Here is a 144,179-nt window from a genome sequence, read left to right on the forward strand (position 1 = left end):
TATGCCACAGCTCCAGTGGGAATCAGAACTTAGGTGTTGTGATGTTGCTGGTGGTGACATAAATGATGTAGTGATATTTGCGATGGAACTACTCATACTGCCTCAATGTAAAGCAACCAGCAGCAAACTCAAAACAACAACAAGAAAAAAAAACATTGGCAAACATAAGTAAAATGTTATAGACTTTGCTTAAACAAACAAAATGTTCAAATACAAGAGGCAAACTCTTTCAAAAGAAACATAATGCAGCTTGACAAGCTAGTGAGCAACATGGCACCAATGTCTCAGCTTGGGCTTTTCACAACAATGGACTTTCTGCCTTATGAATTATATATCATATCTGGTCTTGCATGCATAAGTTAAGTTTATTTGTATAGCACTTTTAACAACAGACAATGTTGCAAAGCAGCTTTACAGAAAATTAAAGACTTTAAACATGAGCTAATTTCATTCCCTAATTTATACCTGATGTGCAAGCCTGTGGCAAGGGAAAACTCCCTCAGACAACATAAGGAAGAAACCTTGAGAGGAACCAGACTTAAAAGGGAACCCATCCTCATTTGGGTGATGAGACACAGCATGATTATAAATAAATTACTTCCACAACAGTGTCTGAGACAGTTACAAAGCACAAATGTACAACCAGGATGATCATTATAGTTCCAGCATGAAGTCTGTTCTGTTGAAGTTATAATCTGTTCATTGATGGAACCTTGAGTGCAAAACTGTTCATGACAACTGCAGTCCTAAAGTTATGATATCAAATGTAGTCCTCATCCATAGATGCATTACTGTAAGTGTTCAGAGCCATCTTCCAAGTGTGACTTTTGACTGTCCACATGAGGCCATCCTCCACAGGAGCAATGTGATGAGACTCCAGCCAAACGTAGGGCATCAAGTCAAGTCAAGTTTATTTGTATAGCACTTTTAACAATGTCACAAAGCAGCTTGGCGGCACGGTGGTGTAGTGGTTAGCGCTGTCGCCTCACAGCAAGAAGGTCCGGGTTCGAGCCCCGTGGCCGGTGAGGGCCTTTCTGTGCGGAGTTTGCATGTTCTCCCCGTGTCCACGTGGGTTTCCTCCGGGTGCTTCGGTTTCCCCCAAAGACATGCAGGTTAGGTTAACTGGTGACTCTAAATTGACCGTAGGTGTGAGTGTGAGTGTGAATGGTTGTCTGTGTCTATGTGTCAGCCCTGTGATGACCTGGCGACTTGTCCAGGGTGCACCCCACCTTTCACCTGTAGTCAGCTGGGATAGGCTCCAACATGCCTGCGACCCTGTAGAACAGGATAAAGTGGCTACAGATGATAAGATGAGATGAGATGAGATGAGACAAAGCAGCTTTACAGAAGGCATAAGGATGGATGAGGTGGTTCCAAGGAGCAGAAGAGATAACATCACTAGTGTCTCAGGATCGACATGTAACTCGACAGAGAGAAACAGACAGAGGGAAGAGACAGGGGAGAGAGAGAGAGAGAGAGAAAACACAGGTTGTTAGGTATGCCAAATGCCACCTTATGAGTATATATTTTGCACAGTATAACAGTATAAATTTTGTACTGAGTGTAAGACTAACTATGATAGCACAACTAAATGGGAGAGCCAGAAGGTAACACAGTCATGAAGGAGCCCTGGTACATAAAGCAGTCAACCTCTACACCATCAACAAACCTGAGGGAATGTGTGTGTGTGTGTGTGTGTGGGGGGGGGGGGGGGGGAGGCAGCATCCATACAGCCCAGTTTACCAAAACACTCTATGCCTAAGGACCCTCCAGATCTACTCCTTTACCTCATAAAAACTATTAACAAGTGTTGCCAGGCAAAACAAACCTTGCCCAGCAGCACTTATTTTATACCTATAGCTTGATAATGGTACACTGTAAAACATTTCAAATTGGTTGAACTTTGAAATGCAAGTTCACCTGCTGCCTTGAAAATGCAAGTTAACTCAATTTGACAATTGTCTTTGTTTCAACTCAGAAAAAGTTTCAATTAGTCAAGACAACTAAGTAATTCAAGTCTAATCTTTGAAAACTTTCACATATTAGTTCAAATTAAAAGACTTTTCAGAGCTCATTGAGTTAAAGAGAAAAAGTAAGTGGACATAAACAAGGCTGAAATGTTTTACAGTGTAATATTTCTCAATCAGCTGTCAGGTTATAGTTCTATGAAAATACATGACCTTGGGTTTGATATTTCAAAATCATTCAAGGTCAAAGGTTATGGTGCCAAATGAAAGCCCATATGGTACTTCTTATAAATTGATAATGGTAAACACCTGTCTACCATCAACTGTTTTCAAGTTATAGCCCTCTGAAAATTTGGTGAAAATTTGGAACATTTATTGATGTGGGCACTGTGTGAGATGGCTACCTCTCCAGTAGCTCTGTAGTTTTAGCTCTTTAAACCTCTTTTTTCCACCTTTTTACTTTTCTGCTCTTCTTACGAAGATATAGTGTGTTTTCCTACATAACATGGATATATTTAACTTTAACACGCAATCAGGAGCCAGTTTTCTCACTTATTCGAGAGAGGAGCTGCTGGCCCTGCAAACAATGGGACGAGCCGGGATATGACACCCCATCCCGACCGAGCTGAGGAGGAAACCCAGGGGCTGCAAGGCTGGAGCTAAGCTAAAGGCTAGGCTAGTGGACAACCGGTGGCGCTACAAACAATCCATTCTCTCTGTTATCATGGGGAATGTGAGCTCACTGCCGAATAAAGTTGACGAGCTTTCTGCTCTGAACAACCAGCAGATTTATCAGGAGAGCAGCTTATTTATCTTTATGGAGACATGGCTAACATACCTCGTACCGGATGCTAACATGGACCTGCGGGGATTCACTGCTGTGAGAGCCAACAGAGACACTAACACATGTGGGAAAAGCAAAGGTGGGGGACTCATCATTTATGTTAACAACCGCTGGTGTAAAGACAGTTTTATGTTGCCCGGACTTGGAGCTGCTAGCCGTTAGCCTGCAGCCATATTATCTGCAGAGGGAGTTCAGTCACGTGATCACCATCTGTGTTTACATCCCTCCGAGGGCAGATGCAGCTGCTGCAAGTGAGAGGATTCACTCTGTTACACCAAGGCTGCAGACACAGGATCCTGAGGCATTTATCATCATTTCTGGGGACTTTAATCACACTACTTTGGACTCTACTTTGGCTGCTTTTTACCAGGCTGTGGACTGTCCAGCAAGGAACAACAGGACTTGCTGTATGCTAATGTGAAGGATGCATACAGAGTCACACCCCTCCCCCCACTAGGGAAGTCTGACCACAACCTGGTTCTTCTACAGCCGAAGTACACCCCCCGGTTCAAAGGCAGCCTGCAACAACTAGCTCCATCAGGAGGTGGTCCCCTGAAATGGAAGATGCCCTCAGGGACTGTTATGACATCACAGACTGGGATGTGCTGCTTAGCCCACACTATGAGGACATAGAGGGGCTGACACACTGTCTGACAGATTGCCTTAACTTCTGTGCAGACGTGGTCTCCCCCGCTAAGATTGGACAGTGTTACCCTAACAACAAGCCATGGGTAACACAGGAAGTCAAAGCTGTCCTCAACAGGAAGAAGGCCACCTTCAGGAGCAGGGATAGGGAGGTGATGAAAGCAGCACAGCAGGAGGTAAAATGCTGCATGAGGGAAGCTAAGGACAGCTACAGGAGAAAGGTGGAGCAGAAGCTGAAGGAGAACAGCATGAGGGAGGTCTGGGAAGGTGTGAAAACCATCACAGGCCACAATACATACTTTCTTCACTGGACTTTTTACTGTTACAATTGAAGCATCCCCTCTATCATGGCTGACACTTGCTATTTGTTTACTTGTTATTTGTTCACTTAATGTTTTACTTTAATATCTCTCTTTGCACCATACTAGAAGTTTTTGCTCTTTGTTGAATTAGAGTAATTTAGTGTTGATTTAGTGTAATTTAGTGTAATGTTGATCTAGTGTAATTTCTTCCCTCTCTGTATCTTAATTTTTTTTTTTTTTTGTGTATTTTTGTATAAGCTACTTGACACTTTAATTTCCCTCTAGGGATCAATAAAGTTACTCTACTCTACTCTACTCTATACAAAGGCCAGAGTAGTTGAGGGGACAGTGGAGAGGGCAAATGAGTTGAATGACTTTTTCAATTGGTTCAACCAGCCCACATCCCCCCCACCCTGTCCCTCACTGCAGCCATCTCTCCTTCTTCCTTCAACACACCTCCCCCCAGTCATCACAGCAGAACCCTCCTCCCCCACCTCAACAGAGACTCCTCCATGCATTACTGCAGACCAGGTCAGAGGTCAACTGAGGAAGCTTCACCCCAGGAAAGCAGCAGGCCCGGACAAGGTGTGTCCCCGACTACTGAAGACCTGTGCTGCTGAACTGGGTGAACCACTCCAATGCATCTTCAACCTCAGCCTGCAGCTGGGGAGAGTGCCCACCCTCTGGAAGTCATCATGTATCATTCGAGTTCCCAAAAAGAACTGAACGACTGAACAAGTGAGCTGAACGACTTCCGACCGGTGGCACTCACTTCACTTCTGATGAAGATGTTGGAGCAGCTCTTCCTCAGCCTCTTCAGACCCCAGGTATAACATGCCCAGGACTGTCTGCATTTTGTGTACCGGGCAGGTGTTGGTGTGGAAGACACCTGCTACACTGAGCCCACTCACATCTGAATAAGGGATATGGCACAGTGAGGATCCTCTTCTTGGACTTCGCGAGTGCCTTCAACACCATCCAGCCCCTATTGCTTCAGAACAAACTGAACAGGATGCGAGTGGACCCCTGCCTGGTCACATGGATCTCCAGCTACCTCACTGACAGGCCACAGTATGTCAGACTGAAGGACATCACATCTGACACTGTGATTAGCAGCACCGGAGCACCCCAGGGCACGGTGCTGGCCCCTCTTCTCTTCACCCTGTACACCGTGGACTTCTGCTACAACTCAGAGCTGTGTCACATTCCGAAGCTTGCCGATGACACAGCCATCGTTGGGTGTGTCAGTAACGACAGAGAGGAGGAGTATAGGAGCCTGGTGAGGGCCTTTCTGTGTGGAGTTTGCATGTTCTCCCCGTGTCCGCGTGGGTTTCCTCCGGGTGCTCCGGTTTCCCCCACAGTCCAAAGACATGCAGGTTAGGTTAACTGGTGACTCTAAATTGACCGTAGGTGTGAATGTGAGTGTGAATGGTTGTCTGTGTCTATGTGTTAGCCCTGTGATGACCTGGCGACTTGTCCTGGGTGTACCCCGCCTTTCGCCCGTAGTCAGCTGGGATAGGCTCCAGCTTGCCTGCGACCCTGTAGAAGGATAAAGCGGCTAGAGATAATGAGATGAGATGAGTGGTGCTGTAAATAAACTGAAACCTGCGCCGCGCGAGCCTGACGGCGTTTTCCAGGTCAAAGTTGAGCAATATTTGCATAATACCGACGAAAGGCAACGACAACCAAATAAGGGCAGTTGCCATTTTCTGATGTAAGATTTCATGACTTTCCATACCTGCCGGGAGGACCCGACAACTACCTTGGCAGTTTCTGCCATGCATCTCCCAGAATTCAATGCGGCACAACAAACATGGCTCCCAAGAAGAGGATTGTTTCTTCGGGGCAAGAGTCCGACAAAAACGTCAAGAAAACAAGGACGATTTTGTCATGTCTCGCCAAAACCGGCAGCCAGCGTGACTCCAACAACAACAGCTACAGATCGCGCATCCGCGAGGGTGACAAAAATGAAGACGGTCGCTGCTGACTAGTTCTTATCTTGCATACATATATATTGGTAAATTGTATAGGTTTGTATATATTGTATTGTTGAATCATGCAAAATTATACTGATATTATATCCCTTTTGAAGACAGCAACAGTATTTTACCTTTATTCATAGATACTTTTGAATATTTTATTTTCTCATACCAAGCTACACTAATACATGTTTTGTGCACGTTCTATTTTTTTTTTTTTTACTAGTGTTGTCTTGCCTGTGGTGCAGACTAGCACAAAGTAAAACAGTTGCCCTGTAAGACAAACCTTATAGGTTCAGTTCTGTAGCTCTCAGAAGTTCTGTAGCTCTCAGTTCTGCCATGATTAGTTTGTACCCAGTTCTCTGTTGGTAGTTTAGAGCAGTGAAGCCCCTGCAGTAGTGTTCAGTTCATGACCTTGCACTTTAGAAGCCAGGCAAACACAATGAACCCAAACGTCTTTCCATTTGCCAGTTGGGTTTTATTCCTTAATGGCATCAATTCTTTGCATCATCGTAAGATGTAACAGAGTGTAGAATTGAAACCTTGCTTTCAATTTAAAACTACAGGTTGCAGATGCAAACACTGTGAATGAAGTACATTTTGGGTAACAATCTATTGTTCAAGCTAGAAACTTAATCTTGACAAAATGTAACATGACGTGTAATATGAAAATGAATGTTTTGTTTCTTGAAGAACAGTTGTGTTCTATTTTTTATTGTGGTGATACCTTTATTAGTATCAAATCAAATCAAGTTTATTTGTATAGCGCTTTTAACAATAAACATTGTCGCAAAGCAGCTTTACAGAATTTGAACAACTTAAAACATGAGCTAATTTTATCCCTAATCCATCCCCAATGAGCAAGCCTGTGGCAACGGTGGCAAGGAAAAACTCCCTCAGACGACATGAGGAAGAAACCTCGAGAGGAACCAGACTCAAAAGGGAACCCATCCTCATTTGGGCAACAACAGACAGCCTGACTATAATATTAACAGTTTTAACAGGTATAACCCTCAACTGTCCTCATGGGGCTGTCCTTCACAGGAGCGGTGCGATAAAACTCTGACCAGACACAGGGCACCAGGATGGATCAAGCAGGTCCGAGGGGCAGAAGAGGCCAGCATCTCAATCCCAGGATCAACATGTAATTAATCCCAGAATCAACATGTATTAGTATGTTGTGTGGAAGGATAATGTGTGGGTGTGATAACTAGTACATTTACCGGTATGAATTAGTTGGTATACCTCAAGTTGTAGTAGCCTGTAGTGTCAGGGCGAGGGGGATGAAAGACCTGTGGAGGTATCATGGAATGATAACTTTGCTGCAGAGAAGGATCTGTGAAGACTGAAATTAAAAATAGAGTGAGAGAATAAAGAATTACAGTAATGCTATGAGTTGTAAAGCTAAATATGATGTAAATAGGCATTATTAGGTTGAGAAGGGTGTAGTATGGAGGCTTGTGTATTTGCAGAAAATATTTCCAAATTGCAGAACAAAATTTTGACATTCTGCAATATTGCAGAACACTGGAAAAAAGTATTTCGACCACTGATATGTAAATACTTAATTTATTTTAATTTATCTAGACATTTTCTCTATTTCTTTTCTCTGTTTATCTGTAATAATGCTGCTGGAATCTTAATTTCCCTGAGGGAACCTGCCCAAAAGGATCAATAAAGTTTTATCTAATCTAAATCCATGACCTTGAGGTTGACCTTTCAAGGTCACTCAAGGTCAAAGATCATGGTGCCAAATGAAAGGCCATATGGGAATTCCTATATGCTCACAATAGTAAACATTTGTCTATCGGCAACCATTCTTGAGTTATAATGGAAAATGTTATTTTGACTGAAAAGTTTATCTTTCTGGTGACCTTGACCTTCACCTTGACCCAATTACCCCAAAAATGTAATTAAGTAATCTGTGGACCATTGCCCACCTACCCTGAAAATTTGAAGTCAATTGGTGCAACCGCCTCTCCGCTAGATTGTTAACAGAAAGACAGACACACAAACAAACAAACAAACAAACAAAGAAAGGTCCAAGATCATGGTGCCAAATGAAAGCCTGTATATGACTTCCTATATGTTGATAATGATAAAGATCTCTCTATCGCTCACCGTTTTCAACTTATTATGGAAAACATACAAATTTTAGCAATGATTTTGACCCCCTGACATTTGATCCCCAACCGCGAAGAAAACTGAGATATACCCCATCATGTAGCATATCGATGGACACAGAATTGAAAGATGAACATTTTGGAATTGGTTTGAAGTAAATATGATGAATATGAAGGAAGATATTGGGGAAAAAAATATTTTGACCTTTTTGACCTTGATCCTGACCAGATGACTAGGGCTGCAACGATACGTATTGAACCGAAGTTTGAGTGTATCACGATACTGATACCTCAGGCCGATTAATTTCAATATGATACAAGCAGATCCGTTTTTTTTCGCATTTTTTATTCATAACAAACTTAAAACATAACAATTAATAATAATGAATTAAATTAATCAGAAACAAATACATCACATAACATGATAAGTCAAATAAGACATTTACAAGACTAGACAAAAGTCAATAGTGGTAACAACATTAATGCATCATGAGAAGTCTACCTTGCTTTGGTCTAGGTTTTAGAACAGTATAGATGCCACATTACAGTGCAGGGGTGGCCAAAAGAAATGCAGAATGTCGCCATACACAGACTACATCAGGTCATCAGGTATTTTCATGTTTTTTGTTAAGAACACAAGCATTTCAACATTCTCACTTGAGAGACAAGCTCTCTGTGCAGTTTCAATGTCTCCAGCTGTAGAGAACACGCTTTCACTGGCAACACTGGTTGCTAGTACACTGTGGCAGTTCGTAGGAGGGGGAGGAGCACAGAAAGATGGCAGGCCAGAATAAAGTTCCATAATGCTCTTTTATTTGTTCTTTTCAGACACAAATCTCTCCAGTCACACCACACACACCAGTTGACTAGTTCCAGAGAGAGCTGCCTTCCTCTGCTCTCTCTCTCTTTATATAGGGCGCGGTCACTGGGAAGACACACAAACACAGGTTAATTGACATCAGGTGTAGTGATTTTGCCACTTACCTTCCCTGACTCCGCCCTCCTGTCACAGACCGATGCTTGGCCACGCCCCCGCTGCCACATACCCCCACCGCCCGACTCAGGCCGGGTGGCCGTCCGGCCTGCAGCCGACTCCCCCCCCCCTTGACGGGAAAGAAAGTCCGCCACAACCATCTGCGCCCCTGGCCTGTGGATCACCTTGAAATTAAAGGGTTGGAGTGCCAGATACCAACGGGTGATCCGCACGTTGGCATCCTTCATGCGGTGGAGCCACTGGAGGGGCGCGTGGTCCGAACAGAGGGTGAAAGGGCGTCCCAGCAGGTAGTAGCGGAGGGCGAGGACCGCCCACTTGATCGCGAGGCACTCCTTCTCTATCGTGCTGTAGCGCCCCTCGCGTACCGACAGCTTTCTGCTGATGTACAGCACGGGACGATCCTCCCCCTCCACCTCCTGGGACAACACGGCCCCCAGCCCTCTGTCCGATGCATCCGTCTGTAACATAAAAGGGAGAGAAAAGTCAGGGGAGTGTAATAGTGGCCCCCCGCACAGTGCAGCCTTTACCTCAGAGAAAGCCCGCTGGCATTGCTCCGTCCACTGGACCGGATCTGGTGCCCCCTTTTCAGTCAGATCAGTCAGCGGGCTGGTGACATCCGAATAGTTAGGTATAAACCTACGATAGTAGCCAGCCAGCCCCAGGAACTGTCTCACCCCCTTTTTGGTCTTGGGCCTCGGGCAGGCCGCAATTGCTGCTGTCTTGCTAATTTGGGGACGCACCTGCCCGTTGCCCAAGTGGAAGCCCAGATACCGTACTTCCACCCGCCCAATCGCACACTTCTTTGGGTTGGCTGTGAGACCCGCTCGCCTCAGCGACTTAAGGACGGCCCTCAGGTGTTGTAAGTGCCGCTGCCAGTCATTACTATAAATAATGATATCGTCGAGGTATGCGGCTGCATAGGTGGCGTGGGGCCGGAGGACCCTATCCATCAGCCGCTGAAACGTAGCGGGCGCCCCAAACAGCCCCAACGGAAGTGTGACGAACTGGTGTAAGCCGAACGGTGTGGAAAAGGCCGTTTTTTCTCGGGATAATGGAGTCAAGGGGATCTGCCAATAACCCTTTGTCAAATCCAGTGTCGAGTAAAAGCGAGCCGTGCCTAGCCGATCGAGCAACTCGTCAATACGAGGCATTGGGTACGCGTCGAATTTAGACACCGCGTTGACTTTTCGGTAGTCCACACAGAACCGGACCGACCCATCGGCCTTGGGAACCAAGACCACTGGGCTGCTCCAGTCACTGTGGGACTCCTCGACGATGCCCATCTCGAGCATGGCCTCGAGTTCTTCCCAAACCACTTTTTTCTTGTGTTCTGGCAGCCTGTAAGGGCGGCTACGCACTACCACCCCCGGGGGTGTCTCAATGTGGTGCTCTATGAGGTCGGTGCGGCCGGGCAGAGGCGAGAACACGTCCGAAAACTCGGTCTGCAACTGGGCGACCTCCGCGAGTTGGGTCGGGGAGAGGTGGTCTCCACAGGGGACCGGAGAGGTATGCGATGCCAATGTGCCCTTTTGAACCTCCGGCCCCAGCTCCGCCTTCTCCAGAACCACCGACACCAACGCTATGGGGACCTCCTCGTTCCAGAGTTTGAGTAGATTGAGGTGGTAAATCTGCAGTGCCCCACCTCTGTCCATTCGCCTCACCTCATAGTCGACGTCCCCGACTCGCCGTGTGACCTCAAAGGGTCCTTGCCACCTGGCGATCAATTTGGAGCTCGATGTGGGCAACAGTACGAGTACTTTATCTCCCGGTGCGAACTCCCTAAGGCGCGTACCCCTGTCATACAGGCGGGTTTGCCGTTCTTGGGCCTGCCGCAAATTCTCCTGGGTTAGGTGTGTGAGCGTGTGGAGTTTTGCGCGCAGGTCAATAACGTATTGAATTTCATTTTTACTGGGTGAAGGTCCCTCCACCCAATTTTCTCGCAGCACGTCTAAAATGCCGCGCGGCTTACGCCCGTATAACAATTCAAACGGGGAGAACCCCGTGGAGGCTTGGGGGACCTCTCGCACTGCAAATAACAAGGGTTCGAGCCATTTATCCCAGTTACGTGCGTCCTCACTTATGAATTTTTTAATTATATTCTTGAGGGTGCGATTGAACCGTTCAACTAAACTGTCCGTTTGTGGGTGATACACACTGGTGCGGATCGGCTTAATACCTAATAGCCTATACAGTTCGCTCAGTGTTCGTGACATAAACGAGGTGCCTTGGTCAGTCAGAATCTCTTTCGGGATTCCAACTCGGGAGATGATGCGGAAGAGTGCCTCCGCAATACTGCGTGCTGAGATATTGCGAAGAGGCACCGCTTCCGGGTATCGCGTTGCATAGTCCACCAGAACTAATATAAAGCGGTACCCTCGTGTTGACCGATCTAATGGCCCGACGAGATCCATCCCAACCCTTTCGAACGGGGTCTCGATTAATGGTAGGGGGCGCAAAGGCGCTTTTGGAATGGCCGCTGGATTTACTAACTGGCATTCGCGGCACGCCGTACACCACCTACGGACATCGCTGCGAATCCCCGGCCAATAGAATCGGGCCATTATTCAGGCTAGTGTCTTATCCTGCCCTAAGTGTCCAGCCATGGGATTAAAGTGAGCCGCCTGGAATACCAATTCCCGGCGGCTTTTTGGAATCAAAAGCTGGGTGATTTGCTCTTTCGTCTGAGTGTCCTGCGTCACTCGGTATAATCTATCTCTCATAATAGAAAAATAGGGGAAGGACGGGGTGGCGTTCGGCGGGAGCGTTTGACCATCAATTACTCTCACTTGGTCAAATGCATGCCGCAGAGTCTCGTCTCGCGACTGCTCTAACGGGAAATCCGCAAGGGATTCCCCGAGAGAGGGAGGAGGAGCCTGCGGCTCCTCACTCTGACACGAAGATGACGTGGATGGCTCTGCGACAGCTGCCCCCGCCAAAGCGACACCGGGACCTCCCCCTGCTGACCTATGGCAGGACCGTCTCTTCACTAGATGACTCATCAACTCCCCGAATCCCGGCCAATCAGTCCCCAAAATTATCGAGTGGGTGAGGTGAGGATTAACCGCCGCCTTTACTATAAATTTTTCCCCTCGGAACAAAATGTGGACCGACACCAACGGGTAGCTGTGAACATCCCCGTGCACACACAACACCTTCACCCCCTGTGCTCCCCCCAATGCCTCGTCTTGCACCAGGCTTTGGTGGATTGAGGTCTGATTACAACCGGAATCCACCAATGCCTGATATGTATCCCCTTGGATACTCACCGGTATGCGATACGCTCCGGCCCGATCGAGGGCAGCTCCTGGCGCGTCGGGGATCCGAACCACCGCGCCCACTTCCATTGCCGAACACTGCTGTTGGAGGTGGCCCGGCTCCCCGCAGCGCCAGAAAACCGGCCCGGGCTTCCTCTCTGCACTGGCGCCCCGGGGCTCACTCACCTGAGGGGGGGAAGAGACAGACACAGAAGGGAAAAACGGGAGGACACTGCGGGTGCGACGGGCCGGCTGGGGTGGGGCCAGCCCCCGCCTCCGCGGTGGGGGAACGGGGTGAGGACGAGACACAGGAGGAGAGAGGGGGAGAGAGGAGAGGAGAGAAGAGGATGTTCGCTGTCCTGCCATCGGAACAGCCGCCAAATGGTCCTCCGCCAGCTCGATGGCCTGATCCAGTGACGCCGGGCGGTGGCACTGGACCCACTCCGCGGTTCCCTCTGGCAGGCGGCCGATGAACTGCTCCAGCACCACCTGATCGAGAATTCCCTCGGCGTCGCAGTTGTTGGCCCTCAACCACCGCCAGCAGGCGTCCCGGAGCTGCTGGCCAAACGCGAACGGCCGGCCGACTTCCTCCAGCCGCAGAGCGCGGAAGCGCCGTCGTTGTTGTTCGGGGGTGCGCCCCACCCGCTGGAGGACGGCCCGGCGAAGGTCCGCGTAGGCCAGCCGTCAGTCAGCGGGGAGCTGTAGCGCGGCCAGCTGCGCCTCTCCTGTTAGCAGGGGGAGAAGGCGCGCCGCGCGCTGCTCCATCGGCCACCCCGAGGTCTCCGCGACTTGCTCGAAGAGCGTGATGAATGCCTCGGGGTCGTCCTGCGGGCCCATCTTGGTTAGGATGGGGGGGGACGGGCCCGCGGTGGGAGCGCTGGTGGACCCCGCCGACGCGAGGAGGTGCCGGAACGCCTGACGATCTTCCTGCTGCGCCAGCACCAGGGCCTCGAACCGGCGCTCTTGCTCCTTCCGGAGGGTGATTAGCGCCTGGTGCTGGCTCTGCTGGGCCGTGGCGAGGGCGTGGACCAGGTCCGCGAAGGTGGAGGGCTCCATGGGGCTGTTCTTTTCCTGTGCTCCATCCCGGGTTTCGGCACCACTGTGGCAGTTCGTAGGAGGGGGAGGAGCACAGAAAGACGGCAGGCCAGAATAAAGTTCCATAATGCTCTTTTATTTGTTCTTTTCAGACACAAATCTCTCCAGTCACACCACACACACCAGTTGACTGGTTCCAGAGAGAGCTGCCTTCCTCTGCTCTCTCTCTCTTTATATAGGGCGCGGTCACTGGGAAGACACACAAACACAGGTTAATTGACATCAGGTGTAGTGATTTTGCCACTTACCTTCCCTGACTCCGCCCTCCTGTCACAGACCGATGCTTGGCCATGCCCCCACTGCCACATACACCTAAGGTTTTCTTTGCAAATTGCGAGAGGATTGGGCATTTCCCCTGCACAGGCATAACTTTCCACCAAGCAAGGGGGTCTGAATCTAATTTAAGAAGCTCTTTTCCTTTGTAATTCTGAATTTCAGATTCAACTTGATCAAACAGGCTCTTAGCAGGTTCCACTTTTGTCACAAAAACATCAGCCCGTATTGAAAGAGGGTGCAGTACCAACAATTAAATAAAACTACAAGAAAAGGAAATTATTTATTTTATTTTTTATTTTTTTAAAGGTCCCATGGCATGAAATTTTCACTTTCTGAGGTTTTTTAACGTTAAAATGAGTTCCTCTGACCTTCTTAAGTCACCCCAGTGGCTAGAAATTTCATAATGTGTAAACCAAACTATGCCCAACATTTGAGAATGGCGCGTCAAAACGGCGCATTGAGAAGCTCTTCCCTTGACGACGTCAGCAAGGGAGATGATCCCCACGCCCCCCCTCTGGATTCCCACCCACCGTATGGATTGCCCGCCCAACTCAAAAGTTGCTGTTTGTCCTACCAAGCCTACTGCGCATGCGCAGAACACATGACTACATTTTGTAGTGAGGAGCCCATAGAAGACACAACATGGAAATTGCACTGTACATGGATGTGACAACACAGAAAGGAGTCTGTTTTTACTGCCGACGGGAGAGCCCCTGAAGACGCAGTGGCTTAATTTTATTTACTTCAATAATACGCCGTCGAGTCTACCTAAGACAGTGTATGTTTGTCAGAAGCATTTTCCTGAGGAATTTTTCCACAACTTGGAACAGTACAGGGCAGGTTTTGCACATCAACTGTCACTGAAGCCTGGGTCCGTACTAAGCATCCCTGCCGCATCAGCCACAAACACCGAACAAGTAAGTGTATAACTGTTAAGTCATTTTGCCGTGTTTTAAAATCGGTGTGTTTGCAATGGCTATATTAGCTGTGCAGCTAACCGCTTCCTGCAGTTAGCCAGGTACTCTGCGCTACCTCTGTTATAATAGCCAATCAAAACAGTTTTTACAAAGACACCCACATTCTTTTTTTAAGTCACTCGTTCATTTTATTTGTTTGTTTGTTCAGTAAAAACCCAAACATTTATTGAATTTATTTTATTTCCTCGCGTCACACCTTAATGACGTCAGCGAGCGGTATTTAAAACTGCTCAGTTTTACCATGGGCCTCAGGCTGAAAAAAAAACGACTAAGTCCCAGTTTTACCATGGGCTCGAGTTGTACCATTTTTTTAGACAGGGCGGACGGACCAGGGCATTCGCCTGCCTGGCCGTGCCCGACGAGGAGCGCTCTTCGCCGGCTTGGGAGGCAGACGGCAGCCCTTCCTGGAAGTGCAGTTTTACCATGGGCCTTAGGCGGAAAAAAATGACAAAGTCCCACTGCTCAGTTTTACCATGGGCCTCAGGCGGGAAAAAATGACAAAGTCCCAGTTTTACCATGGGCTCGAGTTGTACCATTTTTTTAGACAGGGCGGACGGACCAGGGCATTTGCCTGCCTGGCCGTGCCCGACGAGGAGCGCTCTCTGTCGGCTTGGGAGGCAGACGGCAGCCCCTCCCCCCATGGCACACCCCCACCGTCTACCCTTCCCCGCCTCATGCTTCTCATTAGCAAAATGACGCACTGGGAAAAGCGCTGAAATGGGGCTTTCTCCCAGGAGGCTATATCTACGTTCTGAGGGTTCATTTCGAGAAAGGCTGTGGATATAACACCTGGAAGCCTCCACGAGCCCGTTTAAAGCATCAACAAACCACCATGCCATGGGCCCTTTAAAGGAAAGTAAGTTCAGTTGCACCAGTTCTCCCAGAGTGTGAGCCGAGGGTTGTTGGTAAAACCCAGGATGGAATGGGACGTGATATATCATTCAGGCAGTGACCTCCCTGCAGTTGTTGCTAAAACTGGTGACGTCCCATCCCGGGTTTTAGTAATTGCCTGAGCCGAGCAGTAATGGTGGACTACTCAGTATGGAGAAAATGGAGAACGAGTGGACCAGCCGTCTGATTTCTCTGCTGGATATTGCTGCCATCTCACCATTATGTGGAAGAAGCGAATGAACAGAGAACTGAACGAACAACTGAAAGTCAGATTGTTTCAAAACAATCGGCCACAAGATCAGCCTTCAAGAAGCGAGAACACAGATGGGTAAGCTCCGACTTTCATTTGGATATAAAACAACAAAAACAAATCAAATCAAATTTATTTGTACAGCGCTTTTAACAATAAACATTGTCGCAAAGCAGCTTTACAGAATTTGAATGACTTAAAACATGAGCTAATTTTATCCCTAATCTATCCCCAATGAGCAAGCCTGTGGCGACGGTGGCAAGGAAAAACTCCCTCAGACGACATGAGGAAGAAACCTCGAGAGGAACCAGACTCAAAAGGGAACCCATCCTCATTTGGGCAACAACAGACAGCCTGACTATAATATTAACAGTTTTAACAGGTATAACCCTCAACTGTCCTCATGCGGCCGTCCTTCACAGGAGTGGGGCGATAAAACTCCGACCAGACACAGGGCACCAGGATGGATCAAGCAGGTCCGAGGGGCAGAAGAGGCCAGCATCTCAATCCCAGGATCAACATGTAACTCAGAGGGACAGATGGGGGGGGGGGGAGAGAGAGAGAGAAAACACGTTGTTAGGTATGCCCTAAAAATGACAAGATTAAATCTGTGTGGTAGGCTCGCAGAAACGAGAGTCTTTACATCAGGCATAACACACAATGGCATGTTAATATGGTAAAATATATCATGACCTGCTCTGGCTGGATGCTTGATTGGGTGATGGGAGCACACTCCTCAGCAATGATGAGATGCAGATGGGACCCTTAAGGCTGGCCAAGACAATTCAGTTACATTTCACCGGGTCTGGGACATGCGACAGAAAGTCTGACGGCCAATTCCCTGCAGGCTACGATAGCCAGTCGAGGTGTCCACCGTCTCCACCAAAAGATTTCCTGTTGACTCCATGTAACTCAGAGGGACAGATTTGGGGTGGGGGGGAGGGAAAGAAAACACAGGTGGTTAGGTATGCCCAATGTCACCTGAATAAGTAGGAACAGTATACATATTGCACCAAGTACAAGCAGGGACTCCGGCAACTAACTATGACAGCATAACTAAAAGGAGAGAGCCAGAAGGTAACACAGGCATGAGGGAGCCCCGGGACATAAAGCAGCCAGCCACTACACCGTCAACAAACTCGAGTGAGCAAGCGAGTGGGGACTGACAGCATCCATACATCCCAGTTTACCAAAACACTCTATGTCTGAGGACCCTCCAGATCTACTCCTTTACCTCATAAACACCATTAACAAAAGGCTTGACTAAACAGATATGTTTTCAGCCTAGACTTAAATGCTGAGACTGTGTCTGATTCCCGAACATTACTTGGAAGGCTGTTCCATAACAGTGGGGCTTTGTAAGAAAAGGCTCTGCCCCCTGATGTAGCTTTCACTATACGAGGTACCAGCAGATAGCCTGCACCTTTTGATCTAAGTAGGCGTGGTGGGTCATAGAGGAGCAGAAGTTCACTCAGGTACTGTGGTGCGAGACCATTTAGTGCTTTAAAGGTCAATAGTAATATTTTATAATCAATAGGAAATTTGATTGGGAGCCAATGCAGTGTGGATAAGACAGGCGTGATGTGGTCATATTTTCTAGTTCTAGTAAGGACTCTTGCTGCTGCATTTTGAACTAACTGGAGCTTGTTTATGCACTTATTGGAACATCCAGACAGAAAGGCATTACAATAATCCAACCTGGAGGTAACGAAAGCATGGACTAGTTTTTCTGCATCATGCAATGACATTAAATTTCTTATCTTTGCAATATTTCTGAGATGAAAGAAAGCTATCCGGGTGATGTTATCAATGTGAGTTTCGAATGAAAGACTGGGGTCAATAATCATTCCGAGGTCTTTTACTGCTGCACGTGAAGAAACAGAAAGGCCATCCAGAGTTACTGTGTAATCAGAAAACTTACTTCTAGCTGTATGTGGTCCTAGCACAAGTACTTCAGTCTTGTCAGAGTTAAGCAGAAGGAAATTAATAAGCATCCAGTGTCTAATGTCCTTAACACATTCCTCAATTCTATTAAGCTGGTGTCTCTCATCAGGTTTTGCAGAGACATACAACTGTGTGTCATCAGCATAACAGTGGAAACTAATACAATGTTTATGAATAATATCGCCCAGAGGTAACATATATAGAGAAAAAAGCAGTGGACCCAAGACAGAACCTTGTGGAACACCAAACTTTACCTCGGTACGTCTAGAAATATCACCATTTATATCAACATACTGATAACGATCAGTTAGATAAGACCTGAGCTAGGAGAGGGCCATTCCCTTAATTCCCACAACATTTTCTAGTCTATCCAGAAGAATGGAATGATCAGTGGTATCAAATGCTGCACTAAGGTCAAGCAACACAAGTAGCGAGACACAGCCCTGATCAGATGCCAACAGTAGGTCGTTTACTACTTTAACCAGTGCTGTCTCTGTGCTATGATGAGGTCTAAATCCTGACTGATACATTTCATGGATGTTATTCCTATGTAAATATGAGCATAACTGCTGTGCCACAGCTTTTTCAAGGATCTTGGAGATAAAGGGGAGGTTTGATATTGGCCGATAATTGGACAGCTGACAGGGATCAAGGTCAGGTTTTTTAATCAGGGGTTTGATAACTGCTAGTTTAAAGGATTTGGGTACATAGCCAATCATAAGAGAAGAATTTATTATTTTTAGAAGCGGTTCAATTACTCCAGGCATTATCTGTTTGAATAGATGTGTCGGTAAGGGATCTAGTACGCAAGTTGAGGCTTTTGATGTAGAGATTAATGAAAGTAATTCATTTTCTTTTAGGGGAGTAAAACATTCTAACTGATGATCTGATACAGTTATATTGTGAACTACAAGGTCACTTTCATTGTCTAACCTTAAATTAGTAGTTTGAATTTTTTGTCGGATATTCTCAATTTTGTCATTAAAAAAATTCATGAAGTCGTTGCTACTACATACTACAGGTGTGCATGTGTTGATAGTGGACTTATTCCTGGTTAATTTTGCTACAGTATTAAATAGGAATCTAGGATTATTTTTGTTATCTTCTATTAGGGAGGAGAAATATGTTGATCTCTCAGCACTAAGAGCTTTTCTATACTTCAGGAAGCTCTCCTTCCAAGCTAATTTGAACACTACCAATTTTGTTTGACGCCATTTACGTTCCAATTTTCGAGTGGTCTGTTTTAATGTGTGAGTGTCATCATTATACCAGGGTGCTAATTTTTTGTCTCTGACCATTTTCCTTTTTAGAGGAGCTACATTATCTAAAGTATGGCGGAATGTTGACTCCATGTTGAACATGTTCACCTGCATTTAGATTAATACATGTAACTTGTATTGTGTATTTAACTTACTGGAATAAGATTATTTAATTTGCTTCAGAATGTGATTGTCTCAGTTCATCTGATTTTTTAATTAGCTTTTTACATTTTATCAGTGAAAATGTATGCATGTACATGTATGTTGCATAAGTTATAACACCTATCCTGTTTTAATGAGAGTCAACCCACAATCAATGAAGTCAAATCATTCTTAGTCGAGAAAGTCGGTAATGGTATTTCTTTCTTTCACCATAAATTTTTATTTATATGACTTTGGTCTATAGCTGTCAAAGGCCTCAGCCTTAAAACCGGTTACTGCTGTGATGTCACACACTCAGGGCTGACTGGCTCAGCGGGGCAGCTCGAATGCCAACTTTGTAGTCGATTTTAACTCTCAAATGGGAATTTTTTTTATTCCCATTTATGCAGCATACAAGAGTCAAGGATGGAGATACTATCCACTCAGAAATGTATTTTAAAATAAAGGTTCTGCATATCTGCTTTAATCCGCGAATTGACTTAGGTTTAAGCACGTACACGACGGTGGTTGTACCGAACCGAAACTAGGTGATTTGACATTGAATATCGAACTGAAGGTGGTGGAATCAGCTCTCGATGCACCACAGTAAATTGTTGCACCTCTACAGATGATGCTCAAAATGTTGGAGGTTCTATTTGAGACCAATGCCCATCTATCTTGAAAGTTTCATGAAGATTGGTCTAGCTGTTTTCCCATAATGTTACGAACAAAAAACAAACAAACAAAGAAACCCCACCAAAAACAATACCTCGCCCCCTGGTGGACTCCGTCCTGGGCGAGGTAACAAAAGGCTTGACGTAAAAGGTATGTTTTCAGCCAAGACTTAAACACCGAGGCTGTGTCTGAGTCCCAAACACTACTTGGAAGGCTGTTCCATAATTGTGGGGCTTTGTATGTCAAGGCTCTGCCCCCTGATGTAGCCTTCACTTTATGAGCTACCAGAAGATAGCCTGCACCTTTTGATCTACATAGGCATAGCAGGTCATAAAGGACCAGAAGTTCATTCAAGTCCTGTGGTGCAAGACCATTCAGTGCTTAGTAGGTTAATAGTAGTATTTTGTCTGCTCTATTTCTGTCTGCTCTAAGCTGACTATCCCCATTGAAAGCAATGCAAATATCATACCTGTCTGCTCCAGGCAAGATGGGATAATACATCCCATCTCACCTGGAGCAGACAGGTACGATATTTGCATTGCTTTCAATGGGGAGAGTAAATGCATAATGCTCTTCAGAAATGTTGCAAACAATACAGCCACATGATACATGGCCTAATGCAGCTTTCCCTTTTGTGGTTATGAGAGAAGATTACCACATTTCACCTCCGCAACTATCTGACATTAATGCTATTATCCAAGCACTTATTCACACTAAAGAACATACATGCCTGTTCCTGTGTGATACTGTATGTAGCATCTCAATATTGATACTGACATATGTTCTACATTATATGAGGTACCAACAGATAGACTGCACCTTTTGATCCAAGTAGGCATGGCAGGTCATAAAGGAAGGGAAGTTTGCTCAGGTACTGTGATGCAAAACCATTCAGTGCTTTACAGGTCAACAGTAGTACTTTATAATCAATATGAAATTTGATTGGGAGCCAATGCAGTGTGGATAAGACAGGGGTGATGTGGTCATATTTACTAGTTCTAGTAAGGACTGCTGCATTTTGAACTAACTGGAGCTTGTTTATGCACTTATTGGAACATCCAGACAGTAAGGCATTACAATAATTCAACCTCGAGGTAACAAAAGCATGAACTAGTTTTTCTGCATCATGAGATGTAGTGACATTATATTTTTTACCTTCGCAATATTTCTGACCCCTCCTAGAACTGCCACCTTATTGTGGTGGAGGGGTTTGTGTGCTTGAATGATCCTAGGAGCTATGTTGTCGGGGGCATTATGCCCCTGTTAGGGTTTCCCAAGGCAGACAGGTCCTAGGTGACAGGCCAGACCAAGAGCAGTTCACCAAAAAAAACCCTATGGAGAAAAAATCCAGGACCGTGACGTCGCCCGGTAGGACGCAGCCGGGGCCCCACCCTGGAGCCAGGCCTGGGGTTGGGGCTCGTATGCGAGCGCTTGGTGGTCGGGCCTTTGCCCATGGGGCCCGGCCGGGCTCAGCCCGAAGAGGCGACGTGGGCCCGACCTCCTGTGGGTTCACCACCCACAGAGGTAGCAGTAGGGGTTTGGTGCAGTGTGGATTGGGTGGCAGTCGAAGGCAGGGGCCTCGACGACCTGATCCCCGGACACAGCGGCTGGCTGTTGGGACATGGAATGTCACTTCGCTGGGGGGGAAGGAGCCTGAGCTTGTGCGGGAGGTTGAGAGGTACCGGCTAGAGATAGTCAGGCTCACCTCCACGCACAGCTTGGGCTCTGGAACCCAGCTCCTCGAGAGGGGCTGGACTTTCCACTTCTCTGGAGTCGCCCGTGGTGAGCGGCAGCGGGCTGGTGTGGGCTTCCTTATAGCTCCCCAGCTCAGCCGCCATGTGTTGGAGTTTACCCCAGTGAACGAGAGGGTCGCCTCTCTGCGCCTTCGGATTGGGGAGAGGGCTCTTGCTGTTGTTTGTGCCTATGGGCCAAATAGCAGTATAGAGTATCCGGCCTTCTTGGAGTCCCTGGGAGAGGTACTGAGGGGTGCTCAGACTGGGGACTCCATTGTGCTACTGGGGGACTTCAATGCTCACGTGGGCGATGACAGTGACACCTGGAGGGGCGTGGTTGGGAGGAACGGCCTCCCCGATCTGAACCCGAGTGGTGTTTTGTTATTGGACTTCTGTGCTAGTCACAGTTTGTCCATAACGAACACCATGTTCGAGCATAGGGGTGTCCATAAGTGCACGTGGCACCAGGACACCTTAGGTCGGAGGTCGATGATCGACTTTGTAGTCGTGTCATCTGATCTCCGACCCTATGTCTTGGACACTCGGGTGAAGAGAGGGGCTGAGTTGTCAACTGATCACCACCTGGTGGTGAGTTGGATCCGCTGGCGGAGGAGGAAGCTGGACAGACCTGGCAGGCCCAAACGTATGGTGAGGGTCTGCTGGGAACGTCTGGCCGAGCACTCTGTTGGGGAGGTCTTTAACTCCCACCTCCGGGAGAGCTTTTCCCAGCTTCTGAGGGAGGCGGGGGACATTGAGTCTGAGTGGACCATGTTCTCTACCTCCATTGTGGACGCAGCTGTTCGGAGCTGTGGCCGCAAGGTCTCCGGTGCCTGTCGTGGCGGCAATCCCCGAACCCGGTGGTGGACACCGGAAGTAAGGGATGCCGTCAAGCTGAAGAAGGAGTCCTATCGGGCCATGTTGACCTCCGGGACTCCTGAGGCAGCCGACGGGTATCGGCAGGCCAGGCGTGCTGCAGCTCGGGCAGTTGCGGAGGCAAAAACTCGGAACTGGGAGGAGTTCGGGGAGGCCATGGAGAAGGACTATCGGTCGGCCTCGAAGAAATTCTGGCAAACCGTCCGGCGCCTCAGGAGGGGGAAGCAATACTCTGCCAACACTGTTTACAGTGCGGGTGGGGAGCTGTTGACCTCGACTGGGGACATTGTCGGGCGGTGGAAGGAATACTTTGAGGATCTCCTCAATCCCACCGTCATGTCTTCCACTGAGGAGACTGAGGCTGATGACTCAGAGGTGGACTCGTCCATTACCCAAGCCGAAGTCACTGAGGTGGTTTGCAAGCTCCTCGGTGGCAAGGCACCGGGGGTGGATGAGATCCGCCCTGAGTATCTCAAGTCTCTGGATGTTGTGGGGCTGTCTTGGTTGACATGCCTCTGCAACATCGCGTGGCGGTCGGGGACAGTGCCTCTGGAGTGGCAGACTGGGGTGGTGGTCCCTCTTTTTAAGAAAGGGGACCGGAGAGTGTGCTCCAATCACACTTCTCAGCCTCCCAGGGAAAGTTTACTCCAGGGTACTGGAGAGGAGAATTCGACCAATAGTCGAACCTCGGATCCAGGAGGAACAATGCGGTTTTCGTCCTGGTCGCGGAACACTGGACCAGCTCTATACCCTTCATAGGGTGCTCGAGGGTTCATGGGAGTTTGCCCAACCAGTCCACATGTGCTTTGTGGATCTGGAGAAGGCATTCGACCGTGTCCCCCGTGGTATTCTGTGGGGGGTGCTTCGGGAGTATGGGGTTCGGGGCTCTTTGCTAAGGGCTGTCCGGTCCCTGTACGAACGGAGCAGGAGTCTGGTTCGCATTGCCGGCAGTAAGTCAGACCTGTTCCCAGTGCATGTTGGACTCCGTCAGGGCTGCCCTTTGTCACCGGTTCTGTTCATAATTTTTATGGACAGAATTTCTAGGCGCAGCCAGGGGCCGGAAGGAATCCTGTTTGGGAACCACAGGATTTCATCTCTGCTTTTTGCGGATGATGTTGTCCTGTTGGCTTCTTCAAACCAGGACCTTCAGCATGCACTGGGGCGGTTTGCAGTCGAGTGTGAAGCGGCTGGGATGAGAATCAGCACCTCCAAGTCCGAGGCCATGGTTCTCGACCGGAAAAGGGTGGCTTGCCCTCTCCAGGTTGGTGGAGAAGTCCTGCCTCAAGTGGAGGAGTTTAAGTATCTCGGGATCTTGTTCACGAGTGAGGGAAGGATGGAGCGTGAGATCGACAGGCGGATCGGTGCAGCCTCCGCAGTGATGCGGTCGCTTTACCGGTCCGTCGTGGTGAAGAAGGAGCTGAGCCAAAAGGCGAAGCTCTCAATTTACCGGTCGATCTACGTTCCGACTCTCACCTATGGTCATGAGCTTTGGGTAATGACAGAAAGAACAAGATCGCGGATACAAGCGGCTGAAATGAGTTTCCTTCGCAGGGTGGCTGGGTGCTCCCTTAGAGATAGGGTGAGAAGCACAGTCACTCGGGAGGAGCTCGGAGTAGAGCCGCTGCTCCTCCACATCGAGAGGAACCAGCTGAGGTGGCTCGGGCATCTTTTTCGGATGCCTCCTGGACGCCTCCCTGGGGAGGTGTTCCAGGCATGTCCCCCCGGGAGGAGGCCCCGGGGAAGACCCAGGACACGCTGGAGGGACTATGTCTCTCGGCTGGCCTGGGAACGCCTCGGTGTTCTTCCCGAGGAGCTGGCCGAGGTGTCTGGGGAAAGGGAAGTTTGGGCTTCCATGCTTAGACTGCTGCCTCCGCGACCCGGTCCTGGATAAGCGGAAGAAGACGAGACGAGACAATATTTCTGAGATGAAAGAAAGCTATCCCTGCAATGTTATCAATATGAGTTTCAAACAAAAGACTGGAGTCAGTGATCACACCGATGTCTTTTACTGCTGCACATGAAAGGCCATCCAGAGTTACTATGGTCCTAGTACAATACTGCTGTCTTGTAGGCGTTAAGTAGAAGGAAGTTAATAAGCATCCAGCATCTAATGTCCTTTACACATTCCTCAATTTTATATAGCTGGTGTCTCTCATTTGGCTTTGCAGAAATATACAACTGGGTGTCATCAGTGTAACAGAGGAAGCTAATACCATGCTGTGGCAGCGGGGGCATGGTCAAGCATCGGTCTGTGACAGGAGGGCGGAGTCAGGGAAGGTAAGTGGCAGAATCACTACACCTGTTGTGAATTAATGTGTTTGTGTCTTCCCAGTGACCCCTATTTAAGGAGAGAGAGCGAGAGCAGAGGGAGCTCTCTCCCGAACCAGATGACTGGAAGGTGTGTGCGTGCGTGTGGCTGAGAGAGAAAGATTCGCACTGAAAAGTGGAAATAAAAGAGTTTTGTGAACTCAGTTCTGTCCTGCCGTCCTTCTGTGCTCCACCCACTTACACGAACTGTCACAGTGGTGCCGAAACCCGGGATGAGCACAGAAGAGAACAGCTCCATGGAGTCCTCCACCTTCTCCGACCTGATCCATGCCCTCAGCATGGCCCAACAGAGCCAGCACCAGGCGCTGCTCGCCCTCCGAAAGGAGCAAGAACAACGGTTTGAGGCCCTGGTGCTGGCGCAACAGGAAGATCGTCGGGCGTTCCGGCACCTCCTCGCGTCGGCGGGGTCCACCATCTCCCCCGCCATGGGCCCTTCCCCCCTCACCCTCATGAAGATGGGCCCGCAGGACGACCCCGAGGCATTCCTCACGCTCTTTGAGCAGGTAGCGGAGACCTCGGGGTGGCCGGTGGAACAGCTCGCGGCGCGCCTCCTCCCCCTGCTAATGGGAGAGGCGCAGCTGGCCACGCTACAGCTCCCTGCCGACCGCTGGCTGGCCTACGCGGACCTTCGCCGGGCCGTCCTCCAGCAGGTGGGATGCACCCCGGAGCAACAGTGTCAGCGTTTCCGTGCTCTGCGCTTGGATGAAGTCGACCGGCCGGTCGCATTTGGCCAGCAACTCCGGGACGCCCGCTGGCGGTGGTTGAGGGCCGACAGCTGCGACGCCGAGGGACTCATCGACCAGGTGGTACTGGAGCAGTTCGTCGCGCATTTACCAGCAGGAACCACAGAGTGGGTCCAGTGCCACCGCCCGGCGTTGCTGGATCAGGCAATCGAGCTGGCGGAGGACCATCTGGCGGCTGTCCCGACGGCAGGACAGCAGACGACCTCTTCTCTTCTCTCTCTCTCTCCCCTCCTCCTGTGTCTCCTCCTTGCCCAATTCCACCACCGCGGAGGCGGGGGCCGGCGCCACCTCAGCCGGCCTGCCGCACCCACGGTGCCCTCCCATCTCTCCCTTCTGTGTCCGTCTCTCTCCCCCCTCAGGTGAGTGAGCCCCAGAGCACTAGTGCAGAGAGGAAGCCCGGGCCAGTTCGCTGGCGCGGTGGGGAGCCAGGCCACCTCCAACAGCAGTGCTCGGTAATGGAGGTGGGCGCGGTGGTTCGGATCCCCGACATGCCGGGAGCCGCCCTCGATTGGGTCAGAGCGTATCGCATACCGGTGAGTATCCAAGGGGATACATATCAGGCGTTGGTGGATTCTGGCTGTAATCAGACGTCAATCCACCAAAGCCTGGTGCAGGACGAGGCATTGGGGGGAGCACAATTGGTGAAGGAGTTGTGTGCGCACGGGGATGTTCACAACTACCCTTTAGTGTCGGTCCACATTTTTTTTCAAGGGGAAAAATTTGTAGTGAAGGCGGCGGTTAATCCTCGCCTTACCCACTCTCTAATTTTGGGGACTGATTGGCCGGGATTTCGGGATTTAATTAAACATTTAGTGAAGAGTGGGTCTTGTCATTTAACAGGGGGAGGTCCCGGGGTCGCTTTGGCGGGAGCAGCTGTCACAGAGCCGTCTACGTCATCTCCGCGTCAGATTGAGGAGCCGCCGGCTCCTCCTCCCTCTCTCGGGGAATCCCTCAAGGATTTCCCGTTGGAGCAGTCACGAGACGAGACTCTGCGGCATGCGTTTGACCAAGTGAGAGTAATCGATGGTCAAACGCTCCAGCCAAACGCCACCCCGTCCTTCCCCTACTTTGCGATTATGAAGGGTAGATTATACCGAGTGATGCAGGACACTCAAACTAAAGAGTGAGTCACGCAGCTTTTAATTCCGAAGAGCCGCCGGGAATTGGTATTCCAGGTGGCTCACTTTAATCCCATGGCTGGACACTTAGGGCAGGATAAAACACTAGCCCGAATAATGGCCCGGTTCTATTGGCCAGGGAATTGCGGCGATGTCCGTAGGTGGTGTACGGCATGCCGCGAATGCCAGTTAGTAAATCCAGCGGCCATTCCAAAAGCGCCTTTGCGCTCTCTACCGTTAATCGAGACCCCGTTCGAAAGAATTGGGATGGATCTCGTCGGGCCATTAGATCGGTCAACACGAGGGTACAGCTTTATATTAGTTATAGTGGACTATGCAACGCAATACCCGGAAGCAGTGCCTCTTCTCAATATCTCAGCACGCAGTATTGTGGAGGCACTCTTCCACATTATCTCCCGAGTTGGAATCCCAAAAGAGATTCTGACTGACCAAGGCACCTCGTTTATGTCACAGACACTGAATGAACTGTGTGGGTTGTTGGGGATTAAGCCGATCTGCACCAGCGTGTATCACCCACAAACGGACGGTTTAGTTGAACGGTTCAATCGCACCCTCAAGAACATAATTAAAAAATTCGTAAGTGAGGACACACGTAATTGGGATAGATGGCTCGAACCCTTGCTCTTTACAGTGCAAGTGGTCCCCCAAGCCTCCACGGGGTTCTCCCCATTTGAATTGTTATACGGGCGTAAGCCGCGCGGCATCCTAGATGTGCTGCGGGAAAATTGTGAGGAGGGACCTTCACCAAGTAAAAACGAAATCCAATACGTTATGGACCTGCACGCAAAACTCCACACACTCACGCACCTAACACAGGAGAATTTGCGGCAGGCCCAAGAATGACAGACCCGCCTGTATGACAAGGGTACGCGCATTAGGGAGTTTGCACCGGGAGAGAAAGTACTCGTACTGTTGCCCACATTGAGCTCCAAATTAGTCGCCAAGTTGCAAGGACCCTTTGAGGTCACACGGTGAGTCGGGGACGTTGACTATGAGGTGAGGCGAACGGATAGGGGTGGGGCACTACAGATTTACCACCTCAACCTGCTCAAACTCTGGAACGAGGAGGTCCCTGTGGCATTGGTTCCGGAGAAGGAGGAGCTGGGGCCGGAGGTTCAAAAGGGGACATTGGCATCGCGTACCTCTCCGGTCCCCTGTGGAGACCACCTCTCCCCGACCCAACTCGCGGAGGTTGCCCAGTTGCAGACCGAGTTTTCGGACATGTTCTCGCCCCTGCCCAGCCGCACCAACCTCATAGAGCACCACATCGAGACGCCCCTGGGGGTGGTAGTGCGTAGCCGCCCTTACAGGTTACCCGAGCACAAGAAAAAAGTGGTTCGGGAAGAACTCGAGGCCATGCTCGAAATGGGCATCGTCGAGGAGTCCCACAGTGACTGGAGCAGCCCGGTGGTCTTGGTACCCAAGGCCGACGGGTCGGTCCAGTTCTGTGTCGACTATAGAAAAGTCAGCGCGGTGTCTAAATTCGATGCGTACCAAATGCCTCGTATTGATGAGTTGCTCGATTGGCTAGGCACGGCTCATTTTTACTCGACACTGGATTTAACAAAGGGTTATTGGCAGATCCCCTTGACTCCATTATCCCGGGAAAAGACGGCCTTTTCCACACCGTTCGGCTTACACCAATTCGTCACACTTCCTTTTGGGCTGTTTGGGGTGCCCGGTACGTTTCAGCTGCTGATGGACAGGGTCCTCCGCCCCCACGCCACCTATGCGGCTGCATACCTTGACGGTATCATTATTTACAGTAATGACTGGCAGCGGCACTTACAACACCTGAGGGCCGTCCTTAGGTCGCTGAGGCGAGCGGGTCTCACAGCCAACCCAAAGAAGTGTGCGATTGGGCAGGTGGAAGTACGGTATCTGGGCTTCCACTTGGGCAACGGGCAGGTGCATCCCCAAATTAACAAGACAGCAGCAATTGTGGCCTGCCCGAGGCCCAAGACCAAAAAGAGGGTGAGACAGTTCCTGGGGCTGGCTGGCTACTATCATAGGTTTATACCTAATTATTCGGATGTCACCAGCCAACTGACTGATCTCACTTAAAAGGGGGCACCAAATCCAGTCCAGTGGACAGAGCAATGCCAGTGGGCTTTCTCTAAGGTAAAGGCTGCACTGTGTGGGGGGCCACTTTTACACTCCCCTGACTTTTCTCTCCCCTTTATGTTGCAGACGGATGCGTCAGACAGAGGGTTGGGGGCTGTTTTGTCCCAGCAGGTGGAGGGGGAGGATCACCCAGTCTTGTACATTGGTCGTAAGCTGTCGGTGCGTGAGGGGCGCTACAGCACCATCGAGAAGGAGTGCCTGGCGATCAAATGGGCGGTCCTTGCCCTCTGGTACTACCTGCTGGGACACCCTTTCACCCTCTGTTCGGACCATGCGCCCCTCCAGTGGCTCCACCGCATGAAGGATGCCAACGCGTGGATCACCCGTTGGTATCTGGCACTCCAACCCTTTAACTTCAAGGTGATCCACAGGCCGGGGGCGCAGATGGTCGTGGCGGACTTCCTCTCCCGTCAAGGGGGGGGAAGTCGGCTGCGGGCCGGACGGCCGCCCGGCCTGAGTCGGGCGGTGGGGGTATGTGGCAGCCCCCCATGGTCAAGCATCGGTCTGTGACAGGAGGGCGGAGTCAGGGAAGGTAAGTGGCAGAATCACTACACCTGTCGTTAATTAATGTGTTTGTGTCTTCCCAGTGACCGCACCCTATTTAAGGAGAGAGAGTGAGAGCAGAGGGAGCTCTCTCCCGAACCAGACGACTGGAATGTGTGTGCGCGCGTGTGGCTGAGAGAGAAAGTTTCTCATTGAAATGTGGAAATAAAAGAGTTTTGTGAACTCAGTTCTGTTCTGCCGTCCTTCTGTGCTCCACCCACTTACACGAACTGTCACACATGCTTACGAATAATATCCCCCAGAGGTAACATGTATAAAGAAAAAAGCAGGGGGCCTATGATAGAACCTTGTGGAACACCAAACTTTACCTGAGTATGCAAAGAAAAATCACCAATTACATCAACAAACTGATAGCGATCAGTTAAGTAAGACCGGAGCCAGTAGAGGGCCGTTCCCTTAACTCCCACTACATTTACCAGTTTATCCAGGAGAATGGAATAAACAGTGATGTCAAAGGCTACACTAAGGTCAAGCAATACAAGCAGGGAGACACAGCCTTGATCAGATGCCAACATCTTTTATGACTTTAACCAGTGCTGTCTCTGTGATATGATGAGGTCTAAATCCTGATTTATACATTTCATGGATGTTATTTCTATGTAGATATGAGCATAACTGCTATGCCACAGCTTTTTCTCAGATCTTGGAGATAAAGGGGAGGTTTGATATTGACCTATAATTGGACAGGTGACAGGGGTTGAGGTCAGGTTTTTTGTTTTGTTTTTAAATCAAGGGTTTGATAACTGCTAGTTTAAAGGATCTGGGTACATAGCCAATTCTAAGGGAAAAATTGATTATTTTTAGAAGAGGTTCAATGTTTCTGTTAATATCTGTTTGAAGAGTTGTATCAGTAAGGGATATAGTACACAAGAAAAAGATTTTGATGTGGAAATTAATGAAATTAGTTTGATTCACACATCTCACACAAACTCAGGTTTGTTGAGAGTAGAGTGGCTGGCTGCTTTATGTCCCAGGGCACCCTTATGTTTGTGTTGCATTTTGGCTCTGGAAACTGCCATCTATGAACTTTCAGTGGACCTGGAGGAGTATACACCCGCAGTGACTAGCTACATCAGCAAGTGCATTGAGGATGTCACCATGTCCAAAACTGTTATCTCCTGTGCAAACCATAAATCCTGGTCTTCTGCAGAACTATGCACTGTGGTGAAAATCAAGAATTGTGCCTTCAAGTCCAAAGACAGAGAGGCTAACACTACAGCTACGGCCAAACTGTTATGGGCCATCAAAGAGGCAAAGCGTGTATAGACCCTTCCCACATGACGTCATCGCGCCGTGAGATTTCGGTAGTTGCCATATTGGAAGACCAAGTACACATCTATGCAAGTACATACATACATACATACATACATACATACATACATACATACATAAAACAAACTACACCTGAAATGTAGCCAGGGCCAGTTCTGCCCTAATCTGGACCTGGGTGCAACATCGCGCAACCCCCCCCCCCCCCCCCCCCCCCCAAAAAAAACCAAAAAAAAAAAACACACCAGTCTAAATCAGGACAACCAGTGTTCGAACTACAGGGGTACTCGGGAGATCCGAGATCCCCTGAAACAGACATGAGATCCCTTGAAAACATGATTTGGGAAATGTTGGGGGGGGTCTCTAAAATATTGGCAAAATGATGTTTATTGACATAGGAATCGTGTGTAATGGGAAGCATTTGCATATCCGAAGTGTTGTGTTTACATCAAAGATAAAATAAACCGATATGACAACGACTGCTGCTGCCAGGTTGGTTGTTGAGTAGCCTGACTGTTTTTTTTCTTGCGTGTGGTATCATTGTTGATGCGAGGTTGTTTTTTGAACATGCCAATGCGGACACGATTTCCCCTGATGAGTTATGACTTCAGATGCGATGCGTGTGTGGAGGTGTGGAGTCCGCGTGATATGTGCGTAAGATAGGCTTCTCTTGTGTTTGGAGATCCGTGCTCCGAGACAAGCGCAAGCACCCCCCAGGGAAAAAAAGGGACCCCCCGAAAATATCGGCATAGTTTGAACACTGAGGACAGCCATCACATAACTATAACTATAAACATTTTAGATCAACTATTTTAACTAAATGGGCTATAATAAATAAGCCTGCAGGCAGCCACGGCGGGCTGCCTCAGAAAAGTAACCATTCAATGACACAACTGAAAGCCTGCAGCCATGGCGGGCTGCCTCAGAAAAGTAACCATTTGTCCTACCTTAAAACTTGTTTTGCATTTTCTGCCTCCTTTTTTGTATTTTCGACCCTGCGTTTATTTTCTTTCCTTTTCTGAAAACCCGATTTGTGTCCAGACATTTTGTTCTGCTACCAACGGACTAACTCGTCAGGTCTCGTCTCTTGAGTCCGCGATGAAGGGCAACAATTGATACATTTTTACAAACAGCCAATAGGGAGGTTGCAACGTTCAGGCTCTCCTTTGCTCACAGACACTTAGTAATGCACTTATTCTCTGTCTCCTGGCAGAAAGCTCCTTGGTTTGCTTGTGTCTCAATCACAGCTGGTATTCTGAAGAACAACTTCTTTTCACCGTTCCCATCAGCTTTGTTGGAACACCCTAACACAGTTACCATTGTAGGTTTATGATGAATCAAGTGCCTCGTGGGTTTAAATTCCGCGCGCTGCCGTTATTTCCCCCTGATCACGAGTTTGTTGGTCTTCCAATATGGCGCAGTGTCTGTTTACTTCCGGTTTCCGGTGACATCAGTGGGAAGGGTCTATATGCAGAGAAGAGCAGTTGTCACTTCATGGACTCAAACGGACACTCAGTGCATATGGAAGGGCATTCAAACCATCACAGACTACAAGCCAACATGTCAGGCCTGCAGCAGTGAGCTCTCTTTGCCAGATGTACAGAATGATTTCTTCACATTTTGAGACATAAAAAATGGAAACAGCAAAGAAAGCAATACCCTCCCCCAAAGACCAGGTAGTATTTCTGCTGATGATGTCAGGAAGTATCTTCACAGAGTAAATCCATGAAAAGCAACAGGCCCTGCAACATACCTGGCCAGGTGCTCAGCTTGCAGACATCTTCATAGAGATCTTCCCACAGCTTTGGTACCTGAAGGCCTCAAAACCACAATCATCATCCTGGTGTCAAAGAAGTCTACTGTGTCCTGTCTCAACAATTACCAGCCTGTCACCATGCGCATCATCATGAAGTGCTTTGAGATGCTGGTATTGAGGCACATGAAAACATAACTGTCATAGGAATTAGAACCCCTACAGTTTGCTTACCACTGCAACCATACCACAGACCATCATTTAAACTGAACTCCACATGACCTGCTCACAACTGTACAAAAAGGAAAGTTATATCAGAATGTTGTTTATTGACTTCAGTTCAGCATTCTACACAACATCCCAAAGAAACTGGCACAGAAGTTGGACCTGCTGTGCATGAACACCTCACTTTGTAATTGGAACCTCGACTTCTTGACTGACAGGCCCCAGTCGGTTGCAATAGGACACAACACCTCTGGGGTCCTCAGACTGAGCACAGGCACTCCCCAGGGCTGCGTGCTCAGCCTGCTGGTGTTTACTCTGCTGACATACAACTGTGCTGCCCAGAACAGCTCAAATTATATCATCAAGTGTGCAGAAAACACAATAGTAGTGGGTCTCATCAGTAACAACGATGAGTCTGCATAGACAGCAGAGGTCAAACACCTGGTGGAATGATATCAGGACATCAGTCAGACTCTTAATGTTGAGAAGACTAAAGAGATGGTTGTTGACTTCAGGAAGAATCCTGCTGCTCTCTCTCTACTGCACATCAACAGCTCGACTGTTGAAACAGTCAGCAGTGTCAAGTTCCTAGGCGTGCGCATGGAAGACAACCTCTCCTGGACCCTGAATACCACTGGTATCACCAAGAAAGCTCAACAGCATGTACACTTTCTGCAAAAGCTCAAGAAGGCCAGCCTCCCTCCTCCCATCCTTCTACTGAGGGATCACTGAGAGAGTTCTCTGCTGTTACATCACTGGCTGGTTCTGGAACTGCAACATTGCTGAGCAAATCCCTGAAGCAGATAGTCAGGACAGCAGAGAGGATCACTGGGGTTTTGTCTCCCACCCTTCTCCTAACTCTGTAAGAAGCATATTGTTTGCCATGTCAACAGAATAGTGCAGGACAAGTCCCACCCATCTCATGCACTCTTCTCCCTCCTGCCATCTTGCAAAAGATACTATAGCATCTGGACTGTCACTCCCAGACACTGCAATAGCATCTTCCCCCAAGCAGTCAGAGTCCTCAACTCCTTGTTACCCCCAAAGAACTGACAGCTCAAACTGAAACTACAATTCTCTCATCCCTTTCAGATCCATTTGCACTACACTGCCCATTTGCGCACACATGCACAATCCTCAATTTGCACTTGTCTTGTTGTAATATCCTGGTAAAACTTGAACTCTTCAAGCTGAACTGTGTTCTCTTGTATTTTTACACTACAATGAACATTTGCACACAAATGCACAATGTCATTTTGCACCTGCCTTTGTCTCTTCATTTATGGTGTTTATTGCACTTAGATAACTCAATCTTTAGATAGATACATGGCTATTTAGATAGCTAGTTATTTACATACCCTATTGTATAATATTCTCTTTTGTCTATAAATCCACCATGGGGAGCCTGAGGGAAACAGTATTTCAAAGCACTGTATGTTTGTACATGGAAGTATTGACAATAAAGCTTTCTTGAATCTTGAATATCTCCCTTTTAGTTATGTTTGTCATAGTTAGTCTTGCCAGAGTCCTTGCTTCACTCATACCCCTTTTTCCACCAAATCAGTTCCAGGGCTGGTTCGGGGCCAGTGCTGATGCTGGTTCACAACTCGTTCAACTTGCAAACCAGCTGAGAACCAGTTTGCTTTTCCATAGCTCAGGGTGCTAAGGGGACCCACGCCATTACATCACTGTATACGTCAGTTATGTCGCTGCGTTTGCATAAACCTTGGTGCAAACTTCAAAGCAACAACAACACGGTGAAGAAGAAGAAGCAGCAATAACAATAATAATGGATGACTGCTGCTTTACTGCATCCATGATATCTCGTTGCTTATTTAAAAATGGCGCCCTCTCGCAGTCTTGCTATTGTTGTTGGTCTTAACAACTCCCCCCCCCCGCCCCCCCGCTGACATAAGCAGTTGTGGGTGGTAAAAGAGAGCAACTGGACTTGCTTGAAGATTCTTGAAGACGTTTCACCTCTCATCCAAAAGGCTTCTTCAGTTCTGTCTGACTGGTAGGGAGCATCAGGTATTTATCCTCTCATGGATGAAAAGCTCATCTAAGGTGTCATTGAGTCATCCTGTTGGTGTGGGTCACTGGGGGCTGGATGTCAACGGCCTCGAGAGTCATTAGGATGATCAATGGATTGCCCGTTAGAGTGATCAATGGAATGCTGATTCTCTCTGTCCTCCTGTGAGTCACTGAAAACAGCTGGGTTTTGGTGTGCATTCAGTTGTCTGGGAAGTGTGCCAAGGACTGCATTGTAGGTGGCTGATAAATGATGTCTTAGACCCCCACCTCTGTTCAGTGATGGCTGTTGCAGGTTGACAAAAATGGCTTCTTTAACTCCTCGCTCATACCAACGATCCTCTCTGGCTAAAATGCGTACGTTGCAATCCTGAAATGAGTGTCCTTTGTTGTTAAGATGAAGGTAGACAGCAGAGTCCTGGCCAGAGTCTCCTTCGAGACAGCACCTTATTGGATAGAACGAACCTCACCATGGACCAGGTTTGCACCCTGCTTGACCTCTGCCTGACTACCACTTATTTCCAGTTTAATGAAAGTTTCTACAGACAGAAGCATGGATGCGCCATGGGCTCACTGGTATCCCCTATTGTGGCCAATCTTTACATGGAGGAAGTGGAACATAAAGCTTTGACCACTTTTTCAGGAGTTGTTCCCAGCCACTGGTTCAGATATGTGGATGACACCTGGGTTAAAATCAAAACCCATGAGGTGGAAGCCTTCTCTAAGCACATCAATGCAGTGGATATTAACATCAACTTCACTCAGGAGGACGTCAGTGGGAATAATCTAGCCTTCTTGGATTGTGATGTACACATTAGACAAGACAGAAGCCTGAGCATCGAGGTCTACTGGAAACCCCCACACACAGACCAGTACCTACTCTTTGACTCTCACCACCCACTGGAACACAAATTGGGGGTCATTAGGACCTTGCAACAGGGCTCAGAATATCCCTACAATGATAGAGGGAAAAGAGAAGGAGCAGAATCACATCAAGAAAGCACTTCAGAACTGCAGGTATCCCAACTGGTCTTTCCTCAAGAGCAGAAAAAGGAACAGAATGGACAAGGAGGATAACAGGAACAAACACAAGAACATTGTCATTCCCTACATTTCTGGTCTATCTGAGAAACTCAGGAGGATCTTCTACAAACACAACATTCCGGTACATTTCAGACCCAGTAACACCCTGAAGCAGAAACTGGTCCACCCTAAGGACAGAATACCCAGACACAAACAGGACAACGTAGTGTATGCCATTCAGTGCAGTGAGGAATGCACGGACTCGTATATTGGGGAGACAAAGCAACAGCTTCACAGGCGCATGGTTCAACACAGGAGAGCCAGTTCCTCAGGCCAGGACTCTGCTGTCTACCTTCATCTTAACAACAAAGGACACTCATTTCAGGATTGCAACGTATGCAATTTAGCCAGAGAGGATCATTGGTATGAGCGAGGAGTTAAAGAAGCCTTTTTTGTCAACCTGGAATGGCCATCACTGAACAGAGGTGGGGGTCTAAGACATCATTTATCAGCCACCCACAATGCAGTCCTTGGCACACTTCCCAGACAACTGAATGCACACCAAAACCCAGCTGTTTTCAGTGACTCACAGGAGGACAGAGAGAATCAGCATTCCATTGATCACCCTAACAGGCAATCCATTGATCATCCTAACGACTCTCGAGGCCATTCACAACCAGCCCCCAGTTGACCCACACCAACAGGATGACTCAATGACTCCTTAGATGAGCTTTTCATCCATGAGAGGATAAATACCTGATGCTCCCTACCAGTCAGATAGAACTGAAGAAGCCTTTTGGATGAGAGGTGAAATGTCTTCAAGAATCTTCAAGCAAGTCCAGTTGCTCGCTTTTACCACCCACAGTTTACCATGACCTAGATGAATGAGAATCTTCACAGACATAAGCAGTTCTTTCCTCTAGCCCAGCAAAGAGCTGGAACTGTTTTTTCTGGCCCAGAGCCAGTTCTTTGTCAGTGGAAACAGAAAATCCGGTTCCAAACTAAGCACTGGCCCCGAACCAGCCCTGGAATTGATTTGGTGGAAAAGGGGTATCAGTGCACAACATATACTGTTTTTAACCATTAGATGACAACATGCATACCTAACAATCTGTGTTTCTCTCTCTGTTGAGTTACTTGTCAATACTGAGATACCAGTGATGCTGGACTCTCCTGCACTTTGGACCTGCATGATCCATCCTGATGCCCTACTTCTGGCTGGAGTGCTCCTCACTTTACACCTCTGTGGATGATGGCCCCATGTGGACAGTCTAAAGATACTCTTAGAAGATGGCTCTGGACACTTACAGTTTTGCTATGATGGCTTAGGACTATAATTGCCATATTAACTTTAGGACTGCAGTTGTCATGAACAGTCTTCAACTCAAGTGACCATCAATGAACAGTTGATAACTTAAAATTAGACTTCATGTTAAAACTATAACAAATTTCCTGGTGACACAATTGCACTTTTTGACCATATAGGACACACTTATCAAAGAAAGGTATGTATACTCATGCTATCTGTTACCACCCAAATGAGGATGGGTTTCCTTTTGAGTCTGATTCTGCTCAATGTTTCTTACCCATGTCATCTCAGGGAGATTTTCCTTGCCACTGTAGCCTCAAGCTTGCTTAATTTTCCTTAGTTGCTGTTTAGGATATTATTGAATATCTTGAATTGACATGCAGCAGACTGTCACACAGGACTTGTCCCATGCTGGGGAGTTTCAGTATTTAAATAAAGAAGGTGTTATTAAGGCTTGAAATCTGTTTCATGGCCAATTGTGATTTTATGACTAATAGCACAAAAATGACCAGTTTTTGGAACATCCCTCCAGTATCTATTATCGATACTGCTTGTCGGTCAGGGTCATGGGAAAAGCTGGAACCAATCACATCCACCATTGTCATCACTGTTTACATTCCTCCATCAGCTGATGCAGCAGTAGCCTGTGAGGTCATCAGCTGATGACTCAACATCCCAATGCATTTACAGTTAGGGTGCATCAGTTGCCCTCACTTTCATAAAATCTGATGCATTTTTGTTTGGGTGTTCCTTTTCACCAATAAAGACATCCTGTAAATTTTTTTGACCATATTCAAAAGTCTAATGGTGGCACCATGAGGTTCATTTCTTGCCAAAAAACGCTTATTTTGTGTTTTCGTGTAAGTTTTAAATCACAATGTTGGACTCCATTTATTGATTTCTTGTGACCCAGAGATCATGTTAAGAACCTTTGCAAGGGATTGAGAAGCATTAATGTGATTCATAATACATTTGTATTGTTTAAAAGTAGTTGAACAATGATTCAATGAACAGCTAAAACTCAAACTGTGCTTGATAATATATTTAGAATATGTACTAAAAATGTGTATCTAAGATATTTGGTATACTCTATAAGGTACTATAATGTTTCATGAAAAGTGATCAAAATTTTGTCATAAAAGTCATAAAATAGCAGCTTTTTCCATAACTTTGAGCTCCTGGTGCCACCAATAAACTTTTGAATTTTGTCAAAATATTTCACCCAGTGTGTTTTCATACCAAAAGGAACATAAAAACAAAAATGCATCATGATCGGAGGAACTTTTCATTTTTAGGGGGCAAATGATGCACCCTAGTTATCACTGGGGATTTTAATCATGCTACACTGGACAAAATACTACCAATTTTTCACCAATATGTTGACTGCCCCACTAGAGACAATAAAACCTTGGATTTTTTGTATGCAAATGTTAATGATGCATATCGTGCCACAGCCCTTCCCCCCATAGATCTGATCACAACCTGGTCATATTAACCCCTAAGTATGTCCTTCTTGTTTGGCGGCAGCCTGTCCACTCAAGGACTGTGAGGAGGTGAACTCTGGAGGCTGCTGAGGCACTGCAGGACTGCTTTGAGTCAATAGACTGGGATGTACTCTGTGAGCCAAATGGGGAGGATATCAACAACATGACAGACTGCATCACCGAAAACCTCAGATTCTGTGAACACATCACCATGCCAACTGTACACTACTTCCCTAACAACAATCCATGGGTCGCCAGTGACCTGAAAGCACTTCTAAATATGAAGGTGTTCAGGTCTGGAGAGAGAGAAGAACTGAGGAGAGTGAAACATGAACTCAGAGAGAAACTGAGGGGGTGTAAAGACACCTCCAGGAGGAAGCTGGAGGCCAAACTCCAACAGAAAAATGTGAGGGATGTGTGGACTGGAATGAAACAGATCACTGGGTGTACAGTGAGAGACAGACAGCCATCAGACAGACAGGAGAGAGCAAACAAGCTGAACTGTTTTTTTTTTTTTACAGGTTTAGCTCACAGCCCTCTGTCATCTCTTCCACACATCCATACTCTCACACACACCCCTGGTGCAGATTTAAGGGGGGGGGGGGGCACCCATGGTGCATGCCCCCCCCATCCAGAAGGAAATAAAAATAGTTTTAGTACATGGCTGCTTGGAATTGTGACTTGATTGTATTGCAGATACAGAGATATGCCTGCAGTTTTTTAATTAACAAGGTGTGACAGCGGGGGTGTGGCCGAGCGTCAGTCTGTGAATGGAGGGCGGAGTCAGGGAAGGTGAGTGGTCATGTCACTACATCAGTTATCGATTAACGTGTGTTTGTGTGTCTCCTTCAGTGACTGCGCCTGATAAAAGGAGGGTGAGAAGGGGAGGACGGCGCCGAAGGCTTGGTACTAGCCTGTGTGTGTATGTGTCCATGAGAGAGAGTGTGTCTAAGTTGTGTGCTGTAAAGTGGCAATAAAGTAGGGAACAAATTGCAAACAACCGCCTGCCGTGCTTCTGTGCTCCACCCACATCAGAGTCTTCCTACGGTGGTGCCGAAACCCAGAAGAGCACAGAAGCATGGCAGGCGGTTGTTTGCAATTTGTTCCCTACTTTATTGCTGCTTTACAGCACACAACTTAGACACACTCTCTCTCACGGACACATACACACACAGGCTAGTACCAAGCCCTCAGCGCCGTCCTCCCCTTCTCACCCTCCTTTTATCAGGCGCAGTCACTGAAGGAGACACACAAACACACGTTAATCAATAACATATGTAGTGACATGACCACTCACCTTCCCTGACTCCGCCCTCCATTCACAGACTGACACTCAGTCACGCCCCTGCTGCCACACAAGGTTTAAAAATAAACAAAATAAATCATTATGTGGGATTTAGCTGAAGAGTTTATGGTATACATTTATATTTAATAGTAGGTCCTAACTTAGGTTTTTTTCACTCATGATACGAATGCAGTGAAAAGCAAGCTCAGGAAGTTCTGCTGGATTTTAACAGGGCGTGAGAACTTCATGCATCTACATAATAATGTACTGTATTCCTGGACTGCACTGTAGACTACACATAAAGGGTGTCTGCCATCCTTTTATGTTTATGGTATTGTTACACATATTCACAAGTCAAAATGATAAGATACTACAGCAGGCTTACTGCATACACACGTGTCAGCTGTCTGGCTACTGCTCATTTTCATTAATAGGGTATCCCTGTACTTACTATACCCTGTGTATGTACATGTTACATGTGCTGTTTTGGGAGTGAGCCTCACTTTGATTTTTACGACAGCAACTGGATAGGTCTATGAGAGATGCTGATTTTTGCAACAGCTCTGAAGAACATCTGCTTGAAATTCCCTGAGTCTTGGGAATTAAGACTTTTTATAGGACTTGTTCACATGCAACTCATACAATTATTGTATAGTTATCACAGTCTATTAGACTCAGGAGCTCAGATTGCAGTTACTGACCTTGTATTATAGACATGCAGCTCTTACAGGCTTTGTTTATAATTATCTTGGTATTAAACTCTGTATTAAGTGGCCACTTACATTACCTCAGTTCACCTGGGTATATTCACTGTCTTAGATGTACACTGAATGTCCTGAGCAGGAGCTCAGACTGCAGTTGCTAAAATAGTAATAATTTATTGATATAAGGTGTAGTGTGTCACTGTAGTGTGTCATGTGGTAATGCATTATATGACAATGCAACTTTCATAAATATTACCATATATAAGTTGTAATTATGTTCTACGCATATACCTGCAACTCTGACAATATCATTTTCAGTGACAAATAAAATGGTTTTGAAAGTTCCTACTTTTAAAACATATTTTTGATATGGTAATTTTCTTGAAGAGATTTCATTTATAACATGTCTCTGATAGCTCAAAATGCATCCCTGGGCATTTAAATACTGCAAAGCTTCTGGGGGCCTCTGGTGGCCCCCAGACCCCCAGCCTTACTGGGTTAATGCTGCCCCCCCTTCTCATTTTCCTGGATCCACCCCTGCCCCCACTGCCCCAAATGCTTCCAGCCCTCCCTCCCCTCTCCTGTGCAGCACCTATCCTCCTCCACTGAAGACACCAACACCCTCCCCCACATGACTAACTACGGGCCAGGTTAGAAGACAGCTGGAGAGACTCCACCAGTGAAAGGCTACAGGACCTGATGGTATCAGCCCCAGGATCCTGAAGACCTGTGTCAGCCAGGTAATAGCTCACCTCAATCTGACAGTGAGAACTCTGACCTCGCTACTGTATAGTACTATTTATAACCCTGGTTCTCCTCTAACTTTTGCACTGCCAGAGCTATTTGTTTACTGTCTTTTGTTCACTGTCATGACTCACTTTACACCATTAGTTTATTTGTTTTTATTTATCTTCCATTCAATACTGCCACCTTTGCACAGTTTTTATCTCATTGATCACAATTCTTGTTTTTATCACTATTCACTATTAATGCACAATCACATGCACAAGGCACACACACACACACACACACACATATATATATATATATATATATATATATATATATATATATATATATATATATTTTTTTTTTGCATTTTTATCTGTGTATTGTATTGTCGGCTTGTTCTTGGGGTCTTTACCCCCCTCAATTCTATTTTATGTTGCACAGTGTATCTTTTTCTATTTGCATGTCTGATAACTTGCTGTAACAAAACAATTTCCCAGCTTGGGATCAATAAAGTAAATCTGTCTATCAATCTATCTAATCCCAGCTGATTTGGGGCAATAGGTTGTATTCAGTCACGTGACTTTTGCCTGTGAGTTTACAGAACTTTTAAACATCATTTTCCATCACTACCAAAGGAATACAGACAAGCCCAATCACATAATAACATGGCCGTTTATTTAGAAATAGTATGGTATTAATGCAGTATTCCTTTGTGGTACTTTACAATACTGGAAAGGTTTTAAAATAATACTGACACCTAAACAAATTCACTCTTCTCTATGACTCCATGAAACTAAAGCAATCTGGTAGACAGATCCCAGAAAACACACAACATATATACGATGTGGTGGTAGTGGTTTGGTAATGTCAGGGAAATACGTTGTTGTTACGTAGTAGGCACGTCCTAATACAATGTCGTGCCAATACGTAACGACAACGTAGTGGTAATACATAACAACGTAGTGGTAATACCACGACAACATAGTGGTAATATGTAACGACAACGTAGTGGTAATACGTAATGACAATGGAGTGGTAATACGTAATGACAACGGAGTGGTAATATGTAAAGACAACGGAGTGGTAATACATAACGGACATGTTATCTGGCGACCATCCAGTGACGTATGTCCTACTACGTAGTCTACATGTTGTGTGTATTTTCTATTTGATGATCGATGTATTAATAATTTGCTTTCGTACATTTTGTTGTATGTCTCTATGAATAACAATGTGATCTTGGTCTATTGATGAATTGATTGTATTTTAACTTTAAAATAGTGCTGAATGAGGCCATTTCAATGAAATAAAAGTTCATAGATTCATGATTTTGCAGTTTGTCTTATCAGTTTATCTGCCCTCTAATATAACGATTAGTGATTTTTTTTTTATCCAAAATCATGTTTGGTACATGCAAAACTTTAACTGAAGGGGAGGACTTTCACATGATCCGTGATTGCCAACAAATTATTTCTGTGACCCATGATTTGAGCCTTTTTCTATTCTTGTGATGTGTGATTGAGAATGTTTGTTTGTGACTGTAGAAATCAGAGCTGGTGGGTGGAGCACAGAAGTATGGCAGGCCAGAACTGAGTTCCAAAACTCTTTTTATTTGCACTTTTCAGTCGCAAAAACACACTCTCCCAGCCACACGGATACACACACGCATAAGTCATCTGGCTGGGGAGAGAGCTCTCTTCCTCTGCTCTCTCTCTCCTTATATAGGGCGCGGTCACTAGGGAAGGCACACAAACACAGGTTAACTAACATCAGGTGTAGTGATTCTGCCACTTACCTTCCCTGACTCTGCCCTCCTGTCACAGACCGACGCTTGACCACGCCCCCACTGCCACATACCCCCACCGCCCGACTCAGGCCGGGCAGCCGTCCGGCCCGCAGCCGACTCCCCCCCCCCCTTGAGGGGAGAGGAAGTCCGCCATGACCATCTGCGCCCCCGGCCTGTGGATCACCTTGAAGTTAAAGGGTTGGAGTGCCAGATACCAACAGGTGATGTGCGCGTTGGCATCCTTCATGCAGTAGAGCCACTGGAGGGGCACGTGGTCTGAACAGAGGGTGAAAGGGTGTCCCAGCAGGTAGTAACGGAGGGCAAGGACCGCCCACTTGATGGCCAGGCACTCCTTCTCTATGGTGCTGTAGCGCCCCTCACGCACTGACAGCTTCTGGCTTATGTACAGCACTGGGCGATCCTCCCAATCCACCCGCCCAATCGCACACTTCTTCAGGTTGGCTGTGAGACCCGCTCGCCTCAGCAACCTAAGGAAGGCCCTCAGCTGTTGCAGGTGCCGCGGCCAGTCATTACTATAGATAATAATATCATCAAGGTATGCGGCCGCATAGGTGGCGTGGGGGCGGAGGACCCTATCCATCAGCTGCTGGAACATAGCGGGTGCCCCAAACAGCCCAAAAGGAAGTGTGACAAACTGGTGTAAGCCAAACGGTGTGGAAAAGGCCGTTTTTTCTCGGGATAATGGAGTCAAGGGGATCTGCCAATATCCCTTTGTCAAATCCAGTGTCGAATAAAAACGAGCCGTTCCTAGTCGATCAAGCAACTCGTCAATATGAGGCATTGGGTATGCGTCGAATTTAGACACCACATTGACTTTTCTATAGTCCACACAGAACCGGACCGACCCGTCGGCCTTGGGAACCAGGACCACTGGGCTGCTCCAGTCACTGTGAGACTCCTTGACGATGCCCATGTCAAGCATGGCCTCGAGTTCTTCCCGAACCACCTTTTTTTTGTGTTCAGGCAGCCTGTAAGGGCGGCTGCACACTACCACTGCCGGGGGCATCTCAATGTGGTGTTCTATGAGGCGGGTGCGGCCGGGCAAGGGTGAGAACATGTCCGAAAATTCGGCTTGCAACTGGGCAACCTCCGAGAGTTGGGTCGAGGAGAGGTGGTCTCCACAGGGGACCTGAGTGGTAGTCAATGTTCCCTTTTGAACCTCCGGCCCCAGCTCTGCCTTCTCTGGAACCAGCGACACCAACGCCATGGGGACCTCCTTGTTCCAGAGTTTTAACAGATTGAGGTGGTAAATCTGTAATGCCCCGCCCCTGTCCGTTCACCTCACCTCATAGTCGACGTCCCCGACTCGCCGTGTGACCTCAAAGGGTCCTTGCCACTTGGCGACCAATGTGGAGCTCGACGTGGGCAACAGCACGAGCACTTTATCTCCCTGTGCAAACTCCCTAAGGCGCGTGCCCTTGGCGTACAGGCAGATTTGCCGTTCTTGGGCCTGCCGCAAATTCTCCTGGGTTAGGTGCGTGATGGTGTGGAGTTTTGCGCACAGGTCGAGAATGTATTGAATTCAGTCTCCCCAGGATTTCACGGGCCTTTTTTGTGATTGTTGCAGGCTAAAATGTCTGATGTTGCGGGGGGGGGGGGGGGGGGTCCAAAAAATTGCAATGAAAGTTGCTGTGTTTTTTTTAGGTTTTTGTTGCGATTGCATTGCGGGAGGAAGTGAAAGTTGTGAGAAATTGTTGCGATTTTCTCTTTTTGTGATTAAAATTGAGTGATGTCAAATATTAAGTTATTACTGAAAAACTATTGATTAAAAAAACAAAGACACTGAGAAATGGTCCTATAAACAACTTTACTAATATAAAAGATTACCAGGACTACAAAAATGCAGAAAAATAGGCTTTACTTATCCAAATGCACCTGTTGGTTCAAAAGTTAAAGTGCATAGAACCTCACAGCACAACATGAAGTTACCTTAAAATATAATATAAATGCCTCAGCTTTCATGTAAGAAAAAAAAACTAATACTGGTACTGTGTGCAGGCAGTCTCTCCTGAAGACTAAATTAAACAATAATTATAAACTAATAAAATAAATGGCGCAGGCTTCATAGAAAAAAAAAAACAATTTGAACAGAATCTCACAGTATGATGCTGAAGCTGCCTAAACAATGGAAAATAAAATACCATTTTGGCAAAAATGTTGGTATCCATTAATTTCTTGTATTAAGTAAAAAAATAATGTAAAGTGCACACAGACCTTCACTGTAAACATAACACACTTTCAGCAACAGAATTTAAGCCTACATAAACACTGACTCGCACATCATGCAATGTTGCCAGATACTGCTGACGTTTTCCAGCCCAAAATATGTTTAAAACCCGCCAAAATGCACTTAAAACTGCCCAATTAGGCGTGAAACTGCCCAATCTGGCAACACTGTGCACATGCTGCTTCTCTTGAACGTATACATGGAAGTAAGGTGGAAGGTAGTTTGTCGACGTCACCAACGATTGGTCAGATTTGCAGGAAAGTTGCGGTGATTGGATATAATTGCAACACCGCCCTGAATTTGTGGGGATTGGTTGAATTTGCATTGAAGTTGCAAATCGCAACATCGCGAAATCCTGGAGGGTCTGTGAATTGTATTTTTGCTGCTTGAAGGTCCCTCCTCCCAATTTTCCCGCAGCACATCTAGGATGCCACGCGGCTTACGCCCATATAACAATTCGAATGGGGAGAACCCTGTGGAGGCTTGTGGGACCTCTCGCACTGCGAAAAGCAGGGGTTCGAGCCATTTATCCCAATTATGTGTGTCTTCGCTTACAAATTTTTTAATTATGTTTTTGAGGGTGTGATTAAACCGTCCGTTTGTGGGTGATAAATGCTGGTGTGGATCGGCTTGATTCCCAATAACCCATACAATTCGCTCAGTGTGTGTGACATAAACGAGGTGTCTTGGTCAGTCAGAATCTCTTTGGGGATTCCAACTCGGGAGATGACGTGGAAGAGCGCTTCCGCAATACTGCGTGCTGAGATATTGCGCAGAGGCACTGCTTCCGGTTATTGCATTGCATAGTCCACCAGGACTAAAATAAAGCATTACCCTCGTGTTGATTGATCTAATGGCCCAACGAGATCCATCCCAATTCTTTCGAACGGGGTCTCGATTAATGGTAGAGGGAGCAAAGGCATTTTTGGAATGGCCGCTGGATTTACAAACTGGCATTCGCGGCATGCCGTACACCACCTACGGACATCGCCGCGAATCCCTGGCCAGTAAAACCGGGCCATTATTTGGGCTAGTGTCTTATCCTGCCCCAAGTGTCCAGCCATGGGATTAAAGTGAGCTGCCTGGAATACTAATTCCCAGTGGCTATTTGGAATCAAAAGATGCATGATCTGCTCTTTAGTCTGAGTGTCCTGCGTCACTCAGTATAATCTATCTTTCATAATAGAGAAATAGGGGAAGGACGGGGTGGCGTTTGGCTGGAGCGTTTGACCATCGATTACTCTCACTTGGTCAAACGCATGCTGCAGAGTCTCATCTCGCACCTGCTCTAATGGGAAATCCTCTAGGGATTCCCCAAGAGAGGGAGGAGGAGCCTGCTGCTCCTCACTCTGACGCGGCGATGACGTAGACGGCTCTGTGACAGCTGCTCCTGCCAATGCGACACCGGGACCTCCCCCTGCTGAACTACGGCAGGACCCGCTTCTTTACTAAATGACTCATTAACTCCCCAAAACCCGGCCAATCAGTCCCCAAAATTATCGAGTGGGTAAGGCGAGGATTAACCGCTGCCTTTACACTAAATTTCTCCCCTCGGAATAGAATGTGGACTGACATTAAAGGGTAGTTGTGAACATCCCCATGCACACACAACACCTTCACCAATTGTGCTCCTCCCAATGCCTCGTCTTGCACCAGGCTTTGGTGGATTGAGGTCTGATTACAGCCAGAGTCCACCAAAGCCTGATACGCATCCCCTTGGATACTCACCGGTATGCGATACGCTCCGGCCCGATAGAGGGCGGCTCCTGGCGCATCGGGGATCTGGATCACCGCGCCCACCTCCTTTGCCGAGCATTGATGCTGGAGGTGCCCCGGCTCCCGGCAGTGCCAGCAAACTGGCCCGGGCTTTCTCTCTGCACCGGTACTCTGGGGCTCACTCACCTGAGGGGGGGGGGGAAGAGACAGACATGGAAGCGGGAAATGGGAGGGCACTGCGGGTGTGGCAGACCGGCTGTGAGGGAGCCGGCCCCCGCCTCCGTGGTGGGGGAATGGGGCGAGGATGAGACACAGAAGGGGAGGGGGGGAGAGAGAGAGAGAGAGAGAGAGAGAGAGAGAGAGAGAGGAGAGAAGCAAAGAGAGGATCTGTGATCCTGCCACGGGAACAGCTGCCAAATGATCCTCCGCCAACACGATGGCCTGATCCAGTGACGCCAGGCGATGGCACTGGACCCACTCTGCCGTTCCTGTGGGAAGTTGTGCGATGAACTGCTCCAGTGCCGCCAGGTCGATGACTCCCTTGGCATTGCAGTTGTCAGCCCTCAGACACCACCTGCAGGCATCCCGGAGTTGCTGGCCAAACGCGAATGGGCGGCCGACCTCCTCTAGGCACAGAGCGCGGAAGCGCTGACGATGTTGTTCGGGGGTGCACCCCACATGCTGGAGGACGGCCCGGTGCAGGTCCACGTAGACCAGCCGGCTGTTGGCGGGGAGCTGTAGCATGGCCAGCTGCGCCTCGCCCGTTAGCAGGGGGAGGAGGCGCACTGTGAGCTGTTCCACCGGCCACCCCGAGGCCTCTGCTGTTTGTTCAAATAGCATGCGGAAGGCCTCGGGGTTGTCATGCAGGCCCATCTTCATTAGGGTGAGGTGGAGTGAGCCCGCAGCGGTGGAGATGGTGGACCCCGCCGACACGAGGAGGTGCCGGAATGCCTGACGATCTTCCTGTTGCGCCAGCACCAGGGCCTCAAACCGTTGTTCTTGCTCCTTTTGGAGGGCGAGCAGCGCCTGGTGCTGGCTCTGTTGGGCCATGGTGAGGGCGTGGATCAGGTCTGCGAAGGGGGAGGCCTCCATGGGGCTGTTCTCCTCTGTGCTCAGATCCCGGGTTTCGGCACCACTGTAGAAATCAGAGCTGGTGGGTGGAGCACAGAAGTACGGCAGGCCAGAACTGAGTTACAAAAACTCTTTTTATTTGCACTTTTCAGTCGCAAAAACACACTCTCCCAGCCACACGCATACACACACACACACACACACACACGTCATCTGGTTGGGGAGAGAGCTCTCTTCCTCTGCTCTCTCTCTCCTTATACAGGGCGCGGTCACTGGGGAAGGCACACAAACACAGGTTAACTAACATCAGGTGTAGTGATTCTGCCACTTACCTTCCCTGACTCCGCCCTCCTGTCACAGACAGATGCTTGACCACACCCCCACTGCCACAGTGACCCACAGGGGTGGATCTGGGGGAGGGGTTTAATCCCCCTTCAGTGACCGGGGGGGTGGTATAAAAGAGTAAACACAACAGAAAGCTTGAAGCAAGCAAAATTATTCAAAATATGCTCAAATTCACTGAATGACCATGTACGGTTTCATTTTCCAGGGCACCTTTGGGCCGTTTGTCGATGCCTTTCATAGAAATTATCAATCCAATCCAATCCCCGCCCCTATCCCGTGACCCCCTCCACCCTGTTAACTTGGCGGGAAAAGGGCCTATGCTGGCTGACCTCTATCCCATCATGCTTTGCGGCTCCAGATCGCGTCGGTCTTTCAAAACCCATTGGAGCGACTTCCGGCCTCCCAGTTTTTTTTATTCGTGCGAAGGGAAGGTGTTTCGGTATAATTGGAGAGCTTTGATTGACAGAATCTTTCAAGGTAAGAATGTTACCCTTGCTATTGTCACTATATGAATGTAAGATGGTTAAGTCTGATGATATATTATATGCAAATGTTATCGTTAAATGTTTATTTTAATGAATGTTAGTGTCTGAATCTCCACTGCAGGAAAGCGCGCGTTGGTGCCATGTTGTTTGTGGGAGATGATGAGTGCGTGGTGGAGATCATTTTGTGAAAAGATAGAAATACTACTTGAATAAATGACTTACCGTATATTTGTGATCTGTCAGTCCGAATATCTGTGTAGTGACATTCAGTACTAATAATATTACTTATTGATGTGTGGTATTTTATCATAAAATCCAACCATTTCTTAAATGTAGTCATTAATTCATAAATGCATAATGCTCACTCATTTTTATGTGGCCCATGACACTAACCATTTCCTTTTTGTGTGTTTTTATAGATTATCAGAGAAATGGTCTGATGCACGTAGATGAAATTGTGCAGAATTATCTGTAGGTACTTACCTCTTGCAAATATTTTGTGTGTACATACATCACTTAATCTGACTATATAATGGTAAACAAGGATTTCCCAATTTATCATTGATTATATTTGCAGGCTCGCGCTGCTGTGGCTGCAACAACTAAGGAGACAACTACTGTACCAACCCACCATTCATCTGATTTGGATACCAGAGACAGCTGTTAGCTCTTTCACTGCTAGAATTTCAATTATTGAATACTGGTTCAACATTAAATATTTTTCTAGAGCCAGAACAAAAATAATGGTTGGCATGTGTGTAAATATTGCAGTCAGTCTCTGTAGGTTTTTATGCCATTTTAGTGTAATGCAATATCTGACCAGCGGCCATCATAAAAGTGCAGAATAATACCTTTAAGTTCCTTTGCATATTCATGATTACATTTGATTCAGGTAATGCATGTATTAATCTTCTATTTCATCCTGTGAAACTACAACACATGACCTGTTATGATTGTCAATTGTACTAGTACATACAGTTTTATATATATATAAATACAACTACAACACATGACCTGTTATGACTGTCAAGTGTACTAGCCCACACGAAGATATATATACTTTTTTTGCTGAAATAAATGCACCGACTATGCAAAATGTTGTTGCTTCTTCCATGTTTTCTGCATAATTTTACTCTGGTTTTGTAAGGTAGTAGAAAGGATGTGAAAATGTAAGGTGGTGAGAGCGCGCCCATATGAGTGTGAAAGTATCCATAGTGTAGTGGGAAGGTCCCCATAAGGTAGTGGGAAGGTGGTGGGTACGTAATTTCTCTACATAATTTTACGACATAGTAAAAACATTGCTGGTAGTCCAGAATTTTACGTAGTAACTATGTAAAAACACTACGTAACATCTACCGTACCACACCACTACATTGTAAGTATGTAGTTACTATGTAAAATTGTTACCTGGGATGATGCACTCTATTGTACACATACTCCATTACTCCAGAATTTGCAAACATAGAATTGCCTCAGACTTCTTTATATTGAATTGCAAATGTAACCTATACAGCTGTATACAGTCAACAAACAAACAAGTGAGCAATGCATGCCAAAGAAAGTTCAAGTGGAATAATAAACATAACCTGATTTATGATGAAAGGGGGGAGGACATAGCCTGCACAAAGGATTTGTTGTTGATGGTGGTGATGAGGATGTGCTGGGGATCCAGGTGGCAAGCAAGGGAGCAAGACAACCAGGGTCGATGGAGGGCTGCACCTCCAATGATGGTTCCCAGGAGGATGGGGGCAGGTGTTGAGGTCACAGGGCTCTGAATTTGGAAGGGGAAACCCTGAGAACACTTTACAATAATTGTATTACATGAACCTTTAAAACACATCTGCATAGTTGTGCACTGTTTTCCAGTATTTCAATTGTCTACACTAAGTGACATCTCTCTGTCACACCATGCTTTTAGGAGGTTGGTATTCAGTAGGCAATTTCCAAATTGCAACAAAAACAATTATTTTATCTTGGCCTGAGTTATAACTTATGGACAGGAATTACAATTATACTAACAATTATGTCAGTAAAATATTCTAACAACAGCTGGTATTGGTAATTATTAATGTAAACAAAAACAAGTGGTCTGTTACAATCATCCCTCCACCATGTCCACTTGTCAGCTTACTGAGATCTGAGTGGCAGTCACCTCGTTGTAGCTGTCAATGTGACAGTCCTGGTACAGCTCAAACTGCTAGGGCTCTATCCTGAGCCCTACATTCTCCCTTTCCTTTCCAGCCTCCTTTTCCTGAACTAACTCCTGTTCATCCCCATCATACAAGACCGCCCACATGTTTTCAGCCAAGTTCTGTCAGCGCGCCTTCCAGGCAGGGGTTCACCGATATAGAGATCTTGCAGTCACGTGACCGGAAAGTACACAGACGCCATCTTGTCGGGCAACAACACAGCTGAATACTGCTGCACTCTTGTACAGAATGGATCACTTTCAACCGACGGACTACACGGCTCATTTTTCTAATCAACAGATAATTAGATACATGTCTAAAATAAACGGTCTACAGATTTGTGACCCTTATGGCTTACCGGACGGAGTTTTCACAACCGCGACATAAAAAAAACAGAGAGCCATCATAGAATACCTTTACAATACATTCACAATTCTAACAAAAACATATATATGTTTGTGTGGATTTACATATAAAAGGCATATACATTTTAAACTGTAAAATATAATTTAAAACTACAAACATTACATGAAGCATACAAAGACGGTGTAATTCATCATACACATTATCTGTAAAAACCATGCACAAATGTTCACTTCATACATACTAGATTTTCATAAATTTGTATGAGGATAATGCAAAAAGCGCCACTTTCAGGAGTAAATCATACATGGCATATATAAGTATTGATCCTTATATTTATAAGGATTTACTACTAAGACAGTGGTAAATTCTTATAAGTTCTTTACTGTTTTTTTTCGTACCACACCGCTAAAGACCCAATCCACCCCCCCGCCCCAACCCTCTTTTCTCAGGATCCCACTTCCCAGAATTTTTTTATTAGAGCAAGTCATAAACTTATGCTGCAAATAACCACATGGATATACTGAAATAAATACATGACGAACCTGAGATGAAATGGTCACTGCACAGGCGCCAGTGATCGCTCCTTCCAGTCGGTACCCATGCCTTGTTCTTGTTGTTTGGATCAGATAATTAGATATATGTCTAAAATAAACGGTCTACAGATTTGTGACCCTTATGGCTTACCGGACGGAGTTTTCACGACCACGACATAAAAAAGAGAGCCATCATAGAATACCTTTATGATACATCCACAATTCTAACAAAAACATATATGTTTGTGTGGATTTACATATAAATCCACACAAACTTCCGATAGCAGCAATCCATTTTGCGCGCCTGTCAGGGTCCCGTGGCAGCCTATGAAACTTTCTTCCCATTTTCTGACCTCTCCTGTTGTGGCATTTATATGCCATGCAAGTATCCGGCATTGTGGCACGGTAATTTTTGAATATTTCGGCAAAAAAAAAAAAAGAAAGTCGGCGGCGGAAATATGGCGCTTGACCGCCAAGATGGCGTTTGTCTACAATCTGGAGCGGATGTGACGTCACATGCAAGTGCTCCATACAGCATTTCTGGTGTACTGTTCTCTCTATGTGTCGTACTCCCCGTGTTAACATAGAATAAACAGCCAGCCAAACTCCTTTTCAAAGAGCCAGGAATACAGTGTGCTTGCTACTTTCATTACTTCTTTCACAGCTTACAACTCAGAATGGACTGCATTGAATTGGAATGAAACTAGAAAAGACATACAAATGTCATTGTTAAACAGTTGAATATGTTGCTACAAACAATATAAACACAAGTCAGACATGTAGCTAGTGACTTTCTTTCAGCTATGTCATCTTCGACTTAAACGCACTAAAGTAGTTACTAAACTTACAAATATGCGCTCAAAACACATTGATATAAAAGTGCATAACATATAAACATTGTCAAACACTTACAGCCATTGCTTTCTGAGGGATTCAGTCATGAAATTGCTCTGAATTGACTGAGAAAACCCATATGGATGCAGCCATGCATCGATCACAACAATTGGCCAACTTCCTATTTCCTGTAATACAACTTCCTGTGGCCATACGGCCTTCAAAATAAAAGCGTGCAATTGTACAAATAACATTCTTTAACAGTCAAATTGGCACTTTTAACATGAAAACCACATGCAGGAAAGAACACTCCCCATCTGGTATTATTAATGCCACTCAGACTCAACTGTCCATACTTGGTCCTTGATTGTCTTTTGGCAAGAGCAAGATGACTTCAGAGATGGATCTTAGGAATATCTTCAGGTTGCCCTGCAGTGTTATTCTGACCTCGATCTTTCAGACCCTTCCATCTCTGCTTGGGAGGGTGGAGGTAACTACACCCATTGGCCACTTGTTATGCTGTGCTTGGTTCTGTTAAAGTAGCACAATGTCTCCAACTTGCAGGTCCTGATGTCCTGTGTGCCACTTCCGCCTTGGCTGAAGAGAGTGTGCAGATATTCATTTCTCCATCTGGACCAGAACTCATTAGCCAATGTCTGAACCTTTTTCCACTGACACTTGAAAAGATCCTTTCCATCAAAACAGCCAGCTAGAGCAGGTACACCTGGTTTTTGGGTTAGAAGCATTGCAGGAGTCAGCAACATTGGTGAAGAGGGATCAGAGGAGACAGGCACTTGCGGTCTGGCATTAATGATTGCAGACACCTGTGCCATGAGGACTTCATGTGTCAGGTGGGTATGTCTGGTTTGCAGTAACATTGAGTCGAGTATTCTCCGAGTTACACCAATCATGCGCTCCCAAACACCTCCCATGTGGGATGCATGTGGAGGGTTGAACTCCCATGTACAACCGTTGTCGTGGAGAAACTTCTGAATTCTGGGTTGGTTCACATCCTTTTACATCATGCTCAGTTCGGTGCTGGCTCCAGCAAAGTTTGTCTCTCGGTTGGATCTCAGCTGCTTTGCTGGTCCTCTAAGGGCAAAGAACCTTTGCAGGGCATTGATGCAACTGGCTGTGTCCAAAGACTCTATCACCTCTAGATGCACAGCCCTGGTACTCATGCAGGTGAAAAGAATGGCCCACCACTTATTCTGAGCTGCTCCACCTCTTGTGCAGCGGGTGATCACATTCCAAGGTCCAAAAACATCTAACCCTACATAAGTGAATGGTGGGGATGAGCTCAGACATTCTGGTGGGAGGTCAGCCATCTTTTGGGTCTCAAACCTTCCCTTCAGCTTGTGGCATGTGACACAGTTTTGAAGAACTGAACCTATCAGCCTCTTGACAGAAACAATCCACAGGCCGGCAGCCCTGACTGCTCCCTTTGTGAACTGACGCCCTTGGTGTTCCACCTTCGCATGGTAGTGACTAACCAGCAATCTTGTGACATGACTTTGTTTTGAGGAATGAATGGATTCTTAACCTCAGGCTCAACTGATGCATGTCTCAAGCATCCTCCAGTCTGTATGAGACCGTCGTGCATGAAGGGATCAAGATTCAGAATTGCACTTGACCTTGAGATGGGTCTGTTCTCTTGTAGTACCCTTTGAGTACTTGAGTATGACAAGTTTTGCTGCTTCCAACTCCTCTGGCGTGTGGAGCTTGTGACATCTGTGCCATCCTTTACATGTATCTGTCTGGTTTGGCCTGAATGAATGGATCTGGTGGCTCAAGAAAGACACCGCTCTCAGCAGAAACTTCCAAGTGGAGAAGTGCTGGAACTGTTCTGATGTAAGCTTACTGGCACTTATGTGAGTAGCAAGAGTTGTCAGGTGTGGTCTCACATCTGCATCTGATGCAGGATCCACTAGCTCAAAGGTTTCAGGTGTTTCAGGTTGGAGTGGTTTGTGAAGGAACTCCTGGTCCTGTTAACCACATAGTGTCAGTGAGCCGTGATGCAGGCACAGATAGGGTGGCCAGATCGGCAGGATTCTGATCCGTCGGCATGTAATGCCACTGTTGAGGTGAAGTTTTCTGCCATATACAATGAACATGGTTGTGCACATAAACAAAGAACCTCTTGGAGTCGTTGTAGATATATCCAAGGACAACTTTACTGTCATGATAAAACTTCACAGTATGTGGCTTGTGGTCAAGTTCATCGAGGATAAGTTCAGCAAATTCAACCACCAGCACAGCTCCACACAGTTTAAGGTGGGGAATAGTGGGCTCCGGTTGAGGGGCTAGCTTTGATTTTCCAAGCACAAAACCAACTCTGCACTGCCCATCTGTTGAGACGACCCTTAGGTAGGCTACTGCTCCTATGGCCCAGTTTGATGCATCAGAGAACAGGCACAACTCAGTGGATGTGGCATTGGAGAGGGACTGGCATATGTACAAGCGTGGGAGATGGAGGCTGCTCAAGTCCTGTAGTAATTTTTTCCATGTGTCCACTTTGTAAAGTGATCTGCTGGAAGTTCAGTATCCCGGTCATAAACGTTAGCTGAAAGTTCTCTGAGTAGCGCTCTTCCTCGGATAGTCACCGGTGCCACCAAGCCCAGTGGGTCGAAGAGACTGTTTATGGTTGACAGCACTCCACGACGAGTGAATGGTTTGTCGCTCACTGCTACTTTAAATGTGAAGGTGTCGGAGTCTAAGTTCCAGCACAAACCAAGACTTCTTTGTGCAGGCAGAGCTTCCTTATCAAGGCCTAAATCTTTAAGGCCAGCAGCCAGATCTTCTGATATGAAGGCTTGCATCACTATGATGCTGTTGGAGGCAATTTTATGTAGTTTCAGATTGGATTCCGCCAGTGAAGCTTGTGTGCGCTTGAGCAGGTCAATCGCTTCAGGCTCAGTCAGAAGGGAGATGAGCCCATCATCAACATAAAAGTGTCTGACAACAACATGACATGAGTCAGATCCATACTTCTGCTCACCTTCTTGAGCAGCTCTTTGGAGGCCATATATAGCCACTGCAGGTGAAGGGCTGTTCCCGAATACAACCCCGATTCCAAAAAAGTTGGGACAAAAGTACAAATTGTAAATAAAAACGGAATGCAATGATGTGGAAGTTTCAAAATTCCATATTTTATTCAGAATAGAACATAGATGACATACCAAATTTTTAAACTGAGAAAATTTATAATTTAAAGAGAAAAATTAGGTTATTTTAAATTTCATGACAACAACACATCTCAAAAAAGTTGGGACAAGGCCATGTTTACCACTGTGAGACATCCCCTTTTCTCTTTACAACAGTCTGTAAACGTCTGGGGACTGAGGAGACAAGTTGCTCAAGTTTAGGGATAGGAATGTGTAGCAGTTCGTAGGAGGGGTTGCACAGAAAGACGGCAGGCTGGAATAAAGTTCAATAACTCCTTTTATTTTGCTCTTTTCAGATGCAAAATGCTCTCTTCCATACACACACACACACACACACACACACACAAGTCATCTGGTTCAGGAGAGAGCTCTCTTCCTCTGCTCCCTCTCTCCTTATATAGGGCGCGGTCACTGGGAAGACACACAAACACAGGTTAATTGACATCAGGTGTAGTGATTCTGCCACTTACTTTCCCTGACTCTGCCCTCCGGTCACAGACCGGCGCTTGACCAAGCCCCCGCTGCCACAGAATGTTAACCCATTCTTGTCTAATGTAGGATTCTAGTTGCTCAACTCTTAGGTCTTTTTTGTCGTATCTTCCGTTTTATGATGTGCCAAATGTTTTCTATGCGTGAAAGATCTGGACTGCAGGCTGGCCAGTTCGGTACCTGGACCCTTCGTCTACGCAGCCATGATGCTATAATTGATGCAGTATGTGGTTTGGCATTGTCATGTTGGAAAATGCAAGGTCTTCCCTGAAAGAGACGTCGCCTGGATGGGAGCATATGTTGCTCTAGAACCTGGATATACCTTTCAGCATTGATGGTGTCTTTCCAGATGTGTAAGCTGCCCATGCCACACGCACTAATGCAACCCCATACCATCAAAGATGCAGGCTTCTGAACTGAGCGCTGATAACAACCTGGGTCGTCCTTCTCCTCTTTAATCCGAATGACACAGCGTCCCTGATTTCCATCAAGAACTTCAAATTTTGATTCATCTGTCCACAGAACAGTTTTCCACTTTGCCACAGTCCATTTTAAATGAGCCTTAGCCCAGAGAAGACGTCTGCACTTCTGGATCATGTTTAGATACACAGTCCCCCCCAGGATTCCGCGGGCCTTTTTTGTGATTGTTGAGGGCTAAAATGTCTGATGTTGTGGGGGGTTTTCCAAAAAATTGTGATGAAAGTTCCGGTGTTTTTTAGGTTTTTGTTGCGATTACATTGCAGGAGGAAGTGAAAGTTGCAAGAAATTGTTGCGATTTTCTCTTTTTGTGATTAAAATTGAGTGATAAGTTATTACTGAAAAACTATTGATTAAAAAAAAAAACAAAGACACTGAGAAATGGTCCTATAAACAACTTTACCAATATAAAAGATTACCAGGACTACAAAAATGCAGAAAAATAGGCTTTACTTATCCAAATGCACCTGTTGGTTCAAAAGTTAAAGTGCAGAGAACCTCACAGCACAACATGAAGTTACCTTAAAATATAATATAAATGCCTCAGCTTTCATGTAAGAAAAAAAAAACTATTAATACTGGTACTGTGTGCAGGCAGTCTCTCCTGAAGACTAAATTAAACAATAATTATAAACTAATAAAATAAATGGCTCAGGCTTCATAGAAGGAAAAAAAACAATTTGAACAGAATCTCACAGTATGATGCTGAAGCTGCCTAAACAATGGAAAATAAAATACCATTTTGGCAAAAATGTTGGCATCCATTAATTTCTTGCATTACGTAAAAAAATAATGTAAAGTGCACACAGTCCTTCACTGTAAACACACTTTCAGTAACAGAATTTAAGCCTATACCATATAAACGCTGACTCGCACACAGTGTTGCCAAATACTGCTGACGTTTTCCAGCCCAAAATATGTTCAAAACCCACCAAAATCCACTTAAAACTGCCCAATTGAGCAGGAAACCACCGAATCTGGCAACACTGCTCGCACATGCTGCTTCTCGTGAACGTATACACAGAAGTCAGGTGGAAGGTAGTTTGTCGACGTCACCTCAAGATGACGCCAACGATTGGTCAAATTTGCAGGAAAGTTGCGGTGATTGGATATAATTGCAACACCGCCCTGAATTCACGGGGATTGGTTGAATTTGCGTTAAAGTTGCAAATCGCAACATCGCGAAATCCTGGAGGGTCTGGATACAGCTTCTTCTTTGAACTATAGAGTTTTAGCTGGCAACGGCAAATGGCACGGTGAATTGTGTTCACAGATAATGTTCTCTGGAAATATTCCTGAGCCCATTTTGTGATTTCCAATACAGAAGCATGCCTGTATGTGATGCAGTGCCATCAAATGGGCCCAAAGATCACGGGCACCCAGTATGGTTTTCCAGCCTTGACCCTTACGCACAGAGATTCTTCCAGATTCTCTGAATCTTTTGATGATATTATGCACTGTAGATGATGATATGTTCAAACTCTTTGCAATTTTACACTGCTGAACTCCTTTCTGATATTGCTCCACTATTTGTCGGCGCAGAATTAGGGGTATTGGTGATCCTCTTCCCATCTTTACTTCTGAGAGCCGCTGCCACTCCAAAATGCTCTTTTTATAATCAGTCATGTTAATGACCTATTGCCAATTGACCTAATGAGTTGCAATTTGGTCCTCCAGCTGTTCCTTTTTTGTACCTTTAACTTTTCCAGCTTCTTATTGCCCCTGTTCCGACTTTTTTGAGATGTGTTGCTGTCATGAACTTTCAAATGAGCCAATATTTGGCATGAAATTTCAAAATGTCTCACTTTTGACATTTGATATGTTTTCTATGTTCTATTGTGAATACAATATCAGTTTTTGAGATTTGTAAATTATTGCATTCCATTTTTATTTACAATTTGTACTTTGTCCCAACTTTTTTGGAATCGGGGTTGTACATGCACTGGCATCCGGAACTCTACTACCTCTTTCGTTGGGTCATTATCCTTGTGCCAAAGAAATCTCAGGTAGTTTCTGTGGTCCCCTTTCACCAAAAACCCATGGAACATTTGTTAAATGTCAGCCATTAGCGCTACCACCTTCTTTCTGAACCTAAGCAGCACACCAAGAAGGGAGTTATTTAGGTCAGGACCTGAAAGCAAAACACTGTTGAGAGAGATGCCATCCTCCTGTGCATTCACTCATTCATTAAGCCCTTTGCTCCTCTTGGGTGCATAGGCCGTTGACGAACAACCTCCATTTCACTCTGTTGGTGGCTTTCTGTTCAAGCTCTCCCCAGTTCAACCCTCTCTCAGACATTTCTGCCTCTATGCTTCTTCTCCAGCTGTTCCTGGGGCGACCTCGTTTCCTTTTCCCTTGGGGGTTCCACTTCAGGGCTTGACAGGTGATGTCTGTGGCAGGTTTTCTGAGGGTGTGACCAATCCAACTCCATTTTCTTCTCTGTATTTGTACATCTATGGGGTCTTGATTTGTTCTTTTCCATAGATCCACGTTGCTCACTTTGTCTTTCCACCAGATGTTTAGTATCCTTCTGAGGCAGGAGTTGATGAATGTTTGTAGGCTGTGTGTTGTGTATTTTGTTGTTCTCCATGTTTCAGACCCATACAGCATCACCTGTTTCACGTTGGAGTTGAAGATGCGTATCTTGGTGTTTGTGGAGATGTTCTTTGAGCTCCAGATGTTTCTGAGCATGTTGAATACCACTCTTGCTTTGTTAATTCTGCTTCTCGTGTCCACATCCGTCCCTCCCATGGTGTCTTACAACACTGCCTAGATAGGTAAAGGATTCTACCTCTGCTAGGGCAGTGTTGTTCAAGGTCACAGGATTGTTGGTCTTGGAGTGGATCTTGATCACTTGTGTTTTTGTTGTATTGGGAGTAAGGCCAAGTTTTGAAGCTTGTGCAAGTCTGTCTGTCTTCTCTTGCATTTGCGTGTATGTGTGTGAGAGTAGAACTATATCGTCTGCATAATTCAGATCATCCAGTTGCTCCCACAATGTCCACTGGATTCCATTTCGCTTTCCCTCTGTTGTTTTTCTCATGACCCAATCGATGGCAAGGAAGAAGAGGAATGGTGAGAGAAGACATCCTTGCTTGACTCCTGTCTTGACTTCAAAGGTCCGGGAAAGCTGACCTGCATGCATGACTCTACAGGAGGTGCCGTCGTATGAATTCTTGATTAGGTTTATGATCTTGGTGGGGATTCCATAGTGTTCCATTAGCTGCCATAGTGTTGTCCGGTCTAAGCTGTCAAAAGCCTTCTCAAAGTCAATGAAATTCATGTACAGGGATGTGTTCCATTCAATAGACTGTTCAATGATGATGCGAAGTGTTGCTATATGGTCTGTGCATGAGTGATCTTTCCTGAAACATGCTTGCTGGTCCCGCAGCCTCCTATCAATGGCTTCCTGAAGACGGTTCAGGATGACTTGATTAAAGATCTTACTGGGCACTGAGAGTAGGGTGATCCCTCGGTAGTTGTTGCACTTTCTTAGGTCACCTTTCTTCGGGAGTTTCACTATGTGGCCTTCTGCCCATTCTGTGGGTGTTTTTTCGTCCTCCCAAATTCTTCCAAAGAGGCTGTACAGCATGTCTGTAAATGTGTTCACATCAGCTTTGAGGGCTTCAGGTGGAATATTGTCAGGGCCAGCAGCCTTACCTGGTTTTAGTTGATTGATTGCAGCTTTTATTTCAGTTTTTTGTTGGTCTGTCACACTTGATCTTTAGCTGTGTCTGGGCCATAGGAATGTGTGGCTTCTCTGCTGGCGTTGGTCTGTTAAGAACCTCTTTGAAGTGTTCTACCCATCAATTGAGCTGGTCTTCTGGGGTTGAAAGGAGTTGGCCATTCTTGTCCATGATCGGTTTTTTACTTTGTCGATGTGTCCCAGCCAGTTTTCTTGTGATGTTGTACAGCTCCTTCATGTTTCTTTGGGATGCTGCAAGTTCTGCCTCCTTAGCCAATCTCTCCACGTGTGATCTCTTGTCCTTCTTGATGTTCTTGCGTACTTCTTTGTGGCAGTGGTTGTATTCCTTTACAGCTGCTGCTTTTTCAGATCTTGTTTTTGCAATGTTTACTTTTTCCTTTAGCTGTCTCCTCTGATGGATTCTGTTGAGGGTTTCCGGTGTTATCCAATCTTTGTGGTTTTGTGATCTTCTCCCCAAGACCTCCTCACATGTTGAGCTCCAAGCAGTTTTTAGGTTTTCCCACTCTTTGTTTATTGTCCATTCTCTTGTGTGACCAAGCTGCATCTCTGTATTTTTCTTTGAGAGAGTATCTCTGAACTCTTTCTTGATTTGAGCATTGCTGAGGTAGCTGGTATTGTATTTTGTCTTCTGGCCCTTTGCATGATGGTATCTCTTCAGCCTTAGTTTGAATTTCCCCACCAGGAGATGGTGGTCTGAGGCTGCATCTGCCCCCCATCTTGTCCTGACATCTTCCATGGTTCTTCTAAACTTTTTATTTATACAGATGTGATCGATTTGGTTTTCTGTGACATGATCTGGTGACACCCAGGTTATTTTATGGATTGTCTTGTGGGGGAAAACACTCCCCCCATTACAAGGTTATTGTTCACACAGGTTTCAGCAAACATCTCACTGTTTTCGTTCATGGTCCCCACTCCATGTTTACCCATCACAGACTCATATCCCTCATTTTGGGCTCCAATCTTTGCATTAAAATCCCCCATTAGAATAATGAGGTCCCTAGTTCCAATGTCATTGAGAAGGTGGTATAAGCTGTCATAGAACCTCTCCTTGGCCTCGTCATCTGCATCATTGGTGGGTGCGTAGCACTGGATGATGTGGGCTTTCACTCTCTTATTGCTAGTGTTGAAATTTGCTGAGATAATACGGGAGCTGATGGGTTTCCATGCAGTTAGGGTCTTCCTGGTCTCTTTTGTCATCGTGATAGCCACTCCCTCCATATGGCTTGCTGCCTCTTCTTCATGTCCAGAGTAGATAATGGACTGGCCACTGGTTAGTTTGACCTCACCCGACTGTGTCCATCAAGTTTCTGCCAGGCCCAGGACTGTGAGATTGTAGCGCTCCATTTCCTTGCCAATGGTAGCAGCCTTACCAGCCTGGTACATGGTTCTGATGTTCCATGTCCCCACGGTAATGAGTTTCCTTGGTGTCAGAAGGTGTTTCAGCCTACCAGCTCCCTTGCGGGTTTGGCTGGTAGGCGTCATAGTCCCCATTTCTGGGGCACCCTCTTTGGCCAGGTGAGTGATTTGGTTTTTCTTCGTCAGCGTTTCCATAACTGGAGTGTGTTTTACAGGGTTGGGTAGTTAACCCAATGCCCAACCCCCAACCTGGAGGGCCAGCTGCTGCTTTTCATCTGGCCTCTACTCTAGAAACCTACCCAGCATGGTTGGACCTACCGGGGGCATGGGCCCCCACTGATATAGCCTTCAGAGTCACGGAGGCACGCAAGCAACCCCACCACGACAAGGTAGCAGCATAGGGGAGATCCTCCTGTGCACTCAAGTCAAAAACAACTTGTATTTGATCTGGCTTTTGGGGGTGGTACACTCCAAAAATAGGTAAGTACCAACACTTCATTTTCATAGAGAAGAGGAGCTTCTTCAGCATGTCCATTGGCAAACAGCTTTTCCATAAAGGTAACAAACTGTTCTTTCATTTCAGGGTTTTTGTTTAGTGTGCACTGCAAGAAGTGGAAGTGAGAGAGGGCTTGAGTATGGTTGTTTGGAAGGCATGGTCTAGGTGATCTGAATGGTACAGGGGTTATCCAGCTGTTTTGTTCATCTCTGTGAAACTCTGCTTTCATGATATTCAGAAAAGTCTCATCCTCAAAGGATGGGGCAGATTTGTTGTTGTTCTCTGTTCTCACAAACACATCTTGTCCAAGTTTGTCTTTGGCAGGCACATCAGCAACAGGACATCTGGAAGCATAGATGGGAGTGCGGCCGCTTTGCTCCCCGCCGTACCTTGCTTTCTCTTTAATGCAGATGTGATTCTGGCATGGTGTCAGAAGAGATGGACGTCCGTTCTGCAGGACATTGGTCTTAAATACAGATACAGTAGGCTTGTGGGCACCGTCGATGCAGACCTCTCCCACGATCACCCATCCCAGATCTAGGTGCTGAGCGAAAGGAGCATCATGAGGCCCATTAATCTGTTGTCTCACCTTGTGAACATGTATGAGGTCTCGCCTCAGTAAGATCAATATCTGTGCTTTGGGATCAATCTCTGGGATACGAGGTGCCACTGATCTCAAGTGAGCATGGGAAAGTGTGACCTCTGGTGAGGGGATTTCTGATCTGTTGCTCATGATCTCGTTGCATTCAATGAGTGGAGTTAAGTCCAAACACACTTCACCACTCATAGCTTCTATCTGGAAACCAATTGCTTTCCTTCCAACCATTTCAGTGTCCACCAGCACAGGCTCTCATGAGGTAGGGTGCTAATCTGCTCTGGATGTCGAAGAGCTGAAAAAACTCAGATCTTACCAGTGAGCGATGGCTCTGATCATCAAGGATGGTGTACATTTTGACTGACTGTTCTCACTGTCCTTGGGGGAAAACCTTCACTAAGCAAATCTTTGCACAAGATCGTGCTGGGAGACCATCTCTGCAGACCTCAGTACACCTTGAAGTTACCAGGGGGAAGAGTTATTTTGCTGCTCAGGGTTTGGTTCTATCACAGGTGGCACTGCAGGTAAGAGGATTACATCTGGGTGCAAAGGTGTACAGTGCTGATCACTTCCACACTCATGACACTTGAGGTTGGCTGTACATTCTCTGGCCATGTGAGCAGCAGAAAAACACTTAAAACAATGTCTATGTTCTTTCAGTAATTTCTTATGTTCTGTTAGTGCCTTTATTTTGAATGCTCTACTTTTCTCTAAGGGGTGAGGTTTATTGTGAAGTGGACAGTACTTATCCGGATCTGTGTTATTCTTGTCTGTCCCCATTCGACTTGTCGAGCTTGAGTCTGCTGTTGCCATCACATCCGTTTTATGGACAGATGTTGCTGTCTTCATATCTTCATGCTTTGTTGTGGGTCTTTTGTAGCGGAACTGAGAGTGATTGTTGCTCGTCAGGATGAAGCTGGGGTCGTTTCTTGCTTTCGCTTGACTCCTGATGAAGTCAGCGAAGAAGGAGAAAGGAGGAAAGCAAATTTGATGCTGTTCTTTGTCCTGTGAGCCAACATCCATCTTTCTTGTAGGTTCAGTGGCAGCTTTTCAACAATAGGGTTGATTCCTCGAGGTGTATCTAGGTAGCTGATCCCAGGTATGTACCCATCTTCTTTAGCTGAGAGCAGTTCCATGAGCAGGTCACTCAGTTCTCTTTGCTTGATGTTCTCTTTTTGAGTGAGACAAGGAAAACTGTCCAACCATTTGAATAAGGTGTTCTTTATTGCTTCTGGTGTAGCATAACACTGAGTCTTGCCCAGGACAACCGAAGTGCATTTAGAGGGTTGGTGACATGAACAGGTTTCATTCTTTTAACATGTTCAGATGACTCCTTTCCTAGCCATTTTACCAGCAGGTCCAACTCCTTACTAGCCGTTAGCTCGAAGCCCTGTGTGGCATTACAAAAAGAGGACTGGCAAGCCCTAAAACTCTCAGGCTGATCATCAAACTTAGTGAGTCCCATAGTCATCAGTTCTCTACAGGCAAGGTACTTAGCGAAGTCTATCATGTTAGCAGCTGGTGTGCTAGGGAATCCTTGCATGCTGTTCCTGAGAGAGCAATCTGAATAACTTCCATGCCTGGATGTAAAAGAGTCTGGTTCCTCATAGCTTTTAAAAGATGACTTAGGGTTTGAGCTGGGTGCTGTGTCAGCTGTGTATGGTGCTCTGACAGTGGTAAGTACTCACTCTGCTGGTTGTCTCTTGGCTTGACAGGAGAGATATCATGGTGGTACGTGCAGTTAGGGTCTTCTTGCTTTGTTGATGGTGTTATCCCTTTTAAAGAGGAAAGGGCTGGTTCATCAGGAGAGTGTGAGGTAGGCATAAAGCTGGCCGGGGCCTGATGCTCTACGTATGCCTCTGTTCACTGTTTTCTTATCTGTGGTGAGATGCTGGATCTTGTGCTTCACATATCCTCACAGTCTGTCCCTGCTGCAGCCTCTAAAACTTCAGCCTCTGCGATGGCAGCAGCAGCTGCCTTCTCAAATTCCAGAGCCTCCAGGTCCACCTCTAATGTAGCTTTTTCCAAGTCTAATTTTGCTCTCTGTTTTTTTAAGCTGCAATTACTTCTGTGCGAATGTTACCCTGGTGCAGGCAGCTTCTGTTTTTGCTCTAGCTTTTGTAGTAGCACTGGCTACTGAACTCTTCGATGAAGAGGTGCGCTTGGAGCTGGATACCAATGGTGTGTCCTCACTCTTTTCTCTGGTTTGGACTTCCATGACTGTGGGAGATGAATCCTTCTAAAAATATGGCTTTTCACTGTACTGTTCTCTCTATGTGTCATACTCCTCATGTTAATAAACAGCCAGCCAAACTCCTTTTCAAAGAGCCTGGAAGCAGGTGTGCTTGCTCCTTTTATTACTTCTTTCACAGCTTACAACGCAGGATGAACTGCATTGAATTGGAGTGAAACTAGAAAAGACATACAAATGTCATTCTTAATGTACTGAACATTGTTATTAAACAGTTGAATATGTTGCTATAAACAATATAAACACAAGCAGACATGTAGCTAGTGACTTTCTTTCAGCTATGTCATCTTCGACTTAAACATACTAAAGTAGTTACTAAACTTACAAATATGCGCTCAAAACACATTGATATAAAGTGCATAACATATAAACATTGTCAAACACTTACAGCCATTGCTTTCTGAGGGATTCAGGCACAAAATTGCTCTGAATTGACTGAGAAAACCCATGGATGCAGCCATGCATCAATCACAACAATCAGCCAACTTCTTACTTCCTATAATACAACTTCCTGTGGCCATACGGCCTTCAAAATAAAAGCGTGTGATCGTACAAATAACAACTTAACATTCTTTAACAGTCAAATTGGCACTTTTAACATGAAAACCACATGCAGGGCAGAACATCTGGTTTGGGCCATTCTCAGTGGAAGGGAAGGGAATTCCAGGCATTGCTTCATGGCGAGAGGTTAAAATGTCTTATTTTGTTGAGTTTTCATCTCCACACCTTGTGATTAGATCAAAAATTGAAAGTTTGTGTTAAAATCTATAAAATGACACAGAGACTTGTTTGTGTTGGTATCACTTTAAGCATCTCATGAACTTCTGAACATCACAAAATAATGGAAAATGGTGAGAACAGTAATGCACAAATCCAAACTAAATAAATCAGGGGAATTTACAAACCTTTCATGAAGTGATCACTGCCAACTCGAGCATTCTTCAAGTCTGCTCTCTTCCATCGCAGAGAAAGGTTCAAGGGCCACCTTTCTTGTCATCTTTTGGTAAAATCCTTTGCTCTTTCACTTCACTTCACTTAACTTCATGGGGAACCTGGAAGAAACATTTATCAGTCTGACAGTTTCATTGATTTGAACAGCCCAAAACAACTCAAGCACAGGGCATTGTAAAGACTAGCAAGTCACCCCAGTGATAGTAATGCCTTGTGACCAGTGGGCTTAGCTGACCAAAACTTCATGTCTTGCATATCTAATGAGGCAGATAAGATGTCAGATGCAACCCACTGTCATATAGGCAGGGTACACCCTGGGCAGATCATCAAATTATTGCAGAGATAACACAAAGACAAACAACTATTCACACTCACATTCACACCTATGGGCAATGTAGAGTAGCCAGTTGACCTAATCTGCATGTCTCTGGACTGTGGAAGGAAACTGGAGCACCCAGAGTAAACCTACACAGGCATGAGCAGAACATGCAAACTCTGCACAGCAAGGCCCCAGTCGGCTGTGAGGTTCGAACCCAGAACCTTCTTGCCATGAGGCAAAAGTGCTCTGTGCCACCCTAGTTTTTGGAACATTTTTAAAAATTATTATTATTGATTAATTGTTTAACCACAACTCACATAAAAATGTTCAAATAACTTATTTGCAGCACCTTCTATACAAAAAATTTGAATCCTCTGTTTGAAACACCTCAGTATATCAACATATCAAAATTTCACTTGATCCCTCTGTGTTTATTTAGATAATAATAATAATAATAATAATAATAATAATAATAATAATAATCCACAACATCATCATCATCATCAACAACAATAATAAGTCAATTTCAGTAGGATATTCTTCAATCTTAGTGAGACTTCTCCATCGAATTTGAGCGGAACTCTATTCCACACAGTGACCTCTGCCTACAACTATGGCCATCATATTCTCCAACTCTCAGCTCACATATTCAAGTTCACACAAATACTGATTGAGTCCACACAACTGAACTCAATTACTCATACTGTATAAGCACACTCACCACACAATGACTTTGCAAAGTATTTGTTCAGCTCTGCATTTCACAACTGACCTACCAAGACCTTGCATCAGTGTTACATCCCCAAGAAGTAAGTCCAGGGAATGGGGAGGCAACAAATTAAATTTAGCCCTGAGGAAAAAGGAATGAGGGGAAATTGGAAGGATATGAAAAAAAAATCAAGAGCTTATTTTCAAAATAAATGTTTACAACAGACCACAAAACAACAACCCCCCCAAAAAAAATCTCAGAAAAGAAAAAACATGAACTGACCAAACATATTAAAAAAGAGGTTCATGATCAGTGTCAACAATCATGGGAGATAAAGAGGAGCCAACATATAGTTTGAACTGTTGAAGGGCAAGTAGCACGGCTAAAGTCTCCTTCTCAAAAGTAAAGTACCATGTCTTGCAAAAGTATTCATCTCCCTTAGTGCTTCTCCTTTTTTGTCACATTACAAGCTGGAATTAAAATGGATTGTTGGGAAGTTAGCACCATTTGATTTGCACAACATATGTACCACTTTAAAGGTGCATTTTTTTTTTTAAATTGTGATGCAAACAATAATTAAGATGACCCCCCCCCCCCCCCCCCCAGAAATCTGGAGTGTGCATAGGTATTCACCACCCAAAGTCAATACTTTGTAGAGTCACCTTTTGCAGCAATTACAGCTGCAAGTCTCTTGGGGTATGATTCTATTAGCTTAGCATATCTAGCCACTGGGATTTTTGCCCATTCTTCAAGGCCCCTTCAAGTTAGATGGGTTGCATTGATGTACAGCAATCTTCAAGTTATGCCACAGATTTTCAATTGGATTGAGGTCTGGGCTTTGGCTAGGCCATTCCAAGACATTTAAATGTTTACCTTTAAACCACTCCAGTGTAGCTTTAGCAGTATATTTAGAGTCATTGTCCTGCTGAAATGTGAACCTTCGTCCCAGTCTCAAACCTCTGGTTGACTCAAACAGGTTTTCCTCCAGAATTGCCTTGTGCTTACTGCCATCCATCTTTCCTTCAATCCTGACAAGCTTTCCTGTCCCTGCAGATGAAAAACATCCCCACAGCATGATGCTGCCACCACTATGCTTCATTGTAGGGATGGTGGTCTCATGGTGTTGGGTTTGCACCACACATGGTGGCCAAAATGTTCATTTTTTGTCTCATTTGACCAGAAAATGCTCGTCCTTATGTCTGGGGAGTCAGCCACATGCTGTTGGGCAAACTGTTGGGTTTTCTTCAGCAATGGCTTTTTTCTAGTCACTCTTCCATCAAGCCCTGCTCTGTGGAGTGTACAAAATTTATGATGCAAACACCCTCTATCTGAGAGTGTTTTGTGAAACAATATTCAGCACATTAGTTTTTGCAACAGAGCTAGCAATGACCTGGTCTTTCAATACCTTAAGTGGGCCATGCACATTGTGGCTGCACACAAGTTCAGCTGAGCTGAAACCAATGGACTCCTGTTTTGCATCCCTATGATAAAGAGGCCAAAGGAGATCCCCTCATCACAGTTTTTCCCCATCTCATAGCAGTACTTCCTTAATAGTGATTTCAGAGTTTGATGCTAATGTTCTAGTGAACATTATACCCTGTGTCTCTGGGTGATATGCTTAAGGCAGCCAAAGACTGCAAAGTTTGCTTGAAGGTCTTGGAAAGGAAATTGGTTCCTTTGTCAGTCTGTATTTTATCTGGTAACTCAAAAGTGGAAAATAACTTAGTCAGAGCTTTGATAACAGCCCATGTAGTGATTTATCACAAGGTAATTGCCTCTGAAAACTAGTAGCAACACACATTACAGTTAATAAAAAATGGTTTCCAGATTTCATTTTGGGCAAGGGTCCAACAGTGATATGTTCAAAAGGTTCACCAACAGCTTGAATGGGTGCAAAGGGGCTGGAGGCACTACTTGATTTAGTTTCCCTACAATTTGGCAGATGTGATAAGTCTGACATAAAAGCACCACATCAGATTTGATTCCTGGCAAAAATAAATGTTTCAGAATTCGATTATATGTTTTAGCAATGCAAATGACCAAAGCATCAATGCTCCTATGCTTGTTCTAGTACATGCTGCCAATAAACAACTGGAACAACTGCCCAATGTACTGTGCCCCAGTCCCCACCTAAGTCATCTGCTGCTTCACCTGATTGGCAAACCTAATAATAAAAAAATAAAAAAAGAGTGGTTCTCCTTGCAGTTTCTAATGTACTTAACAACTGCTGAGGAATGCTTGGTTAAGGAAGGATCTTTTTTTCTGGGTGCCGATGTAGTGGTCTCCATTACACCGCAGAGCCTTTTCAGAGTGCAGATAACCACCTCACCAACTACTGTGCCCATGCTGCAGGCAGATGCAGCACTCAAGGGCAGAACCCTGAAAAAGATGAAAGACTGTGAGCCACTGGTGTCACACAACACTATGACCAGGCACATGTCCTCAGACTTCCCTGTGAGGGATACAAATCCAGCAAAGATGAAAGGTTTAAACCACTCAGACACTTTTTGAGCAGCAGACTAGTCACTGGCAGACACTGTTCGAATTAACCTTACATTCTTTGGATGCTTTGAAGTCAAAGCCTGCTGCTTTTAACACTATACAATCTATGACTATGTGATGAGGCTTGAGACAGAATAAACACTGTTTCTCAGCCTTAGAACCCAACACATTTGTATGTGTTCTTTGCAGGTCACCAGACTTCTGGAAAAACAATGGTGGGAGAGAGAATCATGTTTAATAAAAACACTTTTGTGCAAGGGGCGGCACGGTGGTGTAGTGGTTAGCGCTGTCGCCTCACAGCAAGAAGGTCCTGGGTTCGAGCCCCGGGGCTGGCGAGGGCCTTTCTGTGTGGAGTTTGCATGTTGTCTGCGTGGGTTTCCTCCGGGTGCTCTGGTTTCCCCCACAGTCCAAAGACATGCAGGTTAGGTTAACTGGTGACTCTAAATTGACCGTAGGTGTGAATGGTTGTCTGTGTCTATGTGTCAGCCCTGTGATGACCTGGCAACTTGTCCAGGGTGTACCCCGCCTTTCGCCCATAGTCAGCTGGGATAGGCTCCAGCTTGCCTGCGACCCTGTAGAAGGATAAAGCGGCTAGAGATAATGAGATGAGATGAGACTTTTGTGCAAGCTCATCCACCAGAGGGGCAGCCTACTACAGTGTCACTTCTTTCAGTTAATTTAAATAAACTATAGTACACTCAGGCACACAGTTCTTAAACTCCTCTAACAAGATCAGCTCATGCGATGAAATAGGTCTTCAGGCTTACATGCTGAACACCACCTGTCAAAGACGACCCCTTTCTCCTTGGGAAATCAATATAAGTCTGGTTGGACATTTGCAAAGGGTTTGGAAACACTGTCTACAAACATCTGGCACTAGCTCATACACTCATAAAATAGCACTTTTTACATTTTCATAGACAAGACAATCTTCAATACAGAAAGAGAAGAAAAAGCCTTCTGAGCCTTACCAGCCAGCTTATATTGCAACAGCTACATCTTTTGGCCAATGTAGAGCAGCAGAAATGCACTCAAAAGTGCTGAAGTAGGACTTAATCTCAGACTCTCAAAACACCAGGACAAGGGGCATATTTTTACTCACACCAAATGTATCAGCAGAATCTGATGATGACCATTCGCCAGAGTTAGAACTTATCTCAGATGTACCTGCTTTGCCCTTCTGCAACTCTAGCTGATGCAATCTAATAACTGAATCTGTCTCCAATTTCTTTATTTTCAACTCCCTCACTCCTCTCTATGAGCCAGAAACTTTTCCTGTGTCTCCAGCAGAGAGAGGATCAAAGTGTGGCTATATTAAAGGCTTTCTTTCCCCCTCATCTCTCTTGATATCTGGAGTAAGCTTAACAGGCTATGGCTCATTCATTTCATTCACCTGAGAATCAGAGTGGCTCATACCTGAGGGCTCCACTGTACCAAAATGGCCCTTGGTTGAGGAGGATGCTGCCCTAATCCTGGCCACTGAACCACCTCAAGGTAATTTTTTTTTCTATTAATGAGTTTAATATAACAGCTTTAAGTTTCCTTTTAACAAAGGAACTCAAGACAGGAATACCATACTTGGAATTACACACAAGTCCTTTTTCCTACAGTTATCACAACCTGACTCAGTGTAGGATTAGCAAAAAAACTCATCCAAGTTAAACGGTGTCATCCGTATCAAGAAACAAACAAGTCAACAACATATGTGGCCTGAAGCTAACAAAACAAACAACATAGCTTTTACTAGGCTAGGGTAAGCTAAAAACAAGTACTAGTGCATCACAGACAATTAGAATATTGTGAAAAAGTTATTTTTTTCATAATTTAATTCAAAAGGGTAAACTTTCATATATTTTGTATTCATTATGTGTAAAGTGAAATATTTCAAGACTTTTTTCTTTTACTTTTGATGATTAAAGCATTATAGATCATGAAAATCAGAAATCCAGTATCTCATATTATTAGTGTATGTCCTAAAATCAATCAAAGAAGGATTTACAATACAGAAATGTCCATCTTCTGAAAAGTATGTTCATTTATCCACTCAATACTAGATTGGGACTCTTTTACCAGGAATTACTGCATCAATGTGGCATGGCATGGAGGCGAGCAACCTGTGGCACTGCTGAGGTGTTATTGAAGCCCAAGTTGCTTTGATAGTGGCCTTCAGCTCATCTGTATTTTTGGGTTGGGTGTTGCTCATCCTCCTCTTGACAGTACTCCATAGATTCTCCATGGGGTTCAGGTCAGGCGAGTTGGCTGGCCAGTTAAGCACAGTAATATCATGGTGAACAAACCATTTGGTAGTAGTTCTGACACAGTAGGCAGGTGCTAAGTCCTATTAGAAAAGGAAATCAGCATCTCCATAAAGCTTGTCAGCAGGTGGAAGCATGAATCACTCTAAAATCTCCTGGTAGATAGCTGCATTGACTTTGAACCTGATAAAACACAGTGGACCAACACCAGCAGATGACATGGCACCCCAAATCACTGTGCAACAGTCCAGTTCTTTCTCCCTTTAGCCCAGGTAAGATGCTTCTGATGTTGTCTCTGGTTTAGGAGTGGCTTGATATGAAAAATGTGAAAAACTGTGTAGCCCCTTTCTTGAAGACATTGTGCATGGTGGCTCTTCGTGCACAGACATCAGCCTCAGTCCACTCCTTGTGAAGCTCTCCCAAGTTCTTGGATCTAATTTTCTCTCAAGGCTGTAGTCATCCCTGTTGCTTGTGCAGCTTTTCCAGCCTTTTCAGCAATGACCTTCTGTGACTAACCCTCTTTGTGGAGGGTGTCAGTAATTGTCTTCTGGACAGCTGTCAAGTCAGCAGTCTTCCCCATGATTGTGGTTGTGTGTACTGAACTAGACTGAGAGATAGACAGTATTTATACTGTTTTTCTCAAACTCAAAATTAAATACTGTAATATTTTTGAGATTTTTTTGCACTGTAGGCAATAATTATGAAAATTAAAATAGAAAAATGCTTGAAACATTATAGTTTATGTGCAATGAGTCTGGAATATATTAAATGTTCACTCTTTCTTAAATAACTGATGGAAAATATTGAACTTTTCCATGATATTCTAAATGTTTGAGATGCACTAGTAGTTGTCAGATGCCAACCCCCCCCCCCCCCCCCCCCCCCCCACACACACACACACACACACTATGCAACTACCAAGCCTAGTCTTACCAAAAAAACCTCCCACAGATTCTGCCTAACCCAAACTCAAGGTGAATTGAAAGTCTAAAAATCAGTGGCTGGAGCCCTAAAAAGCCTACTCCCATCAGAACCCCCAGAACTTTATTACTGCCCAGGATTTACTCCAAAATTAAGAAAGATAAAATAAACAATAAACACGTGCCCAGTGTAGGGGCTGGTAAAGCCCAGTTGGACACTCAGCTATCTAATTTGAGGAAACTGTTTAACTGCTTAATGAAGGCTAGACAGCAGACACCTAGACACTAGTGCTCACTGTGACAGTTAATAGAGATATTAATATGAAGAAACATTTTTATTCAAGGCGGCACGGTGGTGTAGTGGTTAGCGCTGTCACCTCACAGCAAGAAGGTCTGGGTTCGAGCCCCGTGTCCGGCAAGGGCCTTTCTGTGCAGAGTTTGCAAGTTCTCCCTGTGTCCGCGTGGGTTTCCTCCGGGTGCTCCGGTTTCCCCCACAGTCCAAAGACATGCAGGTTAGGTTAACTGGCGACTCTAAATTGTCCGTAGGTGTGAATGTGAGTGTGAATGGTTGTCTGTGTCTATGTGTCAGCCCTGTGATGACCTGGCGACTTGTCCAGGGTGTACCCCGCCTTTCGCCCGTAGTCAGCTGGGATAGGCTCCAGCTTGCCTGCGACCCTGTAGAACAGGATAAAGCGGCTAGAGATGATGAGATGAGATGAGATTTTTATTCAACAAATTTGCTTACCAATCTCCTTTTTTAAAGATCCCATGTGTGACCCCAAATGTGTCCCATTCCTTAGGAAAAGGTCCAGGAAATGGAGAAAGCAACAACTTAAAATTAACAAGGGAAACTGGAAGTAAAGAATTAAATCAAGAGTTTATTCATGAAATAAAGGTTTACAATAGATCATAAAACAGCAACCAAAAATCTACTTTCTCAGAAGAGAAGAAAAGATGAATTGATCGAACATATAAACAGCACTTTAAATATTAAATTAAATCAAGCCTAAGTACATCACAGAAAAACACCCTCCCTCCAATTGAGGTATTTCATCTAACGTCACGGAGTCACGTGATGCCCTGGTGTCCGCCATTTTGAACATCAAGCTACATACTAACGCTGCAGACAGAGAGGGAGAACCAGCTTGAAAAAAAACGTGTTACAGACACCTAGAATAGATTAATTTGTCAGTAAGCACTCTATAAATAACCATGGTGTTTGCTTGTTGTGCTGTGGGCTGCCACAACAGACAGGGACAGCATGCAGGACGCTGCTTTTACCGGTTTCTAGTGATGGGAATTTCAGCTCTTTTGGCTCTTCTTACTATAAGGAGACGGCTCTTTCGGCTCCCAAACGGCTCCTGAGATTTTATTTTTGATTTAATTGCTGCAATTAACTAGTTAATTAATTACATTATTATTTATATTTTATCAATAGGATGTTTACCATTTTATTTTTTAGTTTTTGTAGCCATTGTAAAGCTTTGTAAAGTATAGCAGTGTAACAATGTTCTAGCTATAGAAATAAAACTTACTTACCAATTAAATTATTTTCTCACAAACATAATGCAAAACTGTGTTATATTACCAATATAAAATACACAGCTGATTTTCCCCTCCTCAGGTGCCTCACAGACTCCTCTCCCCTGCGCTCCACAGCTTTAAGCATTACACCAATTTTCGTATTTTCGCAGCTGTGAATGACATCAACCCCCCCAACCAAAAAAAGTAGGCGTACACCATGCTACTTTTTTTCCTTTGAATGGTAATAGACAACACAAAGATGCAATCGGACAGCAACTGTTTTTGTGAAAGTCTCTCTTTCTCTGAGGCACCTAAGGACAAAAAACTAATTCGGCTCCCCAACTCGGCTCCCACCGAAAAGCCGGCTCCCGTCGTTCACTTCAAAGAGCCGGCTCTTTGAACCGGATCGTTCGCGACCAACACATCACTACCGGTTTCCTACTGACCCAGACAAGAGGGCCAAATGGATTGCAGCTGTGAAGAGACAGGATTGGGAGCCAACAGAGTACTCCAGACTTTGCAGTGATCATTTCATTTCAGGTTAGTTTATCAGTTAACGCAATTTTGATAAAATATATAGCAAAAAGTAAATGGGTCAGTGTTTGTTAACCCATCTGAGCAGTGAAACAAGGCAGTGTTAATTTGTCTAGGGTTGCATGTAGCAGACATCAGACATAAAACGCAATAACAAAGGCTAGAAAGAAACGGGACACAGAAATAAATAAACAGGGCTCCATACCAAGGCTGGGTACAGTGTTTGTGATAAAAGACAGATCCAATTTAACACGAATCACAGCTTACTTTCTTGTTAAAATGTGCAAAGGTCTCCACCATCTCATACCGCCTTGCACTGAAGGACTTAAGCGTGCCGTCCAAAATGGCTGCGTCACGTGACTTGGTCACATGGGTGAAATACCTCAATAGGGAGTTAGTGTCACTGACTTGGGTGCATCATACTCAATTTTTAGATAATATCCACATACACAGCCTGAATGCTGCCAAATAGTCCACTGGCCTTGTCTGTGTGTTTCTCCTGGTCATTTAACTACCTGGTCCTGATGAACAATTAAACACCATGTGCTCAATCACACATTACAATGATAAGAAGGGTGAAGGGTGATATCTGGGGAGACACACACACACACACACACACACACACAAATACATAGATCACACCACAACCATAACTTGGAGCAATTTTACTTGTTTTGAAAACAAACAAACAAACAGCAAATATGTGGGCATGTTTATTTTAGCAAACAGCTCTTTTTTGATAAATAAATAAGTGTGGCATATCAATCATAATATTTGTATAAAATCAATACATTTTAATTAGAAATCCAGCTCATGGACCAGTTCAAGCATGAACCTCTATTAGTAATATATTCTGATTACATTACAGGAAGGTAAATCCAGTGCTTGCCTCAACTAAACATCATGCATGCAAGCCATAATCCATATTTTATACTTGATGAATGCGAGTTATTTGCTTCTGGTAATACTTGAAATTTGTACTGATGCAAACTGTAAAAGCAGAGCTCCACCTTTCCTGAGGCCATCAGCATGGTTGATTACCCGGAGGTAAAAGCAGAGATATTGGGTTTTGGTCTACTGCACATGTTCACAATTTGCACTGAACCTCCTGTGGAATGCAGTCTGCCAAATAAATTATAGTGAATTGTTTGTAAAGTTTCAAGCAAGTGCAGCAAAATGTGCAGTAACATTTAGAACCAGTCATTGAAACTGCTATCTTGTAATCTGCTTCTTATTCAATTATTCATCTTAAAGCATGTTATTTATTATAGACTATGGTTTATTGTTCTGCGTGTGTTTCATACTCAATGTGTTTAAATTTTTAGGTGTATAAAAATATAAAGACATAACACATAGAGGCTGGGTGATTATACATACATCACACTTAAAACAGGATGTATGTAATTGTCAGATACAATGTCAGAATAAAACAACAGACATGCAAATCCCATGGGAGCATTGGATCAGACATAGAGGAGGCACCCTCAGCCGCTCAGCCTGGAATCACAGGCTCTTCCAGGGGATTTGGGAGAACAAACGACAGCATATGGTAGATGGAAGCAGTGTGTGTGTGTGTGTGTGTGTGTGTGTGTGTGTGTGTGCGCGCGCGCTGGGCATTGTTGTGGTGGGGGCTTGTGTTTTCATTCTCTTCTTTCCTTCTTGTTGCTAGCTTCAGTCTTTTATTGTGCTGTCACACAAGCACCATGTTTGGTCTCTCCAACACTTTAATTAGCCTTCCGGAGTTCAGCAGCTTTGGACGTGCATGTTGCTTTAGGTTGTTTATGTGTGTGGATGCTGGAGATTTCCACTTAAGAGAATCAGTGACTTCCATTATGGATGGATGGGTGGGGGGATCTTGAATAATCCAGTCTGCATTTTGCTGTCAGTGGGAGGTTAGTTGCTGTAACGAATGTCCTAACAGTGACACCAAACTCTCTCTCTCTCTCTATTCTGATTTGGAAAGGTGAAGAATTAGTCTATATGGTATAGTGTCTGTCTCCACTGTCCCCTTTTGAAGCACCCTAATAAACAAATCAGGCCCAGCTGCCCCTTCTGGTGCCTGCCAGGAGTCCCCATCATCTTCTGATCAAATATTAATGTGCTGATACTCTGCTTGCTCACTAATCCACAGCCAATTAATATTATCTGTCAATTATTTACTGATCCTGAGGTGTGTAGCCAGGTCCCTGGGGATGACATCGACCAGGATTCAGAAAGCATAATTGACTTCCTCTTCTTTTTCTTTACCCTCCCCATAACACCCCCCCAACCCAAACCCTGCTCTTTTCTTCTTTTTCTCACTTTTCCTCTACTCCCCAGACCTTTTCCCATTTTCTTTCATATTGTAGCAATTTTTAATATCCCCTGTCTTTTTCTTTGCTTATGTGCATCTTTTATCCCTAAATTGATGTCTATGTTTGTTTGTTTGTTTGTTTACAAGATTTACACAGGGAGGGGTAGCATAGTGGACATCCAAGGCAAAGAAATGCAGTAGTACAGGGAATCTAGAACCAAAGCACTGAATCTTTGCAGAGACATACAGTGCCTTGAAAAAGTATTCATACCCCTTGAACTTTTTCACATTTTTCCACCTTACAACCATGAACTTAAAAGTTTTTTATTGAGATTTTATGTGATAGACCAACACAGAGTAGCACATAATTGTGAAGTGAAACAAAAATGATAAATGGTCTTCAAAATTTTAAACAAATAAAAATCTGAAAAATGTGATGTGCATTAGTATTCAGCCCCCCTGCGTCAATACTTTGTAGAGCCACCTTTTGCTGCAATTACAGCTGCAAGTCTTTTGTGGTATGACTCTACCAGCTTTGCACATCTAGACACTGAAATTTTTGCCCATTCTTTTTTGCAAAATAGCTCAAGCTCAGCCGGATTGGATGGAGATCGTCTGTGAACAGCAATTTTCAAGTCTTGCCACAGATGCTCAATGGGATTTAGTTCTGGACTTTGACTGGGCCATTCTAACACATGAATATTCTTTGATCTAAACCATTCCATTGTAGCTCTGGCTGTATTTTTAGGGTCATTGTTTTGCTGGAAGGTGAATCTCCTTCCCAGTCTCAAGTCTTTTGCAGCCTCCAATAGGTTTTCTTCCAGGATTGCCCTGTATTTAGCTCCACCCATCTTCCCATCAACTCTGACCAGCTTCCCTGTCCCTGCTGAAGAAAAGCATCCCCATAGCATGATGCTGCCACCACCATGTTTCACAGTGGGGATGGTGTGTGCAGGGTGACGAGCAGTGTTAGTTTTCTGCCACACATAGTGCTTTGCATTTAGGCCAAAAAGTTCAACTTTGGTCTCATCTGACCAAAGCACCTTCTTCCCCATGTTTGCTGTGTCCCCTACATGGCTTCTGGCAAACTGCAAACAGGACTTCTTATGCCTGTCTTTCAACAATGGCTTTCTTCTTGCCACTCTTCCAAAAAGGCCAGATTTGTGGAGTGTATGACTTATAGTTGTCCTGTGCACAGATTCTCCCACCTGAGCTGTGGATATCTGCAGCTCCTCCAGAGTGATCATGGGCCTCTTGGCTGCTTCTCTGACCAGTGCTCTCCTTGTTTGCTCTGTCAGTTTAGGTGGATGGTCATGTCTTGGTAGGTTTGCAGTTGTGCCATACTTTTTCCATTTTTGAATGATGGATTGAACAGTGCTTCTTGAGATGTTCAGAGCTTGGGATATTTTTTTATAACCTAACCCTGCTTTAAACTTCTCCAGAACTTTATCCCTGACCTGTCTGGTGAGTTCTTTGGTCTTCATGATGCTGTTTGCTCTTCAGTGTTCTCTAACAAACCACTGAGGCCTTCACAGAACAAGTATACTTATGCTGAGAGTAAATTACACACAGTAGGACTCTATTAACTAATTAGATGACTTCTGAAGGCAATTGATTGCACTGGATTGTATTTAGAGGTATCAGAGTACAGGGGGCTGAATACTAATGCACATCACATTTTTCAGATTTTTATTTGTTTAAAATTTTGAAGACCATTTATCATTTTCGTTTCACTTCACGATTATGTGCTACTATGTGTTGGTCTATCACATAAAATCTCAATAAAAACTTTTAAGTTAGTGGTTGTAAGGTGGAAAACTGTGAAAAAGTTAAAGGGGTATGGATACTTTTTCAAGGCACTGTAAGGGTGAGGACTATGGAGAGTGGATGGGGGACTGGAGAATGTGAGACATCATTTTCTGTGCTTGATATACAGTATTGGCCAAAAGTTTTGGGTTGCTTGTAAATTCCATTGGTTTTGAAAGAAATGTACACTTTTTCACATAAAAAAACACCTTAAATTGATAAAAAGATATGGTGAAGACATTGTTAATGTTGTAAATGTATATTATAGCTGGAAAGTGGTTATGCTAGTTGACTATCTGGAGCATCAGTATTTGTGGGTTTGATTATGGACTCAAAATGGTCAGAAAAAAAAAAAAACTTCTCTTCTGAAACTCACCAGTCTATTCTTGTTCTAAGAAAGGAAGGCTACATCATGCAACAAATTGCCAAGAAACTGAAGATTTCATACAATGGTATGTATTACTCTTTTCACAGAACAGCACAAACTGGCACTAACCAGGATAGAAGGAGAAGTGTGAGGGCCCCAGTGCACAACTACTGTATACAAGAGGACAAGTACATCCGAGTCTCTAGTTTGAGAAACAGTCACCTCACAGGTCCTCAATTGGCAGCTTCATTTAATAGTACCTGCAAAACACCTGTATGAACATCAGCATTCAAGAAGCTTATTGTTAGGCTAGGCTACTTCTTCTTCCCATCCTCTGTCCTCCTGTTACCCTTCCTCCCCCCCAGAGAGGAGTTGTACAGTCTGATGGCATGAGGGACAAAGGAGTTTTTTGAGTCTGTTAGTCCTGCACTTTGGAAGGAGCATTCTGTCACTGAACAGACAACTCTGGTTGCTGATGACAGTGGGCAGAGGGTGACTGGCATCGTCCATGATGTTCAATAGTTTGTCCATAGACCTCTTCTCTGCCACCATCACCAGAGAGTCCAGCTTCATGCCGACCACAGAGCCGGCCCGCCTGATCAGTTTGTCCAGCCTGGATGTGTCCTCCTTGGATGTGCTACCCCCCCAGCACATCATGGTGTAAAATAGGGCACTGGTGACCACAGACTGATAGAACATCCACAGGAGTTTCCTGCAGATGTTAAAGGACCACAGCCTCCGAAGGAAGTATAGCCTGCTCTGTCCCTTCCTGTATAAGTGTTTGGTGTTGCAAGTCCAGTCCAGCTTGCTGTCCAGCCACACCCCGAGGTACTTGTAGGAATCCACAGCCTCCACCTCGATTCCCTTGATCAGAACTGGTCATGACCTTGGTCTGGACCTCCCAAAGTCAATGACCAGCACCTTGGTCTTCGAGGTGTTGAGCTGCAGATGGTTCCTGTTGCACAACACAGCAAAGTCCCTCACCAGGCTCCTATACTCCTCCTCTCTGTCGTCACTGATACACCCAACGATACCCGGGTCATCGGCAAATGCCTGAATGTGACACAGCTCCGAGTTGCAGCAGAAGTCCGCGGTGTACAGGGTGAAGAGAAGAGGGGCCAGCACCATGCTCTGGGGTGCTCCAGTGCTGCTAATCACAGTGTCAGATGTGATGTCCTCCAGCCTGACATACTGCAGCCTGTCGGTGAGGTAGCTGGAGATCCAGGTGACCAGGCAGGGGTCCACTCGCATTCTGTTCAGTTTGTCCTGAAGCAATAAGGGCTGGATGGTGCTGAAGGCACTTGAGAAGTCCAAGAAGAGGATCCTCACTGTGCCATGTCCCTTATCCAGATGCGAGTGGGCTCAGTGTAGCAGGTAGAGGATGGTGTCTTCCACACCAACACCTGCCCGGTACGCAAACTGCAGACAGTCCTAGGCATGTTGTACCTGGGGTCTGAGGAGGCTGAGGAAGAGCCGCTCCAACGTCTTCATCAGATGTGAAATGAGTGCCCCCGGTCGGAAGTCGTTCAGCTCGCTGGGCCAATTTTTTTTGGGAACTGGAATGATACATGATGTCTTCCAGAAGGTGGGCACTCTCCCTAGCTGCAGGCTGAGGTTGAAGATGCGTTGGAGTGGTTCACCCAGTTCAGCAGCGCAGGTCTTCAGTAGTCGGAGACACACCTTGTCCAGGCCTGCTGCTTTCCTGGGGTGAAGCTTCCTCAGTTGACCTCTGACCTGATCTGCAGTAATGCATGGAGGAGTCTGTGTTGAGGTGGGGGAGGAGGGGGAGGAGGGGTCTGCTGTGATGACTGGGGGGAGGTGTGTTGAGGGAAGAATGAGAGATGGCTGCAGTGAGGGGAGAGGGTGGGGGGATGTGGGCTGGTTGAACCGATTGAAAAAGTCATTCAACTCATTCGCCCTGTCCACTGTTCCCTCGACGACTCTGGCCTTTGTATTGTGGCCTGTGATGGTTTTCACACTTTCCCAGACCTCCCTCATGCTGTTCTCCTTCAGCTTCTGCTCCACCTTTCTCTTGTAGCTGTCCTTAGCTTCCCTCATGCAACGTTTTACTTCCTGCTGTGCTGCTTTCATCGCCTCCCTATCCCTGCTCCTGAAGGCGACCTTCTTCCTGTTGAGGACAGCTTTGACTTCCTGTGTTACCCATGGCTTGTTATTAGGGTAACACCATACAGTCTTAATGGGGGAGACCACGTCTGCGCAGAAGTTGAGGTAATCCATCAGACGGTGTGTCAGCCCCTCTGTGTCCTCACAGTGTGGGCTAAGCAGCACATCCCAGTCCGTGATGTTGTAGCAGTCCCTGAGGACATCTTCCATTTCAGGGGACCACCTCTTGATGGAGCTAGTTGTTGCAGGCTGCCTTTGAACCAGGGGGGTGTATTTCGGCTGTAGAAGAACCAGGTTGTGGTCAGACTTCCCTAGTGGGGGGAGGGGTGTGACTCTGTATGCATCCCTCACATTAGCATACAGCAAGTCAATTGTCCTGTTGTTCCTTGTTGGACAATCCACAGCCTGGTAAAAAGCAGCCAAAGTAGAGTCCAAAGTAGCATGATTAAAGTCCCCAGAAATGATGATAAATGCCTCAGGGTGCTGTGTCTGCAGCCGTGCTGTGACAGAGTGAATCCTCTCACATGCAGCAGCTGCATCTGCCCTTGGAGGGATGTAAACACAGATGGTGATCACGTGACTGAACTCCCTCAGCAGATAATATGGCCGCAGGCTAATGGCTAGCAGCTCCATGTACAGGCAACATAAAACTGTCTTTCCGGAGATATGTCCCAGGTTACACCAGCAGTTGTTAACATAAATGATGAGTCCCCCATCTTTGCTTTTCCCGCATGTGTTAGTGTCTCTGTTGGCTCTCACAGCAGTGAATCCCAGCAGGTCCATGTTAGCATCCAGTACGAGGTGTGTTAACCATGTCTCCATAAAGATAAATCAGCTGTTCTCCTGGTAAATCCGCTGGTTGTTCAGTGCGGAAAGCTCGTTGACTTTATTCGGCAGCGAGTTCACATTCCGCATGATAATGGAGGGAATGGATGGTTTGTAGCGCCTCTGGTTGTCTGCTAGCCTAGCCTTTAGCTTAGCTCCAGCTTTGCAGCCCCTGGGTTTCCTCCTCAGCTCGGCCGGGATGGGGTGTTGTATCCCGGCTTGTCCCATTGTTTTCAGGGCCAGCAGCTACTCTCTCGAATAAGTGAGAAAACTGGCTCCTGGTTGTGTGTTAAAGTTAAAAATATCCATGTTATATGAGTAAAACACACTATGTCTTCGTAAGAAGAGCAGAAAATTAAAAAAGGTGGAAAAAAGAGGTTTAAAGAACTAAAAACTACAGAGCTACTTGAGAGGCAGCCGTCTCACACAGCACCCATACACACACTCATTTACATGTGATAAATAAAATTCTTCTTGTTCTTCTAAATTTGCTGTGATATATATATGGTTTTGACTAGATTGTGATGAGTCAGTGGTTTTGATTAGATTGTGATGAGTCAGTGCTATTTTTAATGTTTCAGTGTCTGCAAGGCAACAAACAGCAGCAACATTTATATGATTGAAGTTTTTATGATTGCTTAAGTACATTTTCTCTGAAACTGTATTTGATCCTCACTGAAATGGGTGTGATGGTCAGGTGTCCACATAATTTTGACCATATAATTTTAATACATGACATTGAAACGTTTTGTAATTAAGAACATCAGCAGTTGTATACACTCTGTACTTGTAAATTAACCATATTACACTTATCGTTTCATCATGTGTATTACATTGAAAGTAAATATTTACAATGCAGTTTCACAAATTCAACAGTTACCTGATTTGTGTATCTAATAATTCACTACATGAAACATTTTTATGAACCTCATATAAATATAAATTTAAATGAAAATTATTTGATTCTGCAGATCTCTAGTACAATGCATTAACTCTTTGAGCTTTAAAAAGCTGGTGAAGTCACAAGCCACAAGTATTTCTGCCATGTTCTCCAGATTGATTTTAAAGAGCAATAAATAAATAAATAAATAAATAAATAAAAGTGTGCGTGTGTGTGTGTGAGAGAGAGAGAGAGATCACTTGGTTCATTTTACAACAGCTGAGATTAGAATATGGTCATATAGTTTGAGAACCTGTGCTTTAACTATTGGACAACTTGGACAACCTATTAGTAATTAATAAATGTTTTGCAGCATGTTGTACAGACTGGCACAGTGCTCTCACTAATATCATATTACCCGGGCAGCAAACGTTAGTAAGAGGGAAAAAGAGTAATGATCTTATAATCCTACAGTGTATAAGCCTGTACCCTCTTACAGCATGAAATAATATATAATCCTATATTGTATAAACCTGTACCCTCATACAGCATGCAGTAGTTTTCAGGTATTCTTTACATGCTATATGATTGTTTTAAGCATAAATCAACTGGCAACAAATACACAATTGCATACTGTATTAACCAATTCATCCATCCATCCATAAGCACTTATCCTGTGCAGGGTCGCAGGCAAGCTGGAGTCTATCCAACTGACTATGGGCGAGAGGCGGGGTACACCCTGGACAAGTCACCAGATCATTGCAAGGCTGACACATAGAGACGAACAACAATTCACACTCACTTTCACACCTATGGACAATTTAGAATCACCAACTAACCTAACCGGCATGTCTTTGGACTGTGAGGGGAAACCAGCGCACCCAGAGGAAACCCACACAGACACGGGGAGAACATGCAAACTCCATGCAGAAAAGCCCCCGTCAGCCACTGGGCTCAAACCCAGAACCTTCTTGCTACGAGATGACAGTGCTAACCACTACACCACCATTAAACAATTAATTTACTGAGTATTAAAATACAGGTTAAAATGTGCAGTTTATTGGTGGTGAAGGAATGCAAAGGGTCAAGGGTCCATCCATGCCATGAAAATCTGCAATAAGGGAAGAAAGAAATATATGTGATGTTACTACTGTATAAGTGTCTGATATAAAGAGTTTTTTAATGAATATACAGTATGAATCACAGATTGATTCATATAGACATTATCACGTTACTATGCAGTTAGACACACATGCCTGCAAACACTTTCTAAAATTGTGTTACTCAAGATTTCAGTTATGCGGTATACAATTACTGGCTGCTACCAATATGTAGCTCTGTACAATATGCACTCCTTCCATTCATGGACACATCATGTTCATGAAGAAACACGTCAGTGTCACTGTCCCCTAGATTATATCTACTCAGTGGTGTTCCTGAAAAGAGATATCATTCCTGAAGTTATCACTTACCTTTTAATCAGTGTTAGGACTTGGACTGTTTTGGCCTCTAGAGGCCGCTGTTATTTCCTTTTCGTGTCATATTTATTTTGGCCTCTAGAGGCCGCCACTGTTCCTGTGTTTTGTGTTTTTTTTTTGTTAATTGCCTGTTAGTCCTAATTATCTTCACCTGTGTCCTTAATTAGTTTGTGTATTTATACCCCTGAGTTCAGTCCTCTTGTCACGGAGTCTTTGTGCTGTTATGTTTATCTCCAGTTTCCTTTGTACTGTGTTTTGTGGATCTTCTGAGCTTTTGCATTTTTGCCTTTTTCTTTTTGAATTATACTCTGTTTTTTTTTGTTTTGTTTTGTTTTGCCCTGGATTGTATATAGTGTACATAGTATAAATAAACCTTTTGTTACTTTTTCTACTTCCGCCTCACGCCTCTGCATTTGAGTCATTCCCCTGGTGGCCTAGTGGGGGTTTGCTGGATCATCACACCAACGAACCAGGTTCGAATCCCAGCAAAACCCTAACAGAAAGACTCCGTCATGACCGACTCAGCAGAGGCTGCTTCAACTGTCTACCCGGCCAACCTTCAGGGAATTATGGCAGCTTTGACACGCTTCGGAGCGACCATGGATGCTCATGGACATACGCTCACCAGCCAACGTGAGGCCCTTGCTCGCCACGAGGAACTGCTTCAGCAAATTGGGAAAACCCTAGCACAGCTGACATCTCTGCCTGCATCTCCTGCTCCTGATCCAGCTCCCACTCCTGCTCCAGTGCCTCCTGCCATGCTGCCTTCTTCACCTTGCGAACCCAGCCTTCCTGCACCACAGAGGTATGACGGCAAGCACAGTGAGTGCCGAGAGTTCCTTACCCAGTGTCAACTCACCTTTGAGCTTCAGCCTACCACCTACACTACGGATCGCCGCAAGATTGCCTTTGTGATCACCTTATTAGCTGGTAAGGCGCGAGCCTGGGCTACTGCTATCTGGCAAAGACAGGGACCTGAGTGCTTTGATTTCCAGCTGTTTTCTGAAGAGATGCTTCGGGTCTTCGATCAGGCAGACATCAGTACCGACGCAGCCCGAAAGCTCATGTCCATCCGGCAAGGAGGAAGCGTCGCAGATTACGCCATCTCGTTCCGAACACTCGCAGCAGTAAGTGGATGGAACGAGACTGCCCTGGTGTCAGCCTTCCACCATGGTCTGTCTGACCCCATCAAGGACGGTCTGGCCTCTATTGGATGCCCAAGTGACCTCGAAACCCTCATCTCACATGCTATTCATCTGGACAACAGGATGAGAGAACGCCACCAAGCCTTGAGCCCCCCCAGCCTCCCTACCTCTACCTGGAGACCGTCTACCTCCTTCAGTGACTGTCCAGAACCCATGCAAGTGGGTCGTACTCGCCTCTCCGCATCTGAGAGGGAGCGCAGAAGGAGGGACAAGTGCTGCATCTACTGTGGCAAGCCTGGTCACTTCCGAGCATCATGTCCCGAACTCTTCGGAAAAGGACCGCCCCGTCCAGCCGAGGGAGGGTTGTGACGGGGCCTACCCTCTCTCCCGGACTCCCTGGCCAAGGAATCTACATCCCGGTCTCCATCTCCTGGGGTGAGTCTGTCCACTCTTGTCAAGCTTTGATAGACTCAGGGGCGGCTGGGAACTTTATGGATATTCACTTCGCCCAAAGCATCAATATACCTACTGCACCTCTTGAAGTCCCTCTGTCTGTGTCTGCCCTCGATGGCCAAGCGTTAGGTGATGGAAGAGTCACTCAAGTTACTTCTCCAGTCTTCCTCCAGTCTCAAGGTCACAAGGAAGAAATATCCCTGCACCTGATTCCTTCACCTGAGTTCCCAGTTATTCTAGGCCTTCCTTGGCTTACTCGCCACAACCCTCACATAGACTGGGTAACAAGCCAGGTTGTGGAATGGGGCCCTGCATGCCATGCCTCTTGTCTGCTCTCTAGCTCTCCTGTGTCTCCTGCCGAGCCCCCTGATCTCACCGAGTTATCTCAAGTTCCCACAGAGTACTGGGATCTCAAGGAGGTATTCAGCAAGAGCAGGGCCGCCGTTCTTCCTCCGCACCGGGCCTACGACTGTGCCATCGACTTGCTCCCTGGGACTACCCCTCCTCGTGGCAGACTGTTTTCCCTCTCTCAGCCAGAACGCAAGGCCATGGAGGAATACCTCAAAGACGCCCTGGTCTCTGGGTTCATTCGACCCTCCACCTCACCTGCTGGTGCTGGCTTCTTCTTTGTCGGCAAGAAGGATGGGGGGCTCCGACCATGTATTGACTACAGGGGCCTGAACAAGATCACTGTGCGCAACCGATATCCCCTTCCGCTGATGTCCACTGCTTTCGACCTGCTCCAAGGCGCCACCGTCTTCACCAAGTTGGACCTACGGAACGCATACCACCTCATCCGTATCCGACAGGGAGACGAGTGGAAGACTGCCTTTAACACCCCATCTGGGCACTACGAATACCAGGTGATGCCCTTCGGACTCACCAACGCACCAACTGTTTTTCAGGCCCTAATCAACGACGTCTTAAGGGACATGATTAACCTGTACATCTTTGTCTACCTCGATGACATCCTTATCTTTTCCAAGACCGTGCAGGAGCACCGCCACCATGTCCGCCAGGTTCTCCAGAGGCTGCTACAGAACAATCTGTTCGCTAAGGCCCAGAAATGCGAATTTCATGTTCCCGAGGTGTCCTTTCTGGGATTTATTGTGCGGACAGGCCAACTCCAAATGGACCCTGCCAAGACCCTGGCCGTCCGGGACTGGCCTACTCCCAAGTCCATTAAGGAGGTTCAGCGGTTCTTAGGATTCGCTAACTTCTACCGCAAGTTCATCAGGAACTTCAGTTCTGTGGCAGCACCCATGTCAGACCTCACCAAAGGGACAGGTGGATCTTATGGCTGGTCTCCTCAGGCAGAAAAGGCGTTCAAAGACCTCAAGGCCCGCTTCTGCACGGCACCCATTCTGGTCCTCCCGGACACCTCCCAACCATTCATCGTGGAGGTGGACGCCTCGGACAGTGGTGTCGGCGCGGTACTCTCTCAACATTCGGAAGGAAAGCTGCACCCCTGCGCTTACTTCTCCCACCGCCTGAGTCCTGCGGAGTCCCGGTACGATGTGGGGGATCGAGAACTGTTAGCGGTCAAACTGGCCCTTGAGGAGTGGAGGCACTGGCTGGAGGGAGCGCAACATCCATTCCTGGTTTGGACTGACCACAAGAACCTGGAGTACCTCCAGCAAGCCAAGAGACTGAACCCTCGACAGGCTAGGTGGGCCCTGTTTTTCAGTCGGTTTGACTTCACCCTCTCGTACCGTCCCGGCTCCAAGAACACCAAACCTGACGCACTGTCCAGGCTGTTCTCTGCCACTAACAGGGAGAATGAAGTCGGGCCTATTATCCCGGTGTCCCGGATTGTGGCCCCTGTCCGCTGGGGTATTGAGGAGGCTGTTTGACGAGCCTAACGCCAGGACCCCGGTCCTGGGACGGGGCCACCGGGCCTCTTGTACGTCCCACATCAAGCCCGGGCCAAGGTTCTCCAGTGGGGTCACTCTTCCCCTCTCACCGCCCACCCGGGAGCTCGGAGGACCCTGGACTTCCTGAAAAGACGCTTCTGGTGGCCTAACATGGAGCAGGAAGTAAGGTCATTTGTCCTGTCCTGTGAGGTTTGCACCAGAACCAAGAACCCACGACAGCGTCCCCAGGGTCTCCTGCATCCTCTGACCATTCCCCGGCGTCCCTGGTCCCACGTGGCAGTCGACTTCATCACGGGTCTCCCTGAGTCACAAGGTAACATGGTCATTTTGGTCATTGTTGACAGATTCTCCAAGGCCTGCCGCTTCATACCTCTGTGCAAACTCCCCTCTGCTCTTGAAACAGCGAAACTTATATTTAATCATGTCTTCCGAGTCTTTGGTCTTCCACAGGACATCGTCTCAGACCGAGGGCCCCAGTTCTCCTCCCGAGTGTGGCACGGGTTCTGCAAGGTCATCGGAGCCACTGCCAGCCTCTCCTCTGGGTTTCACCCACAGTCCAATGGTCAGACGGAGAGGCTCAACCAGGACCTGGAAACCACCCTGCGAGGCCTGGCTATGGATAACCCGACATCGTGGAGCACCTGGCTGCCATGGGCAGAGTATGCCCACAACACCCTGCAGTCATCGGCCACCAAGCTGTCGCCATTCCAGTGCCAATTCGGGTTCCAGCCACCTCTGTTCCCGGACCAGGAGGAGGACGCGGGGGTGCCCTCGGTCAACCAATATGTGAGACGGTGTCGCAAGACCTGGAGCAAGGTCAGGAAGACCCTCATACAGACCTCCAGAACCAACCAGACTCAGGCCAACCGCCACAGAAGACCTGCACACACTTTCCGCCCTGGGCAGCGGGTTTGGCTGTCCACTAAGGACCTTCCGCTGCGGGTGGAGAACCGCAAGCTTGCTCCTCGCTACATTGGCCCCTTCAAGGTGGTGCGCAGGGTGAACCCTGTCTCCTACCGGCTCCAGTTGCCCCGGACTCTGAGGATCAACCCCACTTTCCATGTTTCCCTGTTGCGGCCTGTACTGACGTCTACGTATGCCCCTTCCCCTAGGAACCCCCCACCCCCCCGCATCTTCCAGGGGCAGACTGTGTTCACTGTGCATCGCCTGCTTGACTCCCACCGGGTCCGCGGCGGGTTGCAATATCTGGTGGACTGGGAGGGCTATGGTCCTGAGGAGCGCTGCTGGGTTCCTGCTCGGGATGTCCTGGATAAAGAACTGTGTCGGGACTTCCATTCGGCCCATCCGGATCGCCCTGGGAACGTCAGGAGACGCTCCTAGAGGGGGGGGGTCCTGTTAGGACTTGGACTGTTTTGGCCTCTAGAGGCCGCTGTTATTTCCTTTTCGTGTCATATTTATTTTGGCCTCTAGAGGCCACCACTGTTCCTGTGTTTTGTGTTTTTTTTTTGTTAATTGCCTGTTAGTCCTAATTATCTTCACCTGTGTCTTCACCTAGTGGGGGTTTGCTGGATCATCACACCAACGAACCAGGTTCGAATCCCAGCAAAACCCTAACAATCAGGACATAAACTAGTTGTAGAAATCAGGTAATACACAGGGACTTGATCATTTACATGCAGCTCATCATAAGGAGGAAAACACACAAACATGTATGAGCACTCTGGGCACATTTATAATAACCTTATAATGCAATAGATACAGCATAATCCAAATGGAACCCCTATTATGTAAATACTGTGTGTAAGCATATCTCTAACTATTCTGAATTTAGACAACTCACAATGATAACACCACTGGCACTACATTAACATTAATGAACTACATAAAAATAAATAAACTATTTTATACTGTTACATGGGTTTACTGCTATATAACAGGATCACAGTTAGCAAAGGGTTTGCGCTAGCCAACATTCAATGGAGTCAGCTAGTTTAGCTGTTGTAGTTAGCTAGGATTTAGTATAGTTTCACTATAAATTTGCTTATAAATACATATTTGGACACAAATTACAAAAATACCATGGAGCCAAATGTTTACATCAGAGTGCCTAATGGACTGAACAAGATTGCTATTGCTTTAAATAACTGTCATTTACACTTTTCCACTTGTACTCTAAAAGCATTAGTATTGCTACAAACAGCATTTAAATGTTGAGTACAAAACAATAACACCTGATTCACACTTTGTCCTTTGACCAGATTGAAATAATATTTACCTGATAACTGCATCTATTTTCATATTTAGTGAAAATCATGTTACAATTCACTGTAAATTCCATGCTAGGCCCATGGTTAATGGAGGCCATGTTTGTTGTGCCATTTTGCTCTTTCTCAGCTGCACTTCCATAGTGCCTTGCAAGAACATAAGGCACATGGACCATCAGTGATCTGTACTTGATTGCTCTTCCTCAATCACCTGGATGTATGAGACAGATCAGATTCCTGTCCGCCCCTGAGTCGACGAGTGGCTGTGTGGGTTTCCTCCAGGTGCTGACATGCGGTTAGGTTAACATGGGACAGTCTTAGGCTGAGGTGCCCTTGAGTGAGGCACCTAACCCCTGACTGCTCCCCAGGCGCTGTTAGCATGGCTGTCCATTGCTTTGGGTATGTGTGTGCTCATTGCTCATGTGTGTGTGCACATGAGTGTGTTTGCTGCTTTAGATGGGTTAAATGCAGACAGGAATTTCACAAGTGGATGAGTGATGAATAAAGTTGTTCTTTTTCTTCTAATGAGAAGTGTGTTTAGTGTTTTGCATAACACTACAATAGTTCAATAACTACAGTGTCTTCCGAAAGTATTCATCCTACTTGGTGTTTGTCCTGTTTTGTCACATTACAAGCTGGAATTAAAATTGATTTTTTGGGGGTTAGCACTATTTGATTTACGCAACATGCCTACAAATTCATCTCATCTCATCTCATTATCTGTAGCCGCTTTATCCTGTTCTACAGGGTCGCAGGCAAGCTGGAGCCTATCCCAGCTGACTACGGGCGAAAGGCGGGGTACACCCTGGACAAGTTGCCAGGTCATCACAGGGCTGACACATAGACACAGACAACCATTCACACTCACATTCACACCTACGGTCAATTTAGAGTCACCAGTTAACCTAACCTGCATGTCTTTGGACTGTGGGGGAAACCGGAGGACCCAGAGGAAACCCACGCAGACACGGGGAGAACATGCAAACTCCGCACAGAAAGGCCCTCGCCGGCCACGGGGCTCGAACCCAGGACCTTCTTGCTGTGAGGCGACAGTGCTAACCACTACACCACCGTGCCGCCCGCCTACAAATTTAAAGGTGAAAATTGTTTTATTGTGACACAAACAATAATTAAGATGAAAAAAAACAAATCTGGAGTGTGCATAGGTATAGAATTGCCCTGTATTTAGTGCCATTGATTTTTCCTTCAATCCTGACCAGCTTTCCTGTCCCTGTAGATGAAAACTATCCCCACAGCATGATGCTGCCACCACCATGCTTCACTATAGGAATGGTGTTCTCAGGGTGTTACGTTTGTGCCACACATGGCAATTCCCATGATGGCCAAAATGGTCAATTTTAGTCTCATTTAACCAGAGAATCTTCTTCCATGTGTTTGAGGAGTCTCACACATGCTTTTGGGCAAACTCCAAATTTGTTTTCTTAAGCAATTACTTTTTTCTGGCCACTCTTCCATAAAGGCCCACTCTGTGGAGTGTATGGCTTAAAGTGGTTCTATGGACAGATACTCCCATCTCCACTGTGGATCTTTGCAGCTCCTTCAGTGTAATCTTTGGTGTTTTTGTTGCATCTCTGATTAATGCACTCCTTGCCTGGTCTAGGGGTTTTTGGTGGGCGGCCTTCTCTTGTCAGGTTTGTAGTGGTGACATATTCTTTCCATTTTGCTATAATGGATTTAATGGTGCTCTGTGAGATATTCAAAATTTGGGATATTTTTTAACCCAACCCTCATCCATACATCTTCACAACTTTGTCTCGGACCTGTTTGGAGTGCTCCTTGGTTTTCATGTTGCTTGTTTAGTAGTGTTGCAGAGTCAGGGTCCTTCCAGAACAGGTTGATTGATTATGATTATATATATATATATATATATATATATATATATATACATAGACATCATGTGACAGATCATGTGACACTTTGATTGCACACAGGTGGATTTTAATCAACTAATTATGTGACATATAAGTCACATAATTAGTTGATTAAACTAACAACAAGATAAAAAAGAAATCTGTTTTTTCATCTTAATTATTGTTACTTGGTTGGATCAGCTCTTATTTAGGTGTTTCATACGAAAGGGGATGAATACCTATGCACACTCCAGATTTCTGTTTTTTCATCTTAATTATTGTTTGTGTCACAATCAAACAATTTGAACCTTGTGGCAGCGGGGGCGTGGTCAAGTGCCGGTCTGTGACAGGAGGGCAGAGTCGGGGAAGGTAAGTGGCAGAATCACTACACCTGACATCAATTAACCTGTGTTTGTGTGTGTCTTCCCAGTGACCGCGCCTACTTAAGGAGGGAGAGTGAGAGCAGAGGAGCTCATCCCTGAACTAGACACTGGTTGTGTGTGTGTCTGTTCGTGGGAAAGATTGATCACTGAAAAGTGTGGCAATAAAGCCTTATTGTGAACCTGATCTCTGTCCTGCCGTCCTCTGTGCTCCACCCATGCTTAGAGAACCGTTACAGTGGTGCTGAAACCTGGGAGAATAGTGGAGCACAGCAGCCGATCAGCCCCATGGAGTCCTCCCCGTTTGCTGATCTGGTTCACGCCCTCGCCACAGCCCAGCAAAGCCAGCACCAGGAGCTAGTCACCCTCCGAAAGGAACAAGAACGGCACTTCGAGGCCCTGGTGCTGGCCCAGCAAGAAGATCGGGAGGCGTTCCGGAACCTCCTCGCGTTGGTGGGGTCCACCAGCGCTCCCACCGTGGGCCCGTCCCCCCTCACCTTAACCAAGATGGGTCCGCAGGACAACCCTGAGGCTTTTATCATGCTCTTCGAGCAAGTTGCAGAGGCCTTGGGGTGGCCGATGGAGCAGCGCGCGGCGCGCCTCCTCCCCCTGCTAACAGGAGAGGCGCAGCTGGCCGCGCTACAGCTCCCCGCCGACCGTCGGCTGGCCTACGCGGACCTCCGCTGGGCCGTCCTTCAGCGCGTGGGGCACACCCCCGAGCAGCAGCGCCAGCGCTTCCGCGCCTTGCGCTTGGAGGAAGTCGGCCGGCCGTTCGCGTTTGGCCAGCAGCTCCGGGATGCCTGCTGGCGGTGGTTGAGGGCCGACAACCCCGACGCCGAGGGGATCATCGACCAGGTGGTGCTGGAGCAATTCATCGCTCGCTTGCCAGTAGGAACTGCGGAGTGGGTCCAGTGCCACCGCCCGGCGTCGCTAGATCAGGCAGTCGAGCTGGCGGAGGACCATTTGGCAGCTGTTCCGGTGGCAGGACAGCAGAAGTTGTCTTCTCTTCTCTCCTCTTTGCTCTCTCCCCCTCCTCCTGTGTCCCGTCCTCGCCCCATTCCCTCACCGCGGAGGCGGGGGCCGGCCCCACCGCAGCCAGCCCACCGCACCCACGGTGCCCTCCCGTTTCTCCCTTCTGTGTCTGTCTCCCCCCCCCCAGGTGAGTGAGCCCCAGAACACTGGTGCAGAGGGGAAGCCTGGGCCGGTTTGCTGGCGCTGCGGGGAGCCGGGCCACCTTCAACAGCAGTGCACGGCGATGGAGGTGGGCGCGGTGGTGCAGATCCCCGATGCGCCAGAGGCCACCCTCGATTGGGCCAGAGCGTATCGCATACCGGTGAGTATTCAAGGGGATACATATCAGGCTTTGGTGGATTCTGGTTGTAATCAGACCTCAATTCACCAAAGCCTGGTGCAAAACAAGGCATTGGGGAGAGCACAGGGGGCGAAGGTGTTGTGTGTGTGCACAGGGACGTTCACAGCTACCCTTTGGTGTCGGTCCACATTTTTTTCCGAGGGGAAAAAGTTATAGTGAAGGTGGCGGTTAATCCTCGCCTTACCCACTCTTTAATTTTGGGGACTGATTGGCCGGGATTTCGGGATTTAATGACACAGTAAAGAGTGGGTCCTGCCATTTAACAGGGGGAGGTCCCGGGGTCGCTTTGGCGGGAGCAGCTGTCACAGAGCCGTCTACGTCATCTCCGCGTCAGAGTGAGGAGCCTCCGGCCCCTCCTCTCTCTGGTGGGGAATCCCTCGCAGATTTCCCATTAAAGCAATCATGAGATGAGACTCTGCGGCATGCGTTTGACCAAGTGAGAGTAATCGATGGTCAAACGCTCCAGCCGAACGCCACCCCGTCCTTCCCCTACTTCATGATAATGAAGGATAGGTTATACTGCGTGACGCAGGACACTCAAACTAAATGGCAAGTCATGCAACTTTTAATTCCGAAGAGCCGCCGGGAATTGGTATTCCAGGCGGCTCACTTTAATCCCATGGCTGGACACTTAGGGCAGGATAAGACACTAGCCCGAATAATGGCCCGATTCTATTGGCCGGGGATTCGCGGCGATGTTCATAGGTGGTGTACGGGTCCCGTGAATGCCAGTTAGTAAACCCAGCTGCCATTCCAAAAGCGCCTTTGCACCCTCTACCATTAATCGAGACCCTGTTTAAAAGAATTGGGATGGATCTCATTGGGCCATTAGATCGGTCAGCACGAGGGTACCGCTTTATATTAGTTCTGGTGGACTATGCAACGTGATACCCGGAAGCAGTGCCCCTGCACAATATCTCAGCACGCAGTATTGCGGAGGCACTCTTCAGCATCATCTCCCGAGTTGGAATCCTGAAAGAGATTCTGACTGATCAAGGCACCATGTTTGTCACGGACACTACGCGAACTGTATGGATTATTGGGAATTAAGCCGATCCGCACCAGCGTGTATCACCCACAAACGGACGGTTTAGTGGAACGGTTCAATCGCACCCTCAAGAATATCATTAAAAAATTCATAAGTGAGGAACGCACGTAACTGGGATAAGTGGCTTGAGCCCTTGTTGTTTTCAGTGCGAGAGGTCCCCCAAGCCTCCACGGGGTTCTCCCCGTTCTAATTATTATATGGGCATAAGCCACTTCGGCATTCTAGACGTGCTGCGGGAAAATTGGGAGGAGGGACCTTCACAAAGTAAGAACGAAATTCAATACGTTATGGATCTGTGCGCAAAACTCCACATGCTCACCCACCTAACCCTAATTAGAAGAATGAAGGACAATAGACTCTTAAGGTGGAATTCGAGTCCACAAATCAAGTCCCAAATTTAAGAAAGCTATTAAATAATAATCCTGCGGCATAGGTCGCTTTTGGAGATTGTGTAGAAGGTTATTACAAATTTTTTGACACCTTTGAAATAAATTTTCGATCTTCTTACGATTTTATACCGCAATAAAACCCCTTAAGCCTAATTACCACTAATTATTGTTGCAATATACTACCCTGTCACCGGGTGGCCATTGTAAAAACTAGATTGTTGGGTTCCAGACTACTTTTTTGGAACTTGCTCCAATAGGCTGGGACACACCCCTGGACCCTAGGCCACGCCCCCCAGACTCGATTTTTGGAATTGGGACTAGTTTTTTGGAACTTGCCCCAAACTTAATTCTGATAGGCTGGGACACACCCCTGGACCCTAGGCCACGCCCCCCAGACTCGATTTTTGGAATTGGGACTAGTTTTTTGGAACTTGCCCCAAACTTAATTCTGATAGGCTGGGACACGCCCCCCGACCCTAGGCCACGCCCCCCAGACTCGATTTTTGGAATTGGGACTAGTTTTTTGGAACTTGCCCCAAACTTAATTCTGATAGGCTGGGACACACCCCTGGACCCTAGGCCACGCCCCCCAGACTCGATTTATGGATCTGAGCCTACTTTTCTGGAAATCACTCAAAACTTAATTCCGATATGCTGGGACGTGCCCCCAGACCCCAGGCCACTCCCCCAAAGTGTTTTTTGGGAAACCGGGACCGAGTTCCAAAAAACTAGTCCGAGTTCCAAAAATCAAGTCCGACCGTCTCGCACCTAAAACGGGGTCGAATCGTAACAAATGTGGTATCAGTAGATAGCCCTAAGCGAGACGAAACGGGGGATACTTGTCTGACGTCCGTACGACCTTCCTTTCTGGAACAGCGGCCCAAAACGCACTCGGAAAAAGGCCTCATAAAAATAGTTGGAAATATTCACAAAAAATCAGGAAAAGGTGCTATTGACTCGGAATCAAGTCTACCCCCCCTCCCTAAATCGAGGGTGCTGAGCGCGCCTGACTTGGAACCGAGTCTCTAGCACCTTCCTGTCCCGAGATACACCCAAAGGTGAAAGGTCAGAAAAAAAAGTGTAAAAATATTCGTGAAAAATTACCCGAATGTCCGTGCGGCTTCAAAATCGTCACACACCCTAACTCGGGGTCCCCGATCGTGGCCGAGGCATCCGCTGAACCTAGGCCCAAAAAAATTGACCGTTTTTGGAGGGAAAATGAAATTCCAACCGGCAAGTCTAAGCAATGGGGTTGGGTTAGGACTCGTTCCGGAAATCAAGTCCAAAGTCCTAACCGAGTGATTTCCAGAGTCATTTCACCCACTTGAAAGTCAGAAAAGTCATTTCTGATGGGCTATTGTGTTTCAGCATCCCATATAAGCCCTGGGAGTGGGGGAAAAAAAATAAAAAATTTTGGAAGATTTTAGGCCCACGGTGTCGAGTAAGGGTATTAGGCCTTTGATGTAGGGGCTGGCAACGAGGCCAATTTATTTATTTATTTTTTCAAAAATCCATTAAATATGATTACCCTGAGCCCCACACATCCTTTTTTGTACACATACAACTTTCAGCCTGCAAAAGGGCTCGCTCTGAAGTGAAGGAGTTACAATTAGGGTTAGCGGGTTAGGCAAATAGACTTGATTTCCGGAACGAGTCCTAACCTAACTCATTGCTTAGACATTGCCAGTTGGAATTTCATTTTCCCTCCAAAAACGGTCAATTTTTTTGGGCCTAGGTTTCGCGGACACCTCGGCCACGATCGGGGACCCCGAGTTAGGGTGTGCGAAGATTTTGAAGCCACGGGGACATTCAGGTAATTTTTCACGAATATTTTTACACTTTTTTCTGACCTTTCACCTTTGGGCGTATCTCGGGACAGGAAGGTGCTAGAGACTCGGTTCCGAGTCAGGCGCGCTCAGCGCCCTCGATTTAGGGGGGGTAGACTTGATTCTGGGTCAATAGCACCTTTTCCTGATTTTTTTGTGAATATTTCCAACTATTTTTATGAGGCCTTTGGCCGAGTGCGTTTTGGGCCGCTGTTCCGGACAGGAAGGTCATACGGACGTCAGACGAGTACCCCCCGTTTCGCCTCGCTTCGGGCTATCTACCGATCGGGGTGCGAGACCCTAGCCCGAAAAGGCGGGCCGTGATTGGACAAAATCTAAATTCCAACAGGTAATGTCTAAGCAATGGAGGCCACAACTCAAGTCCAATCTCCTAACCTAAGCGTGTGGGGGATGGGCAGGAGCATCTGAGAGCTTCTTCTAAGAGCTTTTCTTTGACTGTGACAAGGCCCCGAACTGGATTTTTGGAATTCAGACTCGATTTTTGGAATTGAGACTTGATTTTTGGAATTGAGGCTTGATTTTTGATATTTTTGATATCTGGGGCAAATTAGGGTTGGGACTTGATATCTGGAACTTGATATCTGGAATTTAGACTTAATACCTTGAACCCATTAGGTTTCACACTTGATATCTGGAATTCAGACTTGATATCTGGAACAAATTAGGGTTGGGACTTGATATCTGGAACTGGACACCAAAAAAGCATTTTATTGCAATTCAATAACTTTAATGCACTTCCATATCTTTAATAAAGCCACAATTTAATGCACTTCCATATCTTTAATAAAGCCACACCCCCCAGACTCGATTTTTGGAATTGGGACTAGTTTTTTGGAACTTGCTCCAAACTCAATTCTGATAGGCTGGGGCACCAACCCTGGCCCTAAGGCACACCCCACCCGACTCGGTTTCTGGGTTCCAGACTACTTTTTTGGAACTTGCTCCAAACTCAATTCTGATGTGCTGACATGTGCCACCAGACCATAAGACACTTCACCACACTCTTTTCTTTGGAAAACAGACAACTTCATCAGGAAAAACCCTTATATCTCGCTCCCTGAAAGACATTGGAGGAAACTTTCACCACAGGGTCGTACAGACTGGGCTCCTCTATCAAATTCCAGTGCTATTACACTAGGATTAGGGTTAATTCCAAAAATCGAGTCTCAATTCCAAAAATCGAGTCTCAATTCCAAAAATCGAGTCTCAATTCCAAAAATCGAGTCTCAATTCCAAAAATCAAGTCTCAAATTCGTAACCCTAATCCTAACCCAGACTTGATTTTTGGAATTGAGAATTGATTTTTGGAATTGAGACTCGATTTTTGGAATTGAGACTTGATTTTTGGAATTGAGACTCGATTTTTGATATCTGGGGCAAATTAGGGTTGTGACTTGATATCTGGAACTTGATATCTGGAATTCAGACTTGATATCTTGAACCCACTAGGGTTCACACTTGATATCTGGAATTCAGACTTGATATCTGGAGCAAATTAGGGTTGAGACTTGATATCTGGAACCTGGACACCAAAAAAACATTTTATTGCAATTCAATAACTTTAATGCACTTCCATATCTTTAGTCTGCCAAAAAATTTTAAAGAAATACAATAACATCAAACATTTCAAAACACACTTTTAATAGAACAGCATGGAACAGAAGGTCATGGGGACACTTTGGGCTTGTTCTCCCACAGCCCTAAATCCTCCTGGGGAAAGTTGTTAGGAGCATGTTTCAGGCCATTTGGAGTGTATTGGTGCCTGTTTTGGAGACATGAAAAATTAAATTTGATATTGAACTCTTTTAGTTTGAGCCTAGGCTCGTAAGCCCCAACACCACGTCAAGGTAGAGTTCACGTTGGGGTTGTTAACACAATGTGTTTTTTTTGTTTTTTTGTTTGTTTTTTTCCCCCCACACAATCCTACATCATGGATGGGTTTTTTTCTGTTGGAACCATTAAAACATTAAAAAATTAAGAACATTAAGAACATCAGTAACTATAAGGAAAGCCTATTGACAGTATCCTATACCCGGAACAAGGCCTAACCTTTCAAAAAAATTTTTTTAATCATGTCTCCAAAATAGGTACCGATAGACTCCAAATGGGCTGAAACGTGCTCCTAACACCTTCCCCCAGGATGTTTTTTGGCAAGTGGGACTTGGGGGGGGGGGGGGGGGGGGGAATTTTCACTACCAGCCTTCCATTGAAATGAATGGGTTAGGGTTTGTTTTTGAATAACTCTGAAACTAAAGGTCCTATGGCTTCGCAGATGCCTCCGCCATGATCGGGGACCCCAAGTTAGGGTGTGCGACAATTTTGAAGCCGCGCGGACATTCGGGTAATTTTTCACGAATATTTTTACACTTTTTTCTGACCTGTGACCTTTGGGCATATCTCGGGACAGGAAGGTGCTAGAGACTCGGTTCCAAGTCAGGTGTGCTCAGCGCCCTCGATTTAGGGGGGTAGACTTGATTCCGAGTCAATAGCACCTTTTCCTCATTTTTTTGTGAATATTTTCAACCATTTTTATGAGGCCTTTGGCCAAGTGCATTTTGGGCCGCTGTTCCGGACAGGAAGGTCCTACAGATGTCAGACAAGTATCCCCCGTTTCGTCTCGCTTAGGGCTATCTACTGATTCCACATTTGTTACGATTTGACTGCGTTTTAGGTGCGAGACGGTAGGCCACGCCCCTGCGGTTCGGCCCCCGAAAAACATGGCAGGAAAGTTTCACCACAGGTTCATACAGCCCGGCCTACTGTACCAAAATCCAGCGGTGCGAGACCCTAGCCCGAAAAGGCGTGCCGTGATTGGACAAAATCATAAATTCCAACAGGCAATGTCTAAGCAATGGAGGCCTCAAATCAAGTCCAATGTCCTAACCTATTTTTTTACTGTTTGTGAAAGAAGTGTGTGGGGGATGGGCAGTAGCAGCAGAGAGCTTCTTCTAAGAGCTTTTCTTTGACTTTGACAAGGCCCTGGACTGGATTTTTGGACTTCAGACTACTTTTTTGGAACTTGGTCCAAAATGAATTCTGATTGGCTGGGACAAGCCCCCTGACTCTAGGACACACCCTCCAGACTGGATTTTTGGACTTCAGACTACTTTTTTGGAACTTGGTCCAAACTGAATTCTGATTACCTGGGACGGGCCCCCCGACTCTAGGACACACCCTCCAGACTGGATTTTTGGACTTCAGACTACTTTTTTGGAACTTGGTCCAAACTGAATTCTGATTGGCTGGGACAAGCCCCCCGACTCTAGGACACACCCTCCAGACTGGATTTTTGGACTTCAGACTACTTTTTTGGAACTTGGTCCAAAATGAATTCTGATTGGCTGGGACACACCCCCCGACTCTAGGACACACCCTCCAGACTGGATTTTTGGACTTCAGACTACTTTTTTGGAACTTAGTCCATCCAAACTGAATACTGATTGGCTGGGACAAGCCCCCCGACTCTAGGACACACCCTCCAGACTGGATTTTTGGACTTCAGACTACTTTTTTGGAACTTGGTCCAAACTGAATTCTGATTACCTGGGACAGGCCCCTGGGCCATAGGCCACGGCCCCGTACTCTTTTTTTGGGAAACCAGACAACTTTATCAGGAAAAAAGCCCATAACTCGGCCTCCCAAAAACATGGGAGAAAAGTTTTACCGCAGCCTCGTACAAACCGGGCTCCTCTAACAAAACCCAAAGGCGCGAAACCTAGGCGCAAAAAAATTGACCGTTTTTGGAGGGAAAATGAAATTCCAACCGGCAAGTCTAAGCAATGGGTTGGGTTAGGACTCGTTCCGGAAATGAAGTCCAAAGTCCTAACCGAGTGATTTCCAGAGTCATTTCACCCACTTGAAAGTCAGAAAAGTCATTTCTGATGGGATATTGTGTTTCAGCATCCCATATAAGCCCTGGGAGTGGGGGAAAAAAAATAAATTTTGGATGATTTTAGGCCCACGGTGTCGAGTAAGGGTATTAGGCCTTTGACCCATCCGTAGGGTCTGGCAACGAGGCCAATTTTTTTTTTTTTTCAAAAATCTGTTAAATATGGTTACCCTGAGCCCCACGCATCCTTTTTTGTACACAAACAACTTTCAGCCTGCAAAAGGGCTCGCTCTGAAGTGAAGGAGTTAGGGTCAGCGGGTTAGGGAAATAGACTTCATTTCCGGAATTAGGCCTATTGACAGTATCCTATACCCGGAAGGACGCCTAACCTTTCAAAAGCATTAAAAAAAATCATGTCTCCAAAATAGGTAGACTCCAAATGGGCTGAAACGTGCTCCTAACACCTTCCTCCAGGAAGTTTTTTGGCAAGTGGGACTTGGGCAAATTTTCACTACCAGCCTTCCATTGAAATGAATGGGTTAGGGTTTGTTTTTGAATAACTCTGAAACTAAAGGTCCTACAGCTTCACGGATGCCTCAGCCACGATCGGGGACCCCAAGTTAGGGTGTGTGACGATTTTGAAGCCGCGCGGACATTCGGGTAATTTTTCACGAATATTTTTACACTTTTTTTCTGACCTTTCACCTTTGGGCGTATCTCGGGACAGGAAGGTGCTAGAGACTCGGTTCCAAGTCAGGCGCGCTCAGCACCCTTGATTTAGTGGGGGTAGACTTGATTCCGGGTCAATAGCACCTCTTCCTGATTTTTTTGTGAATATTTAGAACTATTTTTATGAGGCCTTTGGCCGAGTGAGTTTTGGGCCGCTGTTCCAGACATGAAGGTCGTACGGATGTCAGACAAGTATCACCCATTTCGTCTCACTTAGGGCTATCTACTGATAGGGGCGCGAGACCCTAGCCCGAAAAGGCGGGCCGTGATCGGACGAAATCAAAATTCCAACCGGCAAGTCTAAGCAATGGGTTGGGCTAGGACTCGTTCCGGAAATGCAGTCCAAAGTCCTAACCAAGTGATTTCCAGAGTCATTTCACCCACTTGAAAGTCAGAAAATTCATTTCTGATGGGATATTGTGTTTCAGCATCCCATATAAGCTCTGGGAGTGGGGAAAAAAAAAAAATTTGGATGATATTAGGCCCACGGTGTCGAGTAAGGGTATTAGGCCTTTGACCCATCCGTAGGGTCTGGCAACGAGGCCAATTTTTTTTTTTTTTCAAAAATCCGTTAAATATGGTTACCCTGAGCCCCACGCATCCTTTTTTGTACACATACAACTTTCAACCTGCAAAAGGGCTCGCTCTGAAGTGAAGGAGTTAGGGTCAGCGGGTTAGGGAAATAGACTTCATTTCCAGAATTAGGCCTGTTGACAGTATCCTATACCCGGAACGAGGCCTAACCTTTCAAAAACATTAAAAAAAATCATGTCTCCAAAATAGGTAGACTCCAAATGGGCTGAAATGTGCTCCTAACACCTTCCCCTGGGTAGTTTTTTGGCAAGTGGGACTTGGGCAAATTTTCACTACCAGCCTTCCATTGAAATGAATGGGTTAGGGTTTGTTTTTGAATAACTCTGAAACTAAAGGTCCTACAGCTTCGCGGATGCTTCAGCCACGATCGGGGACCCCATGTTAGGGTGTGTGACGATTTTGAAGCCGCTCGGACATTCGGGTAATTTTTCACGAATATTTTTACACTTTTTTTCTGACCTTTCCCCTTCGGGCGTATCTCGGGACAGGAAGGTGCTAGAGACTCGGTTCCAAGTCAGGCACGCTCAGCGCCCTCGATTTGGGGGGGGGGGGGGGGGGTAGACTCTATTGCGGGTCAATAGCACCTTTTCCTGATTTTTTTGTGAATATTTCCAACTATTTTTATGGGCCTTTGGCCTAGTACGTTTCGGGCCGCCGTTCTGGACAGGAAGGTCGTACGGAGGTCAGACGAGTATCCCCCGTTTCGTCTCGCTTAGGGCTATCTACCGATACCGCATTTGTTACGATTCGACCCCGTTTTAGGGGCGAGACGGTCAGACTTGATTTTTGGAACTCGGACTAGTTTTTTGGAACTCGTTCCCAGTTTCCCAAAAAAACACTTTGGGGGAGTGGCCTGGGGTCCGGGGGCACGTCCCGGCATATCGGAATTAAGTTTCGAGCGATTTCCAAAAAAGTAGTCTCGGATCCGGAAATCGGGTCTGGGGGGGCGTGGCCTAGGGTCCGAGGGCGTGTCCCAGCCTATCAGAATCGAGTTTGGGGCAAGTTCCAAAAAACTAGTCCCAATTCCAAAAATCGAGTCTGGGGGGCGTGGCCTAGGGTCGGGGGGCGTGTCCCAGCCAATCAGAATCAAGTTTGGGGCAAGTTCCAAAAAACTAGTCCCAATTCCAAAAATCGAGTCTGGGGGGTGTGGCCTAGGGTCGGGGGGCGTGTCCCAGCCAATCAGAATTGAGTTTGGGGCAAGTTCCAAAAAACTACTCCCAATTCCAAAAATCGAGTCTGGGGGGCGTGGCCTAGGGTCCAGGGGTGGTCCCCAGCCAATCAGAATTGAGTTTGGGGCAAGTTCCAAAAAACTAGTCTGGAGTCCAGAAAACATGTCTCTAGTGTTAGAGCGCCACCTAGAGTCCAATATGCCCTCGGCCTAGCCAACTATGCTAAGCTAGCCCAATTCCACAAACTTGATTCTTGGATTCCAAGTTACATAGGCTTAACAATGGTCGTAATCTGTCGTGACCGGTCACGACAAAAAACATCCAACTCCACAGTCCCCGCAATGGGGCCGGTTCCACAAGTCACCCAGGAGAATTTGCGGCAGGCCCAAGAACGGCAAGCCCACCTGTACAACAAGGGTACGCACCTTAGGGACTTCACACCGGGAGATAAGGTACTCATACTGTTGCCCACATCGAGCACCAAATTGATCGCCAAGTGGTAAGGACCCTTTGAGGTCACACGGTGAGTCGGGGACGTCGACTATGAGGTGAGGCGAATGGACAGGGGTGGGGCGCTACAGATTTACCACCTCAATCTGCTTAAACTCTGGAATGAGGAGATCCCCGTGGCATTGATGTCGGTGGTTCCGGAGAAAGCGGAGCTGGGATCGGAGATTCATAAAGGGGCATTGGCATCACGTACCTCTCCGGTCCCCTGTGGAGACCACCTCTCCCCGACCCAACTCACGGAGGTCGCCCAGTTGCAGACCGAGTTTTCGGATGTGTTCTCACCCCTGCCTGGTCGTACTAACCTCATAGAGCACCACATACAGATGCCCCCGGGGGTGGTAGTGTGTAGCCGCCCTTACAGGCTACCCGAACACAAAAAAAAGGTGGTTCAGGAAGAACTTGAGACCATGCTCAAAATGGGCATCGTCGAGGAGTCCCACAGTGACTGGAGCAGCCCGGTGGTCTTGGTACCCAAGGCCGACGGGTTGGTCCGATTCTGTGTAGACTATAGGAAATTCAATGCGGTATCTAAATTCAACGCGTACCCAATGCCTCGTATTGATGAGTTGCTCGATCGACTCGGCACTGCTCACTTTTATTCGACACTGGATTTGACGAAGGGATATTGGCAGATCCGCTTGACTCCACTATCCCGAGAGAAAATGGCCTTTTCCACACCGTTTGGTTTACACCAATTCGTCACACTTCCGTTTGGGCTGTTTGGGGCGCCCGCTATGTTTCAGTGGCTGATGGACAGGGTCCTCCGCCCCGATGCCACCTATGTGGCCGCCTACCTAGACGACATCATCGTCTATAGCAATGACTGGCCGAGGCACCTCGAACACCTAAGGGCTGTCCTTAGGTCGCTGAGGCGAGCAGGTCTCACAGCCAACCCAAAGAAGTGTGCAATTGGGCGGGTGGAAGTACAGTATCTGGGCTTCCACTTGGGCAACGGGCAGGTGCATCCCCAAATTAACAAGACCGCAGCAATTGCAGCCTGACCGAGACCCAAGACCAAAAAGGGGGTGAGACAGTTCCTGGGGCTGCCTGGCTATTATCGCAGGTTTATACCTAATTATTCGGACGTCACCAGCCCGCTGACTGATCTCACTAAAAAGGGGGCACCAGATCTGGTCCAGTGGACGGAGCAATGCCAGCGGGCTTTTTCTGAGGTAAAGGCTGCACTGTGTAGGGGGCCACTTTTACACTCCCCTGACTTTTCTCTCCCCTTTATGTTGCAGACCGATGCGTCAGACAGAGGGCTGGGGGAGGTTTTGTCCCAGGAGGTGGAGGGGGAGGACCGCCCCATCCTGTACATCAGCAGGAAGCTGTCGGTGCGTGAGGGGCGCTACAGCACCATTGAGAAAGAGTGTCTGGCCATCAAGTGGGTGGTCCTCACCCTCCGGTACTACCTGCTGGGGCGCCCTTTCACCCTCTGTTCGGACCACACGCCCCTCCAGTGGCTCCACCACATGAAGGATGCCAACGCGCGGATCACGTTGGTATCTGGAACTCCAACCCTTTAATTTCAAGGTGGTCCACAGGCCGGGGGCACAGATGGTTGTGGCGGACTTCCTCTCCTGTTGGGGGGGGGGGGGGGGGGGGAGTCGGCTGCAGGCCGGACAGCCGCCTGGCCTGAGTCGGGCGGTGGGGGTATGTGGCAGCGGGGGCGTGGTCAAGCGCCAGTCTGTGACAGGAGGGCAGAGTCAGGGAAGGTAAGTGGCAGAATCACTACACCTGACATCAATTAACCTGTGTTTGTGTGTGTCTTCCCAGTGACCGCGCCCCACTTAAGGAGGGAGAGCGAGAGCAGAGGAGCTCATCCCTGAACTAGACGCTGGTTGTGTGTGTGTCTGTTCGTGGGAAAGAATGATCACTGAAAAGTGTGGCAATAAAGCCTTATTGTGAACCTGATCTCTGTCCTGCCATCCTCTGTGCTCCACCCACACTTAGGGAACCATTACAAACTTTTAAAATGGTAAGCATGCTGTGTAAATCAAATGATGCTAACCCCCAAAAATCCATTTTAATTCCAGCTTGTAATGCGACAAAACAGGACGAACAACAAGGGGGATGAATACGTTTGCAAAACACTGTACAATAATAGGTAAATGTGGCAGCAGGGGCGTGGCCTAGCATCAATTTGTGAATGGAGTGTGGGGCCAGGGAAGGTGAGTTCCAAAGTCAATGCACCTGTTGTCAATTAATGTTGTGTGTGTGTTTGTTGCAGTGATGGAGGAGGATAGAAAAGGAGGGAGAAAGCAGAGAGAAGGGATCTCCCCAGACCAGAACACAGTTGTGTGTGCGTGTGTGTGTGTGCACGTGCGCACGCGTGCATGTGTCTGTGTGTGGCTAAACAGACAGAGCTGAAAAGCGAAAGTAAAATAAAAGTGTGTACACGTCATCTTTCGCCTGCCCTGTTTCTGTATTCCACCCACATCAGGGACTTATTACAGTGGTGCTGAAACCTGGGAGTACGGAAGGGAACCACCACATGGAGTCCTCCCCATAAAAGGATCTCATCCATGACCTTGCTACCGCCCAGCAGAACCAGCATTAAGCACTTATCACCCTCCCGAAGGAGCAAGGACAATGCTTTGAAGCCTTGATGCTGGCCCAGCAGTTAGATCGCCAGGCATTTCGTCATCTGCCTGCATTGGCGGGGGCCTCGATTGCCACTGCAGCAGACCCTCCTCACATCACCGTCAAGAAGATGGGCCCGCATGATGATCCGGAAGCCTTTATTGCTCTCTTCGAGCAGGTGGCTGAAGCATAGGGGTGGCCGGTCGAGCAGTCACCCTGAGCAGTCACCATGCAGCAGCTCCCCACCAACAGCCGGCTTGTATACGCCAACCTGAAAAGAGCCATCCTACAGTATGTAGGCTGTTCCCCGGAACAACATCGCCAGCGCTTCCAGACGCTGATGTTGGAGGAGGTTGGCCGGCTGTTTGCATTTGGCCAACAGCTCCGGGATGCCTGCCGGCAGTGACTGAGGGCAGACGACCATGACACCGATGGCATCATTGATCTGGTGACACTGGAACAGTTTATTGCTTGATTTCTGGAAGGAATGGCAGAGTGAGTTCCAGTGTCATTGCCCGGTGTCACAGGAGCAAGCTATCAAGTTGGCGGAGGACCATCTGGCGGCAGTTCCGACGGCAGGCGTATGGGTCACCTATTCTCATTTCTTCTCTCTCTCTCTTTGCCCCTCTTTCTCCTCCTCTTCCCTTCCCCACCTCTTTCCTCCACTGCAGAGGCAGGGGCCAGCTCCTCCTCAGCTGGCCCATCACACCTGTGGTGTCCTCCCATCTCCCTCTTCCATGTCTGTGTCTTCTTCCCCTCAGGTGAGTGATGCCCATAACGTCAGTGCAGAGGAAAAGCCTGGGCTGGTGTGCTGGCGCTGCGGGGAGCCAGGGCATTTCCAGAGTCACTGCTCTATGATGGAGGTGGGAGCTGTGGTCTGGATCCCTGATATGTCAGAGACTGCCCCCGATTGGGCCAGAGCATATCATATACTGGTAAGTGTCCAAGGGGATACATATCACATGTTGGTGGATTCCGGCTGTAATCAGACCTCGATCCACCAAAGCCTGGTGCAAGGTGAGGCATTGGGGAGAACACAAGCGGTGAAGGTTGTGTGTGTGCATGGGGATGTTCACAATTATCCTCTAGTGTCTGTCCATAATCTATTCCAGGTACAAAAGCATAGCATAAAGGCAGCTGTTAATCTTTGTCTCACCTACCCACTGATTTTGGGGACTGATTGGCTGGGGTTTAGAAACTTAATGGAACACATAGTAAGGGGTGGGTCCTGCAATGATACATCATGGGGGGCTCCCAGTGTGGCACTGACTGGGGAAGTTGTCACAAAGCCGTCTATGTCAGCACCACATCAGGGTGATGTGAGAAGTGAGGAGCAGCTCCCTTTCTAAGGGATTCCCTTGAGGATTTCCCATTAGAGCAGTCACGAGACGAGACTCTGCATCATGTGTTTGACCAAGTCAGAGTAATCAATGGTCAAACTCTCCAGCCAAATATGGCACCCTCCTTCCTGTATTTCGCTATTGTGAAAAGATAGGCTGTATTAAGTGATTGAGGACACTCAAACAGGTGAACAGATAACAGAGTTGTTAATCTCTAACAGCCATAGAGAACTTGTGTTCCATGGAGCTCACTTTAATCCCATGGCCGGATGCTTAGGACAGGATAAAACACTAGCCCGAATAATGGCCCGGTTCTACTGGCCAGGGATTCCCAGGGACATTCATCAGTGGTGTGCTGCATGCCTTGAATGCCAATTAGTAAATCCTGTGGCCACTCCAAAAGCACCTTTGTGCCTGCTCCCTCTAATTGAGACTCCCTTCAAGAGAATTGGTATGGATCTCATCGGGCCATTAGATCAGTCAACATGAGGATATTGCTTTATTTTAGTTCTGGTGGACTATGCAATGTGATATCCGGAAGCAGTGCCGCTCTGCAATATCTCCACACACAGCATTGCAGAAGTGCTTTTCTGTGTTATCTCCCAGGTCAGGATTCCGAAAGAAATCGTGACGGACCAAGGCACTATGTTTGGTCACACACACTGCATGAACTGCATGGATTATTGGGAATTAAATCTATCTGCACCAGTGTCTACACACCCACAAATGGGTGGTTTGGTGGAGAGGTTTAATCAAACATTTAAAAATTTAATTTGGAAATTTGTAAGTGAAGATGCATGTAATTGGGATAAATGGCTAGAGCCCTTGTTATTCACAGTACGAGAGGTCCCACAAGCCTCTGTGAGATTTTCACCATTTGAATTATTATATGGGCGAGAGCCCACAGCATTTTGGATGTGCTACAGGAAAATTGGGAGGAGGGCCCTTCACCTAGTAAGAATGAAATTCAATACATTCTCAACCTGCGCGTAAAGCTCCACACCCGCATACACTTAACACAGGAGAATTGGCAACAGGCACAAGAACATCAAGCCTGGCTGTACGATAGGGGCGAGCTCCTTAGAGATTTCACTCCGGGAGACAAAGTATTCGTGTTCCTACCCACGTCGAGCTCCAATCTAGTCACCAAGTGGCAAGGGCCCTTCGAAGTCACATGGAGAACTGGGGACATATGCTATGATGTAAGGTGAATGGATAGGGGTGGGGCCCTGCAAATATACCACCTAAACCTATTAAAAACATTGGAATGAGGGGGTCCCTGTGGCATTGGCATCAGTAGTTCCAGAATAGGCTGACCTGGGTCCAGAAGTAAAAACAACCAAAACAACAACCCAAATTGCTCTGGTCCCTTGTGGAGACCACCTCTCACTGGCCCAACACACAGAGGTTACCAAGTTGCAAGAGGAATTTTCCAAAATGTTCTTGCCCCTTCCCAGTCGCACTCACCTCATAGAACACCACATTGAAATGCCCCTGGAGGTGGTGGTGCGTAGCCGCCCTTACCACTTACCTGAACACACAAAAAAAAGGTGGTTTGGAATGAACTCAAGGCCATGCTCAACATGGGAATAATTGAGGAGTCACACAGTGACTGGAGCAGCCCGGTGGTCCTGGTACCCAAGGCAAACAGGTTGGTCCAGTTCTGTGTAGACTCAAAAGTCTACACAGTAAAAGTCAACATCAACGCAGGGTCTAAATTCGATGCATACCCAATGCCTCACATTGATGAGTTGCTTGATTGGTTAGGTGCTGCTCACTTTTATTCGACACTGGATTTAATGCAGGGATGGATATTGGCAGATCCCCTTGACTCCTCTATCCTTTGAGAAAATGGCCTTTTCCACACCATTTGGATTACACCAATTTGTTAAGTTTCCTTTTGGGTTATTTGGGGCTCCTGCTATGTTCCAGTGGCTCACGGACAAGATCCTCTATCCCCACACCACCTATGTGGCAGTATACCTCAATGACATCATTGTGTACAGCAATGATTGGCCACACCACCTGGACCACCTTAGGGCTTTCCTAGAGTCACTGAGGCATGTGGGTCTCACAGCTAAATGTACAATTGGGTAGGTGAAAGTACAGTATCTGGTTTTCCACTTAGGTCATGGGCAGGTGCATCCCCAAATTGACAAGACTGCAGTGATTGCAGCCTGCCCGAGGCCCAAGACCAAAAAGGGGATGAGACAGCTCCTGGGGCTGGCTAGCTACTATCGTAGGTTCATGCCTAATTATTTGGACCTCACCAGCCCACTGACTGATCTCACTAAAAAGGGAGCACCAGATCTGGTCCAGTGGACGGAGCAGTGCCAACAGGCTTTCACCAAGGTAAAAGCTGCGCTGTGTGGGGGGCCACATTTACACTCCCCTGACTTCTGTCTCCCTTTTATTTTGCAGACAGACGCATCAGACAAAGGACTGGTGGCCATTTTATCCCAGAAGTTGGAGGGCGAGGAATGTTCCATGCTGTACATCAGTCACAAGCTCTTGATGCGTGCAAGTAAGTACAGCACCATAGAAAAGGCATGCATGACCATCAAGTGGGCAGTCCTCATCCTCCAATACTACCTGCTGGGGCACCCTTTCACCCTCTGTTCAGACCACGCACCTCTCCAGTGGCTCCACCACATGAAAGATGCCAATGCACAGATCACCCATTGGTATCTTGGTCTCCAGCTGTTTAAATTTGAGGTGGTCCACAGGCCGGGGGTGCAGATGGTGGTGGCAGACTTCCTGTCCTGTCACGGGGGGGGGGGGGGGGGGGGGGGTCTGCTGCAGGCCAGATGGCTCCCTGGCCTGAGCCAGGCGGTGGGGGTATGTGGCAATGGGGGCATGGCTTAGCATCAGTTTGTGAATTAGGCCGTAAGGTGAACCCCGTATTCGTTTCATCTCGCTCCGACGTCTCCGAACTACGAAATATTTATTTTAAAACTAAGAATGAGTACTAGAAAGTGTGGCGAAAAAAGTTCTCACCTTATAATCCTGTCAATTCCTCGCACCGAGCGATCGCGTGGCGAACTATTTTCCTCTAAAAATGACGTGTCAGGACATCACGTGACCGGTCTGGACCAATCGCGTTGCCGATTTTTGACCACAGATCAGCTGACAGCTTGCGTAATTACAGTCACATTAGTAGAAAAAGTCTCCAAAACACCCTCCAAAGTGGGTGAAATGTCTTCTAAGTCCTAAATAGTGCTTTAAATACATCACTAAGACAATATTGCATATATGTGGTATATTGAAGTGTTTATATTATTATTAGAATAAAAATAATTTTTATTATCACCATTATTATAGTACAAAATATGGTGTAATGGTCTATGACTAGGACCATTCATGTATTCATTCTCTTAGGTTATTAACTATAAAGTACTGATCAACCATAAAACAATTTGCTTGAAAAACAGACCTACAATGTTACACAGGCAGTAATGGAATAGAGTATTGACTCATCATTGTGGGCTATACACACCATGGATTAGCCATAAAATTGCATATATAATATATAGGCAATGCGTGTGATTTCAGATCAAGATTTAAGAAATTGTGCAGGAAGGAGAAGAGTCCATAGGAATAATAATACACAATAATAATAATAATAATAATAATAATACAACCTATATATAATATTGCAGTTCTATTGCTCAGTTCAGAGGCACAATGGCAGGGATTCAAGTATTCACTACCTATGCAGCGGCACAGTAGAGGTAGGTAAACGCACTAGGCAGCACTATGCACCTGCAGCAGCGGCAACAAAGAAGATGCAAGACTGAGTCATCATACAACAGAACTATGTGGCAAATTGCAAACTTTAATAGAAAATGTAAACAACAAAACAGTGATATATACACATTACAAATGCAAATTTATATATACACAAAAAAAAAAAATATATATATATATATATATATATAAAAAAGTCCTGTGGCACAGTGCAAAAAGGCAGGGGTCAGCATCCAGGCAATGACCTAGGTGTCAGTGACAGAGAAAGGGGACACACACACACACACACACACACACACACACACACACACACACACACACACAGTGCTGTGACTAATTGTCTTCAAGTAGCATTCTATGGTCATGTATGAGAAGTTAGTATATGGCTTACTTGTCCTTCTCTTGTCTAGCAGGCTCATTCAGAAATCTGGTGTACTGCTGGTAGCAGCTCTTGTGGTACTGCACCTCCAGAGCCACACAGTCTTTGTCCTTAATGTGTACCAGAATACTGTGGTCATCTTTAGTCTCAGCAGCAGTCTGCAACTTGCCTTGCCAGACAGAAAGACATGCTTATTACCACATAGGAATTTAAGTTTGCCAGTAGCATATTCACATAAAGGCACACATCTGTTACATGCATACAAACATTGAAACATAACATCCATGCATGCAAACACACTTGCAGAGGGAGATAGCACTGTAGATAGTCATCAGTGATACTGACCCTTTGTGTGTGTGGGGGCAGGGGGGTTGATCAGTGATTGTGACCCTTTGTGTGTGTGTGTGGGGGGGGGGGGATGGGTGGGTTTGCTTACCTGCTGTTAAGGTCTCAGCTTTTGAAAGAGTTTCCCTTTGTCGTTTGCCTCCCTTTAAGACGAATTTGAGGGTTTTTTTTTTTTTACATATAATGCACAGGGCAGGAAGGACGGGACCTGAGCTGGACATAGGCAGTGCTGACCTGGATCTAAGACTCTTAGTGCTGCCCGATGTTGAGGGGCCAGCTTCGGAGGGGGGGGCAGCTTCGGGGGGTCTTGCGGCGTCTTGAGTTTCATCTTCCCCTTCTTTCTCGCGCACCATACGCTTTCCCGCTCGTTCAATAGCAAGTTTGTCTGTAAACCTGCAGTAACATGCAGGGTGGAAGGCAGCATCCTCGGGTATCTTGTCAAACTCTAAATCTAAACAGTGTTTGTAGTTTTCGGCTAGTCTCCTGTTCTCACCGCTCAACTGCAGCCACTGTCGGATACTGTCCCGGTATGTCTTCCACCATTTGAAGGTAAATTCCTGGGTCACTCCGTGCTTCACAGAAGCTATATGCATATAGCACTGCTTACGTGCAAGAAGTTTTCTCCTTTTTGCCGTTATTTCCAAACTTTCCTCTCCTCCACTGCTGCTAGACGAGGCTGTGGCGGCTGCCATGTTGGTCTCTTGTTTACGAAATGGGGCTACATCAGCAACCGTGGAACCTGTTCTGTAGCGAAATCTTATTCCGCGGTGCCAAAATATCATTCCGCGCCGATGACATTAGTTTGCTTTTTCAAGCCTTCGTGCGAAAAATTGACAGCATTACAAGGTGAGAACTTTTTGATGACATCATTTCATAATACGTCCATTTTTAAGAATTGGATATTATGTAGTTCGGAGACGTCGGAGCAGAATCTTGTTTCTGAAAGACTTCTCGGGGTTCACCTTACGGCCTAAATGGAGAGCAGGGCCAGGGAAGGTGAGTGGCAAAGTCAAGTCAATGCACCTGTTGTCAATTCATGTTTTGTGTGTGTGTGTTGCAATGACAGAGGAGAATAGAAAAGGAGGGAGAGAGCAGAGAGAAGGAATCTCCCTAGACCAGAGCACAGCTGTGTGTGTGTGCACACGCGCATGTGTCTGTGTGTGGCTAAACAGAAATTAGAGCTGAAAAGCAAAAGTAAAATAAAAGTGTGTGTGAACATTATCTCTTGCCTGCCATGCTTCTGTACTCCACCCACATCAGGGACTTATTACAGGAAAGTATAGAGTTTTGCATGAAATTGTGAGGCTAAGAATATGATTATAACTGTGTAGATCTGGCTGAAAATTTGCTCCTTGAATATCAGGTTCCACTAACTGTGTTATTTTAGTCTGGAAGCAATCATAAAAAAACAAAAAACCTCTAAGATAATGCACTCATCCTGTAACACATCCTTCCCACATGTACACAAACACTGCTCTGACTACACAAAACTGCTCTTTTGCTCAAGAATGATAAGCATGAATGGCTGTGAAATGCTGTGCTGGCCAGTTGGTACATGAAATGAATTGTACAAATGGACGCATACATTAGATTGCAACAACAAAGCTATTGACACACTATGCTCATACTGTACTGCCTTCTTCCCATCCCACAGAATCACACACAGACACTATATGCTTCATATAATATTGATTACATAGAATCACTTCTCAATTTGTTGGTGGAAAGCTATGGTGAAGCAGTGATGCAGTGACAGCTATAGAGGATTAAGTTTGCCAGACAGAACACCTGGTTCCACATATGCTTGAGGGAGAAACCTAGGGAAAGTTCTTGGCAGGAGAGAAGACACAACAATAATCATGTTTATATGAAGACACCAAAATAGAGAAATACACCAGAAGAAGAAGAAAGAACATTTAAATATCCAACAGTTTTAATTCACAGATAAAACTCTCATGAAGAGAATGCACAAAGGAATGGAGAAGGTTTAATTTTTTAATGCTTTCTTTCCCTGGAAAACTGCACATGAAGTCAGTATATAATGCCCAGACATTTCAGTGTGTAGTACCATGACTTTGAAATGTTTGTTGCATTTGTTATAGATAAACTGTGAAGTAACAGCACCATGTTGGGATACACCATATGATCTCTATGTGTCTACAGCAGGATCAAGTTTCTTTTTTTTTTTTGGGGGGGGGGGTTGTTTGCTGCCAGGGTCCTGTTTTATACCACCTATGTTTCCATTGGGCCCATGCTAGGGTCCTTAGAGGGCTGCCCTTCCAGCTGCCCTTCTTTACACCTGTTTGTCAGGCGCTTTCAATAAGTCTCATGCTCCCTGCTTGAAAGGAGGAGTGCAAAAACATTGAAACAGGATGCTTCCTGCCCTTTAACTGGCAAGTGCCTTCATTAAGGGAACCTGTGAAATCAGTTTAATAAGCTGGCATCACCTCTGGGTATATGGAGTTAAATCCAATTTGCAAGAACCTGTCCTGGAAAAGAAATGAAAAACACCATAATCTGATGTTATTCAGCATTTTCACTCCAAATTTAAATATTTGAGTATATTTTCCCCTCAAAACTATAACTTTACTAGAGAATTACTAGAAAAAAAAGTTATAATATTTGAAACATAATATCTTTTAGTGTAGTAGAAAGATTTGATATTCCACAGTCTACAGCCTTCTTCTCTTCTAACGTATGGGACTTAATTGTGATTGATATCTTGTGGTGATATGCTAATGATGTGATCTGATTTTTTTTTTCTAGGACCCACAGGAACTGTCATGCATGCTGCACCCCTCATCAAATCAGACCACAGTCCTCTCTCTCTTGATTGCTGAATAAAAAAAAATAAATAAAAAAAAAATCATCCCCTTTTTGGGGGCAGTGCCACTGAAAAAATACTCACCTCTTTTATTCATTTACCATTTTTTCTCTTTTTACTGTTAGAGAGCGTGGGGAACCTGGAGTCAGAGGTCAGTCATTTAATGGGGAAGTTCAAACGTTGCTCAAAGCGGATAGGAGTGTTGAGGTGCCATTAATACCAGGCAGGAATGTTCCAATAAAAACAGTGTTTCCTCATGCAAAGTCAGCTGTAAAAAGAGAACAATAAAATTATCTTTAGAGCAATAGATGCTAGTATTGTATGTGTAGAATGAGGACACAACCAATTTTCCTGGCTTTGAAAATTACATGAAATCAAATTGTTGATAGTGCAACTATTAAAAGGGGTGCAGTCCAGAAAAGCCATAACAATGAACCAAAATGCATTGTATTATAATGTCCATCCATCCATCCATCCATCCATCCATCCATCCATCCATCCATCATCTGTAGCCACTTATCCTGTATAGGGTCATAGACAAGCTGGAGCCTATCCCAGCTGACTATGGACAAGCGACAGGGTACACCTTGGACAAGTCGCCAGGGCATCGCAGGGCTAACACATGGAGACAAACAACTATTCACACCTCCGGTCAATTTAGAGCCACCAATTAGCCTAACCTGCATGTCTTTGGACTGTGGGGGAAACCGGAGCACCCGGAGGAAACCCATGCAGACACAGGGAGAATATGCAAACTCCACACAGAAAGGCCCTCGTTGGCCACTGGGCTCAAACCCAGGACCTTCTTGCTGTGAGGCGACAGTGCTAACCACCACACCACCATACGGCCCTATATTATAATATTTAAAAGGGAAAAACGGACAAGTTATTTGTGACTCCAAGTTGCATCCATCACCAATGACAATGACAGCACCAGCAAATCCCTGTAAATCAAGGAAAACAGCCTCAAATTTGATTTAATCACATGTAGCTGAGATTGAGACACAATATGAGAAAGTAAACAATGCCTGATTAATATGTTTAAATCGATCAAGCTACACTATATGGCCAAAGGTTTGTGGACCACTGACCATAATACCCATATGAGGATTGTCCCCAAACTGTTGCCACAAAGTTGAACTCACAATTATCTAGAATAATCTGATGTCACTTACTTTTTACATTGCTGAATGAAATCATAATCTTAAATTAAATTGGCAGCATTCATCATGATAAAAAGACAAAAAACTATTCACCTAGCAATATACTAAACTCCCATTAGACATTGATTTCAGTGCTTGTCATCTTGTTTACTATATACACTAATATGATGATGTGTTTTTATTTTTAAGCTATATATTACATAATATTACAGATGACAGCAAAGAAAAAAAATGTTCAATCCTCACTTTACATTACTTTGTTTAGGCTTTAAAGCCTTGTGTTAAACAGCAGAGGTAAAGACACTTGAAAAATTATACCCCCAACCATCTGATCAATGTGGCCTTCTGATCAGTAACTCAAAGACTTTAACTATTGAGTATCTCACTTCCAACTTCCCACTTTCAAGCTGCTGTATTAAAACAATACACTCCACTCAAACAAAAGACTGTGTATAGGTTAACCAAAGATTGTGCTTTTTCTTCTTTTCTTTTTTTTTTCTCAAATCAATGGGGCAAAACGTATTACAGTCTGGGGGTCTGGTTGTGCTAGACTGCAGCTTTCCCTCCCCCCCTTCTCCCTGCTACTATAGTATACTGTAGAGGATCACATATCAGTTGCCTAATTATACATAAAACCTACAGTAGTAAGTAAGTAAATAAATAAATAAAAAAGTACAAAGTAAATAAATGCATCAGTAAAGTTTTCATTTAATTTCTATCCAATTTTATGACAGCTGTTTCCTCAATTAATTCTAGAACGAGAACAACTGTGACATGACCAATGTCCCCTCAGGGATCAACCAAGTATTTCTAATTCTGAAAACATGGTTGGTGCTAAAAAAATTATATAATGAATGGATGTGGTTACACAAGTTGATGCAAAAAGTTCATTTTGAGGAAAATATTCATGATTTTGAACCCAGGGTTTCATTTTCTACTGGAGGACCATTTTGAGGATTTACAGTGGTGCTTGAAAGTTTGTGAACCCTTTAGAATTTTCTATATTTCTGCATAAATATGACCTAAAACATCATCGGATTTTCACACAAGTCCTAAAAGTAGATAAAGAGAACCCAGTTAAACAAATGAGATAAAAATATTATACTTGGTCATTTATTTATTGAGGAAAATGATCCAATATTACATACCTGTGAGTGGCAAAAGTATGTGAACCTTTGCGTTCAGTATCTGGTGTGACCCCCTTGTGCAGCAATAACTGCAACTAAACATTTCTGGTAACTGTTGATCAGTCCTGCACACCGGCTTGGAGGAATTTTAGCCCATTCCTCCATACAGAACAGCTTCAACTCTGGGATGTTGGTGGGTTTCCTTACATGAACTGCTCACTTCAGGTCCTTCCACAACATTTCGATTGGATTAAGGTCAGGACTTTGACTTGGCCATTCCAAAACATTAACTTTATTCTTCTTTAACCATTCTTTGGTAGAATGACTTGTATGCTTAGGGTTGCTGTCTTGCTGCATGACTCACCTTCTCTTGAGATTTAGTTCATGGACAGATGTCCTGATATTTTCCTTTAGAATTTGCTGGTATAATTCAGAATTCCTTGTTCCAACAATGATGGCAAACCATCCTGGCCCAGATGCAGCAAAACAGGCCCAAACCATGATACTACCACCACCATGTTTCACAGAAGGGTTTAAGGTTCTTATGTTGGAATGCAGTGCTTTCCTTTCTCCAAACATAACACTTCTCATTTAAACCAAAAAGTTCTATTTTGATCTCATTTGTCCACAAAACATTTTCCAATAGCCTTCTGGCTTGTCCACATGATCTTTAGCAAACTGCAAATGAGCAGCAATGTTCTTTTTGGAGAGCAGTGGCTTTCTCCTTGCAACCCTGCCATGCACACCATTGTTGTTCAGTGTTCTCCTGATGGTGGACTCATGAACATTGGCTAATGTTAATGTGAGAGAGGTCTTCAGTTGCTTAGAAGTTACCTTGGGGTCCTTTGTGACCTCGCCGACTATTACACACCTTGCTCATGGAGTGATCTTTGTTGGTCGACCACTCCTGGGGAGGGTAACAATGGTCTTGAATATCCTCCATTTGTACACAATCTGTCTGACTGTGGATTGGTGTAGTCCAAACTCTTTAGAGATGGTTTTGTAACCTTTTCCAGCCTGATGAGCATCAACAACGCTTTTTCTGAGGTCCTCAGAAATCTCCTTTGTTCGTGCCATGATACACTTCCACAAACATGTGTTGTGAAGATCAGACTTTGATAGATCCCTGTTCTTTAAATAAAACAGGGTGCCCACTCACACCTGATTGTCATCCCATTGAATGAAAACACCTGACTCTAATTTCACCTTCAAATTAACTGCTAATCCTAGAGGTTCACATACTTTTGCCACTCACAGATATGTAATATTGGATCATTTTCCTCAATAAATAAGTGACCAAGTATAATATTTTTGTCTCATTTGTTTAACTGGGTTCTCTTTATCTACTTTTAGGACTTGTGTGAAAATATGATGTTGTTTTAGGTCATATTTTTGCAGAAATATAGGAAATTCTAAAGGGTTCACAAACTTTCAAGCACCACTTTAACAATTATATTTTGTTCATGAGTATTCACACCTCCAACACTACACTAATTACATTATTCAGAAGTCAGTTTCGATTATTTATGATTTCATACCTCAATTTAGTATCTTGTGTCCTCATTAAGTTGTGCACACTGATGACTGTTGGAGTATAAAATATTAGAATGAAAAATACAAGGATGTACTGCATCAAGTGCTATTTTATGAACTTGCTTTCTCAAAATATAACAATATGACTTCCATTGTATAAGTAAGTTTTAAATTCTCTCGTTTTTATATTACATAATTTTACTTTTGATAGCAAAGATCTGGCTGTAAATTTGGGGTTATAGAGACAAATTGACTAATACAATAATTATTTGCTGCTGTGGGGATGCCGACTACTTAGGCAATGGAAAAATAAAGCAGATAGTAAAGAAAGCAGGTAAATGTACTTTAACCCCTTTTAAACATTTCTATTGTTTTAATAGACTTTGTACACTTTGATATCACTTGTATGAAGTGGAGGGCTGTGCAGAAGACTGTGTGAGATCCCACTAGTTTAAACAGCTAGATTATTGTCAGATCAGTGGAGCATACAGGCATAAAGAGGACAATCCAGATTTGTTTTTGGACACTACTGAAGCTCGAGTGAAATATGGTGGAAGTTATTTTGCTTAAAATAATTAAGCTATAAGGAGTTTCTGTAGCTCACTGCACTCTTTAGCTAAACAGTGATTTCAGCTGAGCCACCAGCTTATCCATACAAGTGCATTTTAAGAATTTATATGTCCTAAGCAGTGGAATATAATACAAAGATTTATTATTTTTCACAATTAGGGTGACATTTACTTTTTAGTTTAGTCTAAAATAATTTAAGATGAAAATGTAATTTCTATCCTTTGTAAGGCTGATAACTGAAGTGCAGTTTGGCACATTCTTTGCTGCACAAACAAAATAGCCTAAAATAGTGATGGCTTGAAGTTTTTTGCTTTACCTACTGTATGGAAAAGAGGAGTAATTGGTTACTTTGTTAATTACTGGCAGACTTTAATACTGGTGAAATTAAAAGTTGTAAACCCCTTAGTTAAAGGGTAAGCACTTAAATTCAGTGGTTAGGCTAGTACAAAACCATATCTCAGACAGTTCCATTCATGAAAAATCTTGTTGCATGGATCCAACTATGAATACAGTTGGATGAGTGTTTATAGTCTTACAATATAATACTTTTACAATACATAATAAGCAAATTTCCAAAATGTATTTATTAATTTGAGGAATGTGCTTGAGTATTTGTGATGCTGAGACACTGTTTCCACAGATGTGTGTAAGTAAATGTGTGAAAGCAAAATGGAATTATTTTTATTAATTCCATTTTATTCCCTACCTGCTGTTTGTTTGAAAGCACTGATGTGTGTAGTTCTGTTATCTGTTCTTGTTATTCACAGACCCACTGTTGAATTATGATAATGTGTGCAACTCTTAATAACCATCATTCTTGATATGATTGCATACATGTGCTAATATGTACAGTACTATGCAAAAGTCTTGCACACATGCAAGGAAATGCTGTAACACAAAAGAAACCTTTAAAAAATGAAGTTAAATGTTTCCCTGTAGTAAATACTAATAAAGAGCAGTAAACAGTAATAAACTAAAAGTCAATATTAGGTGTGACAATACTAACTAACTAACTAACTAAATAAATAAATAAATAAATAAATGAGACCAGGGTCTCTGGGGTACAAGAAGTGGACAGAGTTTGCCTGCTGGTGGAGTTCTGGGAACTTTGGCTTGGGCACACATGGAGCATGAAGTGATTGATATCAGTGATCATGCTCTTCCACCAATAATTGTTCTTTAACAACTGGTGGGTGCATTGGCTGCCAGGGTGTCCAGTGGTAGGAGATGCATGAGCCCAGATGATAAACTTCTCTGAGGTGCTTTGGTACATACAATAGTCCCAGAGGAAGGCTGTGGGGTAGGGTCAGAGGTTGAGAGCTCCTTATCTCCCTATCTAGGTCCCAGGTGATGGACTGTGCAGAGCACTGCTGAGGAAGAATGGAGTGCATGACAGTGTCCTGATGAGGTGTGACAAAGACTCAAGATAGGGCATCAGCTTAGTGTTCTTGGAGCCTGGGCAGAAAGATATGGTGAACTCACTCAAAATGCGTGGGAAAAAAAAAAAAAAAAAAAAAAAGGCCCCACCAAGGCTGGCGCAGGTTTAATCTCTTTGCCTTTCTGATATAGTCCAGGTTTTTATGGTCCATGAGAATGATAAATGGATGAGTAGCTCCCTCTAACCAGTGTTGCCATTCTTCAAGGACTAATTTTATAGCAAGCAACTCTCTGTTCCCCACATCATAAATCCTTTCAGCAGACAAGAGTTTTCTGGAAAAGAAGGATACAGGATGAGTTCTCAATTTCTCCCCAAGATGTTGAGACAAGATGGCACCTAACACGGTATCTGATGCATCAACTTCAAGGATGAAAGGTTTCAACGGGTCAGGGTACTGCAATATTGGAGCAGAGGTGAAAGCTTGCTTCAAATGTTCAAAGGCCTCTTCTGCTGCAGATGTTCCTCTGGAGCCACTTGGGACCCTTCTTGAGAAAGGCAGTTAAGGGAGCAGTGACCATGCTGAAACCCCTAATGAAGTGGCAATAGAAGCTGGCAAAGCCCAGGAAACATTGGAGGTCTTTGGTGGACTTGGGAGTGAGCCATGATGTGACCGCTGAAACCTTGGATGAGTCCATGCTAACTCCTTCAGCACTGATGACGTAGCCTAAGAAAGAGATATGTCTCTGATGGAATTCACATTTCTCCACTTTGATGTACAGGTGGTTCTTGAGCAGGCGAGTGAGAACAGCTCTAACATGATCCATGTGGGTTGCTTTGTCTGGAGAGTAGATGTCAAGTCAAAGAGTCCCATATACATTTTCATATGCATGTCGGGGAGTGCCTGTTAGAGAGCACACTTGTCTAGGCCATCAGCATGATGAGGTAGGGCAGACAGTTCCTTTCCTCGCTGCCTTTTAACTTCCCCAGTGTTTCCACCAGGTCCCCATTCACTGCTGGGTGGACAGGAGGTGAGCCCCAGATCACCGCCCAAGGCGAGGCTTGAACCGGAGACCGTTCGCTTAGTGGTCAAGCGCTCTAACCACTTGGCCACCTCGCCTCGGAGAGTAGATGAGGATATCAATATATGCAATGGCGTATTTGTCTAGCATGTCCCATAGAACATCGTCATTTATTTGACACTGGAACACGCTAGGCGCTGAAGAAAGGCCATACAGCATTACCCAGTATTCAAAGCGACTGGCAGTAGTGCTAAAGGCAGTCTTCCACTCATCGCCCCTTTTGATTCTTATTAGATTATAAGCACTGCATAAGTCGAACTTGGAAAAGATTTTCGCAGACCTGAGTTGTTCCAAAGCTGCCAGAACCAGTAGAAGAGGATATGGATACTTTACTGAGACTTGATTAAGCCCTCGAAAGTCAGTGCAGGGCCAGAGACTGCCACCCTGTTTCTCCACAAAGAAGAATCCCGCCGAGGCTGGAGATCTGGAAGGTCGGATGTAGCCTTGTTTGAGAGCCTCCTGAATATATTCTTCCATAGCTGCATATTCTTTCTGGGAGAGTGGGTAAATGTGGCCCCATGGTGGTGACATACCTGGCAGCAAGTTGATCGCACAGTCATATGGACGATGAGGTAGTAACCCACAGGCTTTTCTCTTGCTAAACACTTCCTTGATGTCCCAGTAGCACTCAAAGACATTGTCAAGGGAATCAGATTGAGGGCTTTCCACCGAGGTTGATGAAATGTTGACTCATGGATGCTCTATGCAACTTTGGAAGTAGGCTTGTGACCACTGGAGTATTTCTTTATTTTGCCAGGAGATCAAAGGGTTGTAAAGTTGTAGCCAAGGGTAACCGAGGACAATGTCATGGTTCTTTTTAGTGGTGACCTAGAGAGAGAGGAGTTCTAAATGCAACACCCCCACCTGGATGTGAAGGGGAGTGGTGCACCTAGTGATGAAACCCTCTCCTATGGGTCCTCCATCAATGGCTTGGATGCTGAGTGTGCTTTGGAGAAGGGTGGTTGGCAGGTTAAACCGCTGGGTAACTGAGTGAGAAAGTTCCCTTCTGCTTCTGAGTCGATAAAAGCAGGAAGTATAGGTGTGGCATCTGCCAAGTTTAACAGTACAGGAACCTTAAATGATTTGGAATTAAAAGTTCATGTTGGACTCAGTTCATGCTGGGACTGCTGTACGGGACAGGCGGATGGTACACTGCCTGAGCTGGTGTTCGGCGCTCCCGCAGTAAAAGCATAAGCCCTCCGGTTTCTCCTGAGACTTTCAGACCGTGACAGTCAAGCATGTGACAATTCCATGGGTGAACTGCTGTCAGATGACTGAACTGATCGAACACTTTCCTGAATGGAGGGGTGGTGTGTCAATAGATGATCCAGGTGAATGGCTAGGTCAGTGAGTGAGTCCAGCATGCACTGTTCATCTTTGAAGGCAAGCTCACTGAGGATTTCTGGAAACAGGCCCTGACAAAAAACAACCTTCAGAGCTAGATCATTCCACCCAATGGCTGCTGCCAGTGTCCTGAAGTCCAGGGCACATTCAGCCATGCTCCAGGAACCTTGAGAAATGTTGAGAAGGTTTTCTCCTACCTCAATTCCCTTGGGTTCATGGTCAAAGACCCTCTTAAATTGGGCAAGAAACTGCTCATAAGGCTTAATTTGCTCCTCTCCTTGGTTCCAAACAGCACTGGCCCATTGGAGTGCTTTGCCTGTGAGAAAAGAGAGGAACTTTGTAATTTTATGTTCATCAGACAGGTGAGACATAGTAGCAAAATACATGAAGCATTATAACAGGAAACCCTTACATGCATTCGTGTCCCCAGTGAATCTTTCTGGAGCCATACGTTGCAGTGCGGGGCTCAGAGAAGCTTCGGGACATGCTAGAAGGGCCTGCGACATCACAGAAGCTAGTTGTACCATCCGTGTGTTGAGGTCCACTAGCATCTGGTGAAGTTCTCCTAGAAGGTGTCCCTGAGTGTTAAGCGCAGTCTGTTTCACTTCCTCCACTACATCCATGGTGGTGAAGTATCCTGTCAGAATGCAGGCACTTACAGATGTGTGTACAGAAGAAGATGAGAAACAAACTGTAAACAAAGCCAAAAAGAGAGACAGAAATCATGGTCAGAGACATGTGAGGGTCGGGTGATCAGCAAACAACTTGGTAGAGATGAGGAAAAGAGCCAGAGACCGATAGGCAATCAAAGAAACAAGGCTTGTTATGTACTGAAATGAGCAGAATGATACTTTGCACTGAAGTGGCGTGTGTGAGAGGCTTAAATGGGGAGAGCAGTGATTAGGGAAAAGAGTGTCAGCTGAGTTCAATAATCAGGAGACAGAGGATGCTGTGAGACTTGGGAGTTGTAGTTTGAGGTGTCCATGTTTGTAGTCAGGGTGTTCTTAGCCGATTTACTGACATACTGGGAAATACACAACTCATATTTTTCATATGAACTACATCCAGGACATTGAACGACATATTTTTCATTATCGTCACTCGGGAGGAGATCAATGAATTGTACTGATAAATTTGCATACTTTTTGTTTGTGAATGTATTAGTATCATAAAAAGAAAATCACACAGTGGCTTGAAGATATGAAGTTTATCCTCTTGTGTTGAAAAACTTATATTTTTCCAATGAAATACACTGTGGACCTGATTGACATATTTCCCAATATTGCACTCTGACATCTGTCCCAATGTTTTCCTGCTGACTTGACCTGCATTGTCAAAATGGCAAACCAGTTCAAAAATAAAATTCTGAATTAACTTGTCTATTTTGTTGTAGATATGTCTATATAACATAAATGGTGGTGTGAAGACATGAAGTTTATCTTCTTGTGTTCAAAAATATTTCACTCATTTGCTCTGCTCACCACTCACCATATTCACCACTTGAAGATAAACTTCATAACTTCACATGACCATGTAATATCCGATACACACACACACACACACACACACACATATAAAATGTTAGGTTTTGATCTGTCTGTAATGAAGGAGGTTTAATTGACAAAATATGATCTAGGAATGTAGACCTCTGCCTAACAGACCTCTGGGAGATTCTCCCTCATGGATCAATCTGGGAGCAAACAGTCACTGATGCAGACACAGCTGCACAGAGATGTTTCTCAGGTTATTTTCTCAGTTTGTTTAACATAAGTGGGTGATGAAGCATTACATCACTGGTTTAGACTACACTACTGTATGAAAGAAGAGAGGTTATGTACCATTACATCACCTGTCAGGACCATAGTCTTATGAAAAGAGGAAAGACATTACTGGTCAACATGACCTTCATTAAGCAGAGAGCAGAATGTGTGAATGAAGATAAATCTCAAGGATCTAACTGAACCAAAACAAGTAGGACTCCTTGTACCAGTTTCAAGAGGAAGTAGCAATCAGACCAGCCTGTACCAGTTTCAAGCATGACAAATAAATATTTTTATCAATGGCCTCTTAGACCCTGAAAGGATCTGATACATGCTTGGAACGCTGGACTTGCAGAAGCAAACATTTGGGTGATAACAGGTAGCATGCTTATAGTTCTAACATGAACTATATTAATGATTATATTCATGAACTACATAACATGATTCATTCTAGTTTTAACATGAAGACTATTTTGTTGAAGTGTAATGTACAGGATAGACACACAACCTGTAGCAGGACACAAAGCACAGGCAGACCCATCGTAACCATGATACATGACGCATATCTTCGATGAGATTTGAAATTGTCTGATGACAAGAGAATATCAACCCACAACTGTGAAGGCTAGCTGGTAACCAGTAATGCAGCACAGAAAAGAAGTAATGTAGAACATATGTCAGTATCAACTTTGAGGTGCTACATGCAGCATCACACAGAAATAGGCATGTATGTTCTTTAGGGTGAATAAGTGCATGGATAATAGCATTAATGTCAGATAGTTGCGGAGGTGAAATGTGGTAATCCTCTCTCATAACCACAAAAAGGAAAGCTGCATTAGGCCATGTATCATGTGGCTGTATTGTTTGCAACATTTCTGGAGAGCATTAAGTTTATCTTGAGAATAATACATCACATCTCACCTGGAGCAGACAGGTACAATATTTGCATTGTTTTCAATGGGAAGAGTCAGCTTAGAGCAGACAGAAATAGAGCAGACAAAATACTACTCTTGACCTTTAAAGCACTGAATGGTCTTGCACCACAGGACTTGAGCAAACTTCTGGTCCTTTATGACCTGCCACATCTATGTAGATCAAAAGGTGCAGGCTATCTGCTGGTAGCTCATATAGTTAAGGCTACATCAGGGGGCAGAACCTTTTCTTACAAAGCCCCACAGTTATGGAACAGCCTTCCAAGTAGTGTTTGGGACTCAGACACAGTCTCAGTGTTTAAGTCTTGGCTGAAAACATATATTTTTAGTCAAGCTTTTAGCTAATAGTTTGTAATAGTTAAAGGAACAGATCTGGAGGGTCTAGTGTTTTGGTAAACTGGGATGTATGGATGCTGTCATCCCCCCACTCTCACTCATTCACTTGGGTTTGTTGACAGTGTAGCAGCTGGCCGCTTTATGCCCCAGGGCTCCCTCATGACTGTGTTATCTTCTGGCTCTCCCCTTTTAGTTATGCTGTCATAGTTAGTCTTGCCGGAGTCCCTGCTTGCACTCAGTGCAAAATGTATACTGTTCTTACTCTTTAGATGACATTGGGTATACCTAAAAACCTGGCCCCTGTCTCTTCCCTCTGTCTGTCTCTCTCTGTTGAGTTATATGTTGATCCTGAGACACCAGTGATGCTGAAGGTTTACGCACTTCCTGCGTTGTTCGCGCCGAGTCCTTTTTCCCGCGAGTGCCGGCGTTAATTACTAATCCTTTTTTAACTTTTTTTCTACAAATAAATTTCCAGTATCCTCTTCATTTTTATTGTACTGTCGCTTTCATTTTTGTACTTTTCACTTTCGCTTTCCTTTTTCTGTTTTTTTTCCCGTTTTTTTCTCTTTCTTTTTTTGGAAGAACACCGAGACCGGAAGCTTTCTTTTTCTCTCCTCCTGTGTAAAGTCCACAAGCGGAGGCCATCTGATCTGCTTTAATATCAACAGATCTTCATTTAAGGTATGTGAATCTCTTCATCATGGCACACCTTCAGCCTGTTCAGTGTGCTGAGTGCAGGATGTTTAGTCATTCTTCCTCCGTCACTAGCGATAGCTCTATTAGCTTTACTTGTGATAAGTGCAGATTAGTTAGCTCTCTGACGGAGAAGATTACAGTGCTAGAAGTGCATGTCCAGGCTTTAGAGCAGGTTAGTGAGCGTGAGAACAGTGTAGTTTCTGTTAGGGAAAGTCTGGACGCCCTAGGTGGAGTTAGCAATCCCCCAACTCTGGCATTAGAGCCCTTACAGTGGGGCGAATGGGTGACGGCTCGGCGGCATAAGCATAGAGCTAAAGCTACCGCTGAGGCTCGCCCACGGGAGCACCACGCCTCTCCGCGTCATGTGTCGAACAGGTTTGCTCTCCTTAGTGATGCACCCACTGAGAAACCTGAAAGAGCTCTGGTTATAGGGGACTCTATCATATGGCACGTGAAATTAGCTCAGCCTTTAGGGGCACCAGCAGCTTAAGTCAGGTGTATACTGGGAGCCAGGGCGCCGGACATAGCAGGTAATCTTAGGGTCCTAGGCAAGCACAGGTTCTCAAAGATAGTTATCCATGCAGGAGCTAATGATATACGCCTTCATCAGTCTGAGGTTACTAAGAGTAACTTTGTAGAGGTGTTTAAATTAGCGAAGGCAATGTCCGATGCTGTAGTATGCTCTGGCCCCATCCCAATGCGGCGTGGCAATGTAGCTTACAGCAGGTTATGGTTGCTGAACTGCTAGCTGTCCAGGTGGTGCTCTGAAAACAGTGTGGGCTTTATAGATAATTGGGCTAATTTTGAGGGCACTGCTGGCCTGTTAGGGCGGGACGGTATCTATCCCACTCGGGAAGGTGCTGCTCTCATTTCCTGCAGCATAGGTCATAGTCTCAGAACAGGCCTAGTTAATTTCTGACAATCCAGAGCCAAGGCCAGGGAGCAGACGAACAGGCTAAACCGACTGTCTGCTAGCTGCACAGAGTCGTCACTCAGGGCCCACTACATCGGGACTGTGTCTGTTCCCCGAGCTCAACAAAAAGGTAGAAATTTTCAGAGAGTTTGTTCCAGTAACCTAATCAATATAAAATTAAATCATACTGACTGTACAGCTGCTGCCAACACCTTTGATCTAAAGGTGAGGCTATTAAATATTAGATTTCTTACATCTAAAGCGCTAATGGTTAATGAACTCATTACTGATCAGGAGTTTAATGTACTGTGTTTAACAGAAACATGGTGTGGCAGCGGGGGTGTGGTCAAGCGCCGGTCTGTGACAGGAGGGTGGAGCCAGGGAAGGTGAGTGGCAGAATCGCTACACCTGACGGTAATTAACCTGTGTTTTGTGTGTGTTTTCCCAGTAAACCGCTCCCTATTTAAGGAGGCTGAGAGAGAGCAGAGGGAGCGCGACCCGGGATTGGAGGCTGAGTGTGTGTCTGTGTGCGTGTGTGCTTACGATCATATAACTGAAAAGTTGATTAATAAATACACTGTCTCTACCTCCAAACGTTGTTCTGCCGTCCTCTGTGCTCCACCCGCACATTATCCGCGCTACAGTGGTGCCGAAACCCGGGAAAGGTGGAGCACGAGTTCTGCAGCTCCATGGAATCCTCCCCGTTCGCGGACTTGGTCCACGCCCTTGCCACGGCTCAGCAGAGCCAGCACCAGGCACTCGTCATGCTCCGAAAGGAGCAGGAGCGCCGCTTCGAAGCCCTGGTGCTGGCCCAGCAGGAAGACCGAGAGGCGTTCCGGCGGCTCCTCGCGTCGGCGGGATCCACCAGCGCCCCGGCCGCGGGCCCGTCTCCCCTCACTTTGACCAAGATGGGCCAGCAGGACAACCCCGAGGCTTTCATCACCTTGTTCGAGCAGGTCGCCGAAGCCTCGGGGTGGCCGATGGAGCAGCGCGCGGCGCGCCTCCTCCCCCTCCTGACAGGAGAGGTGCAGCTGGCCGCATTACAGCTCCCCGCCGACCGCCGGCTGGCCTACGCTGACCTTCGCCGGGCCGTCCTCCAGTGCGTGGGGCGCACGCCGGAGCAGCAGCGCCAGCGCTTCTGCGTGCTGCGGATGGAGGAAGTCGGAAGCCCGTTCGCGTTCGGCCAGCAGCTCCGGGACGCATGCTGGCGGTGGCTGAGGGCCGAAGATCGCGATGCCGAGGGAATCATCAGCCAGGTGGCACTGGAACAGTTCATCGCCCGCTTACCAGCCGGAACCGCGGAGTGGGTCCAGTGCCACCGCCCGGCGTCGCTGGATCAGGCCGTAGGATTGGCGGAGGATCATCTGGCGGCTGTTCCGGCGGCAGGACAACGGGTGACATCGTCTTCTCTCTCCTCTTCTCTCTCTCTGTCTCCCCCCTTCCTCCCGTGTCCCGTCCTCACCCCATTCCCCCACCACGGAGGCGGGGGCCGGCTCCACCCCAGCCGGCCCGCCGCACCCATGGTGCCCTCCCGTTTCTCCCTTCTGTGTCTGTCTCTCCCCCCCCTCAGGTGAGTGAGCCCCAGAACACAGCTGCAGAGGGAAGGCCCGGGCCGGTTTGCTGGCGCTGCGGGGAACCGGGCCACCTGCAGCAACAATGTGCGGCGATGGAGGTGGGGGCAGTGGTGTGGATCCCCGACGCGCCAGAGGCTGCCCTCGATCGGGCCAGAGCGTATCGCATACTGGTAAGTGTACAAGGGGCTACATATCAGGCGTTGGTGGATTCAGGCTGCAATCAGACCTCAATCCGCCAAAGCCTGGTGCAAGACGAGGCATTGGGGGGAGCACAAGGGGTGAAGGTGTTGTGTGTGCATGGGGATATTCACAGCTACCCATTGGTGTCGGTCCACATATATTTTAGAGGGGAAAAATCGATAGTGAAGGAGGCGGTTAATCCTCGCCTTACCCACTCTTTGATCTTGGGGACTGATTGGCCGGGATTTCGGGGTTTAATGGCACGCCTAGTAAAGAGTGGGTCCTGCCGGTTGATGGGGGAAGGTCCCGGTGTTGCTTTGGCTGGAGCTGCGGTCACAGAGCCGTCTACGTCATCTCCGCGACAGAGTGAGGAGTCGCCGGCCCCTCCCCTTTCTATTGGGGAATCCCTCGCGGATTTCCCACTGGAACAATCGCGAGACGAGACTCTGCGACACGCATTTGACCAAGTGAGAGTAATCGATGGTCAAACGCTCCAGCCGAACGCCACCCCGTCCTTCCCCTATTTTTCCATTTTGAAGGATAGGTTATACCGAGTGACGCAGGACACTCAGACGAAAGAGCGAGTCACCCAGTTGTTAATTCCAAAGAGCCGCCGGGAATTGGTATTCCAGGCGGCTCACTTTAATCCCATGGCTGGACACCTCGGGCAGGATAAGACACTCGCCCGAATAATGGCCCGATTCTATTGGCCAGGGATTCGCGGCGACGTCCGTAAGTGGTGTACGGCGTGCCGCGAATGCCAGTTAGTAAATCCAGTGGCCATTCCAAAAGCGCCTTTGCGCCCTCTACTGTTAATCTAGACCCCGTTCAAAAGAATTGGGATGGATCTCGTCGGGCCATTAGATCGGTCAACACGAGGGTACCGCTTTATATTGGTTCTGGTGGACTATGCAACACGATACCCGGAAGCGGTGCCTCTTCGCAATATCTCAGCACGCAGTATTGCAGAGGCCCTCTTCCACGTCATCTCCCGGGTTGGAATCCCGAAAGAGATTCTGACTGACCAAGGCACCTCGTTTATGTCACGAACACTGAGCGAACTGTATGGGCTACTGGGTATTAAGCCGATCCGCACCAGCGTTTATCACCCACAGATGGATGGTTTAGTTGAACGGTTCAATCGCACCCTCAAGAATATTATTAAAAAATTCGTAAGTGAGGACGCATGTAACTGGGATAAGTGACTCGAACCCTTGTTGTTTGCAGTGCAAGAGGTCCCCCAAGCCTCCACGGGGTTCTCCCCGTTTGAATTATTATATGGGCGTAAGCCGCGCGGCATCTTAGATGTACTGTGGGAAAATTGGGAGGAGGGACCTTCACAGAGCAAAAACGAAATTCAGTACGTTATGGATCTGCGCGCAAAACTCCACACGCTCACCCACCTAACTCAGGAGAATTTGCGGCAGGCCCAGGAACGGCAAGCCCGCCTGTACAACAAGGGTACGTGCCTTAGAGAGTTCACTCTGGGAGATAAGGTACTCGTCCTGTTGCCCACGTCGAGCTCCAAATTAATTGCCAAGTGGAAAGGACCCTTTGAGGTCACACGGCGAGTCGGGGACGTCGAATATGAGGTTAGGCGAATGGACAGGGAGGGGGCACTACAGATCTACCACCTCAATCTGCTGAAACTCTGGACAAGGAGGTCCCCATGGCATTGGTGTCGGTAGTTCTGGAGAAGGCGGAGCTGGGGCCGGAGGTCCATAAAGGGTCATTGGCATCACGTACCTCTCCGGTCCCCTGTGGAGACCACCTCTCCCCGACCCAACTCACGGAGGTCGCCCAGTTGCAGGCCGAGTTTTCGGATGTGTTCTCGCCCCTGCCCGGTCACACTAACCTCATAGAACACCACATAGAGATGCCCCCGGGGGTGGTAGTGTGTAGCCGTCCTTATAGATTACCCGAACACAAAAAAAAGGTGGTTCGGGAAGAACTTCAGGCCATGCTCGAAATGGGCATTGTCGAGGAGTCCCACAGTGACTGGAGCAGCCCAGTGGTCTTGGTTCCCAAGGCCGACGGGTCAGTCCGGTTCTGTGTGGACTATAGAAAAGTCAACACGGTGTCTAAATTCGACGCATACCCAATGCCTCGTATTGATGAGCTGCTCGATCGACTAGGCACGGCTCGCTTTTACTCGACAATGGATTTGACGAAGGGATATTGGCAGATCCCCTTGACTCCATTATCCCGAGAGAAAACGGCCTTTTCCACACCGTTCAGCTTACACCAGTTCATCACACTTCCGTTTGGGCTGTTTGGGGCACCCGCTACGTTTCAGCGGCTGATGGACCGGGTCCTCCGGCCGCACGCCACCTATGCGGCCGCGTACCTAGACGACATCATCATTTATAGTAATGACTGGCAGCGGCACCTGCAACACCTGAGGGCTGTCCTTAGGTCGTTGAGGCGGGCGGGACTCACTGCCAACCCGAAGAAGTGTGCGATTGGGCGGGTGGAGGTACGGTATCTGGGCTTTCACTTGGGCAACGGGCAGATGCGTCCCCAAATTAATAAGACAGCAGCGATTGCGGCCTGCCCGAGGCCCAAGACCAAAAAGGGGGTGAGACAGTTCCTGGGGCTGGCTGGCTACTATCATAGGTTTATGCCTAATTATTCGGACGTCACCAGCCCGCTGACTGACCTCACAAAAAAGGGGGCGCCAGATCCGGTCCAGTGGATGGAGCAGTGCCAGTGGGCTTTCTCTGAGGTAAAAGTTGCACTGTGTGGGGGGCCACTCTTACACTCCCCTGACTTCTCTCTCCCTTTTTTGTTACAGACGGATGCGTCGGACAGAGGGCTGGGGGCCGTTTTGTCCCAGCAGGTGGAGGGGGAGGACCGCCCGGTCCTATACATCAGCCGCAAGCTGTTAGTGCATGATGGGCGCTACAGCACCATTGAGAAAGAGTGCCTGGCGATCAAGTGGGCGGTCCTCGCCCTCCGTTACTACCTGCTGGGGCGCTCTTTCACCCTCTGTTCGGACCACGTGCCCCTCCAGTGGTTCCACCACATGAAGGATGCCAACGCGCGGATCACCCGTTGGTATCTGGCACTCCAACCCTTCAACTTCAAGGTGGTCCACAGGCCGGGGGCGCAGATGGTCTTGGCGGACTTCCTCTCCCATCAACGGGGGGGGAGTCAGCTGCGGGCCGGACGGGCGCCCGGCCTGAGTCGGGCGGTGGGGGTATGTGGCAGCGGGGGCATGGTCAAGCGCCAGTCTGTGACAGGAGGGTGGAGCCAGGGAAGGTGAGTGGCAGAATCGCTACACCTGACGATAATTAACCTGTGTTTTGTGTGTGTTTTCCCAGTAAACCGCTCCCTATTTAAGGAGGCTGAGAGAAAGCAGAGGGAGCGCGACCCGGGATTGGAGGCTGAGTGTGTGTCTGTGTGCGTGTGTGCTTACGATCGTATAACTGAAAAGTTGATTAATAAATACGCTGTCTCTACCTCCAAACGTTGTCCTGCCGTCCTCTGTGCTCCACCCACACATTATCCGCGCTACACATGGATTAAGCCAAATGAATATATAGCATTAAATGAAGTGAGTCCTCCTGGATACAGTTATATACACCAGCCTCATCTAACTGGCAGAGGAGGAGGCATCGCGGTTATTTATTACGATTATGTAGGTGTAACACACAAACCTGGTTATAAATTTAATACATTTGAAGTTCTTCAAACTCATATAATGTATGTAGCCTCGAAAAATAAGTCAACCCAGTTAATTCCATTGCTTATCATTTACAGGCCCCCGGGGCCATATTCTGAGTTTCTTTCTGAATTTGCAGATTTTATCTCAGATCTGGTTATTTCCTTAGACAAAGCTTTAGTTGTCGGAGATTTTAATATTCACTTCGATAACCCAGAAGACCCTTTAAAAACAGCGTTTGTGTCCATCTTAGATTCAGTCGGGATTAAGCAGAATGTCATAGGACCAACCCATAATGGTGGTCACACCCTTGATCTAATACTAACATTCAGATTAAACGTAGACAATATAGTCATACTTCCACAGTCTGAAGTTATCTCAGATCATTGTCTCATCTCATTCAAAATATGTCTGAGTAATAATACATGCACCTCACCACGCTACTGTATTAAACGTACTTTCACGTCAGCTACTGCACAGAGCTTTATAAATGATCTCCCAGAGCTGTCAACTTTGATTGGGTCACTGTCAGCCCCTGCAGAACTTGATCAGGTAACTGAATGCTTAGAGTCAACATTCCGCCATACTTTAGATAATGTAGCTCCTCTAAAAAGGAAAATGGTCAGAGGCAAAAAATTAGCACCCTGGTATAATGATGACACTCGCACATTAAAACAGACCACTCGAAAATTGGAACGTAAATGGTGTCAAACAAAATTGGTAGTGTTCAAATTAGCTTGGAAGGAGAGCTTCCTGAAGTATAGAAAAGCTCTTAGTGCTGCGAGATCAACATATTTATCCTCCCTAATAGAAGATAACAAAAATAATCCTAGATTCCTATTTAATACTGTAGCAAAATTAACCAGGAATAAGTCCACTATTAACACATGCACACCTGCAGTATGTAGTAGCAACGACTTCATGAATTTTTTTAATGACAAAATTGAGAATATCCGACAAAAAATTCAAACTACTAATTTAAGGTTAGACAATGAAAGTGACCTTGTAGTTAACAATATAACTGTATCAGATCATCAGTTAGAATGTTTTACTCCCCTAAAAGAAACTGAATTACTTTCATTAACCTCTACATCAAAAGCCTCAACTTGCGTACTAGATCCCTTACTGACACATCTATTCAAACAGATAATGCCTGGAGTAATTGAACCGCTTCTAAAAATAATAATTTCTTCTCTTATGATTGGCTATGTACCCAAATCCTTTAAACTAGCAGTAATCAAACCCCTGATTAAAAAACCTGACCTTGATCCCTGTCAGCTGTCCAATTATCGGCCAATATCAAACCTCCCCTTTATCTCCAAGATCCTTGAAAAAGCTGTGGCACAGCAGTTATGCTCATATTTACATAGGAATAACATCCATGAAATGTATCAGTCAGGATTTAGACCTCATCATAGCACAGAGACAGTACTGGTTAAAGTAGTAAACGACCTACTGTTGGCGTCTGATCAGGGCTGTGTCTCGCTACTTGTGTTGCTTGACCTTAGTACAGCATTTGATACCATTGATCATTCCATTCTTCGGGATCGACTAGAAAATGCTGTGGGAGTTAAGGGAATGGCCCTCTCCTGGCTCAGGTCTTATCTAAAGGCCCGGTCACACAGCGCTTTACGGCTTTATCACGGCCAAAACCCGTCAAAAAGTGCTCTCCCGTGAAGCAGACGATGTTGTTCGTGTTGATGTCGAAGTTAAGACGTGTTACAGTCGATATACAGACGTGACAGGACGCAGGGGAAAATCGGAACGGCGTCGGACGCGGCAAAAAGTTTTGGACTGCTCAAAACTTTAGACCGCGGACAACCACGACCGGCACACGTGGTAAAGACGTGCAACACACATGAAAAACACGTGATAATCAGTGTCCCGGCCGTTATTAAAACTTGGGGAGATGTGGTAAGACGCGAAAGTTTGGCGGTCTATCACGGGCAGAGCACGGTCATCGGACGGGTGTTACGCGTTGGTATCACGGGATATAGCGTGTGTTTAGCGGCTTATCACTGAGAAATGGATTTTTCCGTGTACATAGCACTGTCTAAGCCTGTTAAACGACGTCTCAAACAAGTTCTAAATTCAATTGATCACTGTCTAATCACTTCTGCATCACTTCTGATTTGCGGCATGTATAAATACCGTAATTTTCTGAGACCTCGGCACTTGCAGTCTAGATGTCAAGGGGTGAACATGAACCCTCAACGCTGTGATGTCCTCATCTTAATGCTCCAGCACCAACAGAACCAACTGATACAGGCTCAACATATCCTTGCTGAGAGAAGAAGAAGAAGGAGGAGGAGGAGGAGGGTGGTACGGAACATCTGGGTGCGTGGCTGGACGTGGTTAGCTGTGCTTAGGCAGTGCTGCAGCAGTGAAACAGCCGCCGACGGCCATACCCCGTACAAAGCACGGCAAAGCCAAAATTGACCAAAAATTAGCACTTACGACCACGTCCACCAGATTTTTGTATCTTTTTGTACGTGATATAGATGCGGAGTGCTGTGTGACCGCCCCTTAACTGATCGTTATCAGTATGTTGATATAAATGGTGATATTTTTAGATGTACCGAAGTAAAGTTTGGTGTTCCACAAGGTTCTGTCTTGGGACCACTGCTTTTTTCTCTATATATGTTACCTCTGGGCGATATTATTCGTAAACATTGTATTAGTTTCCACTGTTATGCTGATGACACACAGTTGTATGTCTCTGCAAAACCTGATGAGAGACACCAGCTTAATAGAATTGAGGAATGTGTTAAGGACATTAGACACTGGAAGCTTATTAATTTCCTTCTGCTTAACTCTGACAAGACTGAAGTACTTGTGCTAGGACCACATACAGCTAGAAGTAAGTTTTCTGATTACACAGTAACTCTGGATGGCCTTTCTGTTTCTTCACGTGCAGCAGTAAAAGACCTCGGAGTGATTATTGACCCCAGTCTTTCATTCGAAACTCACATTGATAACATCACCCGGATAGCTTTCTTTCATGTCAGAAATATCGCAAAGATAAGAAATGTAATGTCATTGCATGATGCAGAAAAACTAGTCCATGCTTTCGTTACCTCCAGGTTGGATTATTGTAATGCCTTACTGTCTGGATGTTCCAATAAGTGCATAAACAAGCTCCAGTTAGTTCAAAATGCAGCAGCAAGAGTCCTTACTCAAACTAGAAAATATGACCACATCACGCCTGTCTTATCCACACTGCATTGGCTCCCAATCAAATTTCGTATTGATTATAAAATACTACTATTGACCTTTAAAGCACTAAATGGTCTCGCACCACAGTACCTGAGTGAACTTCTGCTCCTCTATGACCCGCCACGCCTACTTAGATCAAAAGGTGCAGGCTATCTGCTGGTACCTCGTATAGTGAAGGCTACATCAGTGGCAGAGCCTTTTCTTACAAAGCCCCACTGTTATGGAACAGCCTTCCAAGTAATGTTCGGGAATCAGACACAGTCTCAGCATTTAAGTCTAGGCTGAAAACATATCTGTTTAGTCAAGCCTTTTGTTAATGGTGTTTATGAGGTAAAGGAGTAGATCTGGAGGGTCCTCAGACATAGAGTGTTTTGGTAAACTGGGGTGTATGGATGCTGTCAGTCCCCACTCGCTTGCTCACTCGAGTTTGTTGACGGTGTAGTGGCTGGCTGCTTTATGTCCCGGGGCTCCCTCATGCCTGTGTTACCTTCTGGCTCTCTCCTTTTAGTTATGCTGTCATAGTTAGTTGCCGGAGTCCCTGCTTGTACTCGGTGCAATATGTATACTGTTCCTACTTATTCAGGTGACATTGGGCATACCTAACCACCTGTGTTTTCTTTCCCATTCAACAGGAAATCTTTTGGTGGAGAGGGTGGAGACCTCGACTGGCTATCGTAGCCTGCAGGGAATCGGCTGTCAGACATTCTGTCGCATGTCCCAGACCCGGTGAAATGTAACTGATTTGTCTTGGCCAGCCCTAAGGGTCCCATCTGCATCTCATCATTGCTGAGGAGTGTGCTCCCATCACCCAATCAAGCATCCAGCCAGAGCAGGTCATGATATATTTTACCATATTAACATGCCATTGTTGTTTGTTATGCCTGATGTAAAGACTCTCGTCTCTGCGAGCCTACCACACAGATTTAATACTTGTCATTTTTAAGGCATACCTAACAATGTGTTTTCTTTCTCTCTCTCTCCCCCCCAATCTGTCCCTCTGAGTTACATATTGATCCTGGGATTGAGATGCTGGCCTCTTCTGCCCCTCGGACCTGCTTGATCCATCCTGGTGCCCTGTGTCTGGTCGGAGTTTTATCGCACCGCTCCTGTGAAGGACATCCCCATGAGGACAGTTGAGGGTTATACCTGTTAAAACTGTTAATATTATAGTCAGGCTGTCTGTTGCTGCCCAAATGGGGATGGGTTCCCTTTTGAGTCTGGTTCCTCTCGAGGTTTCTTCCTCATGTCGTCTGAGGGAGTTTTTCCTTGCCACCATCGCCACAGGCTTGCTCATTGGGGATAGATTAGGGATAAATTAGCTCACGTTTTAAGTCGTTCAAATTCTGTAAAGCTGCTTTGCGACAATGTTTATTGTTAAAAGCGCTATACAAATAAACTTGATTTGATTTGATTTGACTCCTTCTGCTTTCCAGGCCTGCCTGATCCATGCTGATGCCCTATGCCTGGTTGGAGTCTCATCATATTGCTCCTGTGAAGGATGGCCCCATATGGACAGTCGAAAGTCGCACTTGGAAGACGGCTCTGGACACTTACAGTAATGCATTTATGTCTGAGGACTTCAATTGCCATGATTACTTTAGGACTGCAGTTGTCATAAAGAGTTTTGCATTCAAGTTTCCATCAATGAACAGTTTATAACTTCAAGAAAACAGACTTCATGTTAAAACTATAATGATTTTCCTGGTTACATAGTTATACTTTGTGATTATATAAGACACAGTTATATATGCAAATTATTTATAATCACATGGTCTGTTATTACCCAAATGAGGATGAGTTTCCTTTTGACTCTGGTTCTTCTCAAGGTTTCTTCCTCATCACACCACCATCACCACAGGCTTGCTCATTGGGGATAAATTAGGGTCTTAAATTTTCTGTAAATCTGCTTTGCAACAATGTCTGTTGTTAAAAGCTCTATCCAAAACTTGACTTGAAACTTTTATATATATGTTACATAACAAACCACTTTTCAGATAAACAGCATTATGAAAGCTGATGGGTTTTGAATGCAAAAAAGAAGCAAGTATGACAGTGATAGTCTCCAGAAGAACAGTGGTAAATTCTCAGCCAATGAACCATATATATATATATATATATATATATATATATATATATATATATATATATATATATATATAATATATATATATATATATAAATTGCAGAACAAAATTTTGACATTCTGCAATATTGCAGAACACTGGAAAAAAGTATTTCGACCACTGTGTATGTATATATATATATATATATATATATATATATATATATATATATATATATATATATATATATATACACACAGTGGTCGAAATACTTTTTTCCAGTGTTCTGCAATATTGCAGAATGTCAAAATTTTGTTCTGCAATTTGGAAACCTAATAATGCCTATATTTACATCATATCTAGCTTTACAACTCATAGCATTACTGTCTGTAATTCTTTATTCTCTCACTATTTTTAATTTCAGTCTTCACCCTTCTCTGCAGCAAAGTTATCATTCCATGATACCTCCACAGGTCTTTCATCCCCCTCACCCTGACACTATGGGCTACTACAACTTGAAGTACAGTATGCCAACTAATTCATAAATGTACTACTTATCACACCCACACATTATCCTTCCACACAACATACTAATAAAGGTTTCACCACAATAAAAAATAGAACACAACTGTTCTTCAAGAAACAAAACATTCATTTTCATGTTATACATCAAGTTACATTTTGTCAAGATTCATTTTCTAACTTGAACAATAGATTGTTACCCAAAATGTACTTCATTCACAGTGTTTGCATCTGCAACCTGTAGTTTTAAATTGAAAACATGGTTTCAATTCTGCACTCTGTTACATCTTACGATGATGCAAAGAACTGATGCCAGTAAGGAATAAAACCCAACTGGCAAATGGAAAGATGTTTGGGTTCATTGTGTTTGCCTGGTCATGTGCAAGGTCATGAACTGAACTGAGAACTACTGCAGGGGCTTCACTGCTCTAAACTAACAACAGAGAACTGGGTACAATCATGGCAGAACTGAGAGCTACAGAACTACTGAGAGCTACAGAACTGAACCTATGAGCTTTGTCTTACAGGGCAAGTTTTTTACTTTGTGCTAGTCTGCACCACAGGCAAGACAGCACTAGTAAAAAAAATAGAACATGTACACAAAATGTATTAGTGTAGCTTGGTATGAGAAAACAAAATATTCAAAAGTATCTATGAATAAAAGTAAAATACTGTTGCTGTCTTCAAAAGGGATATACTGTAATATCAGTATAATTTTGCATGATTCAATATATACAAACCTATACAATTTACCAATATATATGTATGCAAGATAAGAACTAGTCAGAGTCTTCGCTTTCTGAACCAGATCCCGTCTTCATTTTTGTCATCCTTGCGGACGCGCGATCTGTTGCTGTTGTTGTTGGAGTCATGCTAGCTGCCGGTTTTGCTGAGATACGACAAAATTGTCCTTGTTTTCTTGGCATTTTTGTTGGACTCTTGCCCCGAAGAAACAATCCTCTTCTTGGGAGCCATGTTTGTTGTGCTGCATTGAATTCTGGGAGATGCATGGCGGAAACTGCCGAACACTGCCGAGGTAGTTGTCGGGTCCTCCCGGCGGGTATTAAAAGTGACGAAAACTTACATTGGAAAATGGCAACTGCCCTTATTTGGTTGTCGTCACCTTTCGTCAGTATTACGTAAATATTGCTCAACTTTGACCTGGAAACCGCCGTCAGGTTCGCATGGCGCAGGTTTCAGTTTATTTACAGCGCCGCTAGTTTGCTAAATTGAGAACCATTGAATCCCGAGCCTGATTTTTTCATTCAGCAAAATTGCAGGTTGTTTAATTTTTCTTCTGCAATCTTGAAAATCATTCTGCAAAATGCAGACTGCAGACAAGTATTTAGAACACTGATATATATATATATAATTTGGCTGAGAATTTACTACAGTTCTTCTGGAGACTATCACTGTCATACTTGCCTTTTTTGCATTCAAAACCCTTCAGCTTTCATAATGCTGTTTATCTGAAAAGTAGTTTGTGATGTAATATGTTGCTTCCTTTATTGACATAAAAACATTTTGTACAATATTTAATTTTTTGTTGGAAAAATATTGTTTAGAAATCTAAAATGTTTTGTACTGATTCAGAAATGTAGATATCTTAAAATAATCACTGATAAAATTTATACTAAAAATAGGGTGCCTATTATCCATTTATACTTGGATAAAAGCCTGTGACATCTGGTTTCAACAAACCCAAGGTCCCCACCAAGAAAACACCCTCAGTTCTCTAGCCCTCAACCCCCCCAATTTTCACTCCTTTCCACTCGTCTACTCCCTGTTCCACACTGGTTTACCTAAACAAACCAGACTAATCCCAACTATCAGGGGAGCTTCTGTCAAAATGGGCAGCAAGGCCCTAAGGCACACACAGCCAGTGAGCAGTGCACAGAGCTCAGCTTCACTCTCCAGTGGCAGACACAGATTAGCATAATGCCTTTTGGTGTGTGTTAGTAATTGTGTGTGTGTGTGTGTGTGTGTGTGTGTGTGTGTGTGTGTGTGTGTGTGTGTGTGTGCAATGAATATTCTACAAAAATAGAGTTCCCTAGCATTTAAAAAAAAAAAAAAACCTTTTGTTTTAATTGATCACTTCCAGGAAATAACTCCAATACAAATATTATAGAATTATGTATGTGTGTGTGTGTGTGTGTGTGTGTATGGAGCCTATCCCAGCTGACTACAGGCGAGAGGCAGGGTACACCCTGGACAAGTTGCCAGATCATTGCAGGGCTGACACATACAGACAAACAACCATTCACATCTACAGTCACTAAAGAGCCATCAATTAGCCTAACCTGCATGTCTTTGGACTGTGGGAAACCGGAGCACCCAGAGGAAACCCACTCAGACACGGGGAGAACATGCAAACTCCATATATATATATATATATATATATATATATATATATATATATATATATATATATATCTCATGGTCCTTTGTTGCGTGTCATCAAAACATCAAACTAAGTGAAGCATTCTATTATCTTTGTGTGTATGTATGTGTGTGTGTATACACACACACACACACACACACATATACATATGTACATTACGTATGTGTATGGACATCTCACCTCCACTAAATGAAAAAGCTCTGTTTATTTGAATATTCATGCATGCTTTGAGCTATCTGCTCCACCCAGATCCCCCTCACACCCATAGCATTACCCATTACACACTTACATTGAAGGTCAGCTCAGCTGAAGGTCAGCTTTTTCAAGAGAAAACTAAGACAGTGGGGGAAAAGAAAAAAAGTTTTATTGAGGGTTTTAATGAATGACTGTTCTCTTCTTTCTTACCCTGCATTTTAATGAATTAGATCAACTCTTTTTGTTTTGAATTGTGGTTATTCAACAAGAGGTCAAAGAAGTTAGGTGTAAATGAACATATTCTGGACAGGTGAAAAGATAAAGAGGGTAAGATGACAGTTAAATACAGCTTCCAGGTACACAGCAGCTTAAAAACCTCTGAATACATTTCTACACCTGATGATGTTACAGATCTGTACAAACCTCACAGGAATTTCCATAAAACATGAAATTTTTTAGCATGTATCTTGCTAATTAGTATAACTAATCCAATTGTAGGTGTCTAATGTATAGCCAGCATGCATCTGTCCTGGTCTAGTAGTTATAACTGAGGCACATCTGTGGACAAACACTGGGCCTGTGTGTGTGTGTGTGTGTGTGTGTGTGTGTGTGTGTGTGTGTGTGTGTGTGTGTGCACGTGCATGTGTGTGTGCATGCAAGGCCTCATTATCAGAACACTGAGCTCTGGGACACTGGCCTCTGTCAGCAGCTCCATCGCCCCCGGCAACTCTGCATCCCAACTGTCTCAGCCGCCCATCCTGGCTACAGGCACACACACACACACACACAGAAAAATACACACTCGGCCACCAAAGCAACTCTAAAGCAGGCTTAATAACTGGGCAGCCAGATCATTTGTTTCTTACTGCTGGTGCAGAACCTGAGAAGAAAGTAGGGTCCATTCATACCTTCATTTCTTTATTGTTGTGTGGTGTTCTGGCTACTGTTTACATGTGAAATATGTAAAGAATTTTAGCTATTTTTTTCACTGTTTATACAAAACCCACTCTTTTTTCTTTTTTAAGCTTTGTTTTTTTTTTTCTTTGAATGAGACATTGTTCTTTAATTATGTCCAGCAAGCTACTTTTCTCTTGAACTTTTTGGAATATTAATAGTTACTGTAGAAAGAGTCTCCCCCACCCTGTTGTCAGTTAATCTCATATTCAGCATGGCTTACTGAAACAAATGAATGTCTTGTGTTTGTTATTGCCTCTAATGGGCTTGTAATGGGCTGGAGTCAGCCTACTTAATAATGAAGTATCAATAAGGCTCCTTTTTTATTAAGGCTTTTCATCATCTCTTAGACACTTATTGTTGTTAGAAAGAGTCTGATTTGAATAAGATATATGCAGAGTGTTAATGGAATCAGAGCGACTGCAGGTTAGTGGAGCTGTTGTGCATAAAGAGTATGATAGTGGTCAATAATTTCACTGCTACAGTGTTGAAGTGGATAAAGTTTTAAGAAGCATAATATCAGAGGAAGGCAGCGGGAGCACCTTTGCCAACATAAAACCAAGACAGTTATTTTTTTGAACTTGTCACAGTCTTTACTTTGGAACTCTTGAGCCAATAATCTGATGTGGAGTCCAGTCAAAGGGTCTTTAGTTTATTATCAACTCTGACTGCTGTCAGTCACTCAAAGGTTCTTCCCAGAACCCAATTATGTTTGAAGGCCGGGCCTGAGGGGCTGGACATGATCAATGAGCAAGCTTTGTTGTCAATATGGATGCGAGAAGAGACCTATTGATCAAGAAACACTTATGGACAGCTGGAGCTGGATAATGTCAGCTTGGAAAAAAAAAGAGAAAAGAGCGTGTGTATGTGTGTGTGTGTGTGTTTGTTTATATATATTTATATATTGGTGAGAAACAAAAGTCCTGTGGCGACATTTGGCTCAAAGAAAACTCCTTTTTTAACTGCAGTGTATATGTTAAATAAATAAATGATTAAATAAACAAATTAAGTAATTAAATAAACTAATTAATTAATTAATTAATTAATTAAGTAAGTAAGTAATTAAATAAACTAATTAATTAATTAATTAATTAATAATAATAATAATAATAAAAAGGGCCAAAGATTTCCTTTTTGTTACTGAGGTTAATGTTTGGTTTCGACTTATATGTAGTATTAATATGCTGTATTTAAAATTATGTCAGTGAATGCTCCTCACAAGGATAATAAGAAAAACCTGTGTGTGTGTGTGTGTGTGTGGGGGGGGGGGGGGGGGGTTGGTTAGAAAAGCTTGTATTTACTTTATCCATTCAATGAAATATTTCATCTCTTCTGTCCAGATTTTGCTTTTCATCTGCATAAACCACAGTCTTGTGCAGATTTATATATTGACTCTGATT

The sequence above is a fragment of the Neoarius graeffei genome, chromosome 10, assembly GCF_027579695.1.
Source record: "Neoarius graeffei isolate fNeoGra1 chromosome 10, fNeoGra1.pri, whole genome shotgun sequence".
NCBI lineage: Eukaryota > Metazoa > Chordata > Actinopteri > Siluriformes > Ariidae > Neoarius > Neoarius graeffei.